General features: G+C 37.2%; 47 non-coding genes across 47 annotated transcripts; all 47 read right to left on the bottom strand.

Moving 5' to 3' along the window:
* Window positions 1–4,971: 4,971 nt before the first annotated feature.
* Window positions 4,972–5,044, bottom strand: TRNAA-UGC (transfer RNA alanine (anticodon UGC)). Its single transcript has one exon. It is a non-coding gene; the product is annotated as a tRNA-Ala (tRNA).
* Window positions 5,045–21,856: 16,812 nt separating this feature from the next.
* TRNAA-UGC (transfer RNA alanine (anticodon UGC)) lies at window positions 21,857–21,929 on the bottom strand. Its single transcript has one exon. It is a non-coding gene; the product is annotated as a tRNA-Ala (tRNA).
* A 2,295-nt stretch (window positions 21,930–24,224) lies between these two features.
* On the bottom strand, window positions 24,225–24,297 carry TRNAA-UGC (transfer RNA alanine (anticodon UGC)). Its single transcript has one exon. It is a non-coding gene; the product is annotated as a tRNA-Ala (tRNA).
* A 1,099-nt stretch (window positions 24,298–25,396) lies between these two features.
* On the bottom strand, window positions 25,397–25,469 carry TRNAA-UGC (transfer RNA alanine (anticodon UGC)). The gene has a single exon. It is a non-coding gene; the product is annotated as a tRNA-Ala (tRNA).
* Window positions 25,470–27,554: 2,085 nt separating this feature from the next.
* On the bottom strand, window positions 27,555–27,627 carry TRNAA-UGC (transfer RNA alanine (anticodon UGC)). The gene has a single exon. It is a non-coding gene; the product is annotated as a tRNA-Ala (tRNA).
* A 1,098-nt stretch (window positions 27,628–28,725) lies between these two features.
* On the bottom strand, window positions 28,726–28,798 carry TRNAA-UGC (transfer RNA alanine (anticodon UGC)). Its single transcript has one exon. It is a non-coding gene; the product is annotated as a tRNA-Ala (tRNA).
* A 1,097-nt stretch (window positions 28,799–29,895) lies between these two features.
* TRNAA-UGC (transfer RNA alanine (anticodon UGC)) lies at window positions 29,896–29,968 on the bottom strand. The gene has a single exon. It is a non-coding gene; the product is annotated as a tRNA-Ala (tRNA).
* A 1,096-nt stretch (window positions 29,969–31,064) lies between these two features.
* TRNAA-UGC (transfer RNA alanine (anticodon UGC)) lies at window positions 31,065–31,137 on the bottom strand. The gene has a single exon. It is a non-coding gene; the product is annotated as a tRNA-Ala (tRNA).
* A 1,096-nt stretch (window positions 31,138–32,233) lies between these two features.
* TRNAA-UGC (transfer RNA alanine (anticodon UGC)) lies at window positions 32,234–32,306 on the bottom strand. The gene has a single exon. It is a non-coding gene; the product is annotated as a tRNA-Ala (tRNA).
* Window positions 32,307–33,403: 1,097 nt separating this feature from the next.
* On the bottom strand, window positions 33,404–33,476 carry TRNAA-UGC (transfer RNA alanine (anticodon UGC)). Its single transcript has one exon. It is a non-coding gene; the product is annotated as a tRNA-Ala (tRNA).
* Window positions 33,477–34,572: 1,096 nt separating this feature from the next.
* Window positions 34,573–34,645, bottom strand: TRNAA-UGC (transfer RNA alanine (anticodon UGC)). Its single transcript has one exon. It is a non-coding gene; the product is annotated as a tRNA-Ala (tRNA).
* Window positions 34,646–35,742: 1,097 nt separating this feature from the next.
* On the bottom strand, window positions 35,743–35,815 carry TRNAA-UGC (transfer RNA alanine (anticodon UGC)). Its single transcript has one exon. It is a non-coding gene; the product is annotated as a tRNA-Ala (tRNA).
* Window positions 35,816–60,709: 24,894 nt separating this feature from the next.
* TRNAA-UGC (transfer RNA alanine (anticodon UGC)) lies at window positions 60,710–60,782 on the bottom strand. The gene has a single exon. It is a non-coding gene; the product is annotated as a tRNA-Ala (tRNA).
* Window positions 60,783–61,878: 1,096 nt separating this feature from the next.
* On the bottom strand, window positions 61,879–61,951 carry TRNAA-UGC (transfer RNA alanine (anticodon UGC)). The gene has a single exon. It is a non-coding gene; the product is annotated as a tRNA-Ala (tRNA).
* Window positions 61,952–63,047: 1,096 nt separating this feature from the next.
* TRNAA-UGC (transfer RNA alanine (anticodon UGC)) lies at window positions 63,048–63,120 on the bottom strand. Its single transcript has one exon. It is a non-coding gene; the product is annotated as a tRNA-Ala (tRNA).
* Window positions 63,121–64,215: 1,095 nt separating this feature from the next.
* On the bottom strand, window positions 64,216–64,288 carry TRNAA-UGC (transfer RNA alanine (anticodon UGC)). The gene has a single exon. It is a non-coding gene; the product is annotated as a tRNA-Ala (tRNA).
* Window positions 64,289–66,553: 2,265 nt separating this feature from the next.
* Window positions 66,554–66,626, bottom strand: TRNAA-UGC (transfer RNA alanine (anticodon UGC)). The gene has a single exon. It is a non-coding gene; the product is annotated as a tRNA-Ala (tRNA).
* A 1,094-nt stretch (window positions 66,627–67,720) lies between these two features.
* Window positions 67,721–67,793, bottom strand: TRNAA-UGC (transfer RNA alanine (anticodon UGC)). The gene has a single exon. It is a non-coding gene; the product is annotated as a tRNA-Ala (tRNA).
* A 1,097-nt stretch (window positions 67,794–68,890) lies between these two features.
* On the bottom strand, window positions 68,891–68,963 carry TRNAA-UGC (transfer RNA alanine (anticodon UGC)). The gene has a single exon. It is a non-coding gene; the product is annotated as a tRNA-Ala (tRNA).
* An 863-nt stretch (window positions 68,964–69,826) lies between these two features.
* Window positions 69,827–69,899, bottom strand: TRNAA-UGC (transfer RNA alanine (anticodon UGC)). The gene has a single exon. It is a non-coding gene; the product is annotated as a tRNA-Ala (tRNA).
* A 1,096-nt stretch (window positions 69,900–70,995) lies between these two features.
* On the bottom strand, window positions 70,996–71,068 carry TRNAA-UGC (transfer RNA alanine (anticodon UGC)). Its single transcript has one exon. It is a non-coding gene; the product is annotated as a tRNA-Ala (tRNA).
* Window positions 71,069–72,164: 1,096 nt separating this feature from the next.
* Window positions 72,165–72,237, bottom strand: TRNAA-UGC (transfer RNA alanine (anticodon UGC)). Its single transcript has one exon. It is a non-coding gene; the product is annotated as a tRNA-Ala (tRNA).
* Window positions 72,238–73,332: 1,095 nt separating this feature from the next.
* On the bottom strand, window positions 73,333–73,405 carry TRNAA-UGC (transfer RNA alanine (anticodon UGC)). The gene has a single exon. It is a non-coding gene; the product is annotated as a tRNA-Ala (tRNA).
* A 1,097-nt stretch (window positions 73,406–74,502) lies between these two features.
* Window positions 74,503–74,575, bottom strand: TRNAA-UGC (transfer RNA alanine (anticodon UGC)). Its single transcript has one exon. It is a non-coding gene; the product is annotated as a tRNA-Ala (tRNA).
* Window positions 74,576–75,671: 1,096 nt separating this feature from the next.
* Window positions 75,672–75,744, bottom strand: TRNAA-UGC (transfer RNA alanine (anticodon UGC)). The gene has a single exon. It is a non-coding gene; the product is annotated as a tRNA-Ala (tRNA).
* A 1,096-nt stretch (window positions 75,745–76,840) lies between these two features.
* TRNAA-UGC (transfer RNA alanine (anticodon UGC)) lies at window positions 76,841–76,913 on the bottom strand. Its single transcript has one exon. It is a non-coding gene; the product is annotated as a tRNA-Ala (tRNA).
* Window positions 76,914–78,008: 1,095 nt separating this feature from the next.
* Window positions 78,009–78,081, bottom strand: TRNAA-UGC (transfer RNA alanine (anticodon UGC)). Its single transcript has one exon. It is a non-coding gene; the product is annotated as a tRNA-Ala (tRNA).
* Window positions 78,082–79,177: 1,096 nt separating this feature from the next.
* Window positions 79,178–79,250, bottom strand: TRNAA-UGC (transfer RNA alanine (anticodon UGC)). The gene has a single exon. It is a non-coding gene; the product is annotated as a tRNA-Ala (tRNA).
* An 863-nt stretch (window positions 79,251–80,113) lies between these two features.
* On the bottom strand, window positions 80,114–80,186 carry TRNAA-UGC (transfer RNA alanine (anticodon UGC)). Its single transcript has one exon. It is a non-coding gene; the product is annotated as a tRNA-Ala (tRNA).
* A 1,096-nt stretch (window positions 80,187–81,282) lies between these two features.
* On the bottom strand, window positions 81,283–81,355 carry TRNAA-UGC (transfer RNA alanine (anticodon UGC)). Its single transcript has one exon. It is a non-coding gene; the product is annotated as a tRNA-Ala (tRNA).
* Window positions 81,356–82,450: 1,095 nt separating this feature from the next.
* Window positions 82,451–82,523, bottom strand: TRNAA-UGC (transfer RNA alanine (anticodon UGC)). The gene has a single exon. It is a non-coding gene; the product is annotated as a tRNA-Ala (tRNA).
* A 1,095-nt stretch (window positions 82,524–83,618) lies between these two features.
* Window positions 83,619–83,691, bottom strand: TRNAA-UGC (transfer RNA alanine (anticodon UGC)). The gene has a single exon. It is a non-coding gene; the product is annotated as a tRNA-Ala (tRNA).
* A 1,097-nt stretch (window positions 83,692–84,788) lies between these two features.
* Window positions 84,789–84,861, bottom strand: TRNAA-UGC (transfer RNA alanine (anticodon UGC)). Its single transcript has one exon. It is a non-coding gene; the product is annotated as a tRNA-Ala (tRNA).
* A 1,097-nt stretch (window positions 84,862–85,958) lies between these two features.
* TRNAA-UGC (transfer RNA alanine (anticodon UGC)) lies at window positions 85,959–86,031 on the bottom strand. Its single transcript has one exon. It is a non-coding gene; the product is annotated as a tRNA-Ala (tRNA).
* A 1,096-nt stretch (window positions 86,032–87,127) lies between these two features.
* Window positions 87,128–87,200, bottom strand: TRNAA-UGC (transfer RNA alanine (anticodon UGC)). The gene has a single exon. It is a non-coding gene; the product is annotated as a tRNA-Ala (tRNA).
* Window positions 87,201–88,296: 1,096 nt separating this feature from the next.
* TRNAA-UGC (transfer RNA alanine (anticodon UGC)) lies at window positions 88,297–88,369 on the bottom strand. The gene has a single exon. It is a non-coding gene; the product is annotated as a tRNA-Ala (tRNA).
* Window positions 88,370–89,466: 1,097 nt separating this feature from the next.
* On the bottom strand, window positions 89,467–89,539 carry TRNAA-UGC (transfer RNA alanine (anticodon UGC)). The gene has a single exon. It is a non-coding gene; the product is annotated as a tRNA-Ala (tRNA).
* Window positions 89,540–90,635: 1,096 nt separating this feature from the next.
* TRNAA-UGC (transfer RNA alanine (anticodon UGC)) lies at window positions 90,636–90,708 on the bottom strand. Its single transcript has one exon. It is a non-coding gene; the product is annotated as a tRNA-Ala (tRNA).
* Window positions 90,709–91,481: 773 nt separating this feature from the next.
* TRNAA-UGC (transfer RNA alanine (anticodon UGC)) lies at window positions 91,482–91,554 on the bottom strand. Its single transcript has one exon. It is a non-coding gene; the product is annotated as a tRNA-Ala (tRNA).
* Window positions 91,555–92,586: 1,032 nt separating this feature from the next.
* On the bottom strand, window positions 92,587–92,659 carry TRNAA-UGC (transfer RNA alanine (anticodon UGC)). The gene has a single exon. It is a non-coding gene; the product is annotated as a tRNA-Ala (tRNA).
* Window positions 92,660–93,755: 1,096 nt separating this feature from the next.
* On the bottom strand, window positions 93,756–93,828 carry TRNAA-UGC (transfer RNA alanine (anticodon UGC)). The gene has a single exon. It is a non-coding gene; the product is annotated as a tRNA-Ala (tRNA).
* Window positions 93,829–95,338: 1,510 nt separating this feature from the next.
* Window positions 95,339–95,411, bottom strand: TRNAA-UGC (transfer RNA alanine (anticodon UGC)). The gene has a single exon. It is a non-coding gene; the product is annotated as a tRNA-Ala (tRNA).
* Window positions 95,412–96,507: 1,096 nt separating this feature from the next.
* TRNAA-UGC (transfer RNA alanine (anticodon UGC)) lies at window positions 96,508–96,580 on the bottom strand. Its single transcript has one exon. It is a non-coding gene; the product is annotated as a tRNA-Ala (tRNA).
* A 2,287-nt stretch (window positions 96,581–98,867) lies between these two features.
* Window positions 98,868–98,940, bottom strand: TRNAA-UGC (transfer RNA alanine (anticodon UGC)). Its single transcript has one exon. It is a non-coding gene; the product is annotated as a tRNA-Ala (tRNA).
* A 1,691-nt stretch (window positions 98,941–100,631) lies between these two features.
* TRNAA-UGC (transfer RNA alanine (anticodon UGC)) lies at window positions 100,632–100,704 on the bottom strand. Its single transcript has one exon. It is a non-coding gene; the product is annotated as a tRNA-Ala (tRNA).
* A 1,096-nt stretch (window positions 100,705–101,800) lies between these two features.
* TRNAA-UGC (transfer RNA alanine (anticodon UGC)) lies at window positions 101,801–101,873 on the bottom strand. The gene has a single exon. It is a non-coding gene; the product is annotated as a tRNA-Ala (tRNA).
* Window positions 101,874–111,791: 9,918 nt separating this feature from the next.
* TRNAA-UGC (transfer RNA alanine (anticodon UGC)) lies at window positions 111,792–111,864 on the bottom strand. Its single transcript has one exon. It is a non-coding gene; the product is annotated as a tRNA-Ala (tRNA).
* Between the last annotated feature and the right edge of the window lie 7,104 nt (window positions 111,865–118,968).

Genomic DNA, 118,968 nt, shown 5'->3' with positions numbered 1-118,968 from the left:
AATTGAAGATATTATAACACATGAAAAACGGATTAAAAGTCATTACAGAATATGAGAGCTGCAAAGCAACAACATCCTAAGGAGATCAACAGCCGCTTAAAAGCCCCAAATAAACAGTTTTTGAGCCACAAGAGGCACATCAATCGCAATCGTTGTACTATTTTCGTTAGCTAGCAAACAAGAAAGACGAAGGTCGAATAGGGAAGTGTTGGGGGGAAGTAGCTAATGTTGCCACTAATAACGACTCAAGAATCTAGTTATTGGAGGTAGTGGCCGCAGGAAATTGACTTCTAGGAAGCTATAGTGACTTATGTATGGTGCACTGTGCATCACTCCTCGAAAAGCAAGTCTAGTTCAATTGGTTCATTAGTATTGGCTCAGGTCAGGTCACATCATGCTTTCACTTGTTAATAAAATATTTTTGTTCTCATTTATTACATCTCCCTCTTGTTTTTTTGGATTTTATTACGAGATTCCCTCTCTCTCACTAACGTGAAAATTCTAAAATAGGAATTATAAAAATCTAAGTCATTCCTATACATACATCACTGATTAACAATACTTTAATTGGAGATGCAGGGGATCGAACCCTGTACATCTCGCATGCAAAGGGAGCGCTCTACCATTTGAGTTACATCCCCATATATAAAATTATTCTTGAATTTTTAAACTCCACAATACAATATTATTTCATCAAAACTAATGGTAAATTAGTTGTATGTTTGATACAAAACATTTATTCATGCAAAGAAGAAAGAACAAAAAAAAAGTCAAATAAATCTAGATCTTTTTTTTTTATAAATAAAATTACTTTTAAATACTTGTGTTAGCCCTTCAAAAGTCATATAATCACCTTTACGTGATACTGTCAATATTATGGATTAACAATCTAAATTTAGAACAAATTGATTGAGAAAAATTAGCACCCAATGCACATAAGCATTTAAAATGATTTTATATGGAAAATACCACAATTAAAAAAAGAATGGAAAAATGATACATAGTGATTCTACATCTTTCAATTATTGTGTGTGAGAAATACTCCTTTTTTACCTGACACGTATATAATTGTGAAATAGATATATGAAAAAAGAGATTAAAGATGTAGAAGCATACCTTAAAACCTCAAGTGATGAAAAAAAGGAAAACATGTTCCTAGGCGGTAAAAAATTGAAGATATTATAACACATGAAAATTGGATCAAAAGTCATTACAGAATATGAGAGCTGCAAAGCAACAACATCCTAAGGAGATCAACAGCGGCTTAAAAGCCCCAAATAAACAGTTTTTGAGCCACAAGAGGCACATCAATCGCAATCGTTGTACTATTTTCGTTAGCTAGCAAACAAGAAAGACGAAGGTCGAATAGGGAAGTGTTGGGGGGAAGTAGCTAATGTTGCCACTAATAACGACTCATGAATCTAGTTATTGGAGGTAGTGGCCGCAGGAAATTGACATCGACGAAGCTATAGTGACTTATGTATGGTGCACTGTGCAACACTCCTCGAAAAGCAAGTCTAGTTCAATTGGTTCATTAGTATTGGCTCAGGTCAGGTCACAACATGCTTTCACTTGTTAATAAAATATTTTTGTTCTCATTTATTACATCTCCCTCACATACATCACTGATTAACAATACTTTAATTGGAGATGCAGGGGATCGAACCCTATACCTCTCGCATGCAAAGCGTGCGCTCTACCATTTGAGCTACATCCCCATATATAAAATTTTTCTTGAATTTTTAAACTCAACAATACAATATTATTTCATCAAAACTAATGGTAAATAAGTTGCATGTTTGCAACAAAACAATTATTCATGCAAAGAAGAAAGAACAAAAAAAAAGTCAAATAAATCTAAATCTTCTTTTTTTTATATATAAAATTACTTTTAAATACTTGTGTTAGCCCTTCAAAAGTCATATAATCACCTTTACGTGATATTGTCAATATTTTGGATTAACAATCTAAATTTAGAACAAATTGATTGAGAAAAATTAGCACCCAATGAACATAAACATTTAAAATGATTTTATATGGAAAATACAATAATTAAAAAAAGAATGGAAAAATGATACAGAGTGATTCTCCATCTTTCAATTATTGTGTGTGAGAAATACTCCTTTTTTACCTGACACGTATATAATTGTGAAATAGATATATGAAAAAAGAGATTAAAGATGTAGAAGCATACCTTAAAACCTCAAGTGATGAAAAAAAGGAAAACATGTTCCGAGGCAGTAAAAAACTGAAGATATTATAACACATGAAAAACGGATCAAAAGTCATTACAGAATATGAGAGCTGCAAAGCAACAACATCCTAAGGAGATCAACAGCGGCGTAAAAGCCCCAAATAAACAATGTTTGAGCCACAAGAGGCACATCAATCGCAATCGTTGTACTATTTTCATTAGCTAGCAAACAAGAAAGACGAAGGTCGAGTAGGGAAGTGTTGGGGGGAAGTAGCTCGTGTTGCCACTAATAACGACTCATGAGTCTAGTTATTGAAGGTAGTGGCAACAGGAAATTGACTTCTAGGAAGCTATAGTGACTTATGTATGGTGCACTGTGCAACACTCCTCGAAAAGCAAGTCCAGTTCAATTGGTTCATTAGTATTGGCTCAGGTCAGGTCACATCATGCTTTCACTTGTTAATAAAATATTTTTGTTCTCATCTATTACATCTCCCTCTTGTTCGTTTTGGATTTTATTACGAGATTCTCTCTCTCTCACTAACGTGAAAATTCTAAAATAGGAATTATAAAAATCTAAGTCATTCCTATACATACATCACTGATTAACAATACTTTAATTGGAGATGCATGGGATCGAACCCTGTACCTCTCGCGTGCAAAGCGAGCGCTCTACCATTTGAGCTACATCCCTATCTATAAAATTATTCTTGAATTTTTAAACTCAACAATACAGTATTATATCATCAAAACTAATGGTAAATAAGTTGCATGTTTGATACAAAACATTTATTCATGCAAAGAAGAAAGAACAAAAAAAAAGTCAAATAAATCTAGATCTTCTTTTTTTTATAAATAAAATTACTTTTAAATACCTGTGTTAGCCCTTCAAAAGTGATATATGAAGGAGAACGGCGATCCAAAATGCAGCAGAAATTAAAATTTTCTCCTTTAGTGATCCTTACGAATGGGCATGATCAGTGATAGAATATTTACCTCTTGTGATGATTGAAACCTTTGATGCAGATCTACGAAGCGATCACAAACGTTGAACGACGATAACGCCTCTACTCAGTCCACACGAACAGATTCCTTCAATCTCAGTGCTAGCTGCTATGAATGAAGGCTTTGAGTGAGAGAGAGAGAGAGAGAGAGAGAAAATGCAACTGCAAAAAAAGAATACTTCTGCACAAGGGTTCTATTTATAGAACCACTTGTATAGGCTTCAAGCTAAAAGGCCCACTTAAGTGTATGTGGCCCATATCTTATAATATGCCCAAAATCACTTAAGCCCATGGTACCTTACCAAATTTCGTATTCTATTTAAGTACACCATACCTTACGATGTTCTACAATTCACTTAAGTGCACCGTATCTTACGGTGTTCCTTAGTTACTCTATCTCTCATCAATCCGTCCTTTGTGTGTGACCCTGTAGGTGTTCGCGACATTGGCAATTATATTAAATCACATATTTAACATAATAAACAGTGAGTGGTATCTAGCAACACATCACTGCTACCCAAGACACGAAAATGTCATGTGATCTGACAAATCCTTCTGTGATAATACTTATGTGCATAATTACCCTTTTGCCCTTATATCTATATTGAACACAAGGCATAGACCGTGTCATCCTTGTCCAGTTCAATATTGGGCCCATAGACATTTATCCTGTTATATAGGATGGGCAAATTTCATCTAGGTCACTCATGTCCCTCATCATGCTTCGTGGAGTACCCATCAATTGTCTTTACGGTTATCCAGTTACGGTTATCCAATTGGACTTTATTAAACAAACATAATAAAGAAAAAGCCTTTTATTATTAATAAATAAGCCGATACAAGTACCAAAAGTATTGGCCTCTAGGGCTTACACCAATAATATAATCACCTTTAGGTGATACTGTCAATATTATGGATTAACAATCTAAATTTAGAACAAATTGATTGAGAAAAATTAGCACCCAATGAACATAAGCATTTAAAATGATTTTATATGGAAAATAGCACAATTAAAAAAAGAATGGAAAAATGATACATAGTGATTCTACATCTTTCAATTATTGTGTGTGAGAAATACTCTTTTTTTACCTGACACGTATATAATTGTGAAATAGATATATGAAAAAAGAGATTAAAGATATAGAAGCATACCTTAAAACCTCAAGTGAAGAAAAAAAGGAAAACATGTTCCGAGGCGGGAAAAAATTGAAGATATTATAACACATGAAAAACGGATCAAAAGTCATTACAAAATATGAGAGCTGCAAAGCAACAACGTCTTAAGGAGATCAACAGCGGCTTAAAAGCCCCAAATAAACAGTTTTTGAGCCACAAGAGGCACATCAATCGCAATCGTTGTACTATTTTCATTAGCTAGCAAACAAGAAAGACGAAGGTCGGGTAGGTAAGTGTTGGGGGGAAGTAGCTCCTGTTGCCACTAATAACGACTCACGAATCTAGTTATTGGAGGTAGTGGCCGCAGGAAATTGACTTCTAGGAAGCTATAGTGACTTATGTATGGTGCAATGTGCAACACTCCTCGAAAAGCAAGTCTAGTTCAATTAGTTCATTAGTATTGGCTCAGGTCAGGTCACATCATGCTTTCGCTTGTTAATAAAATATTTTTGTTCTCATTTTTTACATCTCCCTCTTGTTTGTTTTGGATTTTATTACGAGATTCTCTCTCTCTCTATAACGTGAAAATTCTAAAATAGGAATTATAAAAATCTAAGTCATTCCTATACATACATCACTGATTAACAATACTTTAATTGGAGATGCAGGGGGTCGAACCCTGTACCTCTCGCATGCAAAGCGAGCGCTCTACCATTTGAGCTACATCCCCATATATAAAATTATTCATGAATTTTTAAACTCAACAATACAATATTATATCATCAAAACTAATGGTAAATAAGTTGCATGTTTGATACAAAACATTTATTCATGCAAAGAAAAAAGAACAAAACAAAAGTCAAATAAATCTAAATCTTCTTTTTTTTATAAATAAAATTACTTTTAAATACCTGTGTTAGCCCTTCAAAAGTCATATATGAAGGAGAACGGCGATCCAAAATGCAGCAGAAATTAAAATTTTCTCCTTTAGTGATCCTTACGAATGGGCATGATCAGTGATAGAATATTTACCTCTTGTGATGATTGAAACCTTTGATGCAGATCTACGAAGCGATCACAAACGTTGAACGACGATAACGCCTCTACTCAGTCCACACGAACGGATTCCTTCAATCTCAGTGCTAGCTGCTATGAATGAAGGCTTTGAGTGAGAGAGAGAGAGAGAGAGAGAGAAAAAAAATGCAACTGCAAAAAAAGAATACTTCTGCACAAGGGTTCTATTTATAGAACCACTTGTATAGGCTTCAAGCTAAAAGGCCCACTTAAGTGTATGTGGCCCATATCTTATAATATGCCCAAAATCACTTAAGCCCATGGTACCTTACCAAATTTCGTATTCTATTTAAGTACACCATACCTTACGATGTTCTACAATTCACTTAAGTGCACCGTATCTTACGGTGTTCCTTAGTTACTCTATCTCTCATCAATCCATCCTTTGTGTGTGACCCTGTAGGTGTTCGCGACATTGGCAATTATATTAAATCACACATTTAACATAATAAACAGTGAGTGGTATCTAGCAACACATCACTGCTACCCAAGACACGAAAATGTCATGTGATCTGACAAATCCTTCTGTGATAATACTTATGTGCATAATTACCCTTTTGCCCTTATATCTATATTGAACACAAGGCATAGACCGTGTCATCCTTGTCCAGTTCAATATTGGGCCCATAGACATTTATCCTGTTATATAGGATGGGCAAATTTCATCTAGGTCACTCATGTCCCTCATCATGCTTCGTGGAGTACCCATCAATTGTCTTTACGGTTATCCAGTTACGGACAATGTTTGATCAGCAATAAAACACTCGACTCTACATCTATTGTCCATAGTGGTTTCAGGTCGAAGGGTGGTATACACCATTATCACCATGAGAATAACTTATGACACTTTGCATAACTTTCTATATAGTACTTGTCATACGGTGAACTGACTTGGGATATTTTGCTCTTTATCGCAATGTCGCGGATAGCAAGAGTCGCCACCGACTTTTCTTTTATCCAATAAGGAAAGGTGGAAAAGAACAGGAAAGACCTCAATAGATTTTGGGTTCGGGAGGTACATTATACAAAGGGAAGGTGTTAGCACCCTTTGTATCCATGGTTATCCATGGGCTCTTAATTGCTGGATCACTTATATTTTTGTCTGAAAAGTGTTCGTGAATTGTTTAAAAAAATGTTTGAAAGAGAGTTTAACTTTGTAATGATTCTCGTATGAATGTATACAAAGTATTTATCTCATTTGATTTTGAAAATGGTTTAGAAAAATATAACTCGGTAATGATTCTAGTATGAATGTATACCAAGTGGTGATTTTCTAGGATTTGTAAAGTGTAAAGTGTGAGGGGTGGAAAATGTTTTAGGTTATGATCCAGTAATTGAGAGTTATACCTTCCTGAGGTCGTTATGAACGTTTCCTATCCTTATGAGGGTAAAACTATCCTTACTATTGAGAAGTAAGTAATTTTAGCCTTTTGGATGTAAAAGGGTCATCGTAGGGTCATCGATAGGTCATTGAAGGCAACAGTTGTAAGGATACCTTAGCATTTGCAGGGACGATCATCATTTAACCGTAGGCTACACCGAAGGGTCATCGAGGGACAAAATCGTATTTTCGAAGGCAACATCCGAGGGACTATGATTTATTTTATGATGAGTTAATCGAAGGGTCTTTGCTAAGTGTATCCCCACATTCGCGGGACATGACCATTATACCGTAATACCGTAGGGCAAAAGAGAGGTCCAAGATCACATATTTAAAGGCCACATTTTAAAGTTAATTAGGTGATTATGATGAATCTCCACATTAAAATTAATACATTAAAATTAATACATTAAAATTAACACATTAAAATTAATCAAGTAATTTAGGGCGAATCTCCACAAGGGTATCCCACAAATAAAGTGGAAGACCTAGACAGCAATCCTTTCCTGGGACAGGTGAACCTTTACAAAATTCAGCAAACGGATTAGAGTACCAAATCAGGGTGCAATCAAGAGTTGCACCAAAGCAGTAATAGTATCAGGTAAACAAAGCCTGGTTATAATAAAACAAGTCGGATGGGTAAAGGTCAAAACAGAGCGAAACAGCGGCCTCCATTACAACAATTCAAGGTATCCAGGCATACTTAAGTCCACATGCAAAACCTCAAATATATTTATGAATTCAATTATGATATCACATGTGCATTAGGAAAAAGCGGTGATAGTAACGCAAACCTGTTGGCAATTGAATTGCAACCTCGAATTGGCCGATCGGATCGAATTGAGCGGAAGTGACCTTGCTGCCGTAGGCTTTTCCTTCCGGGTTTCCTTTAGGGTTACTCGGAATAAGTTAAACAGTAGTCCTGAACACTCCGCCACAAGCCGGCAGGATTTGTCCTTGGATTCGTCAAATAAACAACAAATTAAAGCGAAGAAAATAACTAGATCCTAACGTAAGGTTGGATCCGGTAAAAAGGTACACAATAGTTTCCTTTGTAGAAACTATTGTGTGAATAGAACTAATTAAATGCTGAAAAAGAAATAGGAAATTGCAAGGAAAATAGTGTAGAACTCGTAGGAAAAACAATGCCTAAGCTGCTGGAAAAGAAAATATGCAAAAGTGAAAACGGCAAAGGAAAAATGTGGAAAAAGCCCCCCCCCCCCCCCTTCTAGGTTTTCTTCGTGGCTATTTATATTGGTACCATTAAGTAACTACTTGCTGCCAAGAGCTCTTCAACGTGGCTAATTTCATGGCGTGGATATAGGGCCCAACACTCCTCAACGTCTCTTCAAGTCTCTGAGGCGTTACTTGCGCCCAAAAAGTAGGGTAGTGGTGTGACGCTCGTCACACCATGTGTGACGTCCGTCACAAGGCTGCTTTGCGTGACGCTCGTCACGCCCTCCGTGACGTCCGTCACAAGCACAGCATTTGTGGCTTGCGCTTTGGGCTGGGCTTTGCTATTTGGTTCGTTTTCTCTCCTTTTTGCACCTCTTTTCCTCCATTTTTACTTGTGCTTCCAAATAAACCACTTTCATGTTATCACTAGGCGAGCGTGTAGCGAATAGGTCAGTTTGGGTCATTCGCGAGTTGGGCCTTCGTTCCCTTAAGATCAGTGTCATGAAAATGAGTCGGAATGCCTTGAAAAATGTCTTGAAATATAAATGGGCAAATTTTGGGGTATGACAGCTGCCCCTGTTCAATATTCTTGAACCGAGAGAGTTAGAATGGTGTGTACCGTTCGTGGTCTGGAGGTGAAAGATTATTGAACACTAGAATGCCCCAAAAATTTGCACTTGCCAATTAGTCTTGGTGGAGATGGGCTTAAAGATGCCATCCAGGTAGTTTGATGAGGAGGTTTCCAGATTGTGTCGTACGTTAGACAATGTCTGAAGACATGGACGTCATACCGGGTCATACGCTAGACCGTATAGTGAATCATCCATCATGCTGTTGACTTCGCTGGGGAGTCAGAGTATGCTATATGCTGCTGGGGATAAGGGATCAGAATGGATCATACACTGGACCATATCTGGGTATCAGAGTGAGCTGTTCGTTAGGCGGATGACTTTGATGGGGATGAAAGATCAGAACGGATCGTACGCTAGATCGGTTCTGAGTTGCAGAATGAGCCGTCCGTTAGGCTGAATCTGCTTGAAAAGGGAGTAGCCGTATATCAGACTACCATTCAGGAATGTACCTGTCCGAAGGTAGCACCTGAGCAAGGGAAGTAGCCGTATACCAGACTACCATTCAGGAATGTACCTGTCCGAAGGTAGCACCTGAGCAAGGGGAGTAGCCGTATACCAGACTACCATTCAGGAATGTACCTGTCCGAAGGTAGCACCTGAGCAAGGGGAGTAGCCGTATATCAGACTACCATTCAGGAATGTACCTGTCCGAAGGTAGCACCTGAGCAAGGGAAGTAGCCATATACCAGATTACCATTCAGGAATGTACCTGTCCGAAGGTAGCACCTGAGCAAGGGAAGTAGCCATATACCAGACTACCATTCAGGAATGTACCTGTCCAAAGGTAGCACCTGAGCAAGGGAAGTAGCCATATACCAGACTACCATTCAGGAATGTACCTGTCCGAAGGTAGCACCTGAGCAAGGGATGAGGGTCTAACTTGGTCGTACATTAGACTGTATTCGAGTTGAAGAAGATCAGAATGGATCGTACGCTAGATCGTATCTGAGTTGTTGAAGGTCATATGTTGAGCTGAATCAGAGTGAACCGTACGTTAGGCTGTATCTGATAGTATTGGTATCTGTTGTATTTGCAACAATTTACTGGGGATGGGCTTATAGATGCCATCGTTAGGAGGATGTCAGAATGAATGTTGCCATGGAGTATATCTGAAAGATGTAGTCGAATCCTGAATGTAATTGATAGAGATGTCTGTCTGAATGGACCTTTGTTTTGATTGTATCAGGAGGATAATTAACCTGAAAAATAAAGTTAGCTTCATGCCATGTCATGATGCATGAGATGCAAATGTCGTATGTATGCGGGTGCTGTGAAATGATGTAATGAGGGTCCTATGCGTTTGAAACGTTCTTCCAGGGGGCTCTACTGGGGAAATGAATCTCGGTCTTCTGGTCGGAGATATTTGCATTGATGACCCCTTCTCAACTGGGGATACTTGATCCTTGTCTGATGGTAGAAATATTCGACAGAGCCTGGCTGGGAGTGGAAGAGATGACTAGTCTGTCTGGTGACGCCAACCTCTTCTGGGGAATAATTGGCGTTGCCGGGGAATCGAATTAGCAACGGATTCATTGGAAAGCCTGGTTAGACCTTCTCTTCGATCCTGAAGTCGTGTAGTAATTGTCATTGTTATTTTATGCATGTATTTTTGATAAACATTGATCATATTCAAACGCATATATCAATTCAAATTAAATCAATGGGCGTTCGTGCAAACAAAACGGGAAAGTAAAAATAAAATTGCATTGATTTTGAAAGAGGGCCTATGAACAGGCAATCTGTGTACAAGGAGACAGAAATCCTAGTAAGAGGAAATTGTCAAGAAACAAAGAGAAAGCTATGCCGGAATCGTCCTATTGACTTTAATTCCACTACTGCCATTATGTCTTCAAGCATCTCATCCCTTGCTGTCGGATAGAGGTGGTTGGCTTGTTCGGTCCCTTGGAACGTGGTTGAAGCTGACAGAAAACGGGACATAGTCGTACGCTTTAATCCCTAATTTTTGCCTGGACCGCCTTTTCGGGTTTTCAGTCCACCGGGATACCCCTTCTTGCCCAAGCCGCCCTTTCAGGTTTTCGACTTGCCGGGTATACGTCTTTATATATTTATCCCTAATTTTTGCCCGAACCCTGTTGGTTCGCCGGGATGCCCTTACTTTTGCCTAGGTACGTCGACCTAGCGGGTCTCTGTTAGGCGTAGTATTTTTTATCTATGTCCGCGTTCACAGGATGTGGGAAGTCTTCGCCATCCATTGTAGCAAGTATCATGGCTCCACCGGAGAATACCTTTTTAACCACAAATGGCCCTTCGTATGTGGGAGTCCATTTGCCCCTGGGATCACCTTGTGGTAGAATGATACGCTTGATAACTAAGTCGCCGATTTGGTACACTCGTCTCTTGACTCTTTTGTTAAATGCTTGGGTCATGCGCTTCTGATATATCTGCCCGTGACAAACAGCCGCAAGTCTCTTCTCGTCAATCAAGTTTATCTGATCGAGTCGAGTCTGGATCCATTCATCTTCATCTAAGCCCGCCTCTTTCATGACTCTTAGAGAGGGAATCTGGACTTCCACTGGTAAAACGGCTTCCGTTCCATAGACTAAAGAGAAAGGAGTTGCCCCTGTCGAAGTGCGTACTGAAGTGCGATAACCATGGAGAGCAAACGGTAACATCTCATGCCAGTCTTTGTACGTTACTGTCATCTTCTGTACAATCCTCTTGATATTCTTATTAGCGGCCTCCACGGCACCATTCATCTTTGGCCGGTACGGAGAAGAGTTATGGTGTTTAATTTTGAACTGCGCGCAGAGTTCAGCAATCATCTTGTTGTTCAAATTAGTACCATTGTCAGTGATAATTCTTTCAGGGATACCATACCGACAAATAAGACTATTCTTGATGAACCGTGCCACCACATTCTTGGTGACAGAAGCAAATGAGGCGGCCTCTACCCATTTTGTAAAGTAATCAATAGCAACAAGGATGAAGCGATGTCCATTAGAAGCAGTGGGTTTAATCTCTCCAATCATATCGATGCCCCACATTGCAAAAGGCCAAGGTGCTGTCAACACGTTTAATGGAGCAGGAGGCACATGTACTTTATCCGCATAGATCTGGCATTTGTGACAGGTTCTGGAGTGATGATGGCAATCAGCTTCCATGGTAGACCAATAATACCCTGCTCTCAGAATCTTCTTGGCCATCGTATGCCCACTAGAATGAGTCCCGAAAATACCATCATGCATGTCTTCCATAATCTTTTCCGCTTCCTTTTTATCCACACAGCGAAGCAAAGTTGAGTCATGATTACGTTTGTATAATACTCCATTACTCAGAAAGAACTTAGCGGAGAATTTCCTCAGGAATTTTTTGTCATTGATGGATGCCCCTTCAGGGTATTCCTGATCTTCTAAGTATCTTTTTACGTCGTGGAACCAAGGTTTCTCCTGTACCCTCTCAGTGTTAAGTTCATAACAGTATGCCGGTTCATCTAACCGTCCAATGGTAATCATGGGAGCTTCGCTGCCCCATCTGACTCTGAACATAGATGACATGGTAGCTAATGCGTCTGCCAACTGATTCTCTTCTCGTGGGATATGTTCGAATGTAATCTCTTCAAAGTATGGGATCAACGTCATCACCCGTTCTCGGTAAGGGATGAGATTCGGGTGCTTAGTGTCCCATTCTCCTTTGATCTGACTGATTACTAATGCTGAGTCTCCGTACACGCTCAAAAACTTGATTCGCCAATCTATAGCAGCTTTGAGTCCAAAAATACATGCTTCATACTCAGCCATATTATTGGTACAATGAAAACATAGTCTAGCTGTGAGAGGCGTATGGTAACCCTCGGGAGAAATGAGTACAACCCCAACACCATGGCCCAATGCATTAGAAGATCCATCGAAAACCATAGTCCATCGGGATCCCAGTTCGGGTCCTTCATACGGTTTAGGTTTTTCATCATCAGTAACAAGCATGACATCCTCATCCGGGAACTCAAAATTCATAGATTGATAATCGTCCACCGCTTGATGAGCCAAATGCTCAGCGAGCACGCTTCCTTTGATTGCTTTCTGGGTAGTATACTGGATATCGTACTCTGTTAATATCATCTGCCATCTCGCTATTCTTCCGGAGAGGGCAGGCTTCTCAAATATGTATTTGATAGGATCCATCTTAGAAATCAATAAAGTGGTATGATTCAACATATACTGTCTTAGTCGGCGAGCAGCCCAAGCCAAAGCACAGCAAGTTCTCTCGAGCAGTGAGTATCTTGTTTCACAGTCGGTAAACTTTTTGCTCAGGTAGTATATGGCATGCTCTTTTCGACCAGACTCGTCATGTTGCCCCAATACGCACCCCATTGAATTTTCTAATACGGTCAAATACATGATTAGAGGTCTTCCTTCAACTGGTGGTATCAGAATCGGAGGTTCCTGGAGGTACTTCTTGATTTTGTCAAAAGCTTCTTGGCATTCGTCATTCCATATCATTTCTTGATTTTTCCTCAGTAATTTGAAGATGGGTTTGCAGGTAGCGGTCAAGTGGGAGATAAATCGAGCAATGTAGTTCAAGCGTCCCAAGAAGCCTCGGATCTCTTTCTCCGTACGGGGAACCGGCATTTCTTGAATAGCCCTCACTTTAGCTGGGTCAACCTCAATTCCTTTACCACTGACAACAAAGCCCAGGAGTTTACCAGATCTTACTCCAAAAGTGCATTTGCTCGGATTCAATCTTAGCTTGTATTTCTTCAACCTCTCGAACAGTTTGCATAAATGATCGAGATGTTCTTCTTCAGTATGAGATCTAGCTATCATGTCATCCACATATACTTCTATTTCATGATGGATCATATCATGGAACAAAACCACCATAGCACGCTGGTACGTTGCCCCGGCGTTCTTTAAGCCGAATGGCATTACTTTGTAACAGAAAGTGCCCCATTGTGTCACAAACGTAGTTTTCTCCATGTCCTCAGGTGCCATCTTAATCTGATTATAACCCGAGAATCCATCCATGAATGAGAATACTTTGTGTTGAGCGGTGTTATCTACCAGGACATCGATGTGCGGGAGTGGAAAGTCATCTTTGGGACTCGCTTTATTCAAATCTCTGTAATCTACGCACATTCGCACCTTACCATCCTTCTTTGGCACTGACACCACATTGGCAACCCATTGAGGATAAGAAGTAACGGCTAGGAAACCGGCATTGAATTGTTTCATAACCTCGGCTTTGATTTTCTCAGACATTTCAGGACGCATGCGGCGAACCTTTTGCTTGACAGGACGGCAGTCTTCCCTCGTTGGCAGTCGATGCACTACTATGTCAGTATCCAATCCCGGCATGTCTTCATAAGACCAAGCGAAAATCTCTACATAGTCGCGTAACATCTGAACCAATCTTTCCTTGACACTGTTTTCCAAACCTGCTCCTATTTTGACTTCTTTTCTGTCCACTTCAGTACCTAGATTTACGATTTCGAGTGACTCTTCATGCGGCTGTATAGTCTTTCCCTCTTGCAGTAGTAGTCTGGCAAGTTCTCCAGGGACTTCACAATCTTCCTCACTTCCATCTTCGGCTTGGTAGATTGGATTTTCAAAGTCATAATGAACAGTAGCGGAATTATTATCAATAGGATCCAGAGTGGATACGGATCTGCAATTTGTTACGTGAGTGTGTGTAAGAAAGCATAGCTTGTTTGAAAGACGACAGGAAAAATAAAGAGCGCCATATTTGAATGCGAAAAAGTCCATTGATTTACTGAATATGATTATGCTTATGAAATGACAAAACCCTTAACAAATTAGCTATTGTGCCCCGGGCGTAGACACAATGCTTTAAGAAGTTCAATTGAAAAATTAAAAATTTGCAATACTAAATGGACAATAACAATTACTCCTGACTAAAGGAGATCGGGATAGTGTCTTCAGCCTTCCAATTATTGAGTCCGTCACCAATCGTTGGGAAAATCCAGCTATCCAGGTCGCAATCACTGTCAGCATCTTCTACAGCATTGATTTGATCTTTGACCATCTTTTCAGAGCTAAATCCCAGACCAGATTTATCAGACTTGTAGGGTATGTTGATCAGTTGACCCCAGCCGGTACGGCCGCCATCTTCAACCACAGCTTGAGCGTCCTTCAGGGAAACCATGGCAGGAGAAGCTCGAATAACCTCGGGCACAAGGGGAGTTGGCTTAAGGACAGGACGGGGCGGAGGAACCACTTCAAATGACTGAGACGGAGTCTCGAAGAATTCACCATCCATCTCAATGTATCTGAAGGTATGCACACTACTGACAATATACTCCTCTTCCCCACACACAGTGACAATCTTACCCTCTATTGGATATCTCAGCTTTTGATGGAGAGACGAAGCTACAGCACCTGCCTCATGAATCCAAGGGCGTCCCAGTAAGCAGGAGTAGGCAGGACGAATGTTCATTACATAAAAGGTAGTATTGAAGACTTGAGGTCCTATCTTGATAGGAAGGACTACTTCGCCATGGACAACACTCTTCGCACCATCGTAAGCACGTACCACAATGTCACTAGGTTTCAGTTCAATGCTTTTACAACCCAGCTTATCCAGCACAGCTGTCGGCAGCACATTCAGGGAAGAGCCATTATCGATCAACACATGAGACAAAGTGATTCCCCTACACTCAATGGAGATAGGCAGGGCTTTATTGTGATTCTTTCCTGCTGGTGTCAGATCAGCGTCGGAAAAGCCTAAGCCGTTGTCAACAGTCAGGTTGGCAACATAATTTTCAAATTGATCGACAGATGTCTCCTGAGGTACATGAGCGGTTTTCAAGACTTTTATCAAGGCATGGGCATGAGATTCAGAAGATAACAGCAAGGATAACATCGAGATCTTAGACGGCGTATGCCCCAACTGTTCTACCACATCAAAATCACTCTTGCGAATGATTTTCAGCACTTCTTCCATTTCTTGTTTGGCAACATCTTCGGGAGTAACTTCGACCGGTGTCTCTGACTGAGAAGGATTGACTGGTTCCTTTCCTCGAGTTTCAAGGACAGGAGGTGAGATTTCTGGAGAGAAGATCCTTCCGCTTCGAGTAATTTTACTAGTCCCAACAATGCCACTAGTATTAGCAGCATTATCCACTTGCTTCACGCCATAGACGTAAGCATCACCGCCATAATTCCACGGAATAGCTTTGCTTGAGGAATACGGGATCAGGCCAGGTGCAGTGACGATTAGGGGAGCAACCCTGGGCTTAGCAGTAATCTTCACAGGTACTCTGGGAGCAGTAATCTTCACTGGAACTTTGGACCTTGCAATCACAGATACTTCTTCAATAGGGTTTTCCGCCTTAGGGGCCCTTTCAAAGAGAATTGTACGATCGTCCATCAGCTGTTGAATACCATTCTTCAATTTCAAACAGTCCTCGGGCCAGAGTATGCAGAGATTGCAATCTTCAGTACAACCTGGAAATAAACCAGCTTGCAATAAATTCCTCTTTATGATCGGGAGAGGAGATGTTAAGTCCGCTACAGTAGTGATGAGAGAATCGCCATCGAGAGCATTAACAGCCTTGTCATGATTAGGCATAGGAGCAGTGATGACATTAGGAGTCTCCGGAGGCTCGAACTCAATTTCCCCAGCGTCGACCATATCCTGAATTTTATTCTTTAACAGCCAGCAATCGTTTGTATCGTGCCCGGGGCTATCGGAGTGATATGCACACCTGGCATTGGGATTATAACGAGGCGAAGCAGTGTTGACATTTGCAGGAGGACCTCTGAGAGTGATTAAGTTCGCCTTTAGCATACTTTGTAGTGCTTGTGCTAAAGTCATATTAAGCTTGGTAAATTGCCTTCTTGGTCTGTCTTGTCTTTGCTGGAAGTTTTGAGCTGGCGGGGCTGCGATTGTCACTGCTCCCACGGCATGGTCACCATTTTTCTTATTATGATTCTTTTGACCGTACACAGCATTTGACTCATTCTTCCCATGATAGGACTTTTTACTGCTTGTAGAAGTAGCTGCCTGTAACTTTCCACTTCGAATGCCGCTCTCTACCCGTTCACCTGTCAATATAAGTTCAGTGAAACCGGATGAAGAACTCCCCAGTAGGTGGCTGTAGAATGGGCCAGTCAGGGTACCCATGAACAGGTCTACTAATTCTCGGTCAGTCATAGGGGGTTTGACCCTGCCGGCCAAATCTCTCCATTTCTGAGCATATTCTTTGAAGCTTTCTTTAGATCCCATAGCCATATTCTGCAACTGTAACCGAGTAGGCGCTAGCTCAGAATTATACTGGTACTGCTTATAGAAAGCTGTTGCTAAATCAGTCCAGGTGCGGATGTCAGAGCTCTCGAGCTGATAATACCATTCCAACTGAGTGCCAGACAGACTTTCTTGGAAGAAGTGGATCCACAGTTTCTTATCAGTGGTATGCGGCTGAATCTTTCTCACATAAGCCCTTAAATGCATCTGAGGGCAGGATGCACCATCGTACTTAGTGAAAGTGGGGATTTTGAATTTGCGAGGAATGGTCACATCGGAGACCAGACCCAAACTTTCGAAATCCAGACCAGGCGCCTTCTGACCCTCCATAGCTAGCATACGTTCTTCCAACAACTTGTACTTATCATCTCTCGGAGAGTACTGTTCATTTTCATACTTCTCATCATCATCCTCAGGGTTGGAGAAATCAGCATCCTCTTCCTCTGAATCATTCTCCGCCTCATCCTCTGGACCGTTCGGGATTCCAAACTTGATTCCCGTAGCCTGTCCTTTACGCCTTCTTCCTGGGTTAATGAAACTCACAGCCTTCTTGTCTTTCTTCTTTTCGACCAAAAGAGCCTTCAGTTCCTCCTGCCCCTTGGATAGGCTTAGCATCATCTCCTTGAACTGAGCATTTTGAGTCTGGAGATCTTTGACAGTTTGTTCGAGATCCATTTTTCTGTTTAAGAGGCAGACCGTGAGAATATGGTCCTTTGGAACACCTGTCATGCAATGTTATGTTATGCTATGCAATGTATGAAATGTTTTCAAGGACTTTTGGAATTTAACTTTGCGTAAGCCAACAAAAAGGAAACCCTTTTTTTTTTTTTTTTTTTTTTTTACAAAACAGAGCAAAGTTAAATCCCTAAGTCCTCGAAATGGTTAGTACAATGCCATGATGTTATGATGTTATGATGTTATGATGTTAAGTAAACAACAAGCACAAACAAGTCACACAACCATCATTCCTAGGTTTTAAGCTTGCATGAGTGCCATAGGTAAGTACCCTCCCCACTGAAGTTTGGTTGGTTCAACCTGTCCTAGAATAGTAACCGGGTTCTAAAAGGATCTCCAATCATTGACTTTCCTTTAAGTCCACTTCAGTGCAACGCCAAGTGGTTGACCGAAGCTTCCCTAAAGTCCAATCTCAAGGAGTGTAGTATCGAGTCTCAACCAAGCCCCAGTCGGAACCGAAGTCAGTTAGCTCACTACTTTCTAATGGCCAGGATGAGTCAATTAGGGTTCTAAAGGTCTGGTTAATGCTTTGATGACACCACGCAGAAGCCAAATTTTTCCTCAAGTAACATGAGGAACATCAGGACCACCAAAGTGTCACATTAACCGTAGCCATCATTTTAACCATTCCAGTATACGCCGGATAGTCGCGATGATCTATTGCTACTTACCTAAGGTACACTAGATCCGGGTGTAGGATCTTTCACTCAAGCATAGGATACCCAAGCAATCCCTTAAAAGTAAATCAAACAATTCAAATAAGTGATCTTGTTTTTTAAGGTAACCTCTCTTTTTAAAGTATCCCCAGCAGAGTCGCCAGTTCTGTCATACGGTGAACTGACTTGGGATATTTTGCTCTTTATCGCAATGTCGCGGATAGCAAGAGTCGCCACCGACTTTTCTTTTATCCAATAAGGAAAGGTGGAAAAGAACAGGAAAGACCTCAATAGATTTTGAGTTCGGGAGGTACATTATACAAAGGGAAGGTGTTAGCACCCTTTGTATCCATGGTTATCCATGGGCTCTTAATTGCTGGATCACTTATATTTTTGTCTGAAAAGTGTTCGTGAATTGTTTAAAAAAATGTTTGAAAGAGAGTTTAACTTTGTAATGATTCTCGTATGAATGTATACAAAGTATTTATCTCATTTGATTTTGAAAATGGTTTAGAAAAATATAACTCGGTAATGATTCTAGTATGAATGTATACCAAGTGGTGATTTTCTAGGATTTGTAAAGTGTAAAGTGTGAGGGGTGGAAAATGTTTTAGGTTATGATCCAGTAATTGAGAGTTATACCTTCCTGAGGTCGTTATGAACGTTTCCTATCCTTATGAGGGTAAAACTATCCTTACTATTGAGAAGTAAGTAATTTTAGCCTTTTGGATGTAAAAGGGTCATCGTAGGGTCATCGATAGGTCATTGAAGGCAACAGTTGTAAGGATACCTTAGCATTTGCAGGGACGATCATCATTTAACCGTAGGCTACACCGAAGGGTCATCGAGGGACAAAATCGTATTTTCGAAGGCAACATCCGAGGGACTATGATTTATTTTATGATGAGTTAATCGAAGGGTCTTTGCTAAGTGTATCCCCACATTCGCGGGACATGACCATTATACCGTAATACCGTAGGGCAAAAGAGAGGTCCAAGATCACATATTTAAAGGCCACATTTTAAAGTTAATTAGGTGATTATGATGAATCTCCACATTAAAATTAATACATTAAAATTAATACATTAAAATTAACACATTAAAATTAATCAAGTAATTTAGGGCGAATCTCCACAAGGGTATCCCACAAATAAAGTGGAAGACCTAGACAGCAATCCTTTCCTGGGACAGGTGAACCTTTACAAAATTCAGCAAACGGATTAGAGTACCAAATCAGGGTGCAATCAAGAGTTGCACCAAAGCAGTAATAGTATCAAGTAAACAAAGCCTGGTTATAATAAAACAAGTCGGATGGGTAAAGGTCAAAACAGAGCGAAACAGCGGCCTCCATTACAACAATTCAAGGTATCCAGGCATACTTAAGTCCACATGCAAAACCTCAAATATATTTATGAATTCAATTATGATATCACATGTGCATTAGGAAAAAGCGGTGATAGTAACGCAAACCTGTTGGCAATTGAATTGCAACCTCGAATTGGCCGATCGGATCGAATTGAGCGGAAGTGACCTTGCTGCCGTAGGCTTTTCCTTCCGGGTTTCCTTTAGGGTTACTCGGAATAAGTTAAACAGTAGTCCTGAACACTCCGCCACAAGCCGGCAGGATTTGTCCTTGGATTCGTCAAATAAACAACAAATTAAAGCGAAGAAAATAACTAGATCCTAACGTAAGGTTGGATCCGGTAAAAAGGTACACAATAGTTTCCTTTGTAGAAACTATTGTGTGAATAGAACTAATTAAATGCTGAAAAAGAAATAGGAAATTGCAAGGAAAATAGTGTAGAACTCGTAGGAAAAACAATGCCTAAGCTGCTGGAAAAGAAAATATGCAAAAGTGAAAACGGCAAAGGAAAAATGTGGAAAAAGCCCCCCCCCCCCTTCTAGGTTTTCTTCGTGGCTATTTATATTGGTACCATTAAGTAACTACTTGCTGCCAAGAGCTCTTCAACGTGGCTAATTTCATGGCGTGGATATAGGGCCCAACACTCCTCAACGTCTCTTCAAGTCTCTGAGGCGTTACTTGCGCCCAAAAAGTAGGGTAGTGGTGTGACGCTCGTCACACCATGTGTGACGTCCGTCACAAGGCTGCTTTGCGTGACGCTCGTCACGCCCTCCGTGACGTCCGTCACAAGCACAGCATTTGTGGCTTGTGCTTTGGGCTGGGCTTTGCTATTTGGTTCGTTTTCTCTCCTTTTTGCACCTCTTTTCCTCCATTTTTACTTGTGCTTCCAAATAAACCACTTTCATGTTATCACTAGGCGAGCGTGTAGCGAATAGGTCAGTTTGGGTCATTCGCGAGCTGGGCCTTCGTTCCCTTAAGATCAGTGTCATGAAAATGAGTCGGAATGCCTTGAAAAATGTCTTGAAATATAAATGGGCAAATTTTGAGGTATGACAGTACTCTCATAGCGGGTCAATCCAGTATAAATATGACTCTTAATATTCATACCTATGTTTAAGACTTGATAACTCCATATCCATGATCCATGAGATATGATCATCAGTCTATAGACATAATAGTCTTAATGCTTTAATGTTATCCCACTTCACAATAAAGCTCGACTACGGATACTTTAAGAATAGTGTCCTTATGTTTAATGTGATCTCATGATCAAGTCACACCTGATACATTAAACGGACTAGCTATCCTAGGGACTTTATTAAACAAACATAATAAAGAAAAAGCCTTTTATTATTAATAAATAAGCCGATACAAGTACCAAAAGTATTGGCCTCTAGGGCTTACACCAACAATATAATCACCTTTAGGTGATACTGTCAATATTATGGATTAACAATCTAAATTTAGAACAAATTGATTGAGAAAAATTAGCACCCAATGAACATAAGCATTTAAAATGAATTTATATGGAAAATAGCACCATTAAAAAAAGAATGGAAAAATGATACATAGTGATTCTACATCTTTCAATTATTGTGTGTGAGAAATACTCTTTTTTTACCTGACACGTATATAATTGTGAAATAGATATATGAAAAAAGAGATTAAAAATATAGAAGCATATCTTAAAACCTCAAGTGATGAAAAAAAGGAAAACATGTTCCGAGGCGGTAAAAAATTGAAGATATTATAACACATGAAAAACGGATCAAAAGTCATTACAGAATATGAGAGCTGCAAAGCAACAACATCTTAAGGAGATCAACGGCGGCTTAAAAGCCCCAAATAAACAGTTTTTGAGCCACAAGAGGCACATCAATCGCAATCGTTGAACTATTTTCATTAGCTAGCAAACAAGAAAGACGAAGGTCGGGTAGGGAAGTGTTGGGGGGAAGTAGCTAATGTTGCCACTAATAACGACTCATGAATCTAGTTATTGGAGGTAGTGGCCGCAGGAAATTGACTTCTAGGAAGCTATAGTGACTTATGTATGGTGCACTGTGCAACACTCCTCGAAAAGCAAGTCCAGTTCAATTGGTTCTTTAGTATTGGCTCAGGTCGGGTCACATCATGCTTTCGCTTGTTAATAAAATATTTTTGTTCTCATTTTTTACATCTCCCTCTTGTTTGTTTTGGATTTTATTACGAGATTCTCTCTCTCTCTATAACGTGAAAATTCTAAAATAGGAATTATAAAAATCTAAGTCATTCCTAGACATAAATCACTGATTAACAATACTTTAATTGGAGATGCATGGGATCGAACCCTGTACCTCTCGCATGCAAAGCGAGCGCTCTACCATTTGAGCTACATCCCCATATATAAAATTATTCTTGAATTTTTAAACTCAACAATACAATATTATTTCATCAAAACTAATGGTAAATAAGTTGCATGTTTGCTACAAAACATTTATTCATGCAAAGAAGAAAGAACAAAAAAAACGTCAAATAAATCTAAATCTTTTTTTTTTATAAATAAAATTACTTTTAAATACTTGTGTTAGCCCTTCAAAAGTCATATAATCACCTTTAGGTGATACTGTCAATATTATGGATTAACAATCTAAATTTAGAACAAATTGATTGAGAAAAATTAGCACCCAATGAACATAAGCATTTAAAATGATTTTATATGGAAAATAGCACAATTAAAAAAAGAATGGAAAAATGATACAGAGTGATTCTCCATCTTTCAATTATTGTGTGTGAGAAATACTCTTTTTTTACCTGACACGTATATAATTGTAAAATAGATATATGAAAAAAGAGATTAAAGATGTAGAAGCATACATCTTTCAATTATTGTGTGTGAGAAATACTCTTTTTTTACCTGACACGTATATAATTGTGAAATAGATATATGAAAAAAGAGATTAAAGATGTAGAAGCATACCTTAAAACCTCAAGTTATGAAAAAAAGGAAAACATGTTCTGAGGCGGGAAAAAATTGAAGATATTATAACACATGAAAAACGGATCAAAAGTCATTACAAAATATGAGAGGTGCAAAGCAACAACGTCTTTAGGAGATCAACAGCGGCTTAAAAGCCCCAAATAAACAGTTTTTGAGCCACAAGAGGCACATCAATCGCAATCGTTGTACTATTTTCATTAGCTAGCAAACAAGAAAGACGAAGGTCGGGTAATTGACTTCTAGGAAGCTATAGTGACTTATGTATGGTGCAATGTGCAACACTCCTCGAAAAGCAAGTCTAGTTCAATTAGTTCATTAGTATTGGCTCAGGTTAGGTCACGCCGTGCTTTCACTTGTTAATAAGATATTTTTGTTCTCATTTTTTACATCTCCCTCTTGTTAGTTTTGGATTTTATTACGAGATTCTCTCTCTCTATATATAACGTGAAAATTCTAAAATAGGAATTATAAAAATCTAAATCATTCCTATACATACACCATTGATTAACAATACTTTAATTGGAGATGCAAGGGATCGAACCCTGTACCTCTCGCATGCAAAGCGAGCGCCCTACCATTTGAGCTACATCGCCATATATAAAATTATTCTTGAATTTTTAAACTCAACAATACAATATTATTTCATCAAAACTAATGGTAAATAAGTTGCATGTTTGCTACAAAACATTTATTCATGCAAAGAAGAAACAACAAAAAAAACGTCAAATAAATCTAAATCTTCTTTTTTTTATATAAATAAAATTACTTTTAAATACTTGTGTTAGCCCTTCAAAAGTCATATAATCACCTTTAGGTGATACTGTCAATATTATGGATTAACAATCTAAATTTCGAACAAATTGATTGAGAAAAATTAGCACCCAATGAACATAAGCATTTAAAATGATTTTATATGGAAAATACCACAATTAAAAAAAGAGTGGAAAAATGATACAGAGTGATTCTATATCTTTCATTTATTGTGTGTGAGAAATACTCCTTTTTTATCTGACACGTATATAATTGTGAAATAGATATATGAAAAAAGAGATTAAAGATGTAGAAGCATACCTTAAAACCTCAAGTGATGAAAAAAAGGAAAACATGTTCCGAGGCGGTAAAAAATTGAAGATATTATAACACATGAAAAACGGATCAAAAGTAATTACAGAATATGAGAGCTGCAAAGCAACAACATCTTAAGGAGATCAATGGCGGCTTAAAAGCCCCAAATAAACAGTTTTTGAGCCACAAGAGGCACATCAATCGCAATCGTTGTACTATTTTCATTAGCTAGCAAACAAGAAAGACGAAGGTCGGGTAGGGAAGTGTTGGGGGGAAGTAGCTCATGTTGCCACTAATAACGACTCACGAATTTAGTTATTGGAGGTAGTGGCCGCAGGAAATTGACTACTAGGAAGCTATAGTGACTTATGTATGGTGCATTGTGCAACACTCCTCGAAAAGCAAGTCCAGTTCAATTGGTTCATTAGTATTGGCTCAGGTCAGGTCACATCATGCTTTCACTTATTAATAAAATATTTTTGTTCTCATTTTTTACATCTCCCACTTGTTTGTTTTGGATTTTATTACGAGATTCTCTCTCTCTCTCTCTATAACGTGAAAATTCTAAAATAGGAATTATAAAAATCTAAATCATTCCTATACATACATCACTGATTAACAATACTATAATTGGAGATGCAGGGGATCGAACCCTGTACCTCTCGCATGCAAAGCGAGCGCTCTACCATTTTAGCTACATCCCCATATATAAAAATTTTCTTGAATTTTTAAACTCAACAATACAATATTATTTCATCAAAACTAATGTTAAATAAGTTGCATGTTTGCTACAAAACATTTATTCATGCAAAGAAGAAAGAACAAAAAAACGTCAAATAAATCTAAATCTTCTTTTTTTTTTTATAAATAAAATTACTTTTAAATACTTGTGTTAGCCCTTCAAAAGTCATATAATCACCTTTAGGTGATACTGTCAATATTATGGATTAACAATCTAAATTTAGAACAAATTGATTGAGAAAAATTAGCACCCAATGAACATAAGCATTTAAAATGATTTTATATGGAAAATAGCACACTTAAAAAAAATGGAAAAATGATACAGAGTGATTCTCCATCTTTCAATTATTGTGTGTGAGAAATACTCTTTTTTTACCTGACACGTATATAATTGTGAAATAGATATATGAAAAAAGAGATTAAAGATGTAGAAGCATACCTTAAAACCTCAAGTTATGAAAAAAAGGAAAACATGTTCTGAGGCGGGAAAAAATTGAAGATATTATAACACATGAAAAACGGATCAAAAGTCATTACAGAATATGAGAGGTGCAAAGCAACAACGTCTTAAGGAGATCAACAGCGGCTTAAAAGCCCCAAATAAACAGTTTTTGTGCCACAAGAGGCACATCAATCGCAATCGTTGTACTATTTTCATTAGCTAGCAAACAAGAAAGACGAAGGTCGGGTAGGGAAGTGTTGGGGGGAAGTAGCTCCTGTTGCCACTAATAACGACTCACGAATCTAGTTATTGGAGGTAGTGGCCGCAGGAAATTGACTTCTAGGAAGCTATAGTGACTTATGTATGGTGCAATGTGCAACACTCCTCGAAAAGCAAGTCTAGTTCAATTAGTTCATTAGTATTGGCTCAGGTCAGGTCACGCCGTGCTTTCACTTGTTAATAAGATATTTTTGTTCTCATTTTTTACATCTCCCTCTTGTTAGTTTTGGATTTTATTACGAGATTCTCTCTCTCTATATATAACGTGAAAATTCTAAAATAGGAATTATAAAAATTTAAATCATTCCTATACATACACCACTGATTAACAATACTTTAATTGGAGATGCAGGGGATCGAACCCTGTACCTCTCGCATGCAAAGCGAGCGCCCTACCATTTGAGCTACATCGCCATATATAAAATTATTCTTGAATTTTTAAACTCAACAATACAATATTATTTCATCAAAACTAATGGTAAATAAGTTGCATGTTTGCTACAAAACATTTATTCATGCAAAGAAGAAACAACAAAAAAAATGTAAAATAAATCTAAATCTTCTTTTTTTTTTATAAATAAAATTACTTTTAAATACTTGTGTTAGCCCTTCAAAAGTCATATAATCACCTTTAGGTGATACTGTCAGTATTATGGATTAACAATCTAAATTTAGAACAAATTGATTGAGAAAAATTAGCACCCAATGAACATAAGCATTTAAAATGATTTTATATGGAAAATACCACAATTAAAAAAAGAATGGAAAAATGATACAGAGTGATTCTATATCTTTCAATTATTGTGTGTGAGAAATACTCCTTTTTTACCTGAGACGTATATAATTGTGAAATAGATATATGAAAAAAGAGATTAAAGATGTAGAAGCATACCTTAAAACCTCAAGTTATGAAAAAAAGGAAAACATGTTCTGAGGCGGTAAAAAATTGAAGATATTATAACACATGAAAAACGGATCAAAAGTCATTACAGAATATGAGAGGTGCAAAGCAACAACATCCTAAGGAGATCAACAGCGGCTTAAAAGCCCCAAATAAACAGTTTTTGAGCCACAAGAGGCACATCAATCGCAATCGTTGTACTATTTTCATTAGCTAGCAAACAAGAAAGACAAAGGTCGAGTAGGGAAGTGTTGGGGGGAAGTAGCTCCTGTTGCCACTAATAACGACTCACGAATCTAGTTATTGGAGGTAGTGGCCGCAGGAAATTGATTTCTAGGAAGCTATAGTGACTTATGTATGGTGCAATGTGCAACACTCCTCGAAAAGCAAGTCTAGTTCAATTGGTTCATTAGTATTGGCTATTGGAGATGCAGGGGATCAAACCCTGTACCTCTTGCATGCAAAGCGAGCACTCTACCATTTGAGCTACATCCCCATATATAAAATTATTCTTGAATTTTTAAACTCAACAATACAATATTATTTCATCAAAACTATTGGTAAATAAGTTGCATGTTTGCTACAAAACATTTATTCATGCAAAGAAGAAACAACAAAAAAAATGTAAAATAAATCTAAATCTTCTTTTTTTTTATAAATAAAATTACTTTTAAATACTTGTGTTAGCCCTTCAAAAGTCATATAATCACCTTTAGGTGATACTGTCAGTATTATGGATTAACAATCTAAATTTAGAACAAATTGATTGAGAAAAATTAGCACCCAATGAACATAAGCATTTAAAATGATTTTATATGGAAAATACCACAATTAAAAAAAGAATGGAAAAATGATACAGAGTGATTCTATATCTTTCAATTATTGTGTGTGAGAAATACTCCTTTTTTACCTGAGACGTATATAATTGTGAAATAGATATATGAAAAAAGAGATTAAAGATGTAGAAGCATACCTTAAAACCTCAAGTGATGAAAAAAAGGAAAACATGTTCCTAGGCGGTAAAAAATTGAAGATATTATAACACATGAAAAACGGATCAAAAGTCATTACAGAATATGAGAGCTACAAAGCAACAACATCCTAAGGAGATCAACAGCGGCTTAAAGGCCCCAAATAAACAGTTTTTGAGCCACAAGAGGCACATAAATCGCAATCGTTGTACTATTTTCATTAGCTAGCAAACAAGAAAGACGAAGGTCGAGTAGGGAAGTGTTGGGGGGAAGTAGCTAATGTTGCCACTAATAACGACTCATGAATCTAGTTATTGGAGGTAGTGGCCGCAGGAAATTGATTTCTAGGAAGCTATAGTGACTTATGTATGGTGCAATGTGCAACACTCCTCGAAAAGCAAGTCTAGTTCAATTGGTTCATTAGTATTGGCTCAGGTCAGGTCACGTCATGCTTTCACTTGTTAATAAGATATTTTTGTTCTCATTTTTTACATCTCCCTCTTGTTTGTTTTGGATTTTATCACGAGATTCTCTCTCTCTCTATATATAACGTGAAAATTCTGAAATAGGAATTATAAAAATCTATGTCATTCCTATACATAAATCACTGATTAACAATACTTTAATTGGAGATGCATGGGATCGAACCCTGTACCTCTCGCATGCAAAGCGAGCGCTCTACCATTTGAGCTACATCCCCATATATAAAATTATTCTTGAATTTTTAAACTCAACAATACAATATTATTTCATCAAAACTAATGGTAAATAAGTTGCATGTTTGCTACAAAACATTTATTCATGCAAAGAAGAAACAACAAAAAAAAACGTCAAATAAATCTAAATCTTCTTTTTTTTATAAATAAAATTACTTTTAAATACCTGTGTTAGCCCTTCAAAAGTCATATAATCACCTTTAGGTGATACTGTCAATATTATGGATTAACAATCTAAATTTAGAACAAATTGATTGAGAAAAATTAGCACCCAATGAACATAAGCATTTAAAATGATTTTATATGGAAAATACCACAATTAAAGAAAGAATGGAAAAATGATACATAGTGATTCTACATCTTTCAATTATTGTGTGTGAGAAATACTCCTTTTTTACCTGACACGTATATAATTGTGAAACAGATATATGAAAAAAGAGATTAAAGATGTAGAAGCATACCTTAAAACCTCAAGTGATGAAAAAAAGGAAAACATGTTCCGAGGCGGTAAAAAATTGAAGATATTATAACACATGAAAAACGGATCAAAAGTCATTACAGAATATGAGAGCTGCAAAGCAACAACATCCTAAGGAGATCAACAGCGGCTTAAAAGCCCCAAATAAACAGTTTTTGAGCCACAAGAGGCACATCAATCGCAATCGTTGTACTATTTTCATTAGCTAGCAAACAAGAAAGACGAAGGTCGACTAGGGAAGTGTTGGGGGGAAGTAGCTAATGTTGCCACTAATAACGACTCATGAATCTAGTTATTGGAGGTAGTGGCCGCAGGAAATTGACTTCTAGGAAGCTATAGTGACTTATGTATGGTGCACTGTGCAACACTCCTCGAAAAGCAAGTCTAGTTCAATTGGTTCATTAGTATTGGCTCAGGTCAGGTCACATCATGCTTTCACTTGTTAATAAAATATTTTTGTTCTCATTTATTACATCTCCCTCTTGTTTGTTTTGGATTTTATGACGACATTCTCTCTCTCTCACTAACGTGAAAATTCTAAAATAGGAATTATAAAAATCTAAGTCATTCCTATACACACATCACTGATTAACAATACTTTAATTGGAGATGCAGGGGATCGAACCCTGTACCTCTCGCATGCAAAGCGAGCGCTTTACCATTTGAGCTACATCCCCATATGTAAAATTATTCTTGAATTTTTAAACTCAACAATACAATATTATTTCATCAAAACTAATGGTAAATAAGTTGCATGTTTGCTACAAAACATTTATTCATGCAAAGAAGAAAGAACAAAAAAAACGTCAAATAAATCTAAATCTTTTTTTTTTTATAAATAAAATTACTTTTAGATACTTGTGTTAGCCCTTCAAAAGTCATATAATCACCTTTAGGTGATACTGTCAATATTATGGATTAACAATCTAAATTTAGAACAAATTGATTGAGAAAAATTAGCACCCAATGAACATAAGCATTTAAAATGATTTTATATGGAAAATACCACAATTAAAAAAAGAATGGAAAAATGATACATAGTGATTCTACATCTTTCAATTATTGTGTGTGAGAAATACTCCTTTTTTACCTGACACGTATATAATTGTGAAACAGATATATGAAAAAAGAGATTAAAGATGTAGAAGCATACCTTAAAACCTCAAGTGATGAAAAAAAGGAAAACATGTTCCGAGGCGGTAAAAAATTGAAGATATTATAACACATGAAAAACGGATCAAAAGTCATTACAGAATATGAGAGCTGCAAAGCAACAACATCCTAAGGAGATCAACAGCGGCTTAAAAGCCCCAAATAAACAGTTTTTGAGCCACAAGAGGCACATCAATCACAATCGTTGTACTATTTTCATTAGCTAGCAAACAAGAAAGACGAAGGTCGACTAGGGAAGTGTTGGGGGGAAGTAGCTAATGTTGCCACTAATAACGACTCATGAATCTAGTTATTGGAGGTAGTGGCCGCAGGAAATTGACTTCTAGGAAGCTATAGTGACTTATGTATGGTGCACTGTGCAACACTCCTCGAAAAGCAAGTCCAGTTCAATTGGTTCATTAGTATTGGCTCAGGTCAGGTCACATCATGCTTTCACTTGTTAATAAAATATTTTTGTTCTCATTTATTACATCTCCCTCTTGTTTGTTTTGGATTTTATTACGAGATTCTCTCTCTCTCACTAACGTGAAAATTCTAAAATAGGAATTATAAAAATCTAAGTCATTCCTATACACACATCACTGATTAACAATACTTTAATTGGAGATGCAGGGGATCGAACCCTGTACCTCTCGCATGCAAAGCGAGCGCTTTACCATTTGAGCTACATCCCCATATGTAAAATTATTCTTGAATTTTTAAACTCAACAATACAATATTATTTCATCAAAACTAATGGTAAATAAGTTGCATGTTTGCTACAAAACATTTATTCATGCAAAGAAGAAAGAACAAAAAAAACGTCAAATAAATCTAAATCTTTTTTTTTTATAAATAAAATTACTTTTAGATACTTGTGTTAGCCCTTCAAAAGTCATATAATCACCTTTAGGTGATACTGTCAATATTATGGATTAACAATCTAAATTTAGAACAAATTGATTGAGAAAAATTAGCACCCAATGAACATAAGCATTTAAAATGATTTTATATGGAAAATACCACAATTAAAAAAAGAATGGAAAAATGATACATAGTGATTCTACATCTTTCAATTATTGTGTGTGAGAAATACTCCTTTTTTACCTGACACGTATATAATTGTGAAACAGATATATGAAAAAAGAGATTAAAGATGTAGAAGCATACCTTAAAACCTCAAGTGATGAAAAAAAGGAAAACATATTCCGAGGCGGTAAAAAATTGAAGATATTATAACACATGAAAAACGGATCAAAAGTCATTACAGAATATGAGAGCTGCAAAGCAACAACATCCTAAGGAGATCAACAGCGGCTTAAAAGCCCCAAATAAACAGTTTTTGAGCCACAAGAGGCACATCAATCGCAATGGTTGTACTATTTTCATTAGCTAGCAAACAAGAAAGACGAAGGTCGACTAGGGAAGTGTTGGGGGGAAGTAGCTAATGTTGCCACTAATAACGACTCATGAATCTAGTTATTGGAGGTAGTGGCCGCAGGAAATTGACTTCTAGGAAGCTATAGTGACTTATGTATGGTGCACTGTGCAACACTCCTCGAAAAGCAAGTCTAGTTCAATTGGTTCATTAGTATTGGCTCAGGTCAGGTCACATCATTCTTTCACTTGTTAATAAAATATTTTTGTTCTCATTTATTACATCTCCCTCTTGTTTGATTTGGATTTTATTACGAGATTCTCTCTCTCTCACTAACGTGAAAATTCTAAAATAGGAATTATAAAAATCTAAGTCATTCCTATACACACATCACTGATTAACAATACTTTAATTGGAGATGCAGGGGATCGAACCCTGTACCTCTCGCATGCAAAGCGAGCGCTCTACCATTTCAGCTACATCCCCATATATACAATTATTCTTGAATTTTTAAACTCAACAATACAATATTATTTCATCAAAACTAATGATAAATAAGTTGCATGTTTGCTACAAAACATTTATTCATGCAAAGAAGAAAGAACAAAAAAAACGTCAAATAAATCTAAATCTTTTTTTTTTATAAATAAAATTACTTTTAGATACTTGTGTTAGCCCTTCAAAAGTCATATAATCACCTTTAGGTGATACTGTCAATATTATGGATTAACAATCTAAATTTAGAACAAATTGATTGAGAAAAATTAGCACCCAATGAACATAAGCATTTAAAATGATTTTATATGGAAAATACCACAATTAAAGAAAGAATGGAAAAATGATACATAGGGATTCTACATCTTTCAATTATTGTGTGTGAGAAATACTCCTTTTTTACCTGACACGTATATAATTGTGAAACAGATATATGAAAAAAGAGATTAAAGATGTAGAAGCATACCTTAAAACCTCAAGTGATGAAAAAAAGGAAAACATGTTCCGAGGCGGTAAAAAATTGAAGATATTATAACACATGAAAAACGGATCAAAAGTCATTACAGAATATGAGAGCTGCAAAGCAACAACATCCTAAGGAGATCAACAGCGGCTTAAAAGCCCCAAATAAACAGTTTTTGAGCCACAAGAGGCACATCAATCGCAATCGTTGTACTATTTTCATTAGCTAGCAAACAAGAAAGACGAAGGTCGACTAGGGAAGTGTTGGGGGGAAGTAGCTAATGTTGCCACTAATAACGACTCATGAATCTAGTTATTGGAGGTAGTGGCCGCAGGAAATTGACTTCTAGGAAGCTATAGTGACTTATGTATGGTGCACTGTGCAACACTCCTCGAAAAGCAAGTCTAGTTCAATTGGTTCATTAGTATTGGCTCAGGTCAGGTCACATCATGCTTTCACTTGTTAATAAAATATTTTTGTTCTCATTTATTACATCTCCCTCTTGTTTGTTTTGGATTTTATTACGACATTCTCTCTCTCTCACTAACGTGAAAATTCTAAAATAGGAATTATAAAAATCTAAGTCATTCCTATACACATATCACTGATTAACAATACTTTAATTGGAGATGCAGGGGATTGAACCCTGTACCTCTCGCATGCAAAGCGAGCGCTCTACCATTTGAGCTACATCCCCATATGTAAAATTATTCTTGAATTTTTAAACTCAACAATACAATATTATTTCATCAAAACTAATGGTAAATAAGTTGCATGTTTGCTACAAAACATTTATTCATGCAAAGAAGAAAGAACAAAAAAAACGTCAAATAAATCTAAATCTTTTTTTTTTTATAAATAAAATTACTTTTAGATACTTGTGTTAGCCCTTCAAAAGTCATATAATCACCTTTAGGTGATACTGTCAATATTATGGATTAACAATCTAAATTTAGAACAAATTGATTGAGAAAAATTAGCACCCAATGAACATAAGCATTTAAAATGATTTTATATGGAAAATACCACAATTAAAAAAAGAATGGAAAAATGATACATAGTGATTCTACATCTTTCAATTATTGTGTGTGAGAAATACTCCTTTTTTACCTGACACGTATATAATTGTGAAACAGATATATGAAAAAAGAGATTAAAGATGTAGAAGCATACCTTAAAACCTCAAGTGATGAAAAAAAGGAAAACATGTTCCGAGGCGGTAAAAAATTGAAGATATTATAACACATGAAAAACGGATCAAAAGTCATTACAGAATATGAGAGCTGCAAAGCAACAACATCCTAAGGAGATCAACAGCGGCTTAAAAGCCCCAAATAAACAGTTTTTGAGCCACAAGAGGCACATCAATCACAATCGTTGTACTATTTTCATTAGCTAGCAAACAAGAAAGACGAAGGTCGACTAGGGAAGTGTTGGGGGGAAGTAGCTAATGTTGCCACTAATAACGACTCATGAATCTAGTTATTGGAGGTAGTGGCCGCAGGAAATTGACTTCTAGGAAGCTATAGTGACTTATGTATGGTGCACTGTGCAACACTCCTCGAAAAGCAAGTCCAGTTCAATTGGTTCATTAGTATTGGCTCAGGTCAGGTCACATCATGCTTTCACTTGTTAATAAAATATTTTTGTTCTCATTTATTACATCTCCCTCTTGTTTGTTTTGGATTTTATTACGAGATTCTCTCTCTCTCACTAACGTGAAAATTCTAAAATAGGAATTATAAAAATCTAAGTCATTCCTATACACACATCACTGATTAACAATACTTTAATTGGAGATGCAGGGGATCGAACCCTGTACCTCTCGCATGCAAAGCGAGCGCTTTACCATTTGAGCTACATCCCCATATGTAAAATTTTTCTTGAATTTTTAAACTCAACAATACAATATTATTTCATCAAAACTAATGGTAAATAAGTTGCATGTTTGCTACAAAACATTTATTCATGCAAAGAAGAAAGAACAAAAAAAACGTCAAATAAATCTAAATCTTTTTTTTTTATAAATAAAATTACTTTTAGATACTTGTGTTAGCCCTTCAAAAGTCATATAATCACCTTTAGGTGATACTGTCAATATTATGGATTAACAATCTAAATTTAGAACAAATTGATTGAGAAAAATTAGCACCCAATGAACATAAGCATTTAAAATGATTTTATATGGAAAATACCACAATTAAAAAAAGAATGGAAAAATGATACATAGTGATTCTACATCTTTCAATTATTGTGTGTGAGAAATACTCCTTTTTTACCTGACACGTATATAATTGTGAAACAGATATATGAAAAAAGAGATTAAAGATGTAGAAGCATACCTTAAAACCTCAAGTGATGAAAAAAAGGAAAACATATTCCGAGGCGGTAAAAAATTGAAGATATTATAACACATGAAAAACGGATCAAAAGTCATTACAGAATATGAGAGCTGCAAAGCAACAACATCCTAAGGAGATCAACAGCGGCTTAAAAGCCCCAAATAAACAGTTTTTGAGCCACAAGAGGCACATCAATCGCAATGGTTGTACTATTTTCATTAGCTAGCAAACAAGAAAGACGAAGGTCGACTAGGGAAGTGTTGGGGGGAAGTAGCTAATGTTGCCACTAATAACGACTCATGAATCTAGTTATTGGAGGTAGTGGCCGCAGGAAATTGACTTCTAGGAAGCTATAGTGACTTATGTATGGTGCACTGTGCAACACTCCTCGAAAAGCAAGTCTAGTTCAATTGGTTCATTAGTATTGGCTCAGGTCAGGTCACATCATTCTTTCACTTGTTAATAAAATATTTTTGTTCTCATTTATTACATCTCCCTCTTGTTTGATTTGGATTTTATTACGAGATTCTCTCTCTCTCACTAACGTGAAAATTCTAAAATAGGAATTATAAAAATCTAAGTCATTCCTATACACACATCACTGATTAACAATACTTTAATTGGAGATGCAGGGGATCGAACCCTGTACCTCTCGCATGCAAAGCGAGCGCTCTACCATTTCAGCTACATCCCCATATATACAATTATTCTTGAATTTTTAAACTCAACAATACAATATTATTTCATCAAAACTAATGATAAATAAGTTGCATGTTTGCTACAAAACATTTATTCATGCAAAGAAGAAAGAACAAAAAAAACGTCAAATAAATCTAAATCTTTTTTTTTTTATAAATAAAATTACTTTTAGATACTTGTGTTAGCCCTTCAAAAGTCATATAATCACCTTTAGGTGATACTGTCAATATTATGGATTAACAATCTAAATTTAGAACAAATTGATTGAGAAAAATTAGCACCCAATGAACATAAGCATTTAAAATGATTTTATATGGAAAATACCACAATTAAAAAAAGAATGGAAAAATGATACATAGTGATTCTACATCTTTCAATTATTGTGTGTGAGAAATACTCCTTTTTTACCTGACACGTATATAATTGTGAAACAGATATATGAAAAAAGAGATTAAAGATGTAGAAGCATACCTTAAAACCTCAAGTGATGAAAAAAAGGAAAACATGTTCCGAGGCGGTAAAAAATTGAAGATATTATAACACATGAAAAACGGATCAAAAGTCATTACAGAATATGAGAGCTGCAAAGCAACAACATCCTAAGGAGATCAACAGCGGCTTAAAAGCCCCAAATAAACAGTTTTTGAGCCACAAGAGGCACATCAATCGCAATCGTTGTACTATTTTCATTAGCTAGCAAACAAGAAAGACGAAGGTCGACTAGGGAAGTGTTGGGGGGAAGTAGCTAATGTTGCCACTAATAACGACTCATGAATCTAGTTATTGGAGGTAGTGGCCGCAGGAAATTGACTTCTAGGAAGCTATAGTGACTTATGTATGGTGCACTGTGCAACACTCCTCGAAAAGCAAGTCCAGTTCAATTGGTTCATTAGTATTGGCTCAGGTCAGGTCACATCATGCTTTCACTTGTTAATAAAATATTTTTGTTCTCATTTATTACATCTCCCTCTTGTTTGTTTTGGATTTTATTACGAGATTCTCTCTCTCTCACTAACGTGAAAATTCTAAAATAGGAATTATAAAAATCTAAGTCATTCCTATACACACATCACTGATTAACAATACTTTAATTGGAGATGCAGGGGATCGAACCCTGTACCTCTCGCATGCAAAGCGAGCGCTCTACCATTTGAGCTACATCCCCATATGTTAAATTATTCTTGAATTTTTAAACTCAACAATACAATATTATTTCATCAAAACTAATGGTAAATAAGTTGCATGTTTGCTACAAAACATTTATTCATGTGTCGCATCCTGCGAAAAATCAACCGGCGAGCCTAAAAAATAAAACACACAGAGCCGCCACTAAACGTTATTTATCCCAAGATAGGGAAAGGAAACGCTCAGAGAAACCTGGAAAGACATGGTCTCGCGACCAAGAGAATGGGTTCGGGAGTCGGTTACGCGAGGGGAAGGTATTAGCACCCCTCACGTCCGTCGTACTCGACGGGATCCACGCTCTAGAAAGATAAGGTTGCTATAAACATACCTCACACACACACGCTACCGGATCACACAGGTGGGGTTAAGAAGAAAGGGCTCGGTAAGGTATCGCACCTTATGCCTACATATCTTGTCTGGAACAAGAATCAGAGCCACCGTAGTTCGGCTTACGCACGCCAAACAACACAAAACATACAAACAAGCAAGAGTGGCAAACATGGAGCCCGACAACCACTGGATGGAATTACGTCGGCATCCGAACCAAAACACACTCAAAACAGCAAACGTGGAGCCCGACTGCCAATCACTGGGCTTACGTCGGCATCCGAACCAAAACACCAAACAGCACAGGTTAACGCACGCAAAAAAGAAAAAGGTTGCCCGGAGTGGTCTCGCACGACCACCTGCCTACATACCTCGTCTGGAACGAGGATCAGGGCGATGTAGTTCCCCTGAAAGGGACTGAATTGCTAACCAAAAACCGGGGAGAGACACACGACTAGGGAGCTGAGACTCGAGCCTAATGTTGTCATGCATCGTTAACCCTAAGTTCGGTTTTCTATCCTACTTGCATAAGCAAACTATCCTAACCAGGAAAGAAGCAATCACACAAGCATACAATATACAAGCATATATCAGATGAGAACAGGCATCTCAAACAACACAAGCATGTCAATCAAATATCCACATAACACCCACTATAGCCAAACAAGGGGCTCAATCAATCGGGTTTGACTGCCTAAGCAAGTCGTCTGTACAGGCTGGTTTTGCTCTTAACCTTGCCATTACGAGGCTAAGGTGAAGCAGATGAAGAGGTGAAGTGAGGATCAGACCTCACAGCTCATATCCCTAACCAGGGGGAGCTGACAAATGAGCATGGGTCCAGAATGGGGGAACCCTTCTATACTCGATGACTCTGACTCAATGTGCACTGCACAGGATCTTGGGCTTTTGATCTCAATGCTACAACCATGTAATGGGAGCAAGGAGAAGACTCACTGAATAGTGGGGGACAGGTTGCTTGTCCCTACCTTCCACCAATTGCCTTACTTGAAGGACTTTTCCTGCTTGGGCTTAAAAATAAACAAACACAATCATTGCCTCTTAAGGAGGACTTCAGACATTTATTTGCCCGGCCCGGTAGCAGCCGGGTCTCCAGACTACATGAAGTCAAGAAGACCTACCTCGATGCAAGTTGCTTAAGCAACGCAAAGCAAAAGTTCGCAAGGAATTGAGCAACTAAAGGTACCTGTACAAAAGTCAAACAGAATCAGCATCTACTTTCACAAACAGACAACAATATAATGATCAATTAACCAAGTACAATTATACACATAATGAGGTGCATAGCACAAGGCTCACATGAACCAACATCCTACAAAACAAATACATTAGTCATATGTGTCAAGTAACACAATCCATAATGTGGAGCAAATCTCCTTAATCATTATCTTTAACCTGAAAAGGTACAATCACACTCAAAGGTAAGTACTATGACCACTAGGACTAGCCTAGGGTCAAAAAGATGGAAAAATCCTAAAACAGCAGCCAATTCATGATGAAAACCAAGTAATATCAAATACAAAGGGATCCCAATTGGTCCCATATTCAAACTATGTTCCTATTTTAAATTATGCAACCTAGAAGGCAAAGGAAGCAATGTTGAGTCTCATACAAACAACCAGCAAGATCATATCCAACCACATGTCAAAAAGGATCCAAAAAATCCACAAAAATTCTATCCTAACCAGAAGGCATTCAACAAGCCACATATTAAATTTCAAATCATTTGGACTAGTAGATCAATGGGAATTAATTAAACATGGTACAGCATGCAAAAACTACATCAAATGAAGTCCAAATTATGCACCAACTTTAATTAGATGGTAAACAGCAATGGTTCATGGGAAATTAGTAGGACCAAAGCCAAAAGATAGCTACAGGGGTTAAGAACTATCCTATCAATTTTCATGTCCATTGGATTAATTATGAGGATATGGCAACATAAATGCTAAAGGTTATACCTATGGAACTCTAACATGCTAGGCAGCAAGAAAAAATATGAATCAAATCGAAAATGGATTGCAAAAATCCACAAAAATTATCAGTGATAGCTAACATGTTAAACAAGCTTCACGCAAAAAATTAGGGCCATTGGCCAATGGGAAGCATAGAAAAATATTTGGGGAATTCAGCATGCCAAACTATGTCACATATATACATGTCCAACTTCAATAATTCATAGATAATAGACCATAGGCTAAAAAATTCCCAAACCTATGTCGAAAAAAATCCAGAGATGAGTCAAGAATCCATGTTTCAATTTTCAATTAATTTGGATGGAGTATGTGGATTGTAGAATTATAATGGTAACAAGTATGAAAATATGTACATTTTAGAACATCTCTAGGTCCATTAATATTTTTTCAAGCACATTTTATCTTTCATTTTTAAAAAAATGGTAGAGGAAAAAAATAAGATTAACAAAAAAATTGTGGTATTTTTAGGATTAAAATTGAATATTGTATGAATTTTTTAAGTTTTGAAATGTTTATTTAATAATTATTTAGAAATTGAATTAGGATATATTAATTAAAATGGTGCCAGTGGCACGGATGTAATTTTTAAAGGTACAGCCAAAACGGCTGCGTTTTGGTTATAAGGAACGGACGGCCAGGATTTCGTCTGGGCGCAGAAACACGGATCCAAAACGAAAAGCAGACGGAAGCGGATCAAAGCATGCAGAAATTTCCAGAAAGTCCTTCTTCTTCGCGCGGCCAGTGTTCTTCAACGGCGATAGCGGTTTCGAGCGATTCTCGACGGAAATGCATGGACGACACACCGATCGGAGCGGTTTCGCCTCAGGAGCATGAATCCACACTCAATTTAGACAATAGATTACTACATAATGCGAATCGAAGGAAAGAAACGGACGGCGTCGAAGCTCGAATTCGCAAGAACTCACACAATGGCGATGGAAATCAACAAACTATATACCGGTCAAACCGGTTTTTCCTCAGGATTACGAATCCATAATCAATTTCAACAATAGATCAATACATAGCAAGAATCGAAGGCAAAAGGAAAATGGCGATGAAACCTAAATCTCGGATAACTCAACCAATTTCCAGCAATTCCTAATTCTACCAGCTGATATGCAATCTACAATGAATATACTATAGAACTCCTAACAAAATCGAAGCATCTACGAGTTGTGATTTCCAACCTTCCGAAGCTAGCGGTACCGATTCGCGCGGATTTATGCTTGATGATGCGAAACAGATGTTGGATAGCTTCGTAGGAGATGAATGAGGATGTTCTTGCAGCTCGAAACTCTCCAAATCGCACCGATTCTTGGACTGTTATGGCAATCGCAGGTTGATTCTACAGATGCAGTTTGTGGATTGTTCTTGAGTTTTACCTGCAAACAGAAACTCAACAGCAAGTGTAATTGACGAAATTCACCGAGATTTTGCTCAAAGATTTATCAACTTGGTGAATTGATGCAACAAGAGTATGATGAAGCTTTTTGAGAAATGAGAGATGAGAGAATTCGTTCAGTTTTTTTGTTATGGTTTTCGTGAAGAGTGATTGTGAGGTTGTGATTGTGAGAGAATGATTGTGGGAGAATGATTGTGAGAGAATGATCGTGAGAGAGTGATTTTTCTGCTGTTAGCTTTTTCTTTTTTCCGTTAGCTGAAAAAAAATGATTGTGTAGAAGTTTCTCAAAATTGTGATTAGCCTTATGATTCTGTTAAGGATTAGTTTATATATTGAGCACTTAATCAAGTTTAATTATCATTAAGCAAAATGGATTAATCACCGATATGCTTATGTGCACTTTTGGATTTTTAACTCTTTTGATCTATGAAGCAAGTTCAGCAGAATTTTATCACCTGAAACAAGTCCAAAATATCATTTGGGAGCTGTTGGTGTAAGCTTTATTTGCAAATTCCCAATATTTTCCAATTTCACCATGTGATGGCTTATGTGTCCATTTTTCCAATTCATTTTCAAAACCAATTCTCAAACCACAAGGCCTAGGCAAGTTGTGAATATTCCAACAAATTTCAAATGCCATTTGTGAGGTGTTGCAAAAATCCCCACTCAAAAATTCCAATTATTTCACAAGTTGGACGATTTTGCCCCTGGTTCATTTAACAGTCCAGTTGAAATGTGACTTTTTGCATTGGCCATTTTTGGGAAAATCCAATGATGCACCCTCAAAGTACATGTCAAATGGAGTTTGTGCATATAAAGAACTTGCAATTTGGACAAAGTATGTGGTAGTTATGGCCTCCTGATTACGGGTCTTTTCTGAAATTCACTGAGCCATATCTTGCAAACCGTACATTGGATTTTCAAGTTCTTGGACTTTTTGGAAAGGTGAGAACAAGATCTACATCTGTCATGTTGAACAATTTTTCATTTGAAGCTTCCTTGGACTTCTGTTTTTGAGGTCAAAAACTTTCCACTTTTGGAAACTTCAGTTACCAGTCACCTGCTATTTTTGGCAGTTTTTGTCCTGACTTGATTTTCTTCATTCTTAAGCTTTGAGATGTCATTTAACACTTGTTCCAACATGAATGAAGTGTGTCTAACTCATTTCCACCTCCAAATTCACCAGATCATGTACAGTTGACCACAGTTGACTTTTCAACTGACAGATGAATTTGGCAATGCATTGATCAATTTAACCCCCAATCTCCAACTGAAATGACTCAAGGGTGACACCCTAGCCTCAATAATCACCATATAATCACAAAATGATCCTCATCTCCATCTCAAACACCATCTCCTGATTAAACCCTGGTTGGCCCAATACAATTGATTAGGGTTGACCAGTGGTCAAAACCCTAATCTCAAGGAATCTTCTTCAATCTCCTGATGACATCCAACCATGGTGATGATGATGTATCGATTCAATCAACATGAAGACCAATACCCTTGAGAATCATGAAACCCTAATTCACGGCCCAATCCTCAGATGGCCATGACCGGTCAGTAACCTAGGCTTGCACTTTTGACTTCCTCATCTTCTGATCAAGACTTGGGAGAATGGCTTGCATAATGTAACCACATGATATGCAACATGAACTGCCTAATGTCCTAAAATGCAATGCAAATATGTTAATGCTAGTCCCAAGAGAGGAGGGCAAATTTTGAGGTGTTACAGCTGCCCCTATTCAATCCACTGTGAACCTGTCGATACGAAATAGCCTCGGCTTTCGGATGATCAGGATGAAGAGTGATTGAATACCAAGAACAGACGAACAATTTGCACTCTGATGGGATAATAATTAACAACGCCTGTCAGCATCGGCGAAGAAACAAACTTTGAACAAAAATCCGTCTGGTACGGAGAAAATCGGTCTAAACACCGCACGTCCCCTCGGGAGTATTATTCTTTCTTCTTATTCTTTTCTTGAACCCCGAAATTTTCTTTATCTTTTTTCATTTTCTTGAACCCCGAAACTTTCTCCGCGCAAACGATCCTCGGATCTCTGCATTTGAACCCCGGAACTTTTGATAATTCTTGGTCTGAAAACCCCTTCGGTCTGAACACCGGGACATCGGCCTGATCGCCACTTCGGTCTGGATACCGCCTCGGTCTGAACTCCGGGACATCGGCCTGATCGCCACTTCGGTCTGGATACCGCCTCGGTCTGAACTCCGGGAAATTGGCCTGATCGCCACTTCGGTCTGGATACCGCCTCGGTCTGAACTCCGGGAAATTGGCCTGATCGCCACTTCGGTCTGGATACCGCCTCGGTCTGAACTCCGGGACATCGGCCTGATCGCCACTTCGGTCTGGATACCGCCTCGGTCTGAACTCCGGGACATCGGCCTGATCGCCACTTCGGTCTGGATACCGCCTCGGTCTGAACTCCGGGAAATTGGCCTGATCGCCACTTCGGTCTGGATACCGCCTCGGTCTGAACTCCGGAAAACTGGCCTGAATACCACAAGTACATCAACCTGATCGTCGGAAACTTCTTCGATCTGAGAATCGGAAACTGGGCCTGAATACCACAAGTACATCAACCTGATCGTCGGAAACTTCTTCGATCTGAGAATCGGAAACTGGGCCTGAACGCCACTTCGGTCTGGATACCGCCTCGGTCTGAACTCCGGAAAACTGCTAATCACGTAACGTCCTCTGATTTTATTTCCCTTTCCGCCCGACGGAAATATTTCCTCCAATATCGCACTACTGGGGAACATTGCTGATCTGACGTTCTGAAGCTAGACTCCTCAGAATAGCACCTTTATCTTTCAGCAAAACCACCCCTCAAACGGTAACCACAGTTTGGGACTAGCTTATGCTTGCAATGATACATGATTGATTTTTCTGCGTAATGCTCCATAAACATGGAAATGCTACGCGATTATTCATTTTTTATGCAATATGCCATGCTATTTTTTCATGATGAATGCATAAAAAAAATATCCCCCTCTGGGGAACCCTCTGGGGGACACGAGACTCTCTGCTGAGGCTCTCGTCACTGCTCCGATTTCCACCCTGCCGGGGAATAGTACTGCTGCTGGGAGAATGCCACCCTTGCTGGGGAATACCTCCTTTGCACCCAACCCTCTCGAGGACCTGCTGGGGCAGAAGAACCATCATCGCGCTCTGTGGGGATACCACAATCTCTTTGTCTTGCTGGGGATACACGTCCCAACTCTGCTTTGGGAACCCTCACCGATACTCCCGCTGAGGAAATGGGCAATCTTCAACCTACCGGGGATGACCATCCAGACCATGCTAGGAGAAACGACTGCTACTCCGCTGGGGATTACCCATGCAATCCATAGGTAGAATCGGCTCAGCTGGGGATGCAGAAACCCGTCCGCCACGGGAATTTGTTCAATCCTCCGGTAAGATGAACACTGCTGGAGATATATTTCTTTGGAAAAGACCCGCTCCACCCGGGGGTAGCAACCTTCAGACCTGACTGCTGAGGAAACACCATTATGACCTGCCAGGTATAACCACACTGACTCGGCTGGGGAGCCAGTCCTACGATTCTGCTTGGGGACTTAGCTGGGAAATAAGAATTCCCGGACTCATCCGGACCTTTTCTGCTCCATCATCTTGTATTTCAAGCCGCTTCGTGCTCGACGAGAACGTACTCCTGGGAATTATACAGAAATTTCAACTTTCTGACTTTGAAGAGTCTTCTTGATTAATTTCAATGGTCGCCGAACGTCTCTCGTCGTCTCTCCACCGTTCCTCCTTCTTCCCTGATCGAACTCTGCGGGGAATTACAAACTTTCCAGTCTTCCGACTTTGAAAAGTCTTCTTGATTACCATCAAGGCTCGTCGTGCGTCGCAACGTCACTTCGTCGTTTCTCATACACTCGTCCCTGACCGGACTCTCTGGGGATTTCTCTTGTCAAAGCTTCCACATCACACCCTGCAAGTGAGTGAAAAGTATCTACAGTTCCTGCAAAACAGATCGTTAGATAAAACCGTGCCCCAGGCGCGTCAAGATTTCAACCTTTGGGTCACTCAACCTTCCAAATAAGATTTCAAGCTTCAATCTTATAAACATGCATTGGAAGGAAACCCGTATGTTTTTAAAAATGCAAGATTCTTTATCAAAAATATCTGGATGTTTTTGCAATCAAAGCGGTTATGAAAAACAAAAACAAAATTATATGCATTTTATTGATTGGAAAAGTGTGGCTCAAATGAGCAATACAAAAGAAGCAATTCCTGAAAAGAGGTAATTGCGCAAAAGGAAAAATCTATCCTAATGGCAATGTGAAACCCGTGATCTCATCGAGTTCCAACTCGGTTACACCCCATACGTCCTCAGACTCTCCTTGCTTTCTGCCTTCTGAATAAGACAATTCTGATTGATCCCCACCGGGTATTATCCATGATGCTTCAACCAAAGCGCAAACGATCATGCTGGACGCAGTGGTTCGTTTCAATCCCTCTTTTGCCTGGACCGCCCTTTCGGGTTTTCAGTCCACCGGGATACCCTTTTTTGCCCAAGTCGCCTTCTCAGGTTTTCGACTTGCCGGGTGTACATTTTTTCCATTTTTTATCCCTAATTTTTGCCCGAACCTTTCTTTCTGTTTTTGGTTCGCCGGGATGCCCATTTTTGCCTGGACTATTTTATTCTTTTCGTCCAGCGGGTCAATTATACGAAGTATTTTTTAACTGCGTCCGCATTCACAGGGGACGGAAAATCCTCACCATCCATGGTCGTTAACAACAAGGCTCCACCAGAGAAAACCTTCTTGACCACGAACGGACCTTCATAATTCGGTGTCCATTTGCCCCTTCGATCGTTTTGAGGAGGAAGGATCCTTTTCAGCACCATATCACCCACGTGATACACCCGAGGTCGCACCTTTTTGTCAAAAGCACGCTTCATCCTTTGCTGGTATAACTGCCCATGACAAATGGCTGCTAGCCTCTTTTCTTCAATTAGGCTCAACTCTTCATACCGGGTCCTTACCCATTCAGCCTCTTGCAACTTCACGTCCATCAGGACTCTCAAAGAGGGAATCTGAACCTCAACAGGTAGTACAGCCTCCATCCCATATACCAACGAGAAAGGAGTTGCCCCAGTAGATGTGCGTACCGACGTTCGATACCCATGCAATGCAAACGGCAACATCTCATGCCAATCTTTGTAGGTTACCACCATTTTCTGCACAATCTTCTTTATATTCTTGTTGGCTGCCTCAACCGCCCCATTCATCTTCGGACGATAGGGAGAAGAGTTGTGATGCTCAATCTTGAATTCCCGACACAGCTCTGCCATCATCTTATTATTCAAATTAGAACCATTATCAGTAATGATTCTCTCGGGAACCCCATATCTGCAAATGATGTCTCTCTTGAGAAATCTGGCTACAACCTGCTTCGTCACGTTCGTATAAGAGGCCGCTTCTACCCACTTGGTGAAGTAATCAATAGCCACTAATATGAACCGGTGCCCGTTCGAAGCCGTAGGCTCTATCTTTCCAATCATATCAATGCCCCACATAGCAAACGGCCATGGAGATGACATTAAGCTCAACGGATTTGGAGGCACGTGCACCTTGTCAGCATAAATCTGGCATTTATGACACTTCCGCACGTAGTTGAAACATTGGGCCTCCATCGTCATCCAATAATAACCTGCTCTCAGCAGCTTCTTTACCATTGCATTCCCACTGGCATGGGTACCGAACGACCCCTCATGAACCTCTTTCATCAGTTGGCTTGCTTCCGCATCATCAACACATCTGAGCAAGACCCAATCAAAATTCCGCTTATACAAAACCCCATCCTTATTCAGGTAGAATACCATGGCTAACCTTCGCAGAGTCTTCCTATCTTTCTTCGATGCCCCCTCAGGATACTCTTGCGTCTCAAGATAGCGTTTGATATCATAATACCACGGCTTCTCATCATCCGGCGCTGTATCAACAGCAAACACATAAGCCGGCCTATCCAGACGTCCCACTTCCACACTGGGGAATTGATTCCACCTCTGCACCTTAATCAAGGCAGCCAGAGTAGCCAAAGCATCTGCCAAAGGATTCTCCTCTCTGGGCACATGATGCATCTTCGCCTTGGTGAAAAACGTCAACAATCTCCTCGTATAATCTCGATACGGAACTAAATGAGATTGATGCGTATACCATTTTCCGTTAACCTGATTTATCACCAGAGCTGAATCTCCATATATCACAAGGTTCTTGATCCTCAAATCAATCGCCTCTTCAATTCCTAATATACAAGCTTCATATTCAGCTACATTGTTGGTGCACTCAAATGTTAGCCGGGCAGCAAAAGGAATGTGGGATCCTTTCGGCGTAACCAAAACAGCACCAACACCGCTTCCATTCACGTTAACGGCCCCATCAAACATCAGAATCCATTCGGATTCAGGGTCAGGCCCCTCCTCCGGGATCGGTTCCTCACAATCTTTCGATTTGAGAAACATGATGTCCTCATCAGGGAATTCAAACTTCATCGGTTGATAATCATCAATGGGTTGCTGGGCGAGGTAATCAGACAATACACTACCCTTAATCGCTTTCTGAGAGGTATACTGTATATCATATTCTGTAAAAATCATTTGCCACCTCGCAACCCGTCCGGTTAATGCTGGCTTCTCAAAAATGTACTTGATTGGATCCATCTTGGAAATCAATAAAGTGGTATGAACCAGCATATACTGTCTCAGTCGGCGAGCAGCCCAGACCAAAGCACAGCAAGTTTTCTCGAGCAGTGAATATCTTGTTTCACAGTCGGTAAACTTTTTGCTAAGGTAGTATATGGCATGCTCTTTTCGACCAGACTCGTCATGCTGCCCCAATACACACCCCATAGACCCCTCGAGGACTGTCAGGTACAGAATTAGCGGTCTTCCCTCCACAGGAGGCATCAGAATCGGAGGCTCCTGCAAATATTCTTTTATCTTTTCAAATGCCGCTTGGCAATCATCATTCCACCTGACCGTTTGATCTTTTCTTAACAATTTGAATATTGGTTCGCACGTGGCTGTTAGATGAGATATGAACCGTGAAATGTAGTTCAATCTACCTAAGAAACCACGAACCTCTTTCTCTGTTCTCGGTTCAGGCATTTCTTTTATTGCTTTTACTTTTGCAGGATCAACCTCGATTCCTTTCTCACTTACAATGAACCCCAGCAATTTACCGGACCGCACTCCGAACGTGCACTTATTCGGATTCAACCTCAGTCTGAATTGTCTCAGCCGGTCAAACAACTTGGCCAAATCTACCAAATGCCCCTCTTCTGTTTGGGACTTTGCTATCATGTCATCAACATAGCATTCAATTTCATGATGAATCATATCATGAAACAAAGTCACCATAGCTCTCTGATAAGTAGCACCGGCGTTCTTGAGACCGAATGGCATCACCTTGTAACAAAAGGTACCCCACGGTGTAATGAACGTTGTTTTCTCCATATCATCTGGCGACATTTTGATTTGATTATAGCCAGAAAAGCCATCCATGAAGGAAAACACCGAGAATTGAGCTGTATTATCTACCAACACGTCAATGTGAGGTAGCGGAAAATCATCCTTCGGACTAGCTCTGTTCAGATCTCGGTAGTCCACACACATTCTTACTTTCCCATCCTTCTTCGGGACTGGCACAATGTTCGCAACCCATGGCGGATAATTAGTGACAGCAAGGAAACCAGCATCCCACTGCTTCTGCACTTCCTCTTTAATTTTCATTGCCATGTCAGGTCGAGTTCTGCGCAACTTCTGCTTCACTGGAGGACAATCTGTTCTCAACGGTAGCTTGTGCACAACGATATCGGTATCCAACCCTGGCATATCTTGATAAGACCAGGCAAAGATATCGACATACTCTTTCAATAGCACCACCAATCTGCCCTTAACACTTTCCTCCAAAGCAGCCCCGATTTTCACTTCTCTCTTCTCCTCGTCGGTACCCAGGTTCACAACCTCAATCTGTTCCTCATGCGGCTGAATCACCTTCTCCTCTTGTTTTAACAACCTGGCTAATTCCCCTGGCAGTTCACAATCTTCTTCGTCTTCTTCTTCGGCAAGATAGATCGGATTGTCGAAGTCATACGAGGGTGTAACAGGATTGTTATCAATGAGATCCGGAGAGGAATCGCATTCTTCGAGGAGAGTGACCCGGATGATTTCTTCGGCTTTCCAGTTGTGGATTTCCATCCCTGGTGCGCACGGTGTTATCCATCGGTCCATATCACAGTCGCTGTCAGCATCTTCACCCATCATGCAGATGTGGTCTGGATCTAGCATTCCAGCACTGGTGAAAGTTACAGACGTACGACCCCCTCTTCCTCGTCCCAAGCCTCGGCCCGGTTGATATCCAACCCCAAAACGGTCTTTCTTCTCAGGGACCTCCATTATCCTGCCCCAGCCTGGAGCTTCTCCGCTTTTGACCACCTCAGCAGCTTGCTTGTATGAAGCGATGGATGGTTTCTCTTCCTCTTGCTTGGCGAACAAAGCATTCTCCACCCTGACGGTTTCAAATGCCTGACTCGGCGTTTCCCATATCTCGCCGTCCATCTCAACATACTTGAACGAAGACAGGTGGCTGACAAAGATGTCTTCCTCTCCGCAAACAGTAACGACTTGGCCTCCCCAGACATACTTCAGCTTCTGGTGCAAAGTCGACGTAACTGCCCCCGCAGCATGAATCCATGGGCGACCCAACAAGCAACTGTAAGCTGGTTGGATGTCCATAACATAGAAGGTTGACTTAAACACCTCCGGGCCAATCTTCACTGGCAATTCCACCTCCCCAAATACGGCCCGTTTTGACCCATCAAACGCCCGCACAATCAAATCAGTCGGGGTCAAAATCAGCCCATCACAGTTTAACTTTGCCAAGGCCTTCTTAGGCAACACATTCAACGAGGAACCGGTATCAACCAGCACATGCGAAAGCACGGCTCCTTTGCATTCCATTGCAATGTGCAAAGCCCGGTTATGATTTCTCCCATCCACGGTCAAATCCATATCAGTAAAGCCCAACCCATGGCTGGCATGCACGTTGGATACGACCGTCTCCAATTGGTTAATTGTAATCTCTTGAGGCACATAAGCTTTCTTCAATATTTTCAACAAGGCTTCCCTATGCCCCTCTGAGCTCAGTAACAGTGAAAGAATGGAGATTTTGGACGGAGTTTGCTGCAAATGATCCACCAGCTTGTACTCTGACTTCTTGATGATCCTCAGAAACTCTTCAGCTTCATCATCAAATTTATTATCCGACCCCGCAGGCGCCGGTGTCATCACAGGAGTACTACCATTATCCACCACAGCCTTTCCCTTTGCCCTGGCTAAAGCCTCGGCCTTTTCTTTTTTCTCTTTTTCTTCCTCCCCCCTCCTCAATGCGTCGGGAGCAAACAACCTACCGCTGCGAGTGAAACCGCTGGGACCGGCCTTATCCACCTTTAGCACGGTGGTTTCACTAGCAGATTGTTCTTCCAACCTCTCACCATTACAATATACCTCTCCCCCATAATGCCATGGCACGGCATCCTCTTTGTCGTATGGAATCGGCCCAGGTACCGTGATGGTAACTGGAGCCTCCTCCACCAGGTTAGACAAATCAACCGGGTCATAGAAAATGGTTATGGTGGAGACCTCTTCCTTCTTTCCTTCAGTCCTCTCGACCACAATCTCACCACCGTCCATCAGACCCTGGACATGCTTCCTCAGAAGCTCACAACCATTCGTAGAAATAGTGCACTCAGCACACTCAAACCCACAGCCCGGGTAAACCCCATTCATCAGCAGTTGTCTTTTCAACTCAACCAAAGGCGTCTTCAACTGATCGACCTCAGACAGCCCCACTCTATCTTCCACAGAAATAGCGTTTACTCCCCTCTGACCATGCGCAGGCATGGGATTTGCATTTACGTTGGGAGAAGGCGCAAAGTTGATTGCTTTGGAATCCACTAGGTCCTGGACTACGTGCTTAAAAGCTTTGCAGTCCTCAACATTATGCCCGGGCGCACCCGAGTGGAATTCGCACTTAGCATTTTCATTGTAACTGGGCGGCCTCTGATCAGGTCTCAAAGGCGCCAGCGTCCTCAGTTGCACCAGCCCGAGATCCAGAAGCTTCTTCAACAGAAACGAATAAGTCACCGGAGGCCTGTCGAATTGTCTATCATTTGCTCTGCCCCTGACCTGGTATCCAGCCCTCTGGGGCCTCTGTTGGAACGGTTGTCTTTGTTGCTGCTGTTGTTGTTGCGGTTGTGCTGACTGAGACTCAGCAGGAATTGTTACTGCAGCATTGTGCTGGAAGTAACGGTCCCTACTGGGTCCGCGCTGTGTATAAACTGCACTGGTGTCTCCTTCCTTCTTTCTCTGACCGTTATTACCGAACGGTTTCTTCGTTCCTGAAGAAGACGCAGATGCACCACCCTGGATTTTACCCAGCTTCAACCAACTTTCGATTCTTTCTCCTGCCACCACAATGTCAGAGAAATTGGTGACAGGGCAACCCACCATTCTTTCTGCAAACGGCCCCTGCAGGGTCCCCATGAACAAATCGGACATCTCTCTGTCCACCAGAGGAGGTTGCACCCTTGCAGCCAGTTCTCTCCACCTCTGCGCATACTCCTTGAATCCTTCGTTATGCTTTTGAGACATACCCTGCAGCTGGGTACGACTCGGAGCCATATCAGCATTAAATTGGTATTGCTTAAAGAAAGCATCTCCCAAATCTTGCCAGCTTTTGATATCGGACGATCTCAACTTGGTGTACCATTCCAAGGAGCCTCCAGACAGGCTGTCCTGGAAAAAGTACATCCACAGTTTTTGATCCGCGGTGTATGCCGAGATTTTGCGGACAAATGCCTGGAGATGAGTTTCCGGGCAAGAACTGCCATTGTATTTGTCGAACGCAGGCGCCTTGAACTTCTGAGGAATGACAATCCCCTCCACCAATCCCATGTTGGACATGTTAACCACCCCCGGCGTGGCATAACTTTCAAGCACTTTGATTTTCTCAGCCAGCAGCTGGATTTCCTTATTCTGAGGAGGAATGTCGTAAGGCACAAAAGGCTCATTTCGCATAGAGAACTGGTCGGCCTCCCTATCTTCCTCCTGATCTTCGTCAAACCCATAAAACGGAGGCACAAAGTTGTCTTTCATATTCTGACTAGGCCCAGGTTGACCAGCAGCACCAGCATTATTCACCAGACCAACTGTTGTCCTCTTTCCACCATCACGAGATCCCTGCCCCTGGTTGGAGACTCCATCCAGGTTGACCCCACTGTTCTGAGCAGAAACCCGCTCGAGTTTCTCAACTTTATCTGCGAGAGCCTTCTGACCAATGGCAAAACCTTGCATTATATTGATCAGTTCGGTCATTTTCTCCTTCAATTCCAGCATATCAGCACTGGGAAGCTCCATGAGTCTGGGAGTGTTTCTTCTTGTGTAATATCTGTGAGGGCGAGTTGAGTGCAGGGGTACTACTCTTCGAGCGCGAGCAATGATTCCTGGTTACAAACAAACACGTTAGTAATAGTCACCTGCAAAATAAAACACAAGTTATCATGATTAGGCATGTATGCAGTGCCTATCCATATGAAGGACCCTTTGTCTCTCGACCCTGGCATCATCGAGACAAATAATAATCTGGCATCAATATTCTGATTAGCAGTGTTTGATTTTGTCGTGCAGATCGGAGATATGTGATTTAGCATGATACCCCCAACCATGTGTGTGCTTGTGTAAGTGCATACGGTAAAGCAAATAAAACTTGAAGACCAGTCACTGAATGAAAATCGCCATCACATAACCAAAAGAGTGCACAATCAGTGCAATAGTCATACATCAACCCGATAAGGTCAGATACAATCCTCCAAAATAGGAAAGAAATACAGACAAGTGAATTCCGTCAACAAGCCTGACGGTAATTCACAACAAAAGAAAGATCTAACTGGGTGAGGGTCCCGCAGATGGCCTTATCTCGCCTTCCATCCTTGCGAACTCTGCGGCGAACCTGAGCTCTATGTTCTCCTGCTGTAGTCTTCCAACTTCCTTCTGATGAATCTTCATCTGCCTGAAGTAGTGGTCTCTCTCTGCCATGTTATGATCTCTCTCGGCCCTGATCTTTGCCTTTTCCGCTTCCCACTCTGCAGCGAGGACTCTGGCTCTCTCATCTCTCTGATCCCTGACTAGGATTTGCCTCCTCTTCTCATCTTCAATCACCTTTGATGCTCTGAACAGCTTCTCCTTTGTGATGTCATGCTCCCGGTTGGACGATGCTAAAGCTTGGCTGATCTTCCCATAATAGGCTGTATCCATCTCAAATCGCTTGGTCTCCAAAGCATGCCGCTTATCCTGATCTTCCACCTTTGCTTTGAGCTCCTGATTAGCTCTCTGAACCCGAGCAACACTCATTTCCAGTTCCGTCTTCTCTGTAAGCAGCTGATCTCGTTCCCGCTTCATCTCTAAGAACTCATCCATACTGACAGTAGAAGGAGTCTCCTCAACCAACGGATACCACGGATCGACCATAGGAAATGGTAGACAAGTAAGCTCCACTCTCTTTCTGAGCCAATCATCGAACGGAGGAAAAGATCTGTTGTTAGCTCTACCCCAGGAAGCCTTGCCCTTCCTCTGAATGCTGCGCCATGCATCGGATACCTGCTTTACCCTATCCTGGTTACCCTCAACCGGGAAGTACACAGATTCCTGAATCTCACTCTTGTACGGTGGAAGCTCCATAGCGAATCCCATTTGCCTCTTAAGAAGTGTCGGGTTGTAATTGATGCAACCCTGAACCCCTATAAGCGGCACATTAGGAAAACCCCTGCAACTGCAGATAAAGTCCTGTCCAACTCCACTACTGTGAGTCCAATCTATGTCCTTAGCCCTCAAGCCCATCAGTTTGGTCGCCCAAGTAACATTCTGGCCCAGAAGAACAAAAGCACCCTTGGATGGTAAGTAACCCATAAACCACTTGACCAATAACTGCGCGCAGCATCGAATCAAACCCCCACGCCTCTTCTCATTCCGGTTATGAACCGAATAATAGACATCTCCAATCAATGTAGGGATAGGATTCCTTCGAATAAACAAGCGGATGGCATTGATATCCACAAAGTTCTTCTGGTTCGGAAACAGAATGATCCCATAAATGCTCGCCGCAACCAGAGCACAGACAGCTTCCCAATTCCCCATCTCTGACTGCTCCTTAGCCTTAGCCTCTAGGAAACTCAGATGAAAACCAGGCAACTTACCCTTCTCCTTCAGATTACCCTTCACAACCTCTGGACTCAGATAGAAGGCACGAGAAATCCCACCAATATCAGGTTCTTCCTTAGTAACACGGAATGGAACCTGATCCCTGATCTGGATACTCAAAATATCAGCATAATCCTCCAACATGGGCCCTAGCACATAATCTGGGAAGACGAAACACCTCAGCTCGGGATCATAAAACTGAAGTAGAGTATGGATGGCGCTCCTGTCTCTGTCCATGAGCCTGAAAACCATCTTCAGAATACCCCCATACACCGCACGAAACAACCCCACATGGTCAGGAGTGATCAACGCTATCATATCCTTCAGCACACTGATATCCGGGTCAAAGAAACTGTAAGCAACATCATCCTTCAAGCCGGGTCTTCTCATCTCTGAATAGAAAGTCTCTCAGCCAAGATCTCGATCCAAAGGGTCCCTGCATATGGGTAAACATGTGTTAGATGTAATTAATGCAAGATGCAATGATGCTGATGAATGAATGCAATGCGTTGCCATCCTCCAAGCCATCTGGTCATCTGCACTGAATCTGGGCTCTGAACTGATCATAACCATCTGAGGAATACACAATCACAATTCTGACCCACGGGTTCCGAAATAAACGGAAGACAGATACATCATCATCACCATTGGTCTCTGATCAGACACACCATCACCATCTGAATCGGCCCGGGGAATCCTGAAATAAACGGATCCCCACTGATAACTATCTCGGCCCGGGGAATCCTGAAATAAACGGATCCCCACTGATAAATCTCGGACAGCACTCCGGCGTCACGGCAATAAATGGCCATAAATACGACTTATAAATAAGACTCTGATCCACGGAACCAAAAGTCACCATCTGAGTCACCAACAGAACATGCATCTGAAAGAAACACCCTCCCCTCACAGGTAAATTCTAAACAGGTCATCCTAAGGCGGATAATAGTCTCGACAATCGGGCGGAGATACTCAATGGGTTTGCCCTTGCGGGTGTGCCATTGTAGCTCCCTTAAGATCGTCTAAACCAAAGATCCGGGAAATGATCGGTCATCAGAGTCAACAGCCCAAAAGAGATAACCCAACCAAAGTGGAGAACCCCACTGGAAGAGCACTTCTCAGATGAACCTCGTCCGACTTGTGGTATGTCACGTCGCAACAATATGCCCAACCGACACATGAGCGACATGAGACCACGCTAATCCTAGGTGTATACTCGGGCCTGGGTTTTAGCCCCACTCAGAACACCCACCCCAAAGTAACAGAACCACCTGCAGAGGAAGATGGCAACATGACAGTAATGATGCATGCACATATTTAATGCAAGTATATAAACAATGGTTAGTATAATAAATGCAATAAATAAACAAAACAAGCAACCAAACCTATCCTAAAGCGCTAGGAGAGACTCGCTTAGGGACGATGGACCAGCATAGGTCAACATGTTTTGTCCCCAGCAGAGTCGCCAGCTGTCGCATCCTGCGAAAAATCAACCGGCGAGCCTAAAAAATAAAACACACAGAGCCGCCACTAAACGTTATTTATCCCAAGATAGGGAAAGGAAACGCTCAGAGAAACCTGGAAAGACATGGTCTCGCGACCAAGAGAATGGGTTCGGGAGTCGGTTACGCGAGGGGAAGGTATTAGCACCCCTCACGTCCGTCGTACTCGACGGGATCCACGCTCTAGAAAGATAAGGTTGCTATAAACATACCTCACACACACACGCTACCGGATCACACAGGTGGGGTTAAGAAGAAAGGGCTCGGTAAGGTATCGCACCTTATGCCTACATATCTTGTCTGGAACAAGAATCAGAGCCACCGTAGTTCGGCTTACGCACGCCAAACAACACAAAACATACAAACAAGCAAGAGTGGCAAACATGGAGCCCGACAACCACTGGATGGAATTACGTCGGCATCCGAACCAAAACACACTCAAAACAGCAAACGTGGAGCCCGACTGCCAATCACTGGGCTTACGTCGGCATCCGAACCAAAACACCAAACAGCACAGGTTAACGCACGCAAAAAAGAAAAAGGTTGCCCGGAGTGGTCTCGCACGACCACCTGCCTACATACCTCGTCTGGAACGAGGATCAGGGCGATGTAGTTCCCCTGAAAGGGACTGAATTGCTAACCAAAAACCGGGGAGAGACACACGACTAGGGAGCTGAGACTCGAGCCTAATGTTGTCATGCATCGTTAACCCTAAGTTCGGTTTTCTATCCTACTTGCATAAGCAAACTATCCTAACCAGGAAAGAAGCAATCACACAAGCATACAATATACAAGCATATATCAGATGAGAACAGGCATCTCAAACAACACAAGCATGTCAATCAAATATCCACATAACACCCACTATAGCCAAACAAGGGGCTCAATCAATCGGGTTTGACTGCCTAAGCAAGTCGTCTGTACAGGCTGGTTTTGCTCTTAACCTTGCCATTACGAGGCTAAGGTGAAGCAGATGAAGAGGTGAAGTGAGGATCAGACCTCACAGCTCATATCCCTAACCAGGGGGAGCTGACAAATGAGCATGGGTCCAGAATGGGGGAACCCTTCTATACTCGATGACTCTGACTCAATGTGCACTGCACAGGATCTTGGGCTTTTGATCTCAATGCTACAACCATGTAATGGGAGCAAGGAGAAGACTCACTGAATAGTGGGGGACAGGTTGCTTGTCCCTACCTTCCACCAATTGCCTTACTTGAAGGACTTTTCCTGCTTGGGCTTAAAAATAAACAAACACAATCATTGCCTCTTAAGGAGGACTTCAGACATTTATTTGCCCGGCCCGGTAGCAGCCGGGTCTCCAGACTACATGAAGTCAAGAAGACCTACCTCGATGCAAGTTGCTTAAGCAACGCAAAGCAAAAGTTCGCAAGGAATTGAGCAACTAAAGGTACCTGTACAAAAGTCAAACAGAATCAGCATCTACTTTCACAAACAGACAACAATATAATGATCAATTAACCAAGTACAATTATACACATAATGAGGTGCATAGCACAAGGCTCACATGAACCAACATCCTACAAAACAAATACATTAGTCATATGTGTCAAGTAACACAATCCATAATGTGGAGCAAATCTCCTTAATCATTATCTTTAACCTGAAAAGGTACAATCACACTCAAAGGTAAGTACTATGACCACTAGGACTAGCCTAGGGTCAAAAAGATGGAAAAATCCTAAAACAGCAGCCAATTCATGATGAAAACCAAGTAATATCAAATACAAAGGGATCCCAATTGGTCCCATATTCAAACTATGTTCCTATTTTAAATTATGCAACCTAGAAGGCAAATGAAGCAATGTTGAGTCTCATACAAACAACCAGCAAGATCATATCCAACCACATGTCAAAAAGGATCCAAAAAATCCACAAAAATTCTATCCTAACCAGAAGGCATTCAACAAGCCACATATTAAATTTCAAATCATTTGGACTAGTAGATCAATGGGAATTAATTAAACATGGTACAGCATGCAAAAACTACATCAAATGAAGTCCAAATTATGCACCAACTTTAATTAGATGGTAAACAGCAATGGTTCATGGGAAATTAGTAGGACCAAAGCCAAAAGATAGCTACAGGGGTTAAGAACTATCCTATCAATTTTCATGTCCATTGGATTAATTATGAGGATATGGCAACATAAATGCTAAAGGTTATACCTATGGAACTCTAACATGCTAGGCAGCAAGAAAAAATATGAATCAAATCGAAAATGGATTGCAAAAATCCACAAAAATTATCAGTGATAGCTAACATGTTAAACAAGCTTCACGCAAAAAATTAGGGCCATTGGCCAATGGGAAGCATAGAAAAATATTTGGGGAATTCAGCATGCCAAACTATGTCACATATATACATGTCCAACTTCAATAATTCATAGATAATAGACCATAGGCTAAAAAATTCCCAAACCTATGTCGAAAAAAATCCAGAGATGAGTCAAGAATCCATGTTTCAATTTTCAATTAATTTGGATGGAGTATGTGGATTGTAGAATTATAATGGTAACAAGTATGAAAATATGTACATTTTAGAACATCTCTAGGTCCATTAATATTTTTTCAAGCACATTTTATCTTTCATTTTTAAAAAAATGGTAGAGGAAAAAAATAAGATTAACAAAAAAATTGTGGTATTTTTAGGATTAAAATTGAATATTGTATGAATTTTTTAAGTTTTGAAATGTTTATTTAATAATTATTTAGAAATTGAATTAGGATATATTAATTAAAATGGTGCCAGTGGCACGGATGTAATTTTTAAAGGTACAGCCAAAACGGCTGCGTTTTGGTTATAAGGAACGGACGGCCAGGATTTCGTCTGGGCGCAGAAACACGGATCCAAAACGAAAAGCAGACGGAAGCGGATCAAAGCATGCAGAAATTTCCAGAAAGTCCTTCTTCTTCGCGCGGCCAGTGTTCTTCAACGGCGATAGCGGTTTCGAGCGATTCTCGACGGAAATGCATGGACGACACACCGATCGGAGCGGTTTCGCCTCAGGAGCATGAATCCACACTCAATTTAGACAATAGATTACTACATAATGCGAATCGAAGGAAAGAAACGGACGGCGTCGAAGCTCGAATTCGCAAGAACTCACACAATGGCGATGGAAATCAACAAACTATATACCGGTCAAACCGGTTTTTCCTCAGGATTACGAATCCATAATCAATTTCAACAATAGATCAATACATAGCAAGAATCGAAGGCAAAAGGAAAACGGCGATGAAACCTAAATCTCGGATAACTCAACCAATTTCCAGCAATTCCTAATTCTACCAGCTGATATGCAATCTACAATGAATATACTATAGAACTCCTAACAAAATCGAAGCATCTACGAGTTGTGATTTCCAACCTTCCGAAGCTAGCGGTACCGATTCGCGCGGATTTATGCTTGATGATGCGAAACAGATGTTGGATAGCTTCGTAGGAGATGAATGAGGATGTTCTTGCAGCTCGAAACTCTCCAAATCGCACCGATTCTTGGACTGTTATGGCAATCGCAGGTTGATTCTACAGATGCAGTTTGTGGATTGTTCTTGAGTTTTACCTGCAAACAGAAACTCAACAGCAAGTGTAATTGACGAAATTCACCGAGATTTTGCTCAAAGATTTATCAACTTGGTGAATTGATGCAACAAGAGTATGATGAAGCTTTTTGAGAAATGAGAGATGAGAGAATTCGTTCAGTTTTTTTGTTATGGTTTTCGTGAAGAGTGATTGTGAGGTTGTGATTGTGAGAGAATGATTGTGGGAGAATGATTGTGAGAGAATGATCGTGAGAGAGTGATTTTTCTGCTGTTAGCTTTTTCTTTTTTCCGTTAGCTGAAAAAAAAATGATTGTGTAGAAGTTTCTCAAAATTGTGATTAGCCTTATGATTCTGTTAAGGATTAGTTTATATATTGAGCACTTAATCAAGTTTAATTATCATTAAGCAAAATGGATTAATCACCGATATGCTTATGTGCACTTTTGGATTTTTAACTCTTTTGATCTATGAAGCAAGTTCAGCAGAATTTTATCACCTGAAACAAGTCCAAAATATCATTTGGGAGCTGTTGGTGTAAGCTTTATTTGCAAATTCCCAATATTTTCCAATTTCACCATGTGATGGCTTATGTGTCCATTTTTCCAATTCATTTTCAAAACCAATTCTCAAACCACAAGGCCTAGGCAAGTTGTGAATATTCCAACAAATTTCAAATGCCATTTGTGAGGTGTTGCAAAAATCCCCACTCAAAAATTCCAATTATTTCACAAGTTGGACGATTTTGCCCCTGGTTCATTTAACAGTCCAGTTGAAATGTGACTTTTTGCATTGGCCATTTTTGGGAAAATCCAATGATGCACCCTCAAAGTACATGTCAAATGGAGTTTGTGCATATAAAGAACTTGCAATTTGGACAAAGTATGTGGTAGTTATGGCCTCCTGATTACGGGTCTTTTCTGAAATTCACTGAGCCATATCTTGCAAACCGTACATTGGATTTTCAAGTTCTTGGACTTTTTGGAAAGGTGAGAACAAGATCTACATCTGTCATGTTGAACAATTTTTCATTTGAAGCTTCCTTGGACTTCTGTTTTTGAGGTCAAAAACTTTCCACTTTTGGAAACTTCAGTTACCAGTCACCTGCTATTTTTGGCAGTTTTTGTCCTGACTTGATTTTCTTCATTCTTAAGCTTTGAGATGTCATTTAACACTTGTTCCAACATGAATGAAGTGTGTCTAACTCATTTCCACCTCCAAATTCACCAGATCATGTACAGTTGACCACAGTTGACTTTTCAACTGACAGATGAATTTGGCAATGCATTGATCAATTTAACCCCCAATCTCCAACTGAAATGACTCAAGGGTGACACCCTAGCCTCAATAATCACCATATAATCACAAAATGATCCTCATCTCCATCTCAAACACCATCTCCTGATTAAACCCTGGTTGGCCCAATACAACTGATTAGGGTTGACCAGTGGTCAAAACCCTAATCTCAAGGAATCTTCTTCAATCTCCTGATGACATCCAACCATGGTGATGATGATGTATCGATTCAATCAACATGAAGACCAATACCCTTGAGAATCATGAAACCCTAATTCACGGCCCAATCCTCAGATGGCCATGACCGGTCAGTAACCTAGGCTTGCACTTTTGACTTCCTCATCTTCTGATCAAGACTTGGGAGAATGGCTTGCATAATGTAACCACATGATATGCAACATGAACTGCCTAATGTCCTAAAATGCAATGCAAATATGTTAATGCTAGTCCCAAGAGAGGAGGGCAAATTTTGAGGTGTTACATCATGCAAAGAAGAAAGAACAAAAAAAACGTCAAATAAATCTAAATCTTTTTTTTTTTATAAATAAAATTACTTTTAGATACTTTTAGAAAGAATAAAAAAACGTCATATAATCACCTTTAGGTGATATTGTCAATATTATGGATTAACAATCTAAATTTAGAACAAATTGATTGAGAAAAATTAGCACCCAATGAACATAAGCATTTAAAATGATTTTATATGGAAAATACCACAATTAAAAAAAGAATGGAAAAATGATACATAGTGATTCTACATCTTTCAATTATTGTGTGTGAGAAATACTCCTTTTTTACCTGACACGTATATAATTGTGAAACAGATATATGAAAAAAGAGATTAAAGATGTAGAAGCATACCTTAAAACCTCAAGTGATGAAAAAAAGGAAAACATGTTCCGAGGCGGTAAAAAATTGAAGATATTATAACACATGAAAAACGGATCAAAAGTCATTACAGAATATGAGAGCTGCAAAGCAACAACATCCTAAATAGATCAACAGCGGCTTAAAAGCCCCAAATAAACAGTTTTTGAGCCACAAGAGGCACATCAATCGCAATCGTTGTACTATTTTCATTAGCTAGCAAACAAGAAAGACGAATGTCGACTAGGGAAGTGTTGGGGGGAAGTAGCTAATGTTGCCACTAATAACGACTCATGAATCTAGTTATTGGAGGTAGTGGCCGCAGGAAATTGACTTCTAGGAAGCTATAGTGACTTATGTATGGTGCACTGTGCAACACTCCTCGAAAAGCAAGTCTAGTTCAATTGGTTCATTAGTATTGGCTCAGGTCAGGTCACATCATGCTTTCACTTGTTAATAAAATATTTTTGTTCTCATTTATTACATCTCCCTCTTGTTTGTTTTGGATTTTATTACGAGATTCTCTCTCTCTCACTAACGTGAAAATTCTAAAATAGGAATTATAAAAATCTAAGTCATTCCTATACACACATCACTGATTAACAATACTTTAATTGGAGATGCAGGGGATCGAACCCTGTACCTCTCGCATGCAAAGCGAGCGCTCTACCATTTGAGCTACATCCCCATATGTAAAATTATTCTTGAATTTTTAAACTCAACAATACAAAATTATTTCATCAAAACTAATGGTAAATAAGTTGCATGTTTGCTACAAAACATTTATTCATGCAAAGAAGAAAGAACAAAAAAAACGTCAAATAAATCTAAATCTTTTTTTTTTATAAATAAAATTACTTTTAGATACTTGTGTTAGCCCTTCAAAAGTCATATAATCACCTTTAGGTGATACTGTCAATATTATGGATTAACAATCTAAATTTAGAACAAATTGATTGAGAAAAATTAGCATCCAATGAACATAAGCATTTAAAATGATTTTATATGGAAAATACCACAATTAAAAAAAGAATGGAAAAATGATACATAGTGATTCTACATCTTTCAATTATTGTGTGTGAGAAATACTCCTTTTTTACCTGACACGTATATAATTGTGAAACAGATATATGAAAAAAGAGATTAAAGATGTAGAAGCATACCTTAAAACCTCAAGTGATGAAAAAAAGGAAAACATGTTCCGAGGCGGTAAAAAATTGAAGATATTATAACACATGAAAAACGGATCAAAAGTCATTACAGAATATGAGAGCTGCAAAGCAACAACATCCTAAGGAGATCAACAGCGGCTTAAAAGCCCCAAATAAACAGTTTTTGAGCCACAAGAGGCACATCAATCGCAATCGTTGTACTATTTTCATTAGCTAGCAAACAAGAAAGACGAAGGTCGACTAGGGAAGTGTTGGGGGGAAGTAGCTAATGTTGCCACTAATAACGACTCATGAATCTAGTTATTGGAGGTAGTGGCCGCAGGAAATTGACTTCTAGGAAGCTATAGTGACTTATGTATGGTGCACTGTGCAACACTCCTCGAAAAGCAAGTCTAGTTCAATTGGTTCATTAGTATTGGCTCAGGTCAGGTCACATCATGCTTTCACTTGTTAATAAAATATTTTTGTTCTCATTTATTACATCTCCCTCTTGTTTGTTTTGGATTTTATTACGAGATTCTCTCTCTCTCACTAACGTGAAAATTCTAAAATAGGAATTATAAAAATCTAAGTCATTCCTATACACACATCACTGATTAACAATACTTTAATTGGAGATGCAGGGGATCGAACCCTGTACCTCTCGCATGCAAAGCGAGCGCTCTACCATTTGAGCTACATCCCCATATGTTAAATTATTCTTGAATTTTTAAACTCAACAATACAATATTATTTCATCAAAACTAATGGTAAATAAGTTGCATGTTTGCTACAAAACATTTATTCATGCAAAGAAGAAAGAACAAAAAAAACGTCAAATAAATCTAAATCTTTTTTTTTTATAAATAAAATTACTTTTAGATACTTGTGTTAGCCCTTCAAAAGTCATATAATCACCTTTAGGTGATACTGTCAATATTATGGATTAACAATCTAAATTTAGAACAAATTGATTGAGAAAAATTAGCACCCAATGAACATAAGCATTTAAAATGATTTTATATGGAAAATACCACAATTAAAAAAAGAATGGAAAAATGATACATAGTGATTCTACATCTTTCAATTATTGTGTGTGAGAAATACTCCTTTTTTACCTGACACGTATATAATTGTGAAACAGATATATGAAAAAAGAGATTAAAGATGTAGAAGCATACCTTAAAACCTCAAGTGATGAAAAAAAGGAAAACATATTCCGAGGCGGTAAAAAATTGAAGATATTATAACACATGAAAAACGGATCAAAAGTCATTACAGAATATGAGAGCTGCAAAGCAACAACATCCTAAGGAGATCAACAGCGGCTTAAAAGCCCCAAATAAACAGTTTTTGAGCCACAAGAGGCACATCAATCGCAATGGTTGTACTATTTTCATTAGCTAGCAAACAAGAAAGACGAAGGTCGACTAGGGAAGTGTTGGGGGGAAGTAGCTAATGTTGCCACTAATAACGACTCATGAATCTAGTTATTGGAGGTAGTGGCCGCAGGAAATTGACTTCTAGGAAGCTATAGTGACTTATGTATGGTGCACTGTGCAACACTCCTCGAAAAGCAAGTCTAGTTCAATTGGTTCATTAGTATTGGCTCAGGTCAGGTCACATCATTCTTTCACTTGTTAATAAAATATTTTTGTTCTCATTTATTACATCTCCCTCTTGTTTGATTTGGATTTTATTACGAGATTCTCTCTCTCTCACTAACGTGAAAATTCTAAAATAGGAATTATAAAAATCTAAGTCATTCCTATACACACATCACTGATTAACAATACTTTAATTGGAGATGCAGGGGATCGAACCCTGTACCTCTCGCATGCAAAGCGAGCGCTCTACCATTTCAGCTACATCCCCATATATACAATTATTCTTGAATTTTTAAACTCAACAATACAATATTATTTCATCAAAACTAATGATAAATAAGTTGCATGTTTGCTACAAAACATTTATTCATGCAAAGAAGAAAGAACAAAAAAAACGTCAAATAAATCTAAATCTTTTTTTTTATAAATAAAATTACTTTTAGATACTTGTGTTAGCCCTTCAAAAGTCATATAATCACCTTTAGGTGATACTGTCAATATTATGGATTAACAATCTAAATTTAGAACAAATTGATTGAGAAAAATTAGCACCCAATGAACATAAGCATTTAAAATGATTTTATATGGAAAATACCACAATTAAAAAAAGAATGGAAAAATGATACATAGTGATTCTACATCTTTCAATTATTGTGTGTGAGAAATACTCCTTTTTTACCTGACACGTATATAATTGTGAAACAGATATATGAAAAAAGAGATTAAAGATGTAGAAGCATACCTTAAAACCTCAAGTGATGAAAAAAAGGAAAACATGTTCCGAGGCGGTAAAAAATTGAAGATATTATAACACATGAAAAACGGATCAAAAGTCATTACAGAATATGAGAGCTGCAAAGCAACAACATCCTAAGGAGATCAACAGCGGCTTAAAAGCCCCAAATAAACAGTTTTTGAGCCACAAGAGGCACATCAATCGCAATCGTTGTACTATTTTCATTAGCTAGCAAACAAGAAAGACGAAGGTCGACTAGGGAAGTGTTGGGGGGAAGTAGCTAATGTTGCCACTAATAACGACTCATGAATCTAGTTATTGGAGGTAGTGGCCGCAGGAAATTGACTTCTAGGAAGCTATAGTGACTTATGTATGGTGCACTGTGCAACACTCCTCGAAAAGCAAGTCTAGTTCAATTGGTTCATTAGTATTGGCTCAGGTCAGGTCACATCATGCTTTCACTTGTTAATAAAATATTTTTGTTCTCATTTATTACATCTCCCTCTTGTTTGTTTTGGATTTTATTACGAGATTCTCTCTCTCTCACTAACGTGAAAATTCTAAAATAGGAATTATAAAAATCTAAGTCATACCTATACAAACATCACTGATTAACAATACTTTAATTGGAGATGCAGGGGATCGAACCCTGTACCTCTCGCATGCAAAGCGAGCGCTATACCATTTGAGCTACATCCCCATATGTTAAATTATTCTTGAATTTTTAAACTCAACAATACAATATTATTTCATCAAAACTAATGATAATAAGTTGCATGTTTGCTACAAAACATTTATTCATGCAAAGAAGAAAGAACAAAAAAAACGTCAAATAAATCTAAATCTTTTTTTTTATAAATAAAATTACTTTTAGATACTTGTGTTAGCCCTTCAAAAGTCATATAATCACCTTTAGGTGATACTGTCAATATTATGGATTAACAATCTAAATTTAGAACAAATTGATTGAGAAAAATTAGCACCCAATGAACATAAGCATTTAAAATGATTTTATATGGAAAATACCACAATTAAAAAAAGAATGGAAAAATGATACATAGTGATTCTACATCTTTCAATTATTGTGTGTGAGAAATACTCCTTTTTTACCTGACACGTATATAATTGTGAAACAGATATATGAAAAAAGAGATTAAAGATGTAGAAGCATACCTTAAAACCTCAAGTGATGAAAAAAAGGAAAACATGTTCCGAGGCGGTAAAAAATTGAAGATATTATAACACATGAAAAACGGATCAAAAGTCATTACAGAATATGAGAGCTGCAAAGCAACAACATCCTAAGGAGATCAACAGCGGCTTAAAAGCCCCAAATAAACAGTTTTTGAGCCACAAGAGGCACATCAATCGCAATCGTTGTACTATTTTCATTAGCTAGCAAACAAGAAAGACGAAGGTCGACTAGGGAAGTGTTAGGGGGAAGTAGCTAATGTTGCCACTAATAACGACTCATGAATCTAGTTATTGGAGGTAGTGGCCGCAGGAAATTGACTTCTAGGAAGCTATAGTGACTTATGTATGGTGCACTGTGCAACACTCCTCGAAAAGCAAGTCTAGTTCAATTGGTTCATTAGTATTGGCTCAGGTCAGGTCACATCATGCTTTCACTTGTTAATAAAATATTTTTGTTCTCATTTATTACATCTCCCTCTTGTTTGTTTTGGATTTTATTACGACATTCTCTCTCTCTCACTAACGTGAAAATTCTAAAATAGGAATTATAAAAATCTAAGTCATTCCTATACACACATCACTGATTAACAATACTTTAATTGGAGATGCAGGGGACCGAACCCTGTACCTCTCGCATGCAAAGCGAGCGCTTTACCATTTGAGCTACATCCCCATATGTAAAATTATTCTTGAATTTTTAAACTCAACAATACAATATTATTTCATCAAAACTAATGGTAAATAAGTTGCATGTTTGCTACAAAACATTTATTCATGCAAAGAAGAAAGAACAAAAAAAACGACAAATAAATCTAAATCTTTTTTTTTTTTATAAATAAAATTACTTTTAGATACTTGTGTTAGCCCTTCAAAAGTCATATAATCACCTTTAGGTGATACTGTCAATATTATGGATTAACAATCTAAATTTAGAACAAATTGATTGAGAAAAATTAGCACCCAATGAACATAAGCATTTAAAATGATTTTATATGGAAAATACCACAATTAAAAAAAGAATGGAAAAATGATACATAGTGATTCTACATCTTTCAATTATTGTGTGTGAGAAATACTCCTTTTTTACCTGACACGTATATAATTGTGAAACAGATATATGAAAAAAGAGATTAAAGATGTAGAAGCATACCTTAAAACCTCAAGTGATGAAAAAAAGGAAAACATGTTCCGAGGCGGTAAAAAATTGAAGATATTATAACACATGAAAAACGGATCAAAAGTCATTACAGAATATGAGAGCTGCAAAGCAACAACATCCTAAGGAGATCAACAGCGGCTTAAAAGCCCCAAATAAACAGTTTTTGAGCCACAAGAGGCACATCAATCGCAATGGTTGTACTATTTTCATTAGCTAGCAAACAAGAAAGACGAAGGTCGACTAGGGAAGTGTTGGGGGGAAGTAGCTAATGTTGCCACTAATAACGACTCATGAATCTAGTTATTGGAGGTAGTGGCCGCAGGAAATTGACTTCTAGGAAGCTATAGTGACTTATGTATGGTGCACTGTGCAACACTCCTCGAAAAGCAAGTCTAGTTCAATTGGTTCATTAGTATTGGCTCAGGTCAGGTCACATCATGCTTTCACTTGTTAATAAAATATTTTTGTTCTCATTTATTACATCTCCCTCTTGTTTGTTTTGGATTTTATTACGAGATTCTCTCTCTCTCACTAACGTGAAAATTCTAAAATAGGAATTATAAAAATCTAAGTCATTCCTATACAAACATCACTGATTAACAATACTTTAATTGGAGATGCAGGGGATCGAACCCTGTACCTCTCGCATGCAAAGCGAGCGCTCTACCATTTGAGCTACATCCCCATATGTTAAATTATTCTTGAATTTTTAAACTCAACAATACAATATTATTTCATCAAAACTAATGATAATAAGTTGCATGTTTGCTACAAAACATTTATTCATGCAAAGAAGAAAGAACAAAAAAAACGTCAAATAAATCTAAATCTTTTTTTTTATAAATAAAATTACTTTTAGATACTTGTGTTAGCCCTTCAAAAGTCATATAATCACCTTTAGGTGATACTGTCAATATTATGGATTAACAATCTAAATTTAGAACAAATTGATTGAGAAAAATTAGCACCCAATGAACATAAGCATTTAAAATGATTTTATATGGAAAATACCACAATTAAAAAAAGAATGGAAAAATGATACATAGTGATTCTACATCTTTCAATTATTGTGTGTGAGAAATACTCCTTTTTTACCTGACACGTATATAATTGTGAAACAGATATATGAAAAAAGAGATTAAAGATGTAGAAGCATACCTTAAAACCTCAAGTGATGAAAAAAAGGAAAACATGTTCCGAGGCGGTAAAAAATTGAAGATATTATAACACATGAAAAACGGATCAAAAGTCATTACAGAATATGAGAGCTGCAAAGCAACAACATCCTAAGGAGATCAACAGCGGCTTAAAAGCCCCAAATAAACAGTTTTTGAGCCACAAGAGGCACATCAATCGCAATCGTTGTACTATTTTCATTAGCTAGCAAACAAGAAAGACGAAGGTCGACTAGGGAAGTGTTAGGGGGAAGTAGCTAATGTTGCCACTAATAACGACTCATGAATCTAGTTATTGGAGGTAGTGGCCGCAGGAAATTGACTTCTAGGAAGCTATAGTGACTTATGTATGGTGCACTGTGCAACACTCCTCGAAAAGCAAGTCTAGTTCAATTGGTTCATTAGTATTGGCTCAGGTCAGGTCACATCATGCTTTCACTTGTTAATAAAATATTTTTGTTCTCATTTATTACATCTCCCTCTTGTTTGTTTTGGATTTTATTACGACATTCTCTCTCTCTCACTAACGTGAAAATTCTAAAATAGGAATTATAAAAATCTAAGTCATTCCTATACACACATCACTGATTAACAATACTTTAATTGGAGATGCAGGGGATCGAACCCTGTACCTCTCGCATGCAAAGCGAGCGCTTTACCATTTGAGCTACATCCCCATATGTAAAATTATTCTTGAATTTTTAAACTCAACAATACAATATTATTTCATCAAAACTAATGGTAAATAAGTTGCATGTTTGCTACAAAACATTTATTCATGCAAAGAAGAAAGAACAAAAAAAACGTCAAATAAATCTAAATCTTTTTTTTTTTATAAATAAAATTACTTTTAGATACTTGTGTTAGCCCTTCAAAAGTCATATAATCACCTTTAGGTGATACTGTCAATATTATGGATTAACAATCTAAATTTAGAACAAATTGATTGAGAAAAATTAGCACCCAATGAACATAAGCATTTAAAATGATTTTATATGGAAAATACCACAATTAAAAAAAGAATGGAAAAATGATACATAGTGATTCTACATCTTTCAATTATTGTGTGTGAGAAATACTCCTTTTTTACCTGACACGTATATAATTGTGAAACAGATATATGAAAAAAGAGATTAAAGATGTAGAAGCATACCTTAAAACCTCAAGTGATGAAAAAAAGGAAAACATGTTCCGAGGCGGTAAAAAATTGAAGATATTATAACACATGAAAAACGGATCAAAAGTCATTACAGAATATGAGAGCTGCAAAGCAACAACATCCTAAGGAGATCAACAGCGGCTTAAAAGCCCCAAATAAACAGTTTTTGAGCCACAAGAGGCACATCAATCGCAATCGTTGTACTATTTTCATTAGCTAGCAAACAAGAAAGACGAAGGTCGACTAGGGAAGTGTTGGGGGGAAGTAGCTAATGTTGCCACTAATAACGACTCATGAATCTAGTTATTGGAGGTAGTGGCCGCAGGAAATTGACTTCTAGGAAGCTATAGTGACTTATGTATGGTGCACTGTGCAACACTCCTCGAAAAGCAAGTCTAGTTCAATTGGTTCATTAGTATTGGCTCAGGTCAGGTCACATCATGCTTTCACTTGTTAATAAAATATTTTTGTTCTCATTTATTACATCTCCCTCTTGTTTGTTTTGGATTTTATTACGATATTCTCTCTCTCTCACTAACGTGAAAATTCTAAAATAGGAATTATAAAAATCTAAGTCATTCCTATACACACATCACTGATTAACAATACTTTAATTGGAGATGCAGGGGATCGAACCCTGTACCTCTCGCATGCAAAGCGAGCGCTCTACCATTTGAGCTACATCCCCATATGTAAAATTATTCTTGAATTTTTAAACTCAACAATACAATATTATTTCATCAAAACTAATGGTAAATAAGTTGCATGTTTGCTACAAAACATTTATTCATGCAAAGAAGAAAGAACAAAAAAAACGTCAAATAAATCTAAATCTTTTTTTTTTTATAAATAAAATTACTTTTAGATACTTGTGTTAGCCCTTCAAAAGTCATATAATCACCTTTAGGTGATACTGTCAATATTATGGATTAACAATCTAAATTTAGAACAAATTGATTGAGAAAAATTAGCACCCAATGAACATAAGCATTTAAAATGATTTTATATGGAAAATACCACAATTAAAAAAAGAATGGAAAAATGATACATAGTGATTCTACATCTTTCAATTATTGTGTGTGAGAAATACTCCTTTTTTACCTGACACGTATATAATTGTGAAACAGATATATGAAAAAAGAGATTAAAGATGTAGAAGCATACCTTAAAACCTCAAGTGATGAAAAAAAGGAAAACATGTTCCGAGGCGGTAAAAAATTGAAGATATTATAACACATGAAAAACGGATCAACAGCGGCTTAAAAGCCCCAAATAAACAGTTTTTGAGCCACAAGAGGCACATCAATCGCAATCGTTGTACTATTTTCATTAGCTAGCAAACAAGAAAGACGAAGGTCGACTAGGGAAGTGTTGGGGGGAAGTAGCTAATGTTGCCACTAATAACGACTCATGAATCTAGTTATTGGAGGTAGTGGCCGCAGGAAATTGACTTCTAGGAAGCTATAGTGACTTATGTATGGTGCACTGTGCAACACTCCTCGAAAAGCAAGTCTAGTTCAATCACACATCACTGATTAACAATACTTTAATTGGAGATGCAGGGGATCGAACCCTGTACCTCTCGCATGCAAAGCGAGCGCTTTACCATTTGAGCTACATCCCCATATGTAAAATTATTCTTGAATTTTTAAACTCAACAATACAATATTATTTCATCAAAACTAATGGTAAATAAGTTGCATGTTTGCTACAAAACATTTATTCATGCAAAGAAGAAAGAACAAAAAAAACGTCAAATAAATCTAAATCTTTTTTTTTTATAAATAAAATTACTTTTAGATACTTGTGTTAGCCCTTCAAAAGTCATATAATCACCTTTAGGTGATACTGTCAATATTATGGATTAACAATCTAAATTTAGAACAAATTGATTGAGAAAAATTAGCACCCAATGAACATAAGCATTTAAAATGATTTTATATGGAAAATACCACAATTAAAAAAAGAATGGAAAAATGATACATAGTGATTCTACATCTTTCAATTATTGTGTGTGAGAAATACTCCTTTTTTACCTGACACGTATATAATTGTGAAACAGATATATGAAAAAAGAGATTAAAGATGTAGAAGCATACCTTAAAACCTCAAGTGATGAAAAAAAGGAAAACATGTTCCGAGGCGGTAAAAAATTGAAGATATTATAACACATGAAAAACGGATCAAAAGTCATTACAGAATATGAGAGCTGCAAAGCAACAACATCCTAAGGAGATCAACAGCGGCTTAAAAGCCCCAAATAAACAGTTTTTGAGCCACAAGAGGCACATCAATCGCAATGGTTGTACTATTTTCATTAGCTAGCAAACAAGAAAGACGAAGGTCGACTAGGGAAGTGTTGGGGGGAAGTAGCTAATGTTGCCACTAATAACGACTCATGAATCTAGTTATTGGAGGTAGTGGCCGCAGGAAATTGACTTCTAGGAAGCTATAGTGACTTATGTATGGTGCACTGTGCAACACTCCTCGAAAAGCAAGTCTAGTTCAATTGGTTCATTAGTATTGGCTCAGGTCAGGTCACATCATGCTTTCACTTGTTAATAAAATATTTTTGTTCTCATTTATTACATCTCCCTCTTGTTTGTTTTGGATTTTATTACGACATTCTCTCTCTCTCACTAACGTGAAAATTCTAAAATAGGAATTATAAAAATCTAAGTCATTCCTATACACACATCACTGATTAACAATACTTTAATTGGAGATGCAGGGGACCGAACCCTGTACCTCTCGCATGCAAAGCGAGCGCTCTACCATTTGAGCTACATCCCCATATGTAAAGTTATTCTTGAATTTTTAAACTCAACAATACAAAATTATTTCATCAAAACTAATGGTAAATAAGTTGCATGTTTGCTACAAAACATTTATTCATGCAAAGAAGAAAGAACAAAAAAAACGTCAAATAAATCTAAATCTTTTTTTTTTATAAATAAAATTACTTTTAGATACTTGTGTTAGCCCTTCAAAAGTCATATAATCACCTTTAGGTGATACTGTCAATATTATGGATTAACAATCTAAATTTAGAACAAATTGATTGAGAAAAATTAGCACCCAATGAACATAAGCATTTAAAATGATTTTATATGGAAAATACCACAATTAAAAAAAGAATGGAAAAATGATACATAGTGATTCTACATCTTTCAATTATTGTGTGTGAGAAATACTCCTTTTTTACCTGACACGTATATAATTGTGAAACAGATATATGAAAAAAGAGATTAAAGATGTAGAAGCATACCTTAAAACCTCAAGTGATGAAAAAAAGGAAAACATGTTCCGAGGCGGTAAAAAATTGAAGATATTATAACACATGAAAAACGGATCAAAAGTCATTACAGAATATGAGAGCTGCAAAGCAACAACATCCTAAGGAGATCAACAGCGGCTTAAAAGCCCCAAATAAACAGTTTTTGAGCCACAAGAGGCACATCAATCGCAATCGTTGTACTATTTTCATTAGCTAGCAAACAAGAAAGACGAAGGTCGACTAGGGAAGTGTTGGGGGGAAGTAGCTAATGTTGCCACTAATAACGACTCATGAATCTAGTTATTGGAGGTAGTGGCCGCAGGAAATTGACTTCTAGGAAGCTATAGTGACTTATGTATGGTGCACTGTGCAACACTCCTCGAAAAGCAAGTCTAGTTCAATTGGTTCATTAGTATTGGCTCAGGTCAGGTCACATCATGCTTTCACTTGTTAATAAAATATTTTTGTTCTCATTTATTACATCTCCCTCTTGTTTGTTTTGGATTTTATTACGAGATTCTCTCTCTCTCACTAACGTGAAAATTCTAAAATAGGAATTATAAAAATCTAAGTCATTCCTATACACACATCACTGATTAACAATACTTTAATTGGAGATGCAGGGGATCGAACCCTGTACCTCTCGCATGCAAAGCGAGCGCTCTACCATTTGAGCTACATCCCCATATGTAAATTATTCTTGAATTTTTAAACTCAACAATACAATATTATTTCATCAAAACTAATGGTAAATAAGTTGCATGTTTGCTACAAAACATTTATTCATGCAAAGAAGAAAGAACAAAAAAAACGTCAAATAAATCTAAATCTTTTTTTTTTATAAATAAAATTACTTTTAGATACTTGTGTTAGCCCTTCAAAAGTCATATAATCACCTTTAGGTGATACTGTCAATATTATGGATTAACAATCTAAATTTAGAACAAATTGATTGAGAAAAATTAGCACCCAATGAACATAAGCATTTAAAATGATTTTATATGGAAAATACCACAATTAAAAAAAGAATGGAAAAATGATACATAGTGATTCTACATCTTTCAATTATTGTGTGTGAGAAATACTCCTTTTTTACCTGACACGTATATAATTGTGAAACAGATATATGAAAAAAGAGATTAAAGATGTAGAAGCATACCTTAAAACCTCAAGTGATGAAAAAAAGGAAAACATGTTCCGAGGCGGTAAAAAATTGAAGATATTATAACACATGAAAAACGGATCAAAAGTCATTACAGAATATGAGAGCTGCAAAGCAACAACATCCTAAGGAGATCAACAGCGGCTTAAAAGCCCCAAATAAACAGTTTTTGAGCCACAAGAGGCACATCAATCGCAATGGTTGTACTATTTTCATTAGCTAGCAAACAAGAAAGACGAAGGTCGACTAGGGAAGTGTTGGGGGGAAGTAGCTAATGTTGCCACTAATAACGACTCATGAATCTAGTTATTGGAGGTAGTGGCCGCAGGAAATTGACTTCTAGGAAGCTATAGTGACTTATGTATGGTGCACTGTGCAACACTCCTCGAAAAGCAAGTCTAGTTCAATTGGTTCATTAGTATTGGCTCAGGTCAGGTCACATCATGCTTTCACTTGTTAATAAAATATTTTTGTTCTCATTTATTACATCTCCCTCTTGTTTGTTTTGGATTTTATTACGAGATTCTCTCTCTCTCACTAACGTGAAAATTCTAAAATAGGAATTATAAAAATCTAAGTCATTCCTATACACACATCACTGATTAACAATACTTTAATTGGAGATGCAGGGGATCGAACCCTGTACCTCTCGCATGCAAAGCGAGCGCTCTACCATTTGAGCTACATCCCCATATGTAAAATTATTCTTGAATTTTTAAACTCAACAATACAATATTATTTCATCAAAACTAATGGTAAATAAGTTGCATGTTTGCTACAAAACATTTATTCATGCAAAGAAGAAAGAACAAAAAAAACGTCAAATAAATCTAAATCTTTTTTTTTTTATAAATAAAATTACTTTTAGATACTTGTGTTAGCCCTTCAAAAGTCATATAATCACCTTTAGGTGATACTGTCAATATTATGGATTAACAATCTAAATTTAGAACAAATTGATTGAGAAAAATTAGCACCCAATGAACATAAGCATTTAAAATGATTTTATATGGAAAATACCACAATTAAAAAAAGAATGGAAAAATGATACATAGTGATTCTACATCTTTCAATTATTGTGTGTGAGAAATACTCCTTTTTTACCTGACACGTATATAATTGTGAAACAGATATATGAAAAAAGAGATTAAAGATGTAGAAGCATACCTTAAAACCTCAAGTGATGAAAAAAAGGAAAACATGTTCCGAGGCGGTAAAAAATTGAAGATATTATAACACATGAAAAACGGATCAAAAGTCATTACAGAATATGAGAGCTGCAAAGCAACAACATCCTAAGGAGATCAACAGCGGCTTAAAAGCCCCAAATAAACAGTTTTTGAGCCACAAGAGGCACATCAATCGCAATCGTTGTACTATTTTCATTAGCTAGCAAACAAGAAAGACGAAGGTCGACTAGGGAAGTGTTGGGGGGAAGTAGCTAATGTTGCCACTAATAACGACTCATGAATCTAGTTATTGGAGGTAGTGGCCGCAGGAAATTGACTTCTAGGAAGCTATAGTGACTTATGTATGGTGCACTGTGCAACACTCCTCGAAAAGCAAGTCTAGTTCAATTGGTTCATTAGTATTGGCTCAGGTCAGGTCACATCATGCTTTCACTTGTTAATAAAATATTTTTGTTCTCATTTATTACATCTCCCTCTTGTTTGTTTTGGATTTTATTACGAGATTCTCTCTCTCTCACTAACGTGAAAATTCTAAAATAGGAATTATAAAAATCTAAGTCATTCCTATACACACATCACTGATTAACAATACTTTAATTGGAGATGCAGGGGATCGAACCCTGTACCTCTCGCATGCAAAGCGAGCGCTCTACCATTTGAGCTACATCCCCATATGTTAAATTATTCTTGAATTTTTAAACTCAACAATACAATATTATTTCATCAAAACTAATGGTAAATAAGTTGCATGTTTGCTACAAAACATTTATTCATGCAAAGAAGAAAGAACAAAAAAAACGTCAAATAAATCTAAATCTTTTTTTTTTATAAATAAAATTACTTTTAGATACTTGTGTTAGCCCTTCAAAAGTCATATAATCACCTTTAGGTGATACTGTCAATATTATGGATTAACAATCTAAATTTAGAACAAATTGATTGAGAAAAATTAGCACCCAATGAACATAAGCATTTAAAATGATTTTATATGGAAAATACCACAATTAAAAAAAGAATGGAAAAATGATACATAGTGATTCTACATCTTTCAATTATTGTGTGTGAGAAATACTCCTTTTTTACCTGACACGTATATAATTGTGAAACAGATATATGAAAAAAGAGATTAAAGATGTAGAAGCATACCTTAAAACCTCAAGTGATGAAAAAAAGGAAAACATGTTCCGAGGCGGTAAAAAATTGAAGATATTATAACACATGAAAAACGGATCAAAAGTCATTACAGAATATGAGAGCTGCAAAGCAACAACATCCTAAGGAGATCAACAGCGGCTTAAAAGCCCCAAATAAACAGTTTTTGAGCCACAAGAGGCACATCAATCGCAATCGTTGTACTATTTTCATTAGCTAGCAAACAAGAAAGACGAAGGTCGACTAGGGAAGTGTTGGGGGGAAGTAGCTAATGTTGCCACTAATAACGACTCATGAATCTAGTTATTGGAGGTAGTGGCCGCAGGAAATTGACTTCTAGGAAGCTATAGTGACTTATGTATGGTGCACTGTGCAACACTCCTCGAAAAGCAAGTCTAGTTCAATTGGTTCATTAGTATTGGCTCAGGTCAGGTCACATCATGCTTTCACTTGTTAATAAAATATTTTTGTTCTCATTTATTACATCTCCCTCTTGTTTGTTTTGGATTTTATTACGAGATTCTCTCTCTCTCACTAACGTGAAAATTCTAAAATAGGAATTATAAAAATCTAAGTCATTCCTATACACACATCACTGATTAACAATACTTTAATTGGAGATGCAGGGGATCGAACCCTGTACCTCTCGCATGCAAAGCGAGCGCTCTACCATTTGAGCTACATCCCCATATGTAAAATTATTCTTGAATTTTTAAACTCAACAATACAATATTATTTCATCAAAACTAATGGTAAATAAGTTGCATGTTTGCTACAAAACATTTATTCATGCAAAGAAGAAAGAACAAAAAAAACGTCAAATAAATCTAAATCTTTTTTTTTTATAAATAAAATTACTTTTAGATACTTGTGTTAGCCCTTCAAAAGTCATATAATCACCTTTAGGTGATACTGTCAATATTATGGATTAACAATCTAAATTTAGAACAAATTGATTGAGAAAAATTAGCACCCAATGAACATAAGCATTTAAAATGATTTTATATGGAAAATACCACAATTAAAAAAAGAATGGAAAAATGATACATAGTGATTCTACATCTTTCAATTATTGTGTGTGAGAAATACTCCTTTTTTACCTGACACGTATATAATTGTGAAACAGATATATGAAAAAAGAGATTAAAGATGTAGAAGCATACCTTAAAACCTCAAGTGATGAAAAAAAGGAAAACATGTTCCGAGGCGGTAAAAAATTGAAGATATTATAACACATGAAAAACGGATCAAAAGTCATTACAGAATATGAGAGCTGCAAAGCAACAACATCCTAAGGAGATCAACAGCGGCTTAAAAGCCCCAAATAAACAGTTTTTGAGCCACAAGAGGCACATCAATCGCAATGGTTGTACTATTTTCATTAGCTAGCAAACAAGAAAGACGAAGGTCGACTAGGGAAGTGTTGGGGGGAAGTAGCTAATGTTGCCACTAATAACGACTCATGAATCTAGTTATTGGAGGTAGTGGCCGCAGGAAATTGACTTCTAGGAAGCTATAGTGACTTATGTATGGTGCACTGTGCAACACTCCTCGAAAAGCAAGTCTAGTTCAATTGGTTCATTAGTATTGGCTCAGGTCAGGTCACATCATGCTTTCACTTGTTAATAAAATATTTTTGTTCTCATTTATTACATCTCCCTCTTGTTTGTTTTGGATTTTATTACGAGATTCTCTCTCTCTCACTAACGTGAAAATTCTAAAATAGGAATTATAAAAATCTAAGTCATTCCTATACACACATCACTGATTAACAATACTTTAATTGGAGATGCAGGGGATCGAACCCTGTACCTCTCGCATGCAAAGCGAGCGCTCTACCATTTGAGCTACATCCCCATATGTAAATTATTCTTGAATTTTTAAACTCAACAATACAATATTATTTCATCAAAACTAATGGTAAATAAGTTGCATGTTTGCTACAAAACATTTATTCATGCAAAGAAGAAAGAACAAAAAAAACGTCAAATAAATCTAAATCTTTTTTTTTTATAAATAAAATTACTTTTAGATACTTGTGTTAGCCCTTCAAAAGTCATATAATCACCTTTAGGTGATACTGTCAATATTATGGATTAACAATCTAAATTTAGAACAAATTGATTGAGAAAAATTAGCACCCAATGAACATAAGCATTTAAAATGATTTTATATGGAAAATACCACAATTAAAAAAAGAATGGAAAAATGATACATAGTGATTCTACATCTTTCAATTATTGTGTGTGAGAAATACTCCTTTTTTACCTGACACGTATATAATTGTGAAACAGATATATGAAAAAAGAGATTAAAGATGTAGAAGCATACCTTAAAACCTCAAGTGATGAAAAAAAGGAAAACATGTTCCGAGGCGGTAAAAAATTGAAGATATTATAACACATGAAAAACGGATCAAAAGTCATTACAGAATATGAGAGCTGCAAAGCAACAACATCCTAAGGAGATCAACAGCGGCTTAAAAGCCCCAAATAAACAGTTTTTGAGCCACAAGAGGCACATCAATCGCAATCGTTGTACTATTTTCATTAGCTAGCAAACAAGAAAGACGAAGGTCGACTAGGGAAGTGTTGGGGGGAAGTAGCTAATGTTGCCACTAATAACGACTCATGAATCTAGTTATTGGAGGTAGTGGCCGCAGGAAATTGACTTCTAGGAAGCTATAGTGACTTATGTATGGTGCACTGTGCAACACTCCTCGAAAAGCAAGTCTAGTTCAATTGGTTCATTAGTATTGGCTCAGGTCAGGTCACATCATGCTTTCACTTGTTAATAAAATATTTTTGTTCTCATTTATTACATCTCCCTCTTGTTTGTTTTGGATTTTATTACGAGATTCTCTCTCTCTCACTAACGTGAAAATTCTAAAATAGGAATTATAAAAATCTAAGTCATTCCTATACACACATCACTGATTAACAATACTTTAATTGGAGATGCAGGGGATCGAACCCTGTACCTCTCGCATGCAAAGCGAGCGCTCTACCATTTGAGCTACATCCCCATATGTAAATTATTCTTGAATTTTTAAACTCAACAATACAATATTATTTCATCAAAACTAATGGTAAATAAGTTGCATGTTTGCTACAAAACATTTATTCATGCAAAGAAGAAAGAACAAAAAAAACGTCAAATAAATCTAAATCTTTTTTTTTTTATAAATAAAATTACTTTTAGATACTTGTGTTAGCCCTTCAAAAGTCATATAATCACCTTTAGGTGATACTGTCAATATTATGGATTAACAATCTAAATTTAGAACAAATTGATTGAGAAAAATTAGCACCCAATGAACATAAGCATTTAAAATGATTTTATATGGAAAATACCACAATTAAAAAAAGAATGGAAAAATGATACATAGTGATTCTACATCTTTCAATTATTGTGTGTGAGAAATACTCCTTTTTTACCTGACACGTATATAATTGTGAAACAGATATATGAAAAAAGAGATTAAAGATGTAGAAGCATACCTTAAAACCTCAAGTGATGAAAAAAAGGAAAACATGTTCCGAGGCGGTAAAAAATTGAAGATATTATAACACATGAAAAACGGATCAAAAGTCATTACAGAATATGAGAGCTGCAAAGCAACAACATCCTAAGGAGATCAACAGCGGCTTAAAAGCCCCAAATAAACAGTTTTTGAGCCACAAGAGGCACATCAATCGCAATCGTTGTACTATTTTCATTAGCTAGCAAACAAGAAAGACGAAGGTCGACTAGGGAAGTGTTGGGGGGAAGTAGCTAATGTTGCCACTAATAACGACTCATGAATCTAGTTATTGGAGGTAGTGGCCGCAGGAAATTGACTTCTAGGAAGCTATAGTGACTTATGTATGGTGCACTGTGCAACACTCCTCGAAAAGCAAGTCTAGTTCAATTGGTTCATTAGTATTGGCTCAGGTCAGGTCACATCATGCTTTCACTTGTTAATAAAATATTTTTGTTCTCATTTATTACATCTCCCTCTTGTTTGTTTTGGATTTTATTACGAGATTCTCTCTCTCTCACTAACGTGAAAATTCTAAAATAGGAATTATAAAAATCTAAGTCATTCCTATACACACATCACTGATTAACAATACTTTAATTGGAGATGCAGGGGATCGAACCCTGTACCTCTCGCATGCAAAGCGAGCGCTCTACCATTTGAGCTACATCCCCATATGTAAAATTATTCTTGAATTTTTAAACTCAACAATACAATATTATTTCATCAAAACTAATGGTAAATAAGTTGCATGTTTGCTACAAAACATTTATTCATGCAAAGAAGAAAGAACAAAAAAAACGTCAAATAAATCTAAATCTTTTTTTTTTTATAAATAAAATTACTTTTAGATACTTGTGTTAGCCCTTCAAAAGTCATATAATCACCTTTAGGTGATACTGTCAATATTATGGATTAACAATCTAAATTTAGAACAAATTGATTGAGAAAAATTAGCACCCAATGAACATAAGCATTTAAAATGATTTTATATGGAAAATACCACAATTAAAAAAAGAATGGAAAAATGATACATAGTGATTCTACATCTTTCAATTATTGTGTGTGAGAAATACTCCTTTTTTACCTGACACGTATATAATTGTGAAACAGATATATGAAAAAAGAGATTAAAGATGTAGAAGCATACCTTAAAACCTCAAGTGATGAAAAAAAGGAAAACATGTTCCGAGGCGGTAAAAAATTGAAGATATTATAACACATGAAAAACGGATCAACAGCGGCTTAAAAGCCCCAAATAAACAGTTTTTGAGCCACAAGAGGCACATCAATCGCAATCGTTGTACTATTTTCATTAGCTAGCAAACAAGAAAGACGAAGGTCGACTAGGGAAGTGTTGGGGGGAAGTAGCTAATGTTGCCACTAATAACGACTCATGAATCTAGTTATTGGAGGTAGTGGCCGCAGGAAATTGACTTCTAGGAAGCTATAGTGACTTATGTATGGTGCACTGTGCAACACTCCTCGAAAAGCAAGTCTAGTTCAATCACACATCACTGATTAACAATACTTTAATTGGAGATGCAGGGGATCGAACCCTGTACCTCTCGCATGCAAAGCGAGCGCTCTACCATTTGAGCTACATCCCCATATGTAAAATTATTCTTGAATTTTTAAACTCAACAATACAATATTATTTCATCAAAACTAATGGTAAATAAGTTGCATGTTTGCTACAAAACATTTATTCATGCAAAGAAGAAAGAACAAAAAAAACGTCAAATAAATCTAAATCTTTTTTTTTTATAAATAAAATTACTTTTAGATACTTGTGTTAGCCCTTCAAAAGTCATATAATCACCTTTAGGTGATACTGTCAATATTATGGATTAACAATCTAAATTTAGAACAAATTGATTGAGAAAAATTAGCACCCAATGAACATAAGCATTTAAAATGATTTTATATGGAAAATACCACAATTAAAAAAAGAATGGAAAAATGATACATAGTGATTCTACATCTTTCAATTATTGTGTGTGAGAAATACTCCTTTTTTACCTGACACGTATATAATTGTGAAACAGATATATGAAAAAAGAGATTAAAGATGTAGAAGCATACCTTAAAACCTCAAGTGATGAAAAAAAGGAAAACATGTTCCGAGGCGGTAAAAAATTGAAGATATTATAACACATGAAAAACGGATCAAAAGTCATTACAGAATATGAGAGCTGCAAAGCAACAACATCCTAAGGAGATCAACAGCGGCTTAAAAGCCCCAAATAAACAGTTTTTGAGCCACAAGAGGCACATCAATCGCAATGGTTGTACTATTTTCATTAGCTAGCAAACAAGAAAGACGAAGGTCGACTAGGGAAGTGTTGGGGGGAAGTAGCTAATGTTGCCACTAATAACGACTCATGAATCTAGTTATTGGAGGTAGTGGCCGCAGGAAATTGACTTCTAGGAAGCTATAGTGACTTATGTATGGTGCACTGTGCAACACTCCTCGAAAAGCAAGTCTAGTTCAATTGGTTCATTAGTATTGGCTCAGGTCAGGTCACATCATGCTTTCACTTGTTAATAAAATATTTTTGTTCTCATTTATTACATCTCCCTCTTGTTTGTTTTGGATTTTATTACGAGATTCTCTCTCTCTCACTAACGTGAAAATTCTAAAATAGGAATTATAAAAATCTAAGTCATTCCTATACACACATCACTGATTAACAATACTTTAATTGGAGATGCAGGGGATCGAACCCTGTACCTCTCGCATGCAAAGCGAGCGCTCTACCATTTGAGCTACATCCCCATATGTAAATTATTCTTGAATTTTTAAACTCAACAATACAATATTATTTCATCAAAACTAATGGTAAATAAGTTGCATGTTTGCTACAAAACATTTATTCATGCAAAGAAGAAAGAACAAAAAAAACGTCAAATAAATCTAAATCTTTTTTTTTTATAAATAAAATTACTTTTAGATACTTGTGTTAGCCCTTCAAAAGTCATATAATCACCTTTAGGTGATACTGTCAATATTATGGATTAACAATCTAAATTTAGAACAAATTGATTGAGAAAAATTAGCACCCAATGAACATAAGCATTTAAAATGATTTTATATGGAAAATACCACAATTAAAAAAAGAATGGAAAAATGATACATAGTGATTCTACATCTTTCAATTATTGTGTGTGAGAAATACTCCTTTTTTACCTGACACGTATATAATTGTGAAACAGATATATGAAAAAAGAGATTAAAGATGTAGAAGCATACCTTAAAACCTCAAGTGATGAAAAAAAGGAAAACATGTTCCGAGGCGGTAAAAAATTGAAGATATTATAACACATGAAAAACGGATCAAAAGTCATTACAGAATATGAGAGCTGCAAAGCAACAACATCCTAAGGAGATCAACAGCGGCTTAAAAGCCCCAAATAAACAGTTTTTGAGCCACAAGAGGCACATCAATCGCAATCGTTGTACTATTTTCATTAGCTAGCAAACAAGAAAGACGAAGGTCGACTAGGGAAGTGTTGGGGGGAAGTAGCTAATGTTGCCACTAATAACGACTCATGAATCTAGTTATTGGAGGTAGTGGCCGCAGGAAATTGACTTCTAGGAAGCTATAGTGACTTATGTATGGTGCACTGTGCAACACTCCTCGAAAAGCAAGTCTAGTTCAATTGGTTCATTAGTATTGGCTCAGGTCAGGTCACATCATGCTTTCACTTGTTAATAAAATATTTTTGTTCTCATTTATTACATCTCCCTCTTGTTTGTTTTGGATTTTATTACGAGATTCTCTCTCTCTCACTAACGTGAAAATTCTAAAATAGGAATTATAAAAATCTAAGTCATTCCTATACACACATCACTGATTAACAATACTTTAATTGGAGATGCAGGGGATCGAACCCTGTACCTCTCGCATGCAAAGCGAGCGCTCTACCATTTGAGCTACATCCCCATATGTAAATTATTCTTGAATTTTTAAACTCAACAATACAATATTATTTCATCAAAACTAATGGTAAATAAGTTGCATGTTTGCTACAAAACATTTATTCATGCAAAGAAGAAAGAACAAAAAAAACGTCAAATAAATCTAAATCTTTTTTTTTTATAAATAAAATTACTTTTAGATACTTGTGTTAGCCCTTCAAAAGTCATATAATCACCTTTAGGTGATACTGTCAATATTATGGATTAACAATCTAAATTTAGAACAAATTGATTGAGAAAAATTAGCACCCAATGAACATAAGCATTTAAAATGATTTTATATGGAAAATACCACAATTAAAAAAAGAATGGAAAAATGATACATAGTGATTCTACATCTTTCAATTATTGTGTGTGAGAAATACTCCTTTTTTACCTGACACGTATATAATTGTGAAACAGATATATGAAAAAAGAGATTAAAGATGTAGAAGCATACCTTAAAACCTCAAGTGATGAAAAAAAGGAAAACATGTTCCGAGGCGGTAAAAAATTGAAGATATTATAACACATGAAAAACGGATCAAAAGTCATTACAGAATATGAGAGCTGCAAAGCAACAACATCCTAAGGAGATCAACAGCGGCTTAAAAGCCCCAAATAAACAGTTTTTGAGCCACAAGAGGCACATCAATCGCAATCGTTGTACTATTTTCATTAGCTAGCAAACAAGAAAGACGAAGGTCGACTAGGGAAGTGTTGGGGGGAAGTAGCTAATGTTGCCACTAATAACGACTCATGAATCTAGTTATTGGAGGTAGTGGCCGCAGGAAATTGACTTCTAGGAAGCTATAGTGACTTATGTATGGTGCACTGTGCAACACTCCTCGAAAAGCAAGTCTAGTTCAATTGGTTCATTAGTATTGGCTCAGGTCAGGTCACATCATGCTTTCACTTGTTAATAAAATATTTTTGTTCTCATTTATTACATCTCCCTCTTGTTTGTTTTGGATTTTATTACGAGATTCTCTCTCTCTCACTAACGTGAAAATTCTAAAATAGGAATTATAAAAATCTAAGTCATTCCTATACACACATCACTGATTAACAATACTTTAATTGGAGATGCAGGGGATCGAACCCTGTACCTCTCGCATGCAAAGCGAGCGCTCTACCATTTGAGCTACATCCCCATATGTAAAATTATTCTTGAATTTTTAAACTCAACAATACAATATTATTTCATCAAAACTAATGGTAAATAAGTTGCATGTTTGCTACAAAACATTTATTCATGCAAAGAAGAAAGAACAAAAAAAACGTCAAATAAATCTAAATCTTTTTTTTTTTATAAATAAAATTACTTTTAGATACTTGTGTTAGCCCTTCAAAAGTCATATAATCACCTTTAGGTGATACTGTCAATATTATGGATTAACAATCTAAATTTAGAACAAATTGATTGAGAAAAATTAGCACCCAATGAACATAAGCATTTAAAATGATTTTATATGGAAAATACCACAATTAAAAAAAGAATGGAAAAATGATACATAGTGATTCTACATCTTTCAATTATTGTGTGTGAGAAATACTCCTTTTTTACCTGACACGTATATAATTGTGAAACAGATATATGAAAAAAGAGATTAAAGATGTAGAAGCATACCTTAAAACCTCAAGTGATGAAAAAAAGGAAAACATGTTCCGAGGCGGTAAAAAATTGAAGATATTATAACACATGAAAAACGGATCAAAAGTCATTACAGAATATGAGAGCTGCAAAGCAACAACATCCTAAGGAGATCAACAGCGGCTTAAAAGCCCCAAATAAACAGTTTTTGAGCCACAAGAGGCACATCAATCGCAATGGTTGTACTATTTTCATTAGCTAGCAAACAAGAAAGACGAAGGTCGACTAGGGAAGTGTTGGGGGGAAGTAGCTAATGTTGCCACTAATAACGACTCATGAATCTAGTTATTGGAGGTAGTGGCCGCAGGAAATTGACTTCTAGGAAGCTATAGTGACTTATGTATGGTGCACTGTGCAACACTCCTCGAAAAGCAAGTCTAGTTCAATTGGTTCATTAGTATTGGCTCAGGTCAGGTCACATCATGCTTTCACTTGTTAATAAAATATTTTTGTTCTCATTTATTACATCTCCCTCTTGTTTGTTTTGGATTTTATTACGAGATTCTCTCTCTCTCACTAACGTGAAAATTCTAAAATAGGAATTATAAAAATCTAAGTCATTCCTATACACACATCACTGATTAACAATACTTTAATTGGAGATGCAGGGGATCGAACCCTGTACCTCTCGCATGCAAAGCGAGCGCTCTACCATTTGAGCTACATCCCCATATGTTAAATTATTCTTGAATTTTTAAACTCAACAATACAATATTATTTCATCAAAACTAATGGTAAATAAGTTGCATGTTTGCTACAAAACATTTATTCATGCAAAGAAGAAAGAACAAAAAAAACGTCAAATAAATCTAAATCTTTTTTTTTTTATAAATAAAATTACTTTTAGATACTTGTGTTAGCCCTTCAAAAGTCATATAATCACCTTTAGGTGATACTGTCAATATTATGGATTAACAATCTAAATTTAGAACAAATTGATTGAGAAAAATTAGCACCCAATGAACATAAGCATTTAAAATGATTTTATATGGAAAATACCACAATTAAAAAAAGAATGGAAAAATGATACATAGTGATTCTACATCTTTCAATTATTGTGTGTGAGAAATACTCCTTTTTTACCTGACACGTATATAATTGTGAAACAGATATATGAAAAAAGAGATTAAAGATGTAGAAGCATACCTTAAAACCTCAAGTGATGAAAAAAAGGAAAACATGTTCCGAGGCGGTAAAAAATTGAAGATATTATAACACATGAAAAACGGATCAAAAGTCATTACAGAATATGAGAGCTGCAAAGCAACAACATCCTAAGGAGATCAACAGCGGCTTAAAAGCCCCAAATAAACAGTTTTTGAGCCACAAGAGGCACATCAATCGCAATCGTTGTACTATTTTCATTAGCTAGCAAACAAGAAAGACGAAGGTCGACTAGGGAAGTGTTGGGGGGAAGTAGCTAATGTTGCCACTAATAACGACTCATGAATCTAGTTATTGGAGGTAGTGGCCGCAGGAAATTGACTTCTAGGAAGCTATAGTGACTTATGTATGGTGCACTGTGCAACACTCCTCGAAAAGCAAGTCTAGTTCAATTGGTTCATTAGTATTGGCTCAGGTCAGGTCACATCATGCTTTCACTTGTTAATAAAATATTTTTGTTCTCATTTATTACATCTCCCTCTTGTTTGTTTTGGATTTTATTACGAGATTCTCTCTCTCTCACTAACGTGAAAATTCTAAAATAGGAATTATAAAAATCTAAGTCATTCCTATACACACATCACTGATTAACAATACTTTAATTGGAGATGCAGGGGATCGAACCCTGTACCTCTCGCATGCAAAGCGAGCGCTCTACCATTTGAGCTACATCCCCATATGTAAAATTATTCTTGAATTTTTAAACTCAACAATACAATATTATTTCATCAAAACTAATGGTAAATAAGTTGCATGTTTGCTACAAAACATTTATTCATGCAAAGAAGAAAGAACAAAAAAAACGTCAAATAAATCTAAATCTTTTTTTTTTATAAATAAAATTACTTTTAGATACTTGTGTTAGCCCTTCAAAAGTCATATAATCACCTTTAGGTGATACTGTCAATATTATGGATTAACAATCTAAATTTAGAACAAATTGATTGAGAAAAATTAGCACCCAATGAACATAAGCATTTAAAATGATTTTATATGGAAAATACCACAATTAAAAAAAGAATGGAAAAATGATACATAGTGATTCTACATCTTTCAATTATTGTGTGTGAGAAATACTCCTTTTTTACCTGACACGTATATAATTGTGAAACAGATATATGAAAAAAGAGATTAAAGATGTAGAAGCATACCTTAAAACCTCAAGTGATGAAAAAAAGGAAAACATGTTCCGAGGCGGTAAAAAATTGAAGATATTATAACACATGAAAAACGGATCAAAAGTCATTACAGAATATGAGAGCTGCAAAGCAACAACATCCTAAGGAGATCAACAGCGGCTTAAAAGCCCCAAATAAACAGTTTTTGAGCCACAAGAGGCACATCAATCGCAATGGTTGTACTATTTTCATTAGCTAGCAAACAAGAAAGACGAAGGTCGACTAGGGAAGTGTTGGGGGGAAGTAGCTAATGTTGCCACTAATAACGACTCATGAATCTAGTTATTGGAGGTAGTGGCCGCAGGAAATTGACTTCTAGGAAGCTATAGTGACTTATGTATGGTGCACTGTGCAACACTCCTCGAAAAGCAAGTCTAGTTCAATTGGTTCATTAGTATTGGCTCAGGTCAGGTCACATCATGCTTTCACTTGTTAATAAAATATTTTTGTTCTCATTTATTACATCTCCCTCTTGTTTGTTTTGGATTTTATTACGAGATTCTCTCTCTCTCACTAACGTGAAAATTCTAAAATAGGAATTATAAAAATCTAAGTCATTCCTATACACACATCACTGATTAACAATACTTTAATTGGAGATGCAGGGGATCGAACCCTGTACCTCTCGCATGCAAAGCGAGCGCTCTACCATTTGAGCTACATCCCCATATGTTAAATTATTCTTGAATTTTTAAACTCAACAATACAATATTATTTCATCAAAACTAATGGTAAATAAGTTGCATGTTTGCTACAAAACATTTATTCATGCAAAGAAGAAAGAACAAAAAAAACGTCAAATAAATCTAAATCTTTTTTTTTTATAAATAAAATTACTTTTAGATACTTGTGTTAGCCCTTCAAAAGTCATATAATCACCTTTAGGTGATACTGTCAATATTATGGATTAACAATCTAAATTTAGAACAAATTGATTGAGAAAAATTAGCACCCAATGAACATAAGCATTTAAAATGATTTTATATGGAAAATACCACAATTAAAAAAAGAATGGAAAAATGATACATAGTGATTCTACATCTTTCAATTATTGTGTGTGAGAAATACTCCTTTTTTACCTGACACGTATATAATTGTGAAACAGATATATGAAAAAAGAGATTAAAGATGTAGAAGCATACCTTAAAACCTCAAGTGATGAAAAAAAGGAAAACATGTTCCGAGGCGGTAAAAAATTGAAGATATTATAACACATGAAAAACGGATCAAAAGTCATTACAGAATATGAGAGCTGCAAAGCAACAACATCCTAAGGAGATCAACAGCGGCTTAAAAGCCCCAAATAAACAGTTTTTGAGCCACAAGAGGCACATCAATCGCAATGGTTGTACTATTTTCATTAGCTAGCAAACAAGAAAGACGAAGGTCGACTAGGGAAGTGTTGGGGGGAAGTAGCTAATGTTGCCACTAATAACGACTCATGAATCTAGTTATTGGAGGTAGTGGCCGCAGGAAATTGACTTCTAGGAAGCTATAGTGACTTATGTATGGTGCACTGTGCAACACTCCTCGAAAAGCAAGTCTAGTTCAATTGGTTCATTAGTATTGGCTCAGGTCAGGTCACATCATGCTTTCACTTGTTAATAAAATATTTTTGTTCTCATTTATTACATCTCCCTCTTGTTTGTTTTGGATTTTATTACGAGATTCTCTCTCTCTCACTAACGTGAAAATTCTAAAATAGGAATTATAAAAATCTAAGTCATTCCTATACACACATCACTGATTAACAATACTTTAATTGGAGATGCAGGGGATCGAACCCTGTACCTCTCGCATGCAAAGCGAGCGCTCTACCATTTGAGCTACATCCCCATATGTAAAATTATTCTTGAATTTTTAAACTCAACAATACAATATTATTTCATCAAAACTAATGGTAAATAAGTTGCATGTTTGCTACAAAACATTTATTCATGCAAAGAAGAAAGAACAAAAAAAACGTCAAATAAATCTAAATCTTTTTTTTTTTATAAATAAAATTACTTTTAGATACTTGTGTTAGCCCTTCAAAAGTCATATAATCACCTTTAGGTGATACTGTCAATATTATGGATTAACAATCTAAATTTAGAACAAATTGATTGAGAAAAATTAGCACCCAATGAACATAAGCATTTAAAATGATTTTATATGGAAAATACCACAATTAAAAAAAGAATGGAAAAATGATACATAGTGATTCTACATCTTTCAATTATTGTGTGTGAGAAATACTCCTTTTTTACCTGACACGTATATAATTGTGAAACAGATATATGAAAAAAGAGATTAAAGATGTAGAAGCATACCTTAAAACCTCAAGTGATGAAAAAAAGGAAAACATGTTCCGAGGCGGTAAAAAATTGAAGATATTATAACACATGAAAAACGGATCAAAAGTCATTACAGAATATGAGAGCTGCAAAGCAACAACATCCTAAGGAGATCAACAGCGGCTTAAAAGCCCCAAATAAACAGTTTTTGAGCCACAAGAGGCACATCAATCGCAATGGTTGTACTATTTTCATTAGCTAGCAAACAAGAAAGACGAAGGTCGACTAGGGAAGTGTTGGGGGGAAGTAGCTAATGTTGCCACTAATAACGACTCATGAATCTAGTTATTGGAGGTAGTGGCCGCAGGAAATTGACTTCTAGGAAGCTATAGTGACTTATGTATGGTGCACTGTGCAACACTCCTCGAAAAGCAAGTCTAGTTCAATTGGTTCATTAGTATTGGCTCAGGTCAGGTCACATCATGCTTTCACTTGTTAATAAAATATTTTTGTTCTCATTTATTACATCTCCCTCTTGTTTGTTTTGGATTTTATTACGAGATTCTCTCTCTCTCACTAACGTGAAAATTCTAAAATAGGAATTATAAAAATCTAAGTCATTCCTATACACACATCACTGATTAACAATACTTTAATTGGAGATGCAGGGGATCGAACCCTGTACCTCTCGCATGCAAAGCGAGCGCTCTACCATTTGAGCTACATCCCCATATGTAAAATTATTCTTGAATTTTTAAACTCAACAATACAATATTATTTCATCAAAACTAATGGTAAATAAGTTGCATGTTTGCTACAAAACATTTATTCATGCAAAGAAGAAAGAACAAAAAAAACGTCAAATAAATCTAAATCTTTTTTTTTTATAAATAAAATTACTTTTAGATACTTGTGTTAGCCCTTCAAAAGTCATATAATCACCTTTAGGTGATACTGTCAATATTATGGATTAACAATCTAAATTTAGAACAAATTGATTGAGAAAAATTAGCACCCAATGAACATAAGCATTTAAAATGATTTTATATGGAAAATACCACAATTAAAAAAAGAATGGAAAAATGATACATAGTGATTCTACATCTTTCAATTATTGTGTGTGAGAAATACTCCTTTTTTACCTGACACGTATATAATTGTGAAACAGATATATGAAAAAAGAGATTAAAGATGTAGAAGCATACCTTAAAACCTCAAGTGATGAAAAAAAGGAAAACATGTTCCGAGGCGGTAAAAAATTGAAGATATTATAACACATGAAAAACGGATCAAAAGTCATTACAGAATATGAGAGCTGCAAAGCAACAACATCCTAAGGAGATCAACAGCGGCTTAAAAGCCCCAAATAAACAGTTTTTGAGCCACAAGAGGCACATCAATCGCAATCGTTGTACTATTTTCATTAGCTAGCAAACAAGAAAGACGAAGGTCGACTAGGGAAGTGTTGGGGGGAAGTAGCTAATGTTGCCACTAATAACGACTCATGAATCTAGTTATTGGAGGTAGTGGCCGCAGGAAATTGACTTCTAGGAAGCTATAGTGACTTATGTATGGTGCACTGTGCAACACTCCTCGAAAAGCAAGTCTAGTTCAATTGGTTCATTAGTATTGGCTCAGGTCAGGTCACATCATGCTTTCACTTGTTAATAAAATATTTTTGTTCTCATTTATTACATCTCCCTCTTGTTTGTTTTGGATTTTATTACGACATTCTCTCTCTCTCACTAACGTGAAAATTCTAAAATAGGAATTATAAAAATCTAAGTCATTCCTATACACACATCACTGATTAACAATACTTTAATTGGAGATGCAGGGGATCGAACCCTGTACCTCTCGCATGCAAAGCGAGCGCTCTACCATTTGAGCTACATCCCCATATGTAAAATTATTCTTGAATTTTTAAACTCAACAATACAATATTATTTCATCAAAACTAATGGTAAATAAGTTGCATGTTTGCTACAAAACATTTATTCATGCAAAGAAGAAAGAACAAAAAAAACGTCAAATAAATCTAAATCTTTTTTTTTTATAAATAAAATTACTTTTAGATACTTGTGTTAGCCCTTCAAAAGTCATATAATCACCTTTAGGTGATACTGTCAATATTATGGATTAACAATCTAAATTTAGAACAAATTGATTGAGAAAAATTAGCACCCAATGAACATAAGCATTTAAAATGATTTTATATGGAAAATACCACAATTAAAAAAAGAATGGAAAAATGATACATAGTGATTCTACATCTTTCAATTATTGTGTGTGAGAAATACTCCTTTTTTACCTGACACGTATATAATTGTGAAACAGATATATGAAAAAAGAGATTAAAGATGTAGAAGCATACCTTAAAACCTCAAGTGATGAAAAAAAGGAAAACATGTTCCGAGGCGGTAAAAAATTGAAGATATTATAACACATGAAAAACGGATCAAAAGTCATTACAGAATATGAGAGCTGCAAAGCAACAACATCCTAAGGAGATCAACAGCGGCTTAAAAGCCCCAAATAAACATCTCCCTCTTGTTTGTTTTGGATTTTATTACGAGATTCTCTCTCTCTCACTAACGTGAAAATTCTAAAATAGGAATTATAAAAATCTAAGTCATTCCTATACACACATCACTGATTAACAATACTTTAATTGGAGATGCAGGGGATCGAACCCTGTACCTCTCGCATGCAAAGCGAGCGCTCTACCATTTGAGCTACATCCCCATATGTTAAATTATTCTTGAATTTTTAAACTCAACAATACAATATTATTTCATCAAAACTAATGGTAAATAAGTTGCATGTTTGCTACAAAACATTTATTCATGCAAAGAAGAAAGAACAAAAAAAACGTCAAATAAATCTAAATCTTTTTTTTTTTATAAATAAAATTACTTTTAGATACTTGTGTTAGCCCTTCAAAAGTCATATAATCACCTTTAGGTGATACTGTCAATATTATGGATTAACAATCTAAATTTAGAACAAATTGATTGAGAAAAATTAGCACCCAATGAACATAAGCATTTAAAATGATTTTATATGGAAAATACCACAATTAAAAAAAGAATGGAAAAATGATACATAGTGATTCTACATCTTTCAATTATTGTGTGTGAGAAATACTCCTTTTTTACCTGACACGTATATAATTGTGAAACAGATATATGAAAAACGAGATTAAAGATGTAGAAGCATACCTTAAAACCTCAAGTGATGAAAAAAAGGAAAACATGTTCCGAGGCGGTAAAAAATTGAAGATATTATAACACATGAAAAACGGATCAAAAGTCATTACAGAATATGAGAGCTGCAAAGCAACAACATCCTAAGGAGATCAACAGCGGCTTAAAAGCCCCAAATAAACAGTTTTTGAGCCATAAGAGGCACATCAATCGCAATCGTTGTACTATTTTCATTAGCTAGCAAACAAGAAAGACGAAGGTCGACTAGGGAAGTGTTGGGGGGAAGTAGCTAATGTTGCCACTAATAACGACTCATGAATCTAGTTATTGGAGGTAGTGGCCGCAGGAAATTGACTTCTAGGAAGCTATAGTGACTTATGTATGGTGCACTGTGCAACACTCCTCGAAAAGCAAGTCTAGTTCAATTGGTTCATTAGTATTGGCTCAGGTCAGGTCACATCATGCTTTCACTTGTTAATAAAATATTTTTGTTCTCATTTATTACATCTCCCTCTTGTTTGTTTTGGATTTTATTACGAGATTCTCTCTCTCTCACTAACAATACTTTAATTGGAGATGCAGGGGATCGAACCCTGTACCTCTCGCATGCAAAGCGAGCGCTCTACCATTTGAGCTACATCCCCATATGTAAAATTATTCTTGAATTTTTAAACTCAACAATACAATATTATTTCATCAAAACTAATGGTAAATAAGTTGCATGTTTGCTACAAAACATTTATTCATGCAAAGAAGAAAGAACAAAAAAAACGTCAAATAAATCTAAATCTTTTTTTTTTATAAATAAAATTACTTTTAGATACTTGTGTTAGCCCTTCAAAAGTCATATAATCACCTTTAGGTGATACTGTCAATATTATGGATTAACAATCTAAATTTAGAACAAATTGATTGAGAAAAATTAGCACCCAATGAACATAAGCATTTAAAATGATTTTATATGGAAAATACCACAATTAAAAAAAGAATGGAAAAATGATACATAGTGATTCTACATCTTTCAATTATTGTGTGTGAGAAATACTCCTTTTTTACCTGACACGTATATAATTGTGAAACAGATATATGAAAAAAGAGATTAAAGATGTAGAAGCATACCTTAAAACCTCAAGTGATGAAAAAAAGGAAAACATATTCCGAGGCGGTAAAAAATTGAAGATATTATAACACATGAAAAACGGATCAAAAGTCATTACAGAATATGAGAGCTGCAAAGCAACAACATCCTAAGGAGATCAACAGCGGCTTAAAAGCCCCAAATAAACAGTTTTTGAGCCACAAGAGGCACATCAATCGCAATGGTTGTACTATTTTCATTAGCTAACAAACAAGAAAGACGAAGGTCGACTAGGGAAGTGTTGGGGGGAAGTAGCTAATGTTGCCACTAATAACGACTCATGAATCTAGTTATTGGAGGTAGTGGCCGCAGGAAATTGACTTCTAGGAAGCTATAGTGACTTATGTATGGTGCACTGTGCAACACTCCTCGAAAAGCAAGTCTAGTTCAATTGGTTCATTAGTATTGGCTCAGGTCAGGTCACATCATTCTTTCACTTGTTAATAAAATATTTTTGTTCTCATTTATTACATCTCCCTCTTGTTTGATTTGGATTTTATTACGAGATTCTCTCTCTCTCACTAACGTGAAAATTCTAAAATAGGAATTATAAAAATCTAAGTCATTCCTATACACACATCACTGATTAACAATACTTTAATTGGAGATGCAGGGGATCGAACCCTGTACCTCTCGCATGCAAAGCGAGCGCTCTACCATTTCAGCTACATCCCCATATATACAATTATTCTTGAATTTTTAAACTCAACAATACAATATTATTTCATCAAAACTAATGATAAATAAGTTGCATGTTTGCTACAAAACATTTATTCATGCAAAGAAGAAAGAACAAAAAAAACGTCAAATAAATCTAAATCTTTTTTTTTTATAAATAAAATTACTTTTAGATACTTGTGTTAGCCCTTCAAAAGTCATATAATCACCTTTAGGTGATACTGTCAATATTATGGATTAACAATCTAAATTTAGAACAAATTGATTGAGAAAAATTAGCACCCAATGAACATAAGCATTTAAAATGATTTTATATGGAAAATACCACAATTAAAAAAAGAATGGAAAAATGATACATAGCGATTCTACATCTTTCAATTATTGTGTGTGAGAAATACTCCTTTTTTACCTGACACGTATATAATTGTGAAACAGATATATGAAAAAAGAGATTAAAGATGTAGAAGCATACCTTAAAACCTCAAGTGATGAAAAAAAGGAAAACATGTTCCGAGGCGGTAAAAAATTGAAGATATTATAACACATGAAAAACGGATCAAAAGTCATTACAGAATATGAGAGCTGCAAAGCAACAACATCCTAAGGAGATCAACAGCGGCTTAAAAGCCCCAAATAAACAGTTTTTGAGCCACAAGAGGCACATCAATCGCAATCGTTATACTATTTTCATTAGCTAGCAAACAAGAAAGACGAAGGTCGACTAGGGAAGTGTTGGGGGGAAGTAGCTAATGTTGCCACTAATAACGACTCATGAATCTAGTTATTGGAGGTAGTGGCCGCAGGAAATTGACTTCTAGGAAGCTATAGTGACTTATGTATGGTGCACTGTGCAACACTCCTCGAAAAGCAAGTCTAGTCCAATGAACATAAGCATTTAAAATGATTTTATATGGAAAATACCACAATTAAAAAAGAATGGAAAAATGATACATAGTGATTCTACATCTTTCAATTATTGTGTGTGAGAAATACTCCTTTTTTACCTGACACGTATATAATTGTGAAACAGATATATGAAAAAAGAGATTAAAGATGTAGAAGCATACCTTAAAACCTCAAGTGATGAAAAAAAGGAAAACATGTTCCGAGGCGGTAAAAAATTGAAGATATTATAACACATGAAAAACGGATCAAAAGTCATTACAGAATATGAGAGCTGCAAAGCAACAACATCCTAAGGAGATCAACAGCGGCTTAAAAGCCCCAAATAAACAGTTTTTGAGCCACAAGAGGCACATCAATCGCAATCGTTGTACTATTTTCATTAGCTAGCAAACAAGAAAGACGAAGGTCGACTAGGGAAGTGTTGGGGGGAAGTAGCTAATGTTGCCACTAATAACGACTCATGAATCTAGTTATTGGAGGTAGTGGCCGCAGGAAATTGACTTCTAGGAAGCTATAGTGACTTATGTATGGTGCACTGTGCAACACTCCTCGAAAAGCAAGTCTAGTTCAATCACACATCACTGATTAACAATACTTTAATTGGAGATGCAGGGGATCGAACCCTGTACCTCTCGCATGCAAAGCGAGCGCTTTACCATTTGAGCTACATCCCCATATGTAAAATTATTCTTGAATTTTTAAACTCAACAATACAATATTATTTCATCAAAACTAATGGTAAATAAGTTGCATGTTTGCTACAAAACATTTATTCATGCAAAGAAGAAAGAACAAAAAAAACGTCAAATAAATCTAAATCTTTTTTTTTTATAAATAAAATTACTTTTAGATACTTGTGTTAGCCCTTCAAAAGTCATATAATCACCTTTAGGTGATACTGTCAATATTATGGATTAACAATCTAAATTTAGAACAAATTGATTGAGAAAAATTAGCACCCAATGAACATAAGCATTTAAAATGATTTTATATGGAAAATACCACAATTAAAAAAAGAATGGAAAAATGATACATAGTGATTCTACATCTTTCAATTATTGTGTGTGAGAAATACTCCTTTTTTACCTGACACGTATATAATTGTGAAACAGATATATGAAAAAAGAGATTAAAGATGTAGAAGCATACCTTAAAACCTCAAGTGATGAAAAAAAGGAAAACATATTCCGAGGCGGTAAAAAATTGAAGATATTATAACACATGAAAAACGGATCAAAAGTCATTACAGAATATGAGAGCTGCAAAGCAACAACATCCTAAGGAGATCAACAGCGGCTTAAAAGCCCCAAATAAACAGTTTTTGAGCCACAAGAGGCACATCAATCGCAATGGTTGTACTATTTTCATTAGCTAACAAACAAGAAAGACGAAGGTCGACTAGGGAAGTGTTGGGGGGAAGTAGCTAATGTTGCCACTAATAACGACTCATGAATCTAGTTATTGGAGGTAGTGGCCGCAGGAAATTGACTTCTAGGAAGCTATAGTGACTTATGTATGGTGCACTGTGCAACACTCCTCGAAAAGCAAGTCTAGTTCAATTGGTTCATTAGTATTGGCTCAGGTCAGGTCACATCATTCTTTCACTTGTTAATAAAATATTTTTGTTCTCATTTATTACATCTCCCTCTTGTTTGATTTGGATTTTATTACGAGATTCTCTCTCTCTCACTAACGTGAAAATTCTAAAATAGGAATTATAAAAATCTAAGTCATTCCTATACACACATCACTGATTAACAATACTTTAATTGGAGATGCAGGGGATCGAACCCTGTACCTCTCGCATGCAAAGCGAGCGCTCTACCATTTCAGCTACATCCCCATATATACAATTATTCTTGAATTTTTAAACTCAACAATACAATATTATTTCATCAAAACTAATGATAAATAAGTTGCATGTTTGCTACAAAACATTTATTCATGCAAAGAAGAAAGAACAAAAAAAACGTCAAATAAATCTAAATCTTTTTTTTTTATAAATAAAATTACTTTTAGATACTTGTGTTAGCCCTTCAAAAGTCATATAATCACCTTTAGGTGATACTGTCAATATTATGGATTAACAATCTAAATTTAGAACAAATTGATTGAGAAAAATTAGCACCCAATGAACATAAGCATTTAAAATGATTTTATATGGAAAATACCACAATTAAAAAAAGAATGGAAAAATGATACATAGCGATTCTACATCTTTCAATTATTGTGTGTGAGAAATACTCCTTTTTTACCTGACACGTATATAATTGTGAAACAGATATATGAAAAAAGAGATTAAAGATGTAGAAGCATACCTTAAAACCTCAAGTGATGAAAAAAAGGAAAACATGTTCCGAGGCGGTAAAAAATTGAAGATATTATAACACATGAAAAACGGATCAAAAGTCATTACAGAATATGAGAGCTGCAAAGCAACAACATCCTAAGGAGATCAACAGCGGCTTAAAAGCCCCAAATAAACAGTTTTTGAGCCACAAGAGGCACATCAATCGCAATCGTTATACTATTTTCATTAGCTAGCAAACAAGAAAGACGAAGGTCGACTAGGGAAGTGTTGGGGGGAAGTAGCTAATGTTGCCACTAATAACGACTCATGAATCTAGTTATTGGAGGTAGTGGCCGCAGGAAATTGACTTCTAGGAAGCTATAGTGACTTATGTATGGTGCACTGTGCAACACTCCTCGAAAAGCAAGTCTAGTCCAATGAACATAAGCATTTAAAATGATTTTATATGGAAAATACCACAATTAAAAAAAGAATGGAAAAATGATACATAGTGATTCTACATCTTTCAATTATTGTGTGTGAGAAATACTCCTTTTTTACCTGACACGTATATAATTGTGAAACAGATATATGAAAAAAGAGATTAAAGATGTAGAAGCATACCTTAAAACCTCAAGTGATGAAAAAAAGGAAAACATGTTCCGAGGCGGTAAAAAATTGAAGATATTATAACACATGAAAAACGGATCAAAAGTCATTACAGAATATGAGAGCTGCAAAGCAACAACATCCTAAGGAGATCAACAGCGGCTTAAAAGCCCCAAATAAACAGTTTTTGAGCCACAAGAGGCACATCAATCGCAATCGTTGTACTATTTTCATTAGCTAGCAAACAAGAAAGACGAAGGTCGACTAGGGAAGTGTTGGGGGGAAGTAGCTAATGTTGCCACTAATAACGACTCATGAATCTAGTTATTGGAGGTAGTGGCCGCAGGAAATTGACTTCTAGGAAGCTATAGTGACTTATGTATGGTGCACTGTGCAACACTCCTCGAAAAGCAAGTCTAGTCCAATGAACATAAGCATTTAAAATGATTTTATATGGAAAATACCACAATTAAAAAAGAATGGAAAAATGATACATAGTGATTCTACATCTTTCAATTATTGTGTGTGAGAAATACTCCTTTTTTACCTGACACGTATATAATTGTGAAACAGATATATGAAAAAAGAGATTAAAGATGTAGAAGCATACCTTAAAACCTCAAGTGATGAAAAAAAGGAAAACATGTTCCGAGGCGGTAAAAAATTGAAGATATTATAACACATGAAAAACGGATCAAAAGTCATTACAGAATATGAGAGCTGCAAAGCAACAACATCCTAAGGAGATCAACAGCGGCTTAAAAGCCCCAAATAAACAGTTTTTGAGCCACAAGAGGCACATCAATCGCAATCGTTGTACTATTTTCATTAGCTAGCAAACAAGAAAGACGAAGGTCGACTAGGGAAGTGTTGGGGGGAAGTAGCTAATGTTGCCACTAATAACGACTCATGAATCTAGTTATTGGAGGTAGTGGCCGCAGGAAATTGACTTCTAGGAAGCTATAGTGACTTATGTATGGTGCACTGTGCAACACTCCTCGAAAAGCAAGTCTAGTTCAATTGGTTCATTAGTATTGGCTCAGGTCAGGTCACATCATGCTTTCACTTGTTAATAAAATATTTTTGTTCTCATTTATTACATCTCCCTCTTGTTTGTTTTGGATTTTATTACGAGATTCTCTCTCTCTCACTAACGTGAAAATTCTAAAATAGGAATTATAAAAATCTAAGTCATTCCTATACACACATCACTGATTAACAATACTTTAATTGGAGATGCAGGGGATCGAACCCTGTACCTCTCGCATGCAAAGCGAGCGCTCTACCATTTGAGCTACATCCCCATATGTAAAATTATTCTTGAATTTTTAAACTCAACAATACAAAAGTATTTCATCAAAACTAATGGTAAATAAGTTGCATGTTTGCTACAAAACATTTATTCATGCAAAGAAGAAAGAACAAAAAAAACGTCAAATAAATCTAAATCTTTTTTTTTTATAAATAAAATTACTTTTAGATACTTGTGTTAGCCCTTCAAAAGTCATATAATCACCTTTAGGTGATACTGTCAATATTATGGATTAACAATCTAAATTTAGAACAAATTGATTGAGAAAAATTAGCACCCAATGAACATAAGCATTTAAAATGATTTTATATGGAAAATACCACAATTAAAAAAAGAATGGAAAAATGATACATAGCGATTCTACATCTTTCAATTATTGTGTGTGAGAAATACTCCTTTTTTACCTGACACGTATATAATTGTGAAACAGATATATGAAAAAAGAGATTAAAGATGTAGAAGCATACCTTAAAACCTCAAGTGATGAAAAAAAGGAAAACATGTTCCGAGGCGGTAAAAAATTGAAGATATTATAACACATGAAAAACGGATCAAAAGTCATTACAGAATATGAGAGCTGCAAAGCAACAACATCCTAAGGAGATCAACAGCGGCTTAAAAGCCCCAAATAAACAGTTTTTGAGCCACAAGAGGCACATCAATCGCAATCGTTATACTATTTTCATTAGCTAGCAAACAAGAAAGACGAAGGTCGACTAGGGAAGTGTTGGGGGAAGTAGCTAATGTTGCCACTAATAACGACTCATGAATCTAGTTATTGGAGGTAGTGGCCGCAGGAAATTGACTTCTAGGAAGCTATAGTGACTTATGTATGGTGCACTGTGCAACACTCCTCGAAAAGCAAGTCTAGTCCAATGAACATAAGCATTTAAAATGATTTTATATGGAAAATACCACAATTAAAAAAAGAATGGAAAAATGATACATAGTGATTCTACATCTTTCAATTATTGTGTGTGAGAAATACTCCTTTTTTACCTGACACGTATATAATTGTGAAACAGATATATGAAAAAAGAGATTAAAGATGTAGAAGCATACCTTAAAACCTCAAGTGATGAAAAAAAGGAAAACATGTTCCGAGGCGGTAAAAAATTGAAGATATTATAACACATGAAAAACGGATCAAAAGTCATTACAGAATATGAGAGCTGCAAAGCAACAACATCCTAAGGAGATCAACAGCGGCTTAAAAGCCCCAAATAAACAGTTTTTGAGCCACAAGAGGCACATCAATCGCAATCGTTGTACTATTTTCATTAGCTAGCAAACAAGAAAGACGAAGGTCGACTAGGGAAGTGTTGGGGGGAAGTAGCTAATGTTGCCACTAATAACGACTCATGAATCTAGTTATTGGAGGTAGTGGCCGCAGGAAATTGACTTCTAGGAAGCTATAGTGACTTATGTATGGTGCACTGTGCAACACTCCTCGAAAAGCAAGTCTAGTTCAATTGGTTCATTAGTATTGGCTCAGGTCAGGTCACATCATGCTTTCACTTGTTAATAAAATATTTTTGTTCTCATTTATTACATCTCCCTCTTGTTTGTTTTGGATTTTATTACGAGATTCTCTCTCTCTCACTAACGTGAAAATTCTAAAATAGGAATTATAAAAATCTAAGTCATTTCTATACACACATCACTGATTAACAATACTTTAATTGGAGATGCAGGGGATCGAACCCTGTACCTCTCGCATGCAAAGCGAGCGCTCTACCATTTGAGCTACATCCCCATATGTAAAATTATTCTTGAATTTTTAAACTCAACAATACAATATTATTTCATCAAAACTAATGGTAAATAAGTTGCATGTTTGCTACAAAACATTTATTCATGCAAAGAAGAAAGAACAAAAAAAACGTCAAATAAATCTAAATCTTTTTTTTTTATAAATAAAATTACTTTTAGATACTTGTGTTAGCCCTTCAAAAGTCATATAATCACCTTTAGGTGATACTGTCAATATTATGGATTAACAATCTAAATTTAGAACAAATTGATTGAGAAAAATTAACACCCAATGAACATAAGCATTTAAAATGATTTTATATGGAAAATACCACAATTAAAAAAAGAATGGAAAAATGATACATGGTGATTCTACATCTTTCAATTATTGTGTGTGAGAAATACTCCTTTTTTACCTGACACGTATATAATTGTGAAACAGATATATGAAAAAAGAGATTAAAGATGTAGAAGCATACCTTAAAACCTCAAGTGATGAAAAAAAGGAAAACATGTTCCGAGGCGGTAAAAAATTGAAGATATTATAACACATGAAAAACGGATCAAAAGTCATTATAGAATATGAGAGCTGCAAAGCAACAACATCCTAAGGAGATCAACAGCGGCTTAAAAGCCCCAAATAAACAGTTTTTGAGCCACAAGAGGCACATCAATCGCAATCGTTGTACTATTTTCATTAGCTAGCAAACAAGAAAGACGAAGGTCGACTAGGGAAGTGTTGGGGGGAAGTAGCTAATGTTGCCACTAATAACGACTCATGAATCTAGTTATTGGAGGTAGTGGCCGCAGGAAATTGACTTCTAGGAAGCTATAGTGACTTATGTATGGTGCACTGTGCAACACTCCTCGAAAAGCAAGTCTAGTTCAATTGGTTCATTAGTATTGGCTCAGGTCAGGTCACATCATGCTTTCACTTGTTAATAAAATATTTTTGTTCTCATTTATTACATCTCCCTCTTGTTTGTTTTGGATTTTATTACGAGATTCTCTCTCTCTCACTAACGTGAAAATTCTAAAATAGGAATTATAAAAATCTAAGTCATTCCTATACACACATCACTGATTAACAATACTTTAATTGGAGATGCAGGGGATCGAACCCTGTACCTCTCGCATGCAAAGCGAGCGCTCTACCATTTGAGCTACATCCCCATATGTAAAATTATTCTTGAATTTTTAAACTCAACAATACAATATTATTTCATCAAAACTAATGGTAAATAAGTTGCATGTTTGCTACAAAACATTTATTCATGCAAAGAAGAAAGAACAAAAAAAACGTCAAATAAATCTAAATCTTTTTTTTTTATAAATAAAATTACTTTTAGATACTTGTGTTAGCCCTTCAAAAGTCATATAATCATCTTTAGGTGATACTGTCAATATTATGGATTAACAATCTAAATTTAGAACAAATTGATTGAGAAAAATTAGCACCCAATGAACATAAGCATTTAAAATGATTTTATATGGAAAATACCACAATTAAAAAAAGAATGGAAAAATGATACATAGTGATTCTACATCTTTCAATTATTGTGTGTGAGAAATACTCCTTTTTTACCTGACACGTATATAATTGTGAAACAGATATATGAAAAAAGAGATTAAAGATGTAGAAGCATACCTTAAAACCTCAAGTGATGAAAAAAAGGAAAACATGTTCCGAGGCGGTAAAAAATTGAAGATATTATAACACATGAAAAACGGATCAAAAGTCATTACAGAATATGAGAGCTGCAAAGCAACAACATCCTAAGGAGATCAACAGCGGCTTAAAAGCCCCAAATAAACAGTTTTTGAGCCACAAGAGGAACATCAATCGCAATCGTTGTACTATTTTCATTAGCTAGCAAACAAGAAAGACGAAGGTCGACTAGGGAAGTGTTGGGGGGAAGTAGCTAATGTTGCCACTAATAACGACTCATGAATCTAGTTATTGGAGGTAGTGGCCGCAGGAAATTGACTTCTAGGAAGCTATAGTGACTTATGTATGGTGCACTGTGCAACACTCCTCGAAAAGCAAGTCTAGTTCAATTGGTTCATTAGTATTGGCTCAGGTCAGGTCACATCATTCTTTCACTTGTTAATAAAATATTTTTGTTCTCATTTATTACATCTCTCTCTTGTTTGATTTGGATTTTATTACGAGATTCTCTCTCTCTCACTAACGTGAAAATTCTAAAATAGGAATTATAAAAATCTAAGTCATTCCTATACACACATCACTGATTAACAATACTTTAATTGGAGATGCAGGGGATCGAACCCTGTACCTCTCGCATGCAAAGCGAGCGCTCTACCATTTCAGCTACATCCTCATATATAAAATTATTCTTGAATTTTTAAACTCAACAATACAATATTATTTCATCAAAACTAATGGTAAATAAGTTGCATGTTTGCTACAAAACATTTATTCATGCAAAGAAGAAAGAACAAAAAAAACGTCAAATAAATCTAAATCTTTTTTTTTATAAATAAAATTACTTTTAGATACTTGTGTTAGCCCTTCAAAAGTCATATAATCACCTTTAGGTGATACTGTCAATATTATGGATTAACAATCTAAATTTAGAACAAATTGATTGAGAAAAATTAGCACCCAATGAACATAAGCATTTAAAATGATTTTATATGGAAAATACCACAATTAAAAAAAGAATGGAAAAATGATACATAGTGATTCTACATCTTTCAATTATTGTGTGTGAGAAATACTCCTTTTTTACCTGACACGTATATAATTGTGAAACAGATATATGAAAAAAGAGATTAAAGATGTAGAAGCATACCTTAAAACCTCAAGTGATGCAAAAAAAGGAAAACATGTTCCGAGGCGGTAAAAAATTGAAGATATTATAACACATGAAAAACGGATCAAAAGTCATTACAGAATATGAGAGCTGCAAAGCAACAACATCCTAAGGAGATCAACAACGGCTTAAAAGCCCCAAATAAACAGTTTTTGAGCCACAAGAGGCACATCAATCGCAATCGTTGTACTATTTTCATTAGCTAGCAAACAAGAAAGACGAAGGTCGACTAGGGAAGTGTTGGGGGGAAGTTGTAACACCCTTCTACCCAAACGACATATTTAAATAAATTATCAGAGTACAACATGTAGAAGAGTTTACATTTCTTACAACATAACACTTATCGCATCACAACATAAAACATATTATTTATTTTATTAAAACTTCGCAGCGGACAACAACACAAATATTATCATTCATCATATAACAATTCATAATAATGTTTCAACATTATCTCAACAAAGCATCTCAACATATTAGTCATCATAAACAACGTAAATAATAACCAATTATCTATCGAATCCCATAACCCCGGTGTCACATGACCAGAGCATTTGACTCGACTCCGTAGAATAACTCTACACTTATTCTTCAAACCTCAACAATAGCTACTCCTCTTTATCTGCACATTGCTCATCATAGATGAACATAAACACATGCAGAAGGGGTGAGAATTACATTATTAAATAATAATATAACGACAGAAATATAAACATAAATATATTTCACATATGCCAACACAGCTCATCATAATCATCATAATCAACATACTCATGAACATCAACAAAACAACATATCAAATGCAATGCACACACCCATGCATGACTCAACACGACTCGGTATACCCATTTTGTGACCAACTACAGGATCACCACTCCCAGATTCATCACCATAGAATCCGAGTTCCCCGCAAGGAACCAAGCCTCTCCACAAGCCCGGAGTCAACAACATCATTGGAACTCAGTCCGTTCATCACTAGGCATCGGCCTTTCATGAATGCATGCACACCAAACATGCATCATAATCAACATAGCAACAACAGCATCATATAGTCAAGTTATCATCATCATTAATAGCATGACATACAACTCAACAAAACAACAACAACATTACAACGATATCACATCTGGGAGTTTAAAACGCGAAAGCTGTCCGTCAAACTGATATGGCGAACGCCATTAGGCTAATGGCGAACGCCATTAGCGTTAAACGCTCTTATTCTGGAAAAAAAAGCCCAAATGGCGAACGCCAAAGGCATAATGGCGAACGTCATTTGGCTGTTATGTGCATAAATAAGATTTTAAGTGCGGAAACAGTGGACGCGCGGGCTTCTAAGCATATAACTCAACAAAACTCACAGATCGGAGAATTTCCATCAAAACCCCAAACTTTCCCAATCTCCCTAAAATCCCCAAAATCCATCAACAATCCAACATATATCATGAATTTGCTCGCATATTATCGTTTAATAAGGTTCAGACCCCTTACCTCTTTGGATTGAAGGAAGTTCTGAGCAATCTTTGGCCTTTTCCTCTTCCTTCTCTTTCTCTTCAGCGTTTTTCCCTTTCTCTGACTCTGAGGCAAAAATACGTGAAAAACACTCTGAGTTCTCACCTTGGCCTCTTTTATCCACTTCCACTTTTACCCTTCCACTCTTCATATTCCATTTATTTTATTTATTTAATTATTATTAAAATAAATAACATCTATAATAATAATAATAATTCCCAATATTATTTAATAATTCATTTTACCTTCAAATAATCATATTAAAATAATATTTAAATTAATCTAACAATATTCTGGGTGTTACAACTCTCCCCCACTTTAGAAGTTTTCGTCCTCGAAAACATACCTCAAGCAAATAGAGCCGGATACGACTCCTTCATCTGATCTTCACGCTCCCAAGTCAAGCTCTCACCAGCTGGACCTCCCCAAACAACTTTCACTAGAGCAATCTTCTTACCTCTCAGGGTCTTCTCTTCTCGGTCATCTATCCGAATTGGCAACACCTCAACGGTCAAATTATCCCTCACCTGGATATCATCCAACTGAACAACATGCGAAGGATCCGCAATATATTTTCTCAACTGAGATACATGAAACACATCATGCAGATTAGAAAGCGATGGCGGTAAAGCTATCCGATACGCCACTTCCCCAACCCTCTTCAAAACCTGATACGGACCCACAAACCTCGGAGTAAGCTTTTTAGACTTTAAAGCTCTACCCACACCTGTCGTCGGAGTAACTCTCAAGAACACATGATCTCCTTCTTGGAACTCAAGTGCCTTCCTCCTCTTATCATGATAACTCTTCTGACGACTCTGAGAAATCTTCATTTTCTCCTGAATCATCTTAACCTTTTCAGTCGTCTGCTGCACAATCTCAGGTCCGAGTACAACACTCTCACCTGATTCATACCAACACAATGGAGTTCTACACCTCCTACCATACAATGCTTCATATGGAGCCATACCGATACTAGCATGAAAACTATTATTATAAGTAAACTCCACCAACGGCAAATAACTATCCCAAGAACCACTCTGCTCCACCACACAAGCTCTCAACAAATCCTCCAAGGATTGGATAGTTCTTTCAGTCTGACCATCAGTCTGAGGATGATAAGTTGAACTTAACCTCAACTTAGTCCCCAACGCTTTCTGCAAACTTTCCCAAAATCTAGAAGTAAATCTGGGATCTCTATCAGACACAATACTGGATGGAATACCATGCAGCCTCACTATCTCCTCAATATACAACTCTGCCAACTTCTCTAAAGAGTGATTAATCTTCATCGGCAAGAAATGCGCCGACTTAGTCAATCGATCCACAATCACCCAAATAGAATCATTACCTTTCACCGTCCTCGGCAATCCCGTCACAAAATCCATGGAAATGCTATCCCACTTCCATTCAGGAATCTTCAAAGGTTGCATCATACCTGCCGGTTTCTGATGTTCAATCTTTGACTTCTGACAAGTCAAACAGGCATACACAAACTTAGCAACATCTCTTTTCATACCAGCCCATCAAAACAACTTCTTCAAATCTTGATACATTTTAGTTGCACCTGGATGGATACTCAATCCACTCCTATGGCCCTCTTCAAGAATACTCTTTTTCAATTCAGACACCTCAGGAACACAAACTCTACCTTTAAAAGGATGCCATTCTCATCAATCTCAAAATTACCACCATTACCCTGGTTAACCATAGTAATATGATCAACTAGAGCGACATCAACTTGCTGACCATTCCGAATATCTTCCAGAATTTCACTAGTCAACTTCAGCATACCCAACTTTACCCTATCAGCGGAAACTTCACAACCCAAACTCATATCACGGAACTGTTCAATTAACTCAAGCTCCCGAACCATCATCATAGACATATGTAGAGACTTTCTACTCAGCGCATCTGCAACTACATTAGCCTTACTGGGATGATAACTCAATTCAAAGTCAAAATCCTTCAGTAATTCTAACCACCTTCTCTGCCTCATATTTAACTCTTTCTGATCAAACAGATACTTCAGACTCTTGTGATCACTGAACACTTCGAATCTGGAACCATACAGATAATGCCTCCACATTTTCAACACAAATACAACAGCTGCAAGTTCTAGATCATGCGTAGGATAATTCCTCTCATGAACTTTCAACTGTCTAGAAGCATAAGCTACAACTTTACCATTCTGCATCAAAACACCACCAAGACCCATCAAAGAAGCATCACAATAAACAACGAAGGACTCACCAGGATTAGGCAAGATCAACACTGGAGCACTGGTCAACCGCCTCTTCAACTCAACAAAACTCGCTTCACAAGCTGCATCCCACACATACACTTGACCCTTCTTAGTCAACTGCGTCAACGGCAATGCCAACTTAGAGAAGCCCTCAATAAATCTGCGATAATAACCAGCTAACCCCAGAAAACTGCGTATCTCAGTAGCAGACTTCGGAGTCTCCCACTGTAATACAGCATCAACTTTAGCAGGATCAACAGAAATCCCACCACTCGAAATCACATGGCCAAGGAAACTCACTTCCTTCAACCAGAACTCACATTTAGATAACTTTGCATATAATTTCTTTTCTCTTAACACCTGCAAAACAATTCTCAGATGTCCTGCATGCTCTTCTTCCGTCTTAGAATATATCAATATATCATCTATGAACACCACAACAAAATTATCAAGGTACGGATGAAATATACGATTCATATATTCCATAAACACACCTTGAGCATTAGACACACCGAATGGCATCACAGTGTATTCATAATGACCATACCTCGTACGGAAAGCAGTCTTCGCAATATCATCTGACTTCACTCGGATCTGATGATAACCCGACCGCAAATCAATCTTACTGAAAACATGAGCTCCAACCAACTGGTCCATCAAATCATCAATCCTCGGCAATGGATACCGATTCTTGATAGTCACCTTATTCAACTGCCGATAATCGACACACAACCTCATCGTACCTTCTTTCTTCTTCACTAACAATACTGGTGCACCCCAAGGAGAAACACTTGGACGCACAAACTTCTTCTCAAGCAATTCTTCAAGTTGCTTCTTCAATTCAACTAATTCAGTTGCCGACATTCTATAAGGAGACATCGACACTGGACTCGTACCTGGTACTAAGTCAATGGCAAATTCGACTTCACGTTCTGGAGGTAAATCACTTACATCCTCCGGAAACACATCCTGAAATTCACAGACAACAGGCAAATCTACACTCACCACTTTCTTATCCGCTTGCAGAGACGCAAATAAAGCGAATATCTGAGCTTCATCTTTCACAAAATCCCCCACCTGCCTAGCAGATAGAAATCTTGCCTCATCATTCTCACCAACTTCAGAAAACCGCACCGTCTTCCTATAGCAGTTGATAAACACGCCATAGAATTCTAGCCAATTCATTCCCAGAATAATATCAATTTGGTGCAAGGGTAAGCACACCAAATCAATCACGAACTCTCTCTCAAAGATCGTCAAATGACAACCTCGACAGACAACAGAAGTCTTCACAGAACCATTAGCAGGAGTATCTATCACCATACTTCCGCCTAGGGACGACATAATCACACCAATCCTGGTCGCACACTCATACGAAATAAACGAATGAGTAGCACCAGTGTCAACAATAGCAAGCAATTCAACATTATTAATCAAGCAAGTACCTTTAATCAGATTATCTTCTTTAGGAGCTTCAGCCCCACTCAGGGCAAACACCCTACCGGTAGTATGAGCTGCAGTAGCCGCCTTCTTCGGTTTCGAGCACTGCGAACTGATATGGCCTTTCTCGCCACAATTAAAACATGTCGGACCAGCATCCTTACATTCAGTAACTCTATGACCAGCCTGACCGCATCGGAAACATCTCAGCACTTTCTTGGTACAACTATCAGCACGGTGGCCTGGCTCGCCACACTTGAAACATTTACCAGCTATGGGAGATCCTCCCCCACTTGGCTTCTTCTCATCTACTACTTTCTGCTTACCTTTACCATTCGGAGATGCATAAGGACTACCACGATCCTTATTCTTCTTCTCACTAAGACTCTTGTAATGAGCAGTCCTAGCCTTGCTATCTTCATCAAATATCCTGCACTTATTAACCAGTGTAGGAAACCTACGAATCTCCTGGTAACCAATGCCTTGTTTGATCTCGGGACGCAACCCGTTCTCAAACTTGACACACTTGGATTCCTCAGCATCAGCATCATTATAATGAGGACAATACTGCACCAGCTCCTCAAACTTCGAAGCGTAATCAGCAACAGACATGTTACCCTGCTTCAGTTCTAGAAATTCCATCTCCTTCTTACATCGCACATCAGCAGGAAAATATTTCTCCAGAAAGACCGTCTTGAACCTTTCCCAAGTCATCTCAGCACCTGGTACTTCAATTCTCTGGCGAGTGTTATCCCACCAGTTTTCAGCCTCTTCAGATAACATATGCGTACCAAACTGCACCTTCTGTGCTTCAGTACACGTCATCACCCGGAAAATCTTCTCAATTTCCCTCAGCCAAATCTGAGCACCATCTGGATCATAGCGCCCTTTGAATGTAGGAGGGTTATTCTTCAGAAACCTTCCCAAATTCTTAAACTCGTCGACCGGCGGATTCTGCTGCGCCTGCATAGCCTGCGCCATAGCAGCCAAAGCCTCAGCAATCGCACGGTCATTTTCTCCAGCCATACTCTGCACAACACAACCACCACCGTTAAATATCGACAGTGTCATTTACACTAATCGACCAACAGGGAAAACATCACATTATGACTCGACTGGACTGACCATGCTCTGATACCACTAATGTAACACCCTTCTACCCAAACGACATATTTAAATAAATTATCAGAGTACAACATGTAGAAGAGTTTACATTTCTTACAACATAACACTTATCGCATCACAACATAAAACATATTATTTATTTTATTAAAACTTCGCAGCGGACAACAACACAAATATTATCATTCATCATATAACAATTCATAATAATGTTTCAACATTATCTCAACAAAGCATCTCAACATATTAGTCATCATAAACAACGTAAATAATAACCAATTATCTATCGAATCCCATAACCCCGGTGTCACATGACCAGAGCATTTGACTCGACTCCGTAGAATAACTCTACACTTATTCTTCAAACCTCAACAATATCTACTCCTCTTTATCTGCACATTGCTCATCATAGATGAACATAAACACATGCAGAAGGGGTGAGAATTACATTATTAAATAATAATATAACGACAGAAATATAAACATAAATATATTTCACATATGCCAACACAGCTCATCATAATCATCATAATCAACATACTCATGAACATCAACAAAACAACATATCAAATGCAATGCACACACCCATGCATGACTCAACACGACTCGGTATACCCATTTTGTGACCAACTACAGGATCACCACTCCCAGATTCATCACCATAGAATCCGAGTTCCCCGCAAGGAACCAAGCCTCTCCACAAGCCCGGAGTCAACAACATCATTGGAACTCAGTCCGTTCATCACTAGGCATCGGCCTTTCATGAATGCATGCACACCAAACATGCATCATAATCAACATAGCAACAACAGCATCATATAGTCAAGTTATCATCATCATTAATAGCATGACATACAACTCATCAAAACAACAACAACATTACAACGATATCACATCTGGGAGTTTAAAACGCGAAAGCTGTCCGTCAAACTGATATGGCGAACGCCATTAGGCTAATGGCGAACGCCATTAGCGTTAAACGCTCTTATTCTGGAAAAAAAAGCCCAAATGGCGAACGCCAAAGGCATAATGGCGAACGTCATTTGGATGTTATGTGCATAAATAAGATTTTAAGTGCGGAAACAGTGGACGCGCGGGCTTCTAAGCATATAACTCAACAAAACTCACAGATCGGAGAATTTCCATCAAAACCCCAAACTTTCCCAATCTCCCTAAAATCCCCAAAATCCATCAACAATCCAACATATATCATGAATTTGCTCGCATATTATCGTTTAATAAGGTTCAGACCCCTTACCTCTTTGGATTGAAGGAAGTTCTGAGCAATCTTTGGCCTTTTCCTCTTCCTTCTCTTTCTCTTCAGCGTTTTTCCCTTTCTCTGACTCTGAGGCAAAAATACGTGAAAAACACTCTGAGTTCTCACCTTGGCCTCTTTTATCCACTTCCACTTTTACCCTTCCACTCTTCATATTCCATTTATTTTATTTATTTAATTATTATTAAAATAAATAACATCTATAATAATAATAATAATTCCCAATATTATTTAATAATTCATTTTACCTTCAAATAATCATATTAAAATAATATTTAAATTAATCTAACAATATTCTGGGTGTTACAGAAGTAGCTAATGTTGCCACTAATAACGACTCACGAATCTAGTTATTGGAGGTAGTGGCCGCAGGAAATTGACTTCTAGGAAGCTATAGTGACTTATGTATGGTGCACTGTGCAACACTCCTCGAAAAGCAAGTCTAGTTCAATTGGTTCATTAGTATTGGCTCAGGTCAGGTCACATCATGCTTTCACTTGTTAATAAAATATTTTTGTTCTCATTTATTACATCTCCCTCTTGTTTGTTTTGGATTTTATTACGAGATTCTCTCTCTCTCACTAACGTGAAAATTCTAAAATAGGAATTATAAAAATCTAAGTCATTCCTATACACACATCACTGATTAACAATACTTTAATTGGAGATGCAGGGGACCGAACCCTGTACCTCTCGCATGCAAAGCGAGCGCTCTACCATTTGAGCTACATCCCCATATATAAATTTATTCATGAATTTTTAAACTCAACAATACAGTATTATATCATCAAAACTAATGGTAAATAAGTTGCATGTTTGATACAAAACATTTATTCATGCAAAGAAGAAAGAAAAAAAAAAGTCAAATAAATCTAAATCTTCTTTTTTTTATAAATAAAATTACTTTTAAATACCTGTGTTAGCCCTTCAAAAGTCATATATGAAGGAGAACGGCGATCCAAAATGCAGCAGAATTTAAAATTTTCTCCTTTAGTGATCCTTACAAATGGGCATGATCAGTGATAGAATATTTACCTCTTGTGATGCTATGAATGAAGGCTTTGAGTGAGAGAGAGAGAGAGAGAGAGAGAGAGAGAGAGAGAAAACAAAAAATGCAACTGCAAAAAAAGAATACTTCTGCACAAGGGTTCTATTTATAGAACCACCTGTATAGGCTTCAAGCTAAAAGGCCCACTTAAGTGTATGTGGCCCATATCTTATAATATGCCTAAAATAACTTAAGCCCATGGTACCTTACCAAATTTCGTATTCTATTTAAGTACACCATACCTTACGATGTTCTACAATTCACTTAAGTGCACCGTATCTTACGGTGTTCCTTAGTTACTCTATCTCTCATCAATCCGTCCTTTGTGTGTGACCCTGTAGGTGTTCGCGACATTGGCAATTATATTAAATCACATATTTAACATAATAAACAGTGGGTGGTATCTAGCAACACATCACTGCTACCCAAGACACGAAAATGTCATGTGATCTGACAAATCCTTCTATGATAATACTTATGTGCACAATTACCCTTTTTCCCTTATGTCTATATTGAACACAAGGCAAAGACCGTGTCATCCTTGTCCAGTTCAATATTGGGCCCATAGACATTTATCCTGTTCTATAGGATGGGAAAATTTCATCTAGGTCACTCATGTCCCTCAGCATGCTTCGTGGAGTACCCATCAACTGTCTTTACGGTTATCCAGTTACGGACAATGTTTGATCAGCAATAAAGCACTCGACTCTACATCTATTGTCCATAGTGGTTTCAGGTCGAAGGGTGGTATACACCATTATCACCATGAGAATAACTTATGACACTTTGCATAACTTTCTATATAGTACTCTCATAGCGGGTCAATCCAGTATAAATATGACTCTTAATATTCATACCTATGTTTAAGACTTGATAACTCCATATCCATGATCCATGAGATATGATCATCAGTCTATAGACATAATAGTCTTAATGCTTTAATGTTATCCCACTTCACAATAAAGCTCGACTACGGATACTTTAAGAATAGTGTCCTTATGTTTAATGTGATCTCATGATCAAGTCACACCTGATACATTAAACGGACTAGCTATCCTAGGGACTTTATTAAACAAACATAATAAAGAAAAAGCCTTTTATTATTAATAAATAAGTCGATACAAGTACCAAAAGTATTGGCCTCTAGGGCTTACACCAACAATATAATCACCTTTAGGTGATACTGTCAATATTATGGATTAACAATCTAAATTTAGAACAAATTGATTGAGAAAAATTAGCACCCAATGAACATAAGCATTTAAAATGATTTTATATGGAAAATAGCACAATTAAAAAAAGAATGGAAAAATGATACAGAGTGATTCTCCATCTTTCAATTATTGTGTGTGAGAAATACTCTTTTTTTACCTGACACGTATATAATTGTGAAATAGATATATGATAAAAGAGATTAAAGATATAGAAGCATACTGTCATACGGTGAACTGGAGTTTTATGTTTTTGCTTTGGAAAGCAAATGTCGCGGATAGCAAGAGTCGCCACCGACTTTTCTTTTATCCAATAAGAAAAGGTGGAAAAGAACAGGAAAGACTTTAATTAGATTTTGGATTCGGGAGGTACATTATACAAAGGGAAGGTGTTAGCACCCTTTGTATCCATGGTTATCCATGGGCTCTTAATTGCTTGATCACTTATGTTTGTATGAAAAAGGTGTTTGTGAATTGCTAAAAAAATGTTTTGAAAAGAGAGTTTAACTTTGTGATGATTCTTGTACGAATGTATACAAAGTGTTTATCTCGTTTAATTTTGAAAACTGTTTAGAAAAATATAACTTGGCAATGATTCTAGTATAAATGTATACCAAGTGGTGATTTTCTAGTAGATGTTTTGCAAAGTGTGATGTATGAAAAATGTTTTAGGTTGTGAGTCAGCAATTAAGAGTTATACCTACCCAAGGTCTTTATGGGCATTTCCTATCCTTATGAGGGTAAAACTGTCCTTACTATTGAGAAGTAAGTAGTTTTATCCTTTGGATCTAAAAGGGTCATCGTAGGGTCATCGATTGGTCATGGAAGGCAACATTTGTAAGGATACCTTAGCATTCGAAGGGACGATCATCATTAACCGTAGGCTACAACGACGGGTCATCGAGGGACAAAATCATCTATTCACAAGCAACATCTGAGGGACAATGATTTATTTTATAGGGACATGATGATTTAATCGAAGGGTCTTTGCTAAGTGTATCCTCACATTCGCGGGACATGACCGTAATACCGTAAGGCAACAAAGAGAGGTCCAAGATCACATATTCAAAGGCAACATTTTACAATCGATTAGGTAGTTGTAATCAATTAAGTAATTAGGTCCACATTATAATCAATTAGGTAATTAGGGTGAATCTCCATAAGGGTATCCCACAAATAAAGTGGAATACCTAGCAAGCTACTTTCTCCGGGAGTATGTGAATCCTTACAAAATTCAGCAAACAGTCAGAATACCAAATTAGGGTGCAATCGAGAATTACACTGCAAAAGAAACACAGCAGTAGGAATGTCAGGCAAAATGACACATGGTTAGAATAAAACAAATCAGATAAGCATAGAACAGAACAGAAAAATCAGCGACTGTCACGTTCGCTCCTGCCTCGCCTAGCGAAGGCTTAGCGAATGCTCGCTGCATGCTCGCTTAGCGATGTGCTAGCGAGCGGCTGCGGGTTTTGAATTTCAGAACAATACGATTTCAGCAAGCTTCTCACCCTATGGCATCCATTACATGGTTAAACATTCAAGATATTCAGACATATTTAAATCCACATGCGGAACCTCAAACATATTTATGAATTCAATTATGATATCACATGTGAATTAAGAACATAAAGCGGTAATAGTAATGCAAACCTGTTGGCAATTGAATTGCAACCTTGAATTGGCAAGTCACTTTTAGGGTTGGCGCCGGATTGAGTTGGGCGGGGGTAACCTTGGTGCAGATGAGTTTCCTTCAGGGTTTCCTTTAGGGTTGCTCTGAATTCTCTGGGTTAGCCTCCAGGGTCTGCTGTGCCTTCTCTCTATCTCCCGTTTTTCGTTCTTTCTTTTCTGACTGAAGTGTTGGTATTTATAATGCTTTTTTGTGACCTAATGGGCTCAAAATGAAGCCCAGAATTTTCTGGTATTCGCAAGCTTCGCTAGGCGAGTGGCATAGCGAAGGGTTCGCTAGGCGAAGGAGTTGCTCGCCTAGCGAGCATGCCAGTTTGGGCCATTTTCTGGATTTGGCCATCTGTGAGCTGGGTCTTTGTTCCTTTAAGGTCAATGCCTTGAGTAATGAGTTGGAGTGCCTTGAAAAATGTCTTGCAAAATTAACGGGCAAATTTTGGGGTATGACAGCTGCCCCTGTTCAATTTTCTTGAACCGAGAGAGTTAGAATGGTATGTACGCCATTCGTGGTCTGGAGGTGGAAGATTATTGAACATTTAGGATGCCCCAAAATTTTCACTTGTTAATCAACAGTTAGTCTTGATGAAGATGGGCTTAAAGATACCATCCAGGAAGTTTGATGATGAGAGCTTCAGAGTGCGTCGTACATTAGACGATATCTGAAGACATGGGTGTTATACCGGGTCATACGCTAGACCGTATAGTGAGTCATCCATTAGGCTGCCGACTTCGCTAGGGAGTCAGAGTGTGTTATACGTTGCTGGGGATAAGGGATCAGAATGGACCATACGCCAGACCGTATCTGAATCGCAGAATGAGTTATTCATTAGGCGGGTGATTTCGCTGGGGAGGAAAGATCAGAATGGATCGTACGCTAGATCGTATCTGAGTTGCAGAATGAGCCGTACGTTAGGCTGTATCTGACGAAGGTAGAATCAGAATGGATCATACGCTAGATCGTATCTGAGTTGAAGATCCAAATGGGTCGTACGTTAGACCGTATTGGAGTTGCAGAATGAGTTGTCTGTCAGGCTGTATCTGAGGATGAAGGGGTAGTCGTACGCTAGACCACGTTTCAGAATGTACCGTACGCTGGGTAGTATCGGAGGAGTAAAGATCAGAATGGACCATACGCTAGATCGTATCCGAGGGGTGAACATCCAAATGGGTCATACGCTAGACCGTATTGGAGCAGTTGGAGGAACCATACGTTAGGCTGAATCAGAATGAACCGTGCGTTAGGCTATATCTGACAATATTCGTACATGTTGGATTTGCAATAAATGTCTGGGATGGGCTTAAAGGTGCCGCCATTAGGAGAATATCAGAGTACTTGTCCGAACGGATGTTCAAGTGGATCATATCTGAAAGATGTAAATGTAATCGATAAAGATGTCTGTCTAAATGGATCTTTATTTTGACTGTATCCGGAGGATAATTAACCTGAAAAATAAAGTTAGCTTCATGCCATGTCATGATGCATGAGATATTTCATAAATGTGAACAATGTATGCATGCGTATGCTGTGAAATGATGTAATGAATGAATTATGCGTCTGAAAAGTTTCCTGGCGACTCCTTGGGGAAAATAAATCCCCATCTTCTGGTTGGAGATACTTGTATTGATGACCCTTTCTTAGCTGGGAATACCTGATTTCTGTCTGATGGTGGAAACGCTCAACAGAGCCTGGCTGGGGATGGAAGAGATGACCAGTCTGTCTAGTGATGCCGACCTCTTCTGGGGAATAGCTGGTTTTTTTTATTGGGGAAAGGATTTGTAACCGAACTTGTTGGAAAGCATGGTTAGACCTTATCCTCGACCCTAAAGTCTTTTAGTAATTGCTATTGCTATTTTATGCATGTATTTTTGATAAACGTCAATCGTATTCAAATGCATATATCAATTCAAACTAAATCAATGGACGTTTACGCAAGCAAAACAGAGAAAGTAAAACAAAAGCATTTTTTTTCGAAATAAAATTGTATTGATTTTGAAAGAGGGCCTATAAACAGGCAATTTGTGTACAAGGAGACAGAAATCCTAGTAAGAGGAAATTGTCAGGAAAACAAAGAGAAAGCTATGCAGAAAAAGTCCTATTGATTTTAATTCTGCTACTGTCATTATGTCTTCAAGCGTCTCATCTCCTGCTGTCGGATAGAAGTGATTGGCTTGTCCAGTCCCTTTGACTTGGGTGAAGCTGACTGAGAACGGGTCATAGTCATACGCTTTAATCCCTAATTTTTGCCTGGACCGCCTTTTCAGGTTTTCAGTCCACCAGGATACCCCTTTTTTCCCAAGCCGCCTTTTCAGGTTTTCGACTTGCCGGGTGTACGTTTTTATATGTTTATCCCTAATTTTTGCCCGAACCCTTTTGGTTCGCCGGGATGCCCTTACTTTTGCCTAGGTACGTCGACCTAGCGGGTTTCTTTTATACGTAGTATTTTTTAACTATGTCCGCGTTCACGGGATGCGGGAAGTCTTCGCCATCCATCGTAGCAAGTATCATGGCTCCACCAGAGAATACCTTCTTAACTACAAATGGCCCTTCGTACGTGGGAGTCCATTTGCCTCTAGAATCACCTTGTGGTAGAATGATACGCTTTATTACCAAGTCACCAATTTGATATACCTGTCTCTTGACCTTTTTGTTAAATGCCTGGGTCATGCGCTTCTGATATATTTGCCCATGACAAACAGCCGCAAGTCTCTTTTCATCAATCAAATTTGTCTGATCGAGCCGAGTTTGAATGCATTCATCCTCGTCTAGACCTGTCTCTTTCATGATTCTTAGAGAGGGAATTTGAACTTCCACCGGTAAGACGGCTTCCATTCCGTAGACTAAAGAGAAAGGAGTTGCCCCTGTCGAAGTGCGTACTGAAGTGCGATAACCATGGAGAGCAAACGGTAACATCTCATGCCAGTCTTTGTATGTCACTGTCATCTTTTGTATGATCTTCTTAATATTCTTATTAGCAGCTTCCATGGCGCCATTCATCTTTGGCCGGTACGGAGAAGAGTTATGGTGTTTTATTTTGAACTGCGTGCAGAGTTCAGTAATCATCTTGTTGTTCAAATTAGTACCATTATCAGTGATAATCCTTTCAGGGATGCCATACCGACAAATGAGACTATTCTTGATGAACCGTGCCACTACATTCTTGGTGACAGAAGCAAATGAGGTCGCCTCTACCCACTTTGTAAAGTAATCAATAGCAACGAGGATGAAACGATGTCCATTAGAAGCAGTCGGTTTAATCTCTCCGATCATATCAATGCCCCACATTGCAAAGGGCCAAGGGGCTGTCAACACGTTCAATGGAGCAGGAGGCACATGTACTTTATCCGCATAGATCTGGCACTTGTGACAGGTTCTGGAGTGATGGTGGCAATCAGCTTCCATGGTAGACCAATAATACCCTGATCTCAGAATCTTCTTGGCCATTGTATGTTCACTAGAGTGAGTCCCAAAAATACCGTCATGCATGTCTTCCATAATCTTTTCTGCTTCCTTTTTATCCACACAGCGAAGCAAAGTCGAATCATGATTACGTTTGTATAATACTCCATTACTCAAAAAGAATTTACCGGAGAACTTCCTCAGGAATTTTCTGTCATTGATGGATGCCCCTTCAGGGTATTCCTGAGCTTCTAAATATCTTTTTACTTCGTGGAACCAAGGTTTCCCTTCTACTTCATCCGCGTTAAGTTCATAACAGTATGCTGGTTCATCTAATCGTTCAATGGTGATCCTGGGAGCTTCACTGTCCCATCTGACTCTGAACATAGATGACATGGTGGCCAAGGCGTCTGCCAACTGATTCTCCTCTCGGGGAATATGTTCGAATGTAATCTCTTCAAAATATGGGATTAACGTCAACACCTGCTCTCGATAAG

Source organism: Lathyrus oleraceus, chromosome 7, assembly GCF_024323335.1.
Source record: "Lathyrus oleraceus cultivar Zhongwan6 chromosome 7, CAAS_Psat_ZW6_1.0, whole genome shotgun sequence".
Taxonomy (NCBI): domain Eukaryota; kingdom Viridiplantae; phylum Streptophyta; class Magnoliopsida; order Fabales; family Fabaceae; genus Lathyrus; species Lathyrus oleraceus.
The sequence above is the reverse complement of the archived record's forward strand: the minus strand, read 5'-3'. Positions and strand labels throughout refer to the sequence as shown.